General features: G+C 39.3%; 6 protein-coding genes and 13 non-coding genes across 29 annotated transcripts in view; 8 read left to right on the top strand and 11 right to left on the bottom strand.

Annotated features, from left to right (window-relative positions):
* Positions 1 to 5,445: 5,445 nt before the first annotated feature.
* On the top strand, positions 5,446 to 45,445 carry cbfb (core-binding factor subunit beta). 4 transcript variants are annotated; one of them, XM_047345522.1, is made up of 7 exons: positions 5,449 to 5,879; positions 6,311 to 6,397; positions 15,706 to 15,822; positions 34,801 to 34,917; positions 35,048 to 35,143; positions 36,973 to 37,042; positions 45,143 to 45,445. In XM_047345522.1, exons 1-6 carry the CDS (start codon positions 5,802 to 5,804, stop codon positions 37,000 to 37,002), a joined length of 525 nt encoding a protein of 174 aa, XP_047201478.1. In that variant the 5' UTR covers positions 5,449 to 5,801; the 3' UTR covers positions 37,003 to 37,042; positions 45,143 to 45,445. The 4 variants fall into 4 exon arrangements, with proteins under 4 accessions (XP_047201460.1, XP_047201452.1, XP_047201478.1 ...); XM_047345513.1 differs by having other exon boundaries at positions 5,450 to 5,879; positions 45,138 to 45,445; XM_047345504.1 differs by lacking the exon at positions 36,973 to 37,042 and having other exon boundaries at positions 5,446 to 5,879.
* Positions 45,446 to 52,400: 6,955 nt separating this feature from the next.
* On the top strand, positions 52,401 to 68,553 carry phaf1 (phagosome assembly factor 1). Its single transcript, XM_047345484.1, has 16 exons — positions 52,401 to 53,479; positions 54,487 to 54,569; positions 56,842 to 56,925; positions 57,032 to 57,075; positions 58,529 to 58,608; positions 58,688 to 58,782; positions 59,467 to 59,531; positions 59,701 to 59,813; positions 60,470 to 60,603; positions 60,732 to 60,815; positions 61,422 to 61,504; positions 61,625 to 61,668; positions 61,771 to 61,820; positions 63,014 to 63,072; positions 63,251 to 63,323; positions 66,753 to 68,553. Exons 1-16 carry the CDS (start codon positions 53,416 to 53,418, stop codon positions 66,846 to 66,848), a joined length of 1,251 nt encoding a protein of 416 aa, XP_047201440.1. The 5' UTR covers positions 52,401 to 53,415; the 3' UTR covers positions 66,849 to 68,553.
* Positions 68,554 to 75,954: 7,401 nt separating this feature from the next.
* b3gnt9 (UDP-GlcNAc:betaGal beta-1,3-N-acetylglucosaminyltransferase 9) lies at positions 75,955 to 83,574 on the bottom strand. Of its 2 annotated transcripts, none has more exons than XM_047382533.1 (8): positions 83,425 to 83,574; positions 81,023 to 81,140; positions 80,780 to 80,932; positions 80,582 to 80,701; positions 79,408 to 79,734; positions 79,084 to 79,325; positions 78,743 to 78,998; positions 75,955 to 77,423 (listed from the first exon to the last, which is right to left on the bottom strand). In XM_047382533.1, exons 3-8 carry the CDS (start codon positions 80,885 to 80,887, stop codon positions 77,079 to 77,081), a joined length of 1,398 nt encoding a protein of 465 aa, XP_047238489.1. In that variant the 5' UTR covers positions 80,888 to 80,932; positions 81,023 to 81,140; positions 83,425 to 83,574; the 3' UTR covers positions 75,955 to 77,078. The 2 variants fall into 2 exon arrangements, with proteins under 2 accessions (XP_047238489.1, XP_047238500.1); XM_047382544.1 differs by having other exon boundaries at positions 75,955 to 77,345.
* A 1,543-nt stretch (positions 83,575 to 85,117) lies between these two features.
* bbs2 (Bardet-Biedl syndrome 2) lies at positions 85,118 to 100,588 on the bottom strand. Its single transcript, XM_047381173.1, has 18 exons — positions 100,461 to 100,588; positions 99,837 to 99,970; positions 97,209 to 97,436; positions 96,968 to 97,093; positions 95,394 to 95,456; positions 94,056 to 94,133; positions 93,781 to 93,885; positions 93,593 to 93,679; positions 93,356 to 93,491; positions 93,069 to 93,208; positions 91,790 to 91,919; positions 91,527 to 91,698; positions 91,268 to 91,397; positions 91,012 to 91,131; positions 88,718 to 88,855; positions 88,264 to 88,376; positions 87,847 to 87,995; positions 85,118 to 85,871 (listed from the first exon to the last, which is right to left on the bottom strand). The coding sequence occupies exons 2-18, from the start codon at positions 99,951 to 99,953 to the stop codon at positions 85,765 to 85,767; spliced, it is 2,139 nt and encodes a 712-aa protein (XP_047237129.1). The 5' UTR covers positions 99,954 to 99,970; positions 100,461 to 100,588; the 3' UTR covers positions 85,118 to 85,764.
* A 2,267-nt stretch (positions 100,589 to 102,855) lies between these two features.
* LOC124878035 (caltractin-like) lies at positions 102,856 to 109,472 on the bottom strand. Of its 3 annotated transcripts, XR_007040653.1 has the most exons (7): positions 109,331 to 109,472; positions 109,099 to 109,254; positions 108,884 to 109,003; positions 106,865 to 107,002; positions 105,800 to 106,057; positions 104,993 to 105,692; positions 104,845 to 104,894 (listed from the first exon to the last, which is right to left on the bottom strand). XR_007040653.1 is itself a non-coding variant. In XM_047381771.1 (5 exons), exons 1-5 carry the CDS (start codon positions 109,364 to 109,366, stop codon positions 102,965 to 102,967), a joined length of 549 nt encoding a protein of 182 aa, XP_047237727.1. In that variant the 5' UTR covers positions 109,367 to 109,472; the 3' UTR covers positions 102,856 to 102,964. The 3 variants fall into 3 exon arrangements, 2 of the variants coding, with proteins under 2 accessions (XP_047237727.1, XP_047237734.1); XM_047381771.1 differs by lacking the exons at positions 104,845 to 104,894; positions 104,993 to 105,692; positions 105,800 to 106,057 and adding an exon at positions 102,856 to 103,063; XM_047381778.1 differs by lacking the exons at positions 104,845 to 104,894; positions 104,993 to 105,692; positions 105,800 to 106,057 and adding an exon at positions 102,931 to 103,063 and having other exon boundaries at positions 106,838 to 107,002.
* A 17-nt stretch (positions 109,473 to 109,489) lies between these two features.
* setd6 (SET domain containing 6, protein lysine methyltransferase) overlaps positions 109,490 to 123,797 on the top strand; it is a 78,895-nt gene continuing 64,587 nt past the window's right edge. For 2 of the 5 annotated variants that reach the window (XM_047381727.1, XM_047381721.1), the window contains exons 1-2: positions 109,502 to 109,626; positions 110,715 to 110,913. In XM_047381727.1, the coding sequence (XP_047237683.1) occupies positions 110,755 to 110,913 (159 nt within the window). In that variant the 5' untranslated portion in view covers positions 109,502 to 109,626; positions 110,715 to 110,754. Of the gene's footprint in view, positions 109,627 to 110,714; positions 110,945 to 123,797 lie in introns of those variants that run through there. The other 3 variants (XM_047381761.1, XM_047381752.1, XM_047381745.1) reach the window with 2 other exon arrangements.
* trnap-cgg lies at positions 113,618 to 113,689 on the bottom strand. The gene has a single exon. It is a non-coding gene; the product is annotated as a tRNA-Pro (tRNA).
* On the top strand, positions 113,820 to 113,891 carry trnap-ugg. The gene has a single exon. It is a non-coding gene; the product is annotated as a tRNA-Pro (tRNA).
* Positions 114,706 to 114,777, bottom strand: trnap-agg. The gene has a single exon. It is a non-coding gene; the product is annotated as a tRNA-Pro (tRNA).
* Positions 115,794 to 115,865, bottom strand: trnap-cgg. The gene has a single exon. It is a non-coding gene; the product is annotated as a tRNA-Pro (tRNA).
* On the top strand, positions 115,996 to 116,067 carry trnap-ugg. The gene has a single exon. It is a non-coding gene; the product is annotated as a tRNA-Pro (tRNA).
* On the bottom strand, positions 116,882 to 116,953 carry trnap-cgg. Its single transcript has one exon. It is a non-coding gene; the product is annotated as a tRNA-Pro (tRNA).
* trnap-ugg lies at positions 117,084 to 117,155 on the top strand. Its single transcript has one exon. It is a non-coding gene; the product is annotated as a tRNA-Pro (tRNA).
* trnap-agg lies at positions 117,970 to 118,041 on the bottom strand. The gene has a single exon. It is a non-coding gene; the product is annotated as a tRNA-Pro (tRNA).
* On the top strand, positions 118,171 to 118,242 carry trnap-ugg. The gene has a single exon. It is a non-coding gene; the product is annotated as a tRNA-Pro (tRNA).
* trnap-agg lies at positions 119,057 to 119,128 on the bottom strand. The gene has a single exon. It is a non-coding gene; the product is annotated as a tRNA-Pro (tRNA).
* Positions 120,140 to 120,211, bottom strand: trnap-cgg. Its single transcript has one exon. It is a non-coding gene; the product is annotated as a tRNA-Pro (tRNA).
* Positions 120,342 to 120,413, top strand: trnap-ugg. Its single transcript has one exon. It is a non-coding gene; the product is annotated as a tRNA-Pro (tRNA).
* On the bottom strand, positions 121,228 to 121,299 carry trnap-agg. The gene has a single exon. It is a non-coding gene; the product is annotated as a tRNA-Pro (tRNA).

The following is a 123,797-nucleotide window of genomic DNA, read 5'->3' as shown; positions in this document are numbered from 1 at the left end:
TTTATTAAAAGGAGCCACTGGCACCACAACAGTTTGTTTATCATTAGAGTCCCATGGAGATGGAGAACACCCCCCCCCCCCCCCCTGTATGCTGTATTTGCCACTTTACAGCTTTAGTTTTATAGCAGAGTGACACTTTCCAGACATTTGTCTTTTATAGAGAAGCTGACTGTTAAGAAAGTTTCAACAGCTCATTTCTCCGTGACAGAACTTCGTTGTAATGGAGGAGATGAAATCCAGCAGTAAGTTGGATCAGGAGGTGCTTTGTTCGTCTCACACATCAAGCAGATGAGCATGGAAGAGCCTCCTGACAAACACTGGAGTCAGCTTTGTGTCACTGTGGCATTGCAAGCTTCTCTCTGCTTCTGCTTTATTGGTGCATTTTAAATATTTATTAGGCTGCAGAAGCATCTTCTCACCCAGTGAACAAAGAAGATGTTTTTTCTGTTTAGATGCTTGAATAATAATGAGAAACAAGAGCAAAAACAAAACCAGGTGATGTGGAGGTGTGTAGAAATTCTCTTTTTGTTCATGCCTAATCTTTGAGTTTCAGAGACAATTTGCATCCACAGGAAAAAGCAGAGAAACTGCAGCATGAAGCTGTTGTGTTGCTGCTTGGTCAGCTGTAAATGCTGGTAAAGAAAAGGAGAGATGACACATTTCCTTAATTTATTCAGTTTTAAGTCGTGGTATGAATGCATTGCCTTGCCTGGCAGTCGGGTTTGTATCTTAGCCTGGGTCTTTCTGTGTGGAGTTTGCATGCTCTCACCATGCATGCATGGTATTGCTGTGCATCTCTGGTACGTTGCCAATAGGATAGGTATCTCAAAATCCTTCCAACAATCACTTAAGATACATACATGGTAAAGAAAGCAACTGATCATACCTAAGTAATAAACTTAAAACAATAGTTTGAAATACTGAATATTTTAGGCACCAGCCTCAACAACCCTGCAAGGCTTAAGCAAGAACAGGAAATGTATGAAGGGATATTCTGAACTATGGAAAATCACAGGTATTTGTATTTTAGTCAACAGATTCTAGGTTCTCGGATTTTATTTACTTGGGGAAAGTTTCACAAAATGTTTGACTGGATGTTTCTGTAGATAACCTGTTGTTTCAAGAAAACAATGTTTGTGTTCATTGGTTTATCGGTTTTACATGATATCTTAGTTATCAAGTTACAGCGGTCAACTTGTGCTGAAATAGTCAGAGCAGGTATGGTTGTTCTGTTTTTTTTTCTTTTTTACACAATAACAAAACGTGTTTGTGAGGAACTCAGTGACAAGCTGAGGAGGTGATGCCTTCATTTGAACCTGTTGTGCTGAGGCAGGAACACAGCTAAACATGCAGGACATTGACCCCCACAGACTGTAACTGTGAAGCACGGTGTCTGGTGTCATTATGTAGGGACTGTTCTGAGAACACTGAAAACTGCTAAATAAAATAACGACATGGTTTATTGTAGGAATACTAAAAGATTCAATGTAATTAAACAACAAAAAGTGACTAAAATGCTTTTAAAACTGTATGCAAAATTTAATAAACGTTTAGTTTCTGGCTCAACATTTCTTCCCTTATGCAATCTCACTGGCTGCACAGTGGCACAGTTGGTAGCACTGTTGCAGTGCTGCAAGAGCGTCCTGGGTTTGACTCCTGGCCTGGGCCTTTTCTGCATTGAGTTTGCATGTTCTCCCTGTGCATGCATTGGTTCTCTCCAGGTACTCTGGCTTCCTCCTTCATTCCAAAAACATGACTGTTAGGTTAATTGGTCTTAGGTGTGAATGGGTGTGTACATTGTTGTTTGCCCTGTGAAGGACTGGCGACCCGTAGACCGCTGGAGAGAGGTACCGTCCCCCCCATGCCCCTGTATGGAAGAAGCGAGAATCAAAGATGGATGGATGGAGCAATCTCATAACTGATGTTTTGTATTTCTCACATCTGGCTCAAACTTCTATGGTTTTAGTCAGTTTATGTTTCACAGAAGATGATGTAAGATGGGCCTTGATATTTTGCTGGAGCTGACTAACACTGTTTTTCATATCTAAATGAAAAGGTTTTACTGTTACTAGGAAAAGATTTTAGAACAATCTACAATTACCATGACATACGATTTGGATTTTACAATCCTCAACAAAAAAGCCGGCTAGAGTTTAAATCTGATCAACAGATGAGGAGCCAGAATGCTTGGAGACGATGATCTGATAGTCTTACCGTGAAGTCATCCTTTATTAATGTCTATCACTGAAATCAACTCTCTGACACTGTGCCACCACTGATGAGGCGTTTACTATTGAGTTACAGTAAATTTAGAAGAACAGAAAAGTTATCAGATCGTCAAAGTTAAGAACCGGAGCTCGATAAGCAGAATACATCTAAGATATGAGATGAGCTGGTTCCACAATTGCTTTCACATATCTTGTTTGGTTTTAATGAATATTGCACTTAATAAAATACAGCGATGATAGGACTTAATTTGTTGTTAGAATTAGATTTAGAGCTGCTTTAGTTTAGGTTCTACTGAAGAAAGATTTTAAATGTAGCATAAAACAAGCCTGGACAGTATGAACACAAGATGAGACCTGCTTTAGGGTTCGAACAGATTATTTTCTCATACAGAACGATGAGGGATTGCTGCAGAGTCAATTAGCTGGGCTTCCTTTGATAGAAAGCTTTTCTGCCAGATGGTGTCAGAAGCTGAATTTCACTTCATTGTTATATGAATACTAAACAATTGGAATGTCTGTAATTTAATAGGAATTAAATAAACGATATTTCTGTATATAAGCTGGATCTGTTTGCCTTGTGAAGATCCTGGAGATGATATTTGCTGCCTAATAAATAAACTGAAATGAATTGAAGAAAATGAAGCAAAAATATTAAAAATTAAAAAAAATAGCGAAGTCGTAAACCAGAGCGTCAAATAAATCAATCAAGTTAAGCTTCGCTCAGCTAAACTCAGAACATAAAGGAGAAAACTTTTAAGGTTGTGTCCACTGTCCTGTGTGATGATTGGACCAGACTGCATGTCTGAACTGTTTTCCATGACACCCATGGATTAACTGATTAATTAATGAACCTTTTACAACATCAGCTACCGTTTTTAATCACCCCTCCACTTTCCAACCAGAACACACACACATGTGGCAGTAAAAAAAAGCAAGCTCTGTGTGAGTATTCTCCAGGCTATCTAATGGCTGAGCTTGGGTAGAAATCAATGACATGGGTATCATAAAAGGAGTGTTTCTTCCATAAAAAGGTCTGAGAGCACATGCTGTTGCCCGAGGCCTTGTTTCTGAGCGTGAAAAATCATCACTAAAATATTCAGCACAGATGCATCGCAACTAGGCCAAAAGTTTTAGTGCCCCACTAATTCTGCCACTGTTAAAATTTGAAGAAACTCTCAAACGCTCAAACGTTTGTGTAGTTAAAGCTTCATCAGAAGTCTCCCGATTTGATCTGAACACAAATTTCTCTGATCTCCCCCCACACACACACACACACACACACACATAGGCAGACAGCCTGACAAACACCTTCAAAACAAACAACACTGCATATCACGACAAAGAGACACGGCACCAGTACGTGAACACACACTCTGAAAACCTGCTGGCTCATGTTCATGGTTTAATAAAGATTTCTTAGAGAGATTAGGAAACTCCTCTGGGAGTCTAGCAGTCATGTTTATTCTGTGTTTGAGTGATGGAAACATTGCAGAGCGTGTTTTTATCTGTCTGTTTACTGCAGGATCAGACATTCATTCTTCACTGATGCAAATGTCAAGATTACAGCAGTGCAGCAGACAGTAATATGAAATCAAATATAACATGAATTAAAATACATCATCACCTACAAGCTGTGGTTAGGCTGCAACCCAAGGAAGGAGATGAGTGTTAATCAGAGATTAAACCGTCTCGGCATTCTATGCGGTAAAAATATTGAGTTTAAAGGGTGAAAGATTCCAAATGTTTGGTGCAATATCCCCTTTGTGCCACTGTCTGAACAAAACTATCTGGCCTGCAAGATCTTACCGTGAAAGTTGAGAAGATTTGTTTAATTTGACCAGATTATTCAAGTCACTGGGTGTCAGTTTATTTCTGATAGTGAAGCTGTTTAATGAATTGAGGAAGTAATTTATAAAACTGCTCAAAATTCACTTTTGATTTTATTTGTTTCTATATTTTTCTGATTAATTTAGATTTCACCCATTTCAGATTTTTCAGTAATTGTGGTTCTGGGCCTGTTGTATCTTATGAGGTATGTGGGGTTATGACCCCTAAGCAAGTCAAAACATCCCCAGAAGGAAGTTTGAATTTACTGGAGTCAAATGCAGTCCAAACTAAAATTAAATGTTAAATTTTAGACATTGAGAAAAACTGTTGTGTCTTTTTCTACAATGTATATAAATAGCTGAATTCAGCTGTATATAGTTTCTTATCACCAATATGGGCTCTTAACTCACAGATCCACTAAATAAACTTTTTCATTGATTTAATCCAACTGCCATGTCTTTCTGGTTGTCTGTTGTAATTTTCCTTTCATTTGTAGGAGAGAAGTAAAATAAACAGGAAGGCAGTCAATCTGAAATACTATTAATCAGATTCAAACGTTACTCCGCCCAAAAAATGATGTTAAAGCATTCTTTTAAAGTCAAGGAAACGTTTCTTACAGGAAATCTGGATCTTTCTGATTACATCTCAGTGTGTCTACACTTACAGACATGAGCCACAGCTACAACAAAACATGGCATTGTGTATTTTCTGGAAGACTATGGGATTATTGTGGGATTTTTATTTTTTGACTGTCTGATCCCTGTTTCACTTCTCACATACGGTTCCCATAAAGCTGCTGCAGTCTAGTGAGAGGCACGCATGCGCAGTGGCCGCAGCGTGTGGCGATAGTATTGTGAATGACGAGTGTGGAGGTGGGGTGGGGGGCGGTATTTTGGGTGTATAGTCACAAGAGCGACTCGGCGGAGCCAGGAAGTAGACTGTTGCCGCCTTCAAGCTCCGGCAAAATGTCGTAATTTTCAACACTGACAGCTGCGGAGAAGGTGTCGCAAAGGAAACAGGCGGAGGAACTTTGTGGATGAAGCTGATAACAAAGAAGAAATTATCTTATTCTTTTGTCATCAGGATGTGCAACATTACTTATTTCTTTTATTTATTTGTTTATTTTCGATTATGTCTTTTAAACAAGTGCTTCTATGTAAAACGAAGAATACATTTTGTTTATGTTTTTGTCTTCCATAAGAACCTAAAGCAGCTTTTTGTCGCCACATTTATGACTTTATTTGAAGCTGACAAAGTATTCCTAATCATCTCTGTAATTGTGCGTAAAATCCACTTTTACGCACGATTCCAAACCTTAGAAGAATCACTGGAAAGTTGCAGGTAGACCTGAGAGCGCTCGTTGTGGCTCAAGATCATGCGCTCGTCGACAGACAGAGCAAAGGAGGGAGGAGGAGGTGGAGGGGGAGCCTCAAGGCCAAAGTGAGCTTTATGTACCGCAGCTGGTCACTTTCTGAGAGCCATTTAGAGCCAGAGGCGACCAGGAGCGCGCAGGAGCCGCACCAAACTGAGGCGGATCATCAGTCCCAATCACAGAAGCCAGCAGCAGGGAGATTGTTGCTCCGCACAGGAAAGAAGAAAAAAACACACAGACAGACAGACACGGAAGAGAAGTGAGAGAAAGAGAGAGGCTGCGTGCGGGACGGTCGGCAAAAACGCACTGTGGAAGTTTAAAGTGTGCGGGATCAGGAGGAAACAGGCTCGAGTGGCCGCGCAAGGTCAGAGAAGATGCCGCGGGTAGTCCCGGACCAGAGGAGCAAGTTTGAGAATGAGGAGTTTTTCCGCAAGTTGAGCAGAGAGTGTGAGGTGAGTGAGACGGCGGAAATAAAGAGAGAAGACAGACTGAAACCGGCGGGCACAGCTCTGCTTCTTCTGACATTCATTTAATTTATTCCTGCACATGCGGTTTAAAGTCAGGATCAGACATTAACTCAAACAGATGATTCAGAATCAGTTGTTGGAATTAAAATTTCTGAGTTTAACATTTTTCTGCACATTCTCAACTCTTTTTTTAGAGGTTTTCCTTTATTTTCAGGTTCAGTGTCTGATTTTCCCGAAGCAAAGCCGCTTTAACAATTTTACACTGTAGCAGAAAACAGCCAAAAACACAAGTTGTATCAACATCTTAAGATGAAATTTAATTTCTTTTTCCCGAATTCAGACGGACTTGTGTGCAAATTTGGTATATTTAATAAAAGAAACTTGTTGGTTTTTTTAATGCCTTGTTTCTTCTGCAGATTAAATACACAGGCTTCAGGGACCGGCCCCATGAGGAGAGGCAAGCCCGCTTCCAGAACGCCTGCAGAGACGGACGCTCAGAAGTTGTGAGTCCAAATTTAGATTTATTTAATTCTGTGCAATCATGTAAAAACAGAGCAGGATGGTGCTGATCACTGAGCGCCATTTATGACACCCAGCAAAGAGGAAGGTACTCTGAATGTTTGTATCTGGAGCTTCCAGAGGCGGTGCTAGACTTAAAATCTTACCGGGGCCGTCCAGACTATAATTTTCTGTCATTAATGCATGTATACAATCATATTCAATAGATTAGAATATTATTGGAAAGTTCATTTATTTCAGTAACTCATATCACTTAGTGAAAGACATTATATAGATTAAAAACACGCATGGTGATAGTTTTAAGTCTTTATTTCTGTGAGATATAATGATTTTTTGCTTACAGCGAAGATTAAAGTATTACATAAGACCAACAAAAAATACAGATATGTGAGCATAAATAAAAGTATATGTAATATCTGCTTTAACATTTTTATTTCAATTTATTTTTAATCTGACAAACTGCCCACATCAGAACACATATTCAATTTTATTAAATATGATAGTATGTTTTATTGTATTTGTATATTTCAAAACGCATCAGGGTTATTCCACTAAATTCTGAACTCTTCCTAAGATAAATGTTTATATTCTGCTGTTGAAAAATGAATATAAACTTGTTTTGTTTGCTTTATGTGAGTTCTGAAAACACTGTATTTTTGCCCATTTGGTATTTTTTTTACAAATGTGTTTGAAATGACAGCATTTCTGATAAAAATTTGGAAGAAATGTCAGTAGTCTGTGGAATGAAACCAAAATGTTAATTTCTCAAAAAAAAAAAAAAAAAAGATAATCCATGACATCAAAGAAATAAAACAAAAAAGCTTAGCAGAATTTTCCAGAGCTGCATATACAATATTTCTCAAACATTTTTAATACATATTGTAAATATGTCTGGCTTCACAATTCTACCTCATCTGCACAAACAGTGCTGTGCATAATTCTTTAGTTGTTGTTTATTCCTTTATATTCTCCATCCAACCAGTCTGACTTTCTATTTTTTGAGCTAGACCTTTTGTTGAAATTTGATCAGGAAGCTCTACTCGGCTACAGTAAAATGGATCTGGGAACGCCAGTGGTAACTCCTTTATTTCAGACGAGCACACACTGATAAAACAGCCTGTTAGAATTCCACCAATAAAACTGGTCCATTAATTTGCATACATTTTATTTGTGTAGATTTTGATCAGTATTTCTGAGTAAAACATTATGCAACGACTGCCTGAGAGTTAAGAAGGCCAAGTTTGTTTTTCCTCTTGAACAAGTTGAAGCTGGATACAAACTTAGGTTGTTGCTCCACCACATACGTTGCCTCAACAACAAGTCTGACAGTTGTTAGCTAGTTGTTTAATTAATAAATGTAATAAAACCCATCTTTATGGTGAGCACCACAATCAGCAACTATTCAGGAAGGATTTGACCAGTGTTGAACATCGGATTCACAAACTATGGTGCTAAATTAGGATTTGAATTATTTCAATTTCTTACATTTGGCTCCAAATTGTGTTTTGTGTGCATAGATAAGACGCATCACACTTTGTCTTATTTTAGCTGAATTTAAACAAACTTCTGACAAATAAACTCCTCGTCTAAATGATGCCGTATGTGGACTCATGAATGAAGTTTCCTTGTTCATGCTTCGGTGTATCCCTTCAGCAGGAAGTAGAATTGAGACCCACCAGGTCTAACTTCTTACCTTCGTGTTCTCCAGCTGTGCTTAGCTTCATCTTCATCAGCATGCAGTCAGGGGCCCACGTGAACACATGTGATCACACACAGACATGTTGGTCCCAGGCAGCTCTATTGGGCTTGTAACTGGGCCATCATTAAGTTGTCAGGTTTCAGATCAAGGGATGTTTCTGACACACTAATCTGCAACAAAACTGTTTTCCTCGGAACCTGTTTTATAGTAGAAACAAGCTTCCCTTCTGTGCTCATTAACTGATTCATTGAGAATATGGATGTTCTTTTGTCACCACTAGACATTAGCTGATTTAAGATTATGATGGGGTTTGAACATCATATAAAAATACCATGGTTTATCCGTAACAACTATTGTTCCAGCTGTTGCTCAAAAATTGTCAATTTTACCATTATTATGATGTTATGACATTTATTTGTTGTTAGATTTTGAGGCAGAAAACTTTAATAAATTTCTAAACATGTACATTACTCAACATTTTGCTGTTCTGTTTTTACAGATGATAACAAACAAAACAAGATAATATTACCTGGTTAATTAGTTGGGCTATCTGCTCACGTAGAGACAGCAGTCAGCTGTTTAACACACATACTAGTTTTAAAACAGGACTAGTTTCCACACAATGACTCCTTTTGCATTTTTGATCAGAGCTATTTTCAAACAGCTTAGTTTCTCTTTATTGAAAGGGGGGAAAGTAGCCGGCATCTTTCAGCCAGCTTATCAGCAGTGCTCAAGACTAGGTGAGCTAGAGCTGGCGTTGCTCTACTCTATGTTACAGATAGACGAGCCTTGGGTCTATCCAGCACTTATCTGCCATCTCAGTGATACGACTTAAAACTGTTAGGAAAGAGCAAAGGAAATCTTTCCAGTTTTCAAAACGTAACTTTATAAATGATCGTTTGACCTTGATACATGCATCTGACCTGTATCTAGCAGTGTTTTTTTTACAACCTGTAGTTGGTGTTTTGTTGGACTGGGCTGCACCAAAACAACATTTTTCATTTTCACTTTGAAGCGAGCAGCCAGCGTGTAGCTGTTGTCTTTGCAGAGAAATATTTTGCGGCGCGAGAGTCACATCTGGGCCGAATCTGCCTCCCACCATTTAAAAACCACACCACTCTCTGGCCTCAGAGGAAGCCGATACGAAGAGATGGATGCTCTGCCTTTGTCTGAACATACGGCACCAGTCTATGAGGAAAAAGGGAGAGATTAAGAAGTGTTGCATGAAAGAGAGCAACAAAGCTGCTCACCATTTAGGTCACAATGTAAAACTGTTGCTGCTTTGAGCCTTTTTTTTGTTGTAGTTTCCTCGAGGCAGTACCTTGGGAATCCAATTTTAAATAGAAAGCAAAGAATAGAGATCATTTTATTTAAGAAGGCAAAATTATCTAGTTTCAACGTAATTTGGCTTAGTTAGAAATACAGTAGTTTTACTGCTGCAGAGCTGAAACTTTTGTCTTATCACATTTTTATTTTTCTGCAGAAATCAAGGAGATTCTAAGATTATATTGCTGATGTTGTCATAATGTGATGATTGCTTCAGATAAGTCATGTGTATCAAGGTGCACTGAGGTTTTATTTATTTGCAGTTTCTAAACCGCTAAAAGTTTCTGTCTTACTGTTCCTATCGTTTCACGTCCTTTTAATGAAGTGCCAGGGTGAACACAGCATAGAGGAGATGCAGTGCTCACCCTCCCCCACCTGTTGCTGTGCACTGCTGGTCAGCTTACAGAAGACAGGTTATCACACTGTGAGAATCTCATACTGGTATAACATGAAAACAAACAAAATGCCCGTCTGTCTTTCACCAACATGCTGCCGGACGGGTCAGCGGGGGGGCTTAAGGTAAAGAAGGGGGGATGAGACATGATGCGTCTGCTTCTCTGTATTTATAAACCTCCAGCTGTGACATCATGCTGCAGATATATCTATGAAGTGAATACGGCTGAGGACCATTTTTTAATATTATTATGGTCGGTGTGAATGTCTGTTGGACATAAAAAGAGTCAAGGAAATCTGTGAAGAATTGCATTGCCTGGACAACTGTAAACTGGGCTTCATTTACTGATTTTAAACCAGTTTACTTGATTTATTTCATAACAATGTGTGGCAAAAATTTAAAGCCACTGCAAAAAATGTATTTTAATTTATTTTTAGCCAATAGAAATATAGGTTTTGGCTGAAAATTTAGATTATTATTACTTTTATTTGTTCTAGATGAGAAATATTAGATTTAAACTCTTGGATTTATCCCTTTCATCAGTTATTTGCTTAATTATGTTTTTTCCTTCAATAATAAACTTATGGGAAAAGGTTTTTTAAATGTGATTTATTTCTGAAATTTATTTACAGATGAAATATTACTACTATTTATATCTTCACTTATACACCAAGTTAATGCTGTTAAAGTAATAGTAACCATGTCATATATTATTATTATTAGTATTATTATTATTATTATTTGACAGGGTCTGACATGATATGAATGAGATGAGCAGCTCTCCAAAGCAACTCTTTATTTATCCTTTAAAGAGCTTTCATAAGGTTAACAAGTCAAAGCAAAATAAATAAATTAAGTATTATGAAAGCAAAAGTCTTCTGACAAACATCCTCTAATTCCCTCTCTTACTCTCTTACAAGAATATTTTGTTTTTTAACTTTATTTGAGCTGGTAAATCCTACAAAGCCATGGAGTCTACTGATCCACAAAGAGCTCAGCATATAAAGGCGGATATAAAACTCCATATGGTGCCAAAAATAATTTACGCAAAATTACAATCCATGTTTTAGCATATTTCAACCTCCACATTTCACATCTAACTGCTCTTGTTCAATAAATGTTGATATGTGAGGGATAAACAAACCTGCTGAGAAAACGTCAGTCAGTAAAGTATTTTTGACAACAGTTGAGGCATAATGTTCCCACATAATGCAATGTGGAAAACTCATTACAGCACAAAGTAGTAGTAACATAATAATAAGAATAAGTCCTGTACAATAAAAAAATAAAGATCAGTCACCAGGCTCTACATCAGGGGGTCTCAAACTCAAGTCCTTGAGGACTGGGTTCCTGCAACGTTACAACAGTAAGGTCTTTACAGGAGGTCTGTAGAGCTTGACTGAATGCTAGGGAGGCAATTTAGCCACTAGATTCAGACCCCTGCTAATAAAACACTTGAATCAAATACAGAAGAAACAAATAATGAAAACAAAGGAAAACATTCAAAATACATAAAAATGTAATAAAAGGTCAAATTTTCATCATCATTCCGAAGAAATAGTTCTCACTCACTCACTGTCCTTTAGCAAACCAGTTTTTGCAAACTAGTATTTACCAACGATGGTAAATACACTGTCAGATACTACAATCTGAAAAACCATTAGAATAACAGTTCCTGCAGTGCAAATAAGCAGTAACATGTTCGTTGCCATTGTTTTACTGATATTTTACTGATAAATGTCTCCCAGTAAAATATTTCATGCAGTTGAACAGAACATAGAAGAAATTCTGGAAGTATGGGATTCATAAGTTACATCCTAAAGTATTCATACCCCGGACAGATTTAAATTCAAAGTTATTTCTAGTTTTATAAACAGGTTTCTTCTGACTGGAAGTAATATTGACGTTTTGTGTCGATCCAGCCAGAGTCCTGACTTGAATGTGAAAGAAAATCAGTGGAGGGAGCTAAAGATTAGGGTGATAGGAAGGAGGCCTTTCAACCTCCAAGACTTGGTCCTTATCAGCAAGTACAAATTGTCAAAATACCAGTGGAAACATGAAAAAGGTGCTCAGCAATTATAAGATGGGTTTAACTGCTGTAGTGCTTGTTTATTAGGAAGGCTAGAAATAATTTTGAAGTGCCATCTTTTGATAAAATGTACATTAAAAATTTTGTTCAAAACTGATGCTGTTTTTACATTATTATTATTATTATCATTTTTTTATCTTTTAAAAGACACCGTTCTCATTCAATGGTGAATTCAATTAATAAATCTGCCAGGGATCTGATTTTTTTGGCTTTACTCTACAAATTTAAAACTGTGGTATGATTTTTAGCAGCACATCTTTATCAAATGTTGAGTGAGTCACATATTACATAATTCAAATCTATCAGCCTTCAGAAAGCAGAGAAAAACTGTGATTGACCACTTTCAACTGTATGAGGGAAGCAAATAACTATGGCAAGCCGTGTTACATTTTTATTTAACCCCACTTTTTTTAAGCATTGAGAACAAGATTCCTCTTAAACAGAATGACTGCTTCTAATTCACTTCAACATATGTTTTATCATATCCTCATAAATAAGATATTTTATCCAAAAACATTAATCAAAGAAGAAGTAAGATGGAGTTTTGGGATTTGGAGCCATAAAGAGCATCCAAGGTATGCGGCGCCAGTCATCATCAGTAAAAATCAGCTAATTCAAAAATAACATTTTTATTTATTGATTCTTTTTACACAAACTCTTAATCCTTTCAGGGATTACTTTAGAATAATATACTGATGTTACGAGAAGTTAGACAGCAGGTTTAAATATTTTAGCAATGGCTGTCAAACAAGAATGATCACAGGTACACAAGAAAATTGCAAAAAGGTGAATAAGACAAAAAACATTTTTTTGTTGAGATGAAAATTGCCTATTGGCTGTTCATGGTCATATGACACCTACAGATCTCTCTTTATCAGTATGACCATGAAATATCTAAAATTAAAAATTTATTGGGTCCAAATGGCATTAAGATACTTTATCACTGCAGGCCGCCATTTTGTTTTGGATGCATCCAGCATGGCTATTAATTTAAATATGCTATGATTTTATATTTTTAAACAACATTCTGTGTGGCAAGGATTTAAAACAGTTTAAGATGTTAATAATTATTTTGTAAAAAATCCTGCCCTAAAATCTAAAAATATCAGAAAGGTATATCTAATGATACTGGATATTTAAAGTGGTTTGAAAGGAAAATGTTATTGGTTGAAATTTTAAGCAAACCTGCAGTTATACCCCGAACTGTCACAGAATGTTGGCAGATGTTTGAAGAGAGATATTAAATGCAAAAATATTAATATTTACATACGCACACACGCAACCACGCACCCCTCCACACGCACACACAACAACACACACTCATACACACAGAGAAGGAGATGAGTGTCTAGACTCACAGCACGGCTCTAAGTGTTCAGGGTTGACTTGATAAATTGAACAATAATTTGAAGTAAATGATCTTCAGTTCAGCTCAGCTCATTAGAGATGAGTCGCTTTCTAAACTATTATTGATTTTCATGTTTCTCAGTCCTGTCATTCTTTTATTTCATTTCCTTTTCTCTGTTCTTCTTCGTCTTTCTTCCTTTTCATTTCATGTTTGTTTCTTCTTTGTTTTTCTATCCACCTTTCCACACATCCAGGTCAGTTTATTTCCCAACCTTCGTCCTGCTTCATTTCATCTCCGTATTTTTATTTCCTTAATTTTCCCTCCATCTTTTCCCTCTCTTTCCTGGCGTTCCCCTCTGTCTAATTCTTGCCAGCAGTAGTAGGCAGCAAATTAGAATCAGATGGTTGTAATCCAATACTTCAAATCCACCAGAAATGATGACTCGGGCGTTCTTTGAGTTTGAACCCTTTAATTTCTTCTCATCTACTCAGCGATGTTCCTCTGTTTTATCCACGTTTTCTTTCTCATCCTCTCAGCCTTCCATGAGGGACACATTTGACAGGGTACATAATTCATATGCTTCCAGCTTCAGTCCCATCCCTAATACCCTTAGTATTGATCTGTCTCAGCAACATATATCACACACAAAGACAAAAGATGTACACACACAGTGAGACAGAGAAAAGTCACATTTTCTAATATGATTTGCTTCTTCGCTGTAATTCATCGTTTTATGACTGCAGGACGAAAATGCATTATTTTTCATTTAGTTTTTATTTCTGTGCATGTGTCTGGAGAGAAATGCATCCCATTACGGCAAGAAGCCATTTTAGAGAAATCAAAGAAAAATGGCGAAATGTAATTCTATGTGTGTATGTATGAGTGTTGAATAGGGCACGCGGCAAGAGGTTCATGTTGTGCTTTTGTTGTGAGAGAAAAGCAGTTAGAAATCGTGACTGCACACATATTGGGATTTTAAATGACAGGCCAACACAAAGCAGACTGTAAATTGTGAAGTAGAAATATATATGGTAATAAAATCTTTCTTTACTCTGATCCCCTTGATTAAAATCCAATGCGAACAATTGCGTTCAGAATTGATCTAATTAGTAAACAGTCTTCCTGTGTGTTTGCAGTTTACCACAAGCACAAAACACAACAAACATGTGGAAGAACGTGCTCTGCTGCCACGAGACCAAAATGTAATTTTCAGGCCTAGATGCAAAACCCTACGTGAGAAGGGAACTAACGTTTTACGTTACAGTGAACATACCATGCCCACAGTGAAACGTGGTGGCATCGTCATGGGATGCTTTCCATTGGCAGAGGCAGGGAGGCTGGTCAGGAGTGATGGGAAGATGAATGGAGCTAAATACAGGAAATCCTGGAAGAAAATCTGGGGGAAGCTGTGAAAGACTTGAGACTAGGCTGGAGGTTAACCATCCAGGAGGGCCGCTAACCTAAACATTCGGCCACAGCTACAATGGAATGGTTTAGATCAAAGCATATTCATGTGTTAGGACGGCCCAGTCAAAGTCCAGATCAGCATTCAATTGAGAAAGACTTGGAAATTGACCCAGTCTGGCTAAAGCTGGTAGAGAAACAGATTTTCCATATATATAAATGATGTACTCAGGTTTTCAGATTTAGATTTTTTTTTGTAAAACAATTAGAAAACCATGCATCCTTTTTCTTCCATTTTATGCTCTACTTTGTGTTGGTCTGTCACATAAAATCAGTTTTTCAGAACAAAGTTTCCCTTGTTTTATAAAGACAGCTCCGTGTTATAAAATGTTTTTTTCCAGCTTTTTAACCGATCAGGTCTTTGCGAACAATAGTCCATGTTTTTGCCTGCTTTTTCTGTGGGACCCAATTTTTTTCTGGGAAATCGCAGATTCAGTTTTTTACTGCTCTACATATGAAAGTATTTTTGGGTTTGACACAGAACTGCTTAATGTAAGACTAAGTGAAATCTCGATTTACATAAGAACTTATATAACGCATGAATAGAGAGGAGAAATGCAAGACTGTTTATAAAACCAAGAAAAGAGATAAAGCTTTATTAAATCAAGAATCAATTATTATTTGCTGTACCACTCTGTGCAGCATAACAACATTAATATTAAATACTAACAGAATAAGATAAATAATGAGGTCCTTTGCTATTATATTATTACTAAAGTTTAGTTTTGTTGTCCTCTCTTCATAAAGGCAGCTTGATGCTGCACTGGTTCTGTTTGCTGCATGTAATTATTCCCCTCTCTGCTTTGATTTCTTTTTTCCTAATACAGATTAATATAGTAGGTCCCTGTCATCCATGTTGCATTTAGACTTAAGTAGGGAGCTACTTAAGTCCTAGTCCTAAAACTCCAGCAGAATACGCAAAGATTTAAAATGTTTGCATTCGTTATAACATTGTCCTCTCTCTGTCCACAGGCCTTCGTAGCAACAGGAACCAACCTCTCCCTGCAGTTTTTCCCAGCCAACCTCCATGGAGATCAGAGGCAGGTTCCATCAAGGGAATACGTTGACTTCGAAAGAGAGACAGGAAAGGTAGGATGAGTAGAAGACCAACATCTTTCTCTGTTAAATTCACTATGACTTCCGCTTCAAATGTTGTCGCTGTGGAAAATACATTCTCTGTAAAAAGCTCATAAACCTTTGCAGACACTGGCTTTGAAAGAATCTCTGCTGTTTAGATTGTCATGTGAGTTCAATTTATCAAACTTTGATGTCACAGATACATTCTGGAGTTTCTAAGATAGAAAAGCATTCTTTTCTGATTGCAACTCTGCTCTCGGTTCCTGTTTCCAAGATAATTTCAAGAAATGAAAATGGAACAAATTGTCCTGAACTCACAGTGCTTTGTAAACGTTTTAGACCACCCCCTAACTTCTATTATAATTAGTTTCCAGGGCGCCAGACTTTCTTTGAGTTCTTATAGTTCTCAAAAGTTCTTCAGACTTTGTTCTTAGCCAATTCTTTAGTCCAGTCCTTGAACATGACAGCAGCAACGTTTCTCTGTCCATTCCTCTGCTCATTTAATCATTGCTGGTTTGGGAGTGGTCGGTGCCTTTCTCCTGCAGTTCATAGGTGGGGTATACCCAGTCTATTTCTCACAGCCAACACATAAAACCTGCAGGACACAAAACCATGCATGCCCACACTCACATTAAAAAACAATGCAAAACTCCCAATAAACCTAACATGCATGTCTGGGGACTTTTGGGGCAAACCAGAGAACATGGAACTCCTTGCAAAAATCCCTTTAAGTATTTAAACCTAGGATCTTCTGCATTGCACTTTGTGTAAGTTTGACAAATAGATGACAGAAAAAGAAGTGGTCGACCTAAAATTCTATCTTTCTATCTACTTTATGAACAAGAACCATCAAAATCGGTTTGAAAGGTTACAAAAAAGTCCAGCCTCATTGGAATTAAACACACTCCACTGTACAGCTTTATTTTGATGGTTCTATGTATGTTTATGTGTTGTCTTTTAAACAACTGAGGCTTTAAAGCAGGATTTCTGTGACTTTCCCTAATTTCAGACCAAGATGAGGTCGATCACTCAGGTAAAATCTCTGCCGTGATTCGGATCACACACCACAAAATGCATTAAGGCCACATCTGCTCTGTAGCTGCACTCACAAGCTTGTTTAAAATCAAACTCGACCAACTTAAAGGTTTGTCAGGGTAACACCCACTGTTCAGTAGATCAGTGATGTTGTGTTTATTTGCCTGGTAATTGTCTGCCCCAATGTGTGTGTATGAACACGGCGTGTCCGCGGACACTGGCCAGCTGAAATGAATGCCGACTGGCGGCTCATTAAAAATACATCCTGAGGAATCGATGGACCTCCATTCAGCCTGAGGCTGACTGACTAATCTCATGCTGTTAATTATTTAATACTGGTGTGTGTGGGGGGGGTGCTGTCCATTTGTAGTGTTTACCGGTGTCAGACAAAAAGCAGAAAGAATGCATCTGCATGAAGGCGGTTTGTTTTTGTCACAATAACACTGCTCACAGATGCATAACCTTTTAATGAGGCCAGGAGACATCAACATGAAGGAGTTTAGGAGTCCTTCTGTTGAAGCACACTAAAGTTTCTGTCTCTTCTTCTCTGACTTACAGAAACATCTGCTCTGAATCAATGTGCTCAGAGTTGCATCCATTTTTTTATCCTTTTAATTCACATTTAACTTTATTAAAGCAACAACACAGCAACATGGATCTCTGAAAGCAAACTGTTGAAGAGGCTGGTGGTATTGTTTAAAACAGCCTTTAATTGTGTAGATTTTCTGCAGCGCTGCTCTATTGGGATCTGGTTTCACACACACTGATCACAATCCCTCCGGACCTCCCTGCAGGATACTGCTGTCAGGCCCAGGCAAAGATCCTGTGTACGTTTGCAACTTCTCTTAATTAACGTCACAACTTAAAGTCATTAACTGATGCTCCAGGTTACTTTCTTTACATGTTGCACTTAAACAACTTCCTATTGCGCATAGATAAATGAAGTGCAACTTTAATCCATTAGAAATAAAATTAATTAATAAAAATATGCTTGTGATAATAAACAATAGTAAAATCCTGGTACTATTATAAAAAATACTGAAATATTTACACACCTATTTAAGTAGTTTTAAATGTTTTTGAATGGAAAAAAATTATATTATATAATTCATTAACTAAATTTAATGAATTATTTAATTATAACATTTTCCTTAACTAACTAACATGTCTTACTGTCTTCAATCAGACTAAGCTTTAATTGTTTTAGGTAATTTAGCATTGTTAAAATTATTTCTATGTCCTAAATGTCAGAACAATGACAAAAAGAGATTTTATTTTTAAATCTCTCTTCAGATTTAGAGGTTTACATACATTTCCAAAGTATTTGGTAAAATTGTGTTTTAAAAATGTTTAATTTGGGGCACATATTTTGGGGTATCTCTCCACAAGCCTCATTAAATAGTTTGCTGCAATATGGATCCATTCCTCCTGACAGAACCTTTATGTGTCTATGCTGTGCAGAGGAATAAAATAAAAACCTCTTTGTGATTTTATGAAGCCCAGTTGGAGAAAGGTTAAATAAATAAGAGTTTAAGAGAACATTTAAATCAGGCTGTAGTTAAAATGTTTTTGTTTTTTTCTATTTATGTCATTATTCTTGAAAGAATGCGTCCTATAGTGTGTTCTTGAGGGACAATGCTTAAACATCCACGTCTCGTGTGTGTCTGCTCCCACCTTCTCTCTACTCCAGACTTTTCTCTGACTTGTTCGTCTTCCCGCCGTACATCCCCCACTCCCTCCTTCCCTCCCTCCCTCCCTCCCTCACTCAGTCAGTCCCATCATTCCTCCACCCACTCCCCTTCTCCCCACCTCCATTTCCAAACACAGATGGTGCCAAACCAGACAGGCAACACTGCCAGGTTAAACTTGGCAACTGAATATAACACGCATTATGTGTGTGTATGTGTGTATGAGAGCTCTTGGTGTTGTTGCAACTAATGGGAGCCAGCTGTGGAGGAGGTTCACTCAAAGCTCGCTGCTAACGGGCAGCAGACCGTACCTTTGCAGTGAACATGAAGTGAGGCACCAGAAGCAGACCAACAGAGCTTCTCTCATCTTAGGAGATTCATAGAGACTTTAACTAACAGCGACAGACAACAGACGCCTCAAACAAAGCAATAGCCAAAGAAAATGTATATGGTCGTGACTGTTTGTCTCTGACAGGTGACACAAAATCTGATACAGCTGAATTAAATGGAAGATTGTGGAAAATTATGGGAAACAAAAAATGTTTGAGTTAAATGTTTCTTTTTGTAATGACTTTCTGGCTTCTTTTTTGTTTTTCTTTGTGTGGATCAAGGTTGGATTTCAGTTAAACTGTTGAACAACTTTTGTTTTCATTGTATTTTGATTCAGATTTTACAGCTTTTAAAACCAAGGGCCAGTCAGTCGGTCAGTCATTTTCTACCGCTTATTCCATAGTGGGTCGTGGGGGAGCTGGTGCCTATCTCCAGCAGTCTATGGGCGAGAGGCGGGGTACACCCTGGACAGGTCGCCAGTCCATCGCAGGGCAACACACAAACAACCACGCACACACACTCATTCATACACCTTAGGGAAATTTAGAGAGACCAATTAACCTAACAGGCATGTCTTTGGACTGTGGGAGGAAGCCGGAATACCCGGTGAGAACCCACACATGCAAGGACTGGACTAAAGAATTGGCTAAGAACAAAGTCTGAAGAACTTTTGAGAACTATAAAAACTCAAAGAAAGTCTGGCGCCTTTGAAACTAATTATAAAACCAAGGGCTTTAAATGAAATAGTGGAGCATCTCAAGCTGACTGCTGATTACGCATCTACCACTATGCTTCTCAGTCTTTGGTTCAAAATAAACTAGACATACCTCGAGAAACTGCAGTGGTACTTACGCAGCAACATGTTTACTAAATAGTAAGCATAAAATAAATGTATTATTGAGTGTATGGAAAATGTAATATAAATGCAAGTGAACTGTTTTGCACTGCATCTATCACTAAGCATTATTTGGAAGGCCATATTGGATTTTGACAATGGGGACAGGGATAAATCTCTGACTTTACCTCTCAAAATTCCAATTCATAGGGACTTTTCTGTGCAATGCTGTTTTCCTTTAAAACATGAATGCATCTTATCTCTACAGGGACGCTACTATTGGCTAAGACTACTCTCCATTTATGCAATAAAGGCAATTTCTGCTGCTATCAACTTTATGTTTTTTTCATTTTTTCTTTCTATGGAAGGTAAACTTGACCCAATTCTTCCCTGTTTACTTGTGTCTCTATTCTGGACAAAGCAGCTGAAGGTGCTACGCCTGCCATTAACTCTGTGTAGTGTTTGCTTAGCTTATTTTCCATGGAAAGTACTTTTGGCTTATTGCTTCTGTGTCTTTCTTGGTCGGCTTTGTGTCCCGTCAAAGCCCAGTCTGTTACCCCTACATGTTGAGCCCGGTTATGGTTCTGTTAGTTTTCCTTGTTTTGAAAGGGAGTGGTTCCTTTCCACTGTCACCACATGCTTGCCAAGGATCAGAGATTGATGCAAAGTCAACGACTCTGCCTAGACTGGCATTATATGATCAGTTGTATTTTAGTGTATTGTGTTTTCATTGGGATTGAACTGGACTTGACTACTATATGAATGTATTGTATTAGAACACACTGGATTGATGTGAATTTTATTTGAACCAAGCTACTTTGTTTATAGCTGGAAATGATCTGAGCCTGTTTGACTTGTAAAGTGCTTTTAAAAGACATTTGTTGTGACCTGTTGGTGTGAAAATAAACTGTATTGTGCTAAATTAATATTGTTGTGGCAGCAGATCAGGGCCCTGGTTAGTGCGTGTTGGATCTTGGTGGCAGCAGTGTCATGACATCACGCTATACAGGTCCTTCTCAAAATATTAGCATATTGTGATAAAGTTCATTATTTTCCATAATGTCATGATGAAAATTTAACATTCATATATTTTAGATTCATTGCACACTAACTGAAATATTTCCGGTCTTTTATTGTCTTAATACGGATGATTTTGGCATACAGCTCATGAAAACCCAAAATTCCTATCTCACAAAATTAGCATATTTCATCCGACCAATAAAAGAGAAGTGTTTTTAATACAAAAAAGACACAGAAAGAAATTTCTGAACGAATAGGCTGTTCCCAGACTGCTGTATCAAAGCACCTCAGTGGGAAGTCTGTGGGAAGGAAAAAGTGTGGCAGAAAACGCTGCACAACGAGAAGAGGTGACCGGACCCTGAGGAAGATTGTGGAGAAGGGCCGATTCCAGACCTTGGGGGACCTGCGGAAGCAGTGGACTGAGTCTGGAGTAGAAACATCCAGAGCCACCGTGCACAGGCGTGTGCAGGAAATGGGCTAAAGGTGCCGCATTCCCCAGGTCAAGCCACTTTTGAACCAGAAACAGCGGCAGAAGCGCCTGACCTGGGCTACAGAGAAGCAGCACTGGACTGTTGCTCAGTTGTCCAAAGTACTTTTTTCGGATGAAAGCAAATTCTGCATGTCATTCGGAAATCAAGGTGCCAGAGTCTGGAGGAAGACTGGGGAGAAGGAAATGCCAAAATGCCAGAAGTCCAGTGTCAAGTACCCACAGTCAGTGATGGTCTGGGGTGCCGTGTCAGCTCCTGGTGTTGGTCCACTGTGTTTTATCAAGGGCAGGGTCAATGCAGCTAGCTATCAGGAGATTTTGGAGCACTTCATGCTTCCATCTGCTAAAAAGCTTTATGGAGATGAAGATTTAATTTTTCAGCACGACCTGGCACCTGCTCACAGTGCCAAAACCACTGGTAAATGGTTTACTGACCATGGTATCACTGTGCTCAATTGGCCTGCCAACTCTCCTGACCTGAACCCCATAGAGAATCTGTGGGATATTGTGAAGAGAACGTTGAGAGACTCAAGACCCAACACTCTGGATGAGCTAAAGGCCGCTATTGAAGCATCCTGGGCCTCCATAAGACCTCAGCAGTGCCACAGGCTGATTGCCTCCATGCCACGCCGCATTGAAGCAGTCATTTCTGCCAAAGGATTCCCCACCAAGTATTGAGTGCATAACTGTACATGATTATTTGAAGGTTGACGTTTTTTGTATTAAAAACACTTTTCTTTTATTGGTCGGATGAAATATGCTAATTTTGTGAGATAGGAATTTTGGGTTTTCATGAGCTGTATGCCAAAATCATCCGTATTAAGACAATAAAAGACCTGAAATATTTCAGTTAGTGTGCAATGAATCTAAAATATATGAATGTTAAATTTTCATCATGACATTATGGAAAATAATGAACTTTATCACAATATGCTAATATTTTGAGAAGGACCTGTATAAGGCTGATTAACAGTATAAATCCAGTTGTTCTGTGAGTATATCAGTATAACTTTATTGAGATTTTCCTTGTAACCAGGTGAAAATATATAAAATAACACAAACACAGACACAATTACTCTACATTTGCAAAAGTAGTAAATCAAAACTCCAGAAAAAATGTCAGTACACATCAATTAAAAAGAATCTGACTGTGAAGCAGTCAAAGGTTTGTTAGAGAATATTAGAGAACAAGCAGCATCGTGAAGACCGAGGAACACAGCAGACAGGACAGGGAGAACGTCTGGAGATGTTTATGGCAGGATTAGGTTAAAAAAAATATATTGCAAGCACAACTGCAAGCCTAAAAGGGCATGGACGACCACCTAAACCTTCAGGACAGTCAAGGAGAGCATTAATCAGAGCAGCAGCTAAGAGACCCATAGAGGTAACTCTAGAGAAGCTCCCGCAGCTCATGTAGGAATGATGTTTAGTTTGAACGTATCTGTATTCAAAATGCTGTGTGGCAGAGAACTAACACTGCACATGTTTTTGAACCTGCACATACCATCCCCACAGTGAAACATGGTGGTGGCACCATCATGGTGTCGTTATGCTTACCATCAGCAGGGAGATGGAAATGGTCAGAAGTGATGGGAAGATGGATGGAACCAATTACAGAAAAACCCTGGAAGAAAACCTCTGATTGTTCCCTAATTGTTATTTGCCTCAGAAACACTGAGATAAAGCCACAAATATGTAAAATTAATAAATGTGGAAAATTTGATTTGGGCTGTTATTTGTGTTTACTTCTGTCCTGTCAGACAGATTAAGAAAATCAGATCAAATTATGGCTCATTCAGCTTGTTTTGTCAGATTTATTGTGTCCTTGGAGTTGGCAGTGATCACATTCGCTCACAGAAACCCCCTAAAATCATGTCTCCAGTTTCACCTCTGCAGCCCTCTAATTTATTCATCAGCTTTAGGCCTGAAGGACTCTCCTGTCACAGCAACATCAAGCGTGTGTGTTTGTGGGCAAGTGCGAGCGCCGAGTGCAGGATCATGTTTCCCTCTGAGCGGAAGCCGTGCCATCGCTGCGTGACTCGTCAGTGACATCATCAAAGCCAGACCACTAATTGGTTCCCTCTGCGACTGCTGCTCTTTGTCTGCTGGAATCTGTACGTTTGCTCCTTTGTAAGTGGGTGTGATGTGAGTGCTGCTGCGTTTTACTTCCACTGCATCCACAGTGGGTGGTAGAGGGTGTTTACTGTTATTTAATGAGTCTTGTTTCATTTAAATCTTTTAAAGCGAGTTTACCTCCAATTCACCCAGACATTAATGCAAGTAAACAATCTTTTGCATGCACTCACATGCATGTACCCACTCTGCCTCCGCCCACAGAGTATCAGATTGCCTCCTTTAGGCCTTAAATCGATGACCACACCCTCTCTCACAATACCCTGTCCCATCTGCTGGTCTCTGTTCATGCTCTCTTTGTGTGTCTCGCTGTCTTTGTGTTTGAGTAAATGTTGTGTATGTGTGCACACGTGATCAGAGGTGCTGAAAGTCAAACAGAAAACTGATTTCATCCTGGTGTGAAATCCAGCACTTGTGTGTAAGTTCTTGAGTTCCAGTAACTGTCTGCAAAGATGTCTCACCTGGACCTGAAGTGTGTGTTCCTGCTCCTGTGGGGGCCAGAAGTCCACAAGGACAGAAAAAGTATTTCAACATTTGTGCCTTCTGATCATGTACCAACAGTTATGTTTATTGCATTCATTTGAATAAAAAGAAGGCCTCCGGTCAGGAATGTTGGAACCCAAGATAATAGTTGTATTTTCAGATGCCTTCTCTTTCTCATCCTGCTTCTGTGCTGGAAGATGAAGTGAAGGAAACTTTATATTTGTAACTTTTACACTTACTGTTAGTATCAACATGTTACATTTGATTTTCAGATATTCTCTTCTAAATTATAAGGATATCATTTTGTTAATTTAACAAAGTATTTTGTTTGGTCAAAAATGTAATGATTGGTTGATGATTTGGTTCTGACATCCTAATATAAGCTGTACCCATTTTTCCCCTTACATTCCTACTTATTTAATGGCTTATTTAGTTACTCTTAATTACCTACTAATTTACTCACATACTCATCTGCTGAAATGCTTACTCACCAAATCACCTAATTAAAAACGGTCTTATTGTGTATAAATATCTGCATACAGTGTGGAAATGAAAAAAGTAGACCCTCCTGCTTCCACATGATTTGAAAGATAAGGTAGCAGACAGGTGCTGCTGATCAGAAGCATTGATAAACTGATCATCATCAGTGTGAACCCCTCTATACTACCTGGAGTTTGTCACTTTGCTGCTCTGGATGATCACACAATGATGTGAGAAACTGATAAAGTCACTTTGGGATATGTTGCTGCTAAAGGTTGTATTTCCATTTTAGCTTTTACTTATTTACTAAGTTAATTACTTGCACATTTAATTACTCATTTATCCTATTTGAGTACATACCTGGCTTTTAATGTGCCTAGTTATCCATTACTTACCTATTAATTTACTCTCTTTATTACTTTCTTATGTATTAACTGCTTACCTTCACTATGCATCACATTAGAAAAAGTCATACCTGTTTTAGTTAAACTGTCTTTGTCAAACTACGTCATGTTTTATAGTCACATAATTTAACGTTTTTGCTCACATGTGTAATCACTTTTTTATTGTTATTGTTTACATCCTTTTTTTTACATACATCTACGCTTCTGTTTATGCATTTTGCAGATGCTTTTATCTAAAGTGACTTACTAATGAGAATAGAACAATGTGGTTTATATCAAAGCTAACAATACGCTACTTAGAAGGAGGATCACCAGTCAGGTTCTTTTGGAGAAGAAAAGGATCACAGTATAGAAGTAGAGTCCAGGCATAGAGGGACTTGCACACAGAGATATTGCAGTAGAGGAGTCAGGGAAGTACAGGCTGGAGGTGACCATAGACTGCACCAGGAGCTGGGTGGCATGTTGAGTTAGGTATGACCTGACTTGACAAATGTACTCTAATACAGTAGTGGCTGTTCTGGAGAGCATCTTCTTTTTTAAAATGTCCTTTAAGCATCATCATCTGTCCTAATTCCACAGCAATAACATATAGAAAAAAGCTTTAAAATTGACACCAAACAGAAACAAAAGTTGCAACCAGATCAGGTGACTGATGTTTGAGTTATCTGAATAAAAAACTGAGGAAATTTTTAAATACTCTGTTAGTTAAAAAAATCTGTAGTCATGGTCAAAATTGGATTTTATGAATTAAACAAGGATTGAAATTTCTCATATTTTGTATAATAATTATTATTTACAGATAAGAACATTTGTTGATTTATTTTTCCCACTCAGCAAACACAAGTTGAAGCTTTTTATCGGACTGATAAATAGAACATCATTGTCTCTAAAATGTAATTTCTCTGAAACTAACTTGCTAATCTTTGTCACGGTCTGTTGACTTATTTGTTTTGTCACAAGCTTCAGTTGAACCACCTTCCTATTGGTCTTTATGTTCACTAACTCTACATCCACCATGTGTCAGGATTTGCATATTATTTCCATGTATATAAAAGCCAAAGGGACTTTCACTTGTTGTATGACCTGGCCCATAAGTGCAGATAGAAGGGAAACACATCAGAGTTATACCAGACGTTAAAGACTCAGAGGAAGCTGGAATAAATTTACTTTAACCATCAGCAGGCAATAGAATACAAATAACTGGACATAATGTTATTCTGCACATTATAAATATCAGTTTGAACAAAATGTGTTGAAGAAGATGCTCCTCTTAGTTCTCTCCATAATGTAACTGTCAGGTTTAAAGAAAGCTTGTGATGTATTGCCATTTTTCCTCCTTCAGATGCAGCAACAACATTTTAGTCATCATCTTGGATGACATACTAGTTGCTGTGTGTCATGTGATGATTGTGTGGGTGTTTGTCATATGTTGTTTTGCAGTCTTCGTAATTACATGGTGTGAATGGAGAAGAGGAAAGAGTGATCATAAGAAAGGAGAGTACTGAGCTATTGTTCTTCTGTTGCCTTAGCAGGTGTGTGTGTTTTCTTTGAAAGAGAGAAGGCTGAGGATGTTGGGCTGTGCTCAGTCTGGGATCAGGAACAGAAGGCCAATAGCGTGCTTTATCTCCACCTGCTGCCACCACAGCTGCTGCAAACACACACACATACATTACTTCCTTACATTTCTGAACTCTCTGGACTTTCCCTGTAAAACAATCAAAACGATTCATTAATTTTCATAATGTCATAATTCATTAACCAAACTGAGTTGCACCAATTGGAGAACGGGTCTGGATGGGTCTCAGCTCAGAACCAACCTAAGTGGCTGCACTCACACTGATACTCTGACATATTTAGTAGTCATGGGTTAGATTGACATATATTTAGATAAATCTAAGATATCAACTATTTTAATTGAAAGGATAACCGTCCAAACTTCTATTTCCTGTAAGATTAACCTGTCAGATTGAGCTGCAGTATCAAGCTGTTTTTTTCTCAATATAATATAAACATGTTTGGTCTTTTTCAGGCAAAAATGTCTGTGTTTGACATTTTCTGACAAGAAGTACACTCTTTTCATGTAAAGGAACATCTTATCTACAAAATCAACAGTGCTTCTCAACAAAACCATCTAATGTTTAGTAATACATTTTTCAGGTCTTTTACCCATTTACGTTTTTCTTAGAGAACGTTTGTGCTTGGCAAAAACCTCCTGAGGTTCATAAGGTTACTACATACTTAGTATTCTGTAGCTTTCCTGGACATCCACTCACAGTACTGTGGCAATAGATATCAAATATGCACTACAGATATTACATATTCAGCTACACCATCAGTTTCAGCTTGACCTATTTGCATTTTCAGCAGCTTGTGAGGATGCAGGTGAAGGGGTTTTATGTGCAGACAGCACTTTAGCGGGTGTATGCAGAACTTAGCATGCACTTGGAAATCCAGTGAATTTTACTGATTATTATCAGCCAGTGACACTTAGGCCCTAAAGCCTAAATCTGTTCTTTATTGAGTCATACTGTGACTGTTGTAAAATTATAGCATATTATGAACTCTATGAGTCATTGCCTACACTTTTTCATCCTCCTTCTCAACTGAAAAAAATGCTGAGACTTTATCTTTGACAGGTTTATTTTGCATTTAAATTCCAGACTGAGATAAATCACTGTATCATTTAGTCTCCCAGTAACCAACATGGTCAAGCATGGGTGCTTCCCTGTAGCTAGAAGCTCTAATCCAACTGGGTTCCCAGTGCACATTTGTATCTACGTCCAAGGGCCTGAGCTAGATGTGAAGTTTAGTATGGAGTAGATATTATTCATATTATACATATTTCATATTACTCAATCCATTAGTTTATCTTTGTTGAATATGGACATCTTCTTGTATTTTTAATCTTTACAAACAAGTTGTTTTTGTGCTATGAATATCTAAAAAGATTTAACTTTCTCTCACTGAAATGAACAGTTTATCCTCTGCTGTTTGTGTAAAACTGAACTCTGCTCTTCTTTTGCTCCTGACAAGCTCTTGATTTGAAAATCTGGTTAAAAAGATATTCCAGATTTTGTATTACCTTTATCATCTTTTTTCTGTCAGCTTCTGTTTAATTCTCTCTGACAACATGATGTTTACAGAGGAGTTATGTTCAGAGCTTCAGAGCAGTATTATGTCTTTGTTGAAGGCTGTGAATGGGCCGCCATGTGTGTTGTGGAGGTACAAGATGAATCAGGAGTGATTAATGTGAAATGGACTTCAGTGCCTTATTGTCCTGGCAGCCTTCCAGATACTACTTTACTGGAAAAACCGTTTCTGTTATGAGAATTCAGCATTATCCTTTTACAGAAGAAAGAAAGAAAGAGAGAAAGAAAGAAAGTGAATAACACAGACACACACACTGACGCTGGTGTGAGTCTTTGTAATGGATTCAAACAGTATTGCAGTCACTGATGACTCTCTCTGATGTAACATTCCTCTGGATAATAACATAATTACAGTGCGAAATCAGCATATGCCTCTAGCTCAGACATTACACACACACGGACACACACACAATTAGACACACATGCAAAAACACACACATACAAACACCTTGTGAAGCTGAGGGCTCGTTGTAGGTGTCTGTAGTGTTCCTCTTATGTATTACAACATTATTTGAGCTGGAATTTTAATAAAAATGTTCGATAAATTGGACATATGAACATACATATTGGTGTATATCACCACCAATATATTACATGTGATGTGGAGGAAGCCATTAAACCAAGAACAAGATGGTGTGGAAATTAATGACATATTTACTTATAAACTACAAATTAGACCTGGGAACAACATCAAACCTATTTCACCTCAAAAGTTATAACAAACAGGAATTACAGGTTGATATGTTCAGAGACAGGTTAACTGTTATTATCAACACAAGCTAATAACAATTCATTGCTACGCATTTTGTACACTGCTGCAACATGTCGATCAAGGCAGATTGTATAATAATATATGTGTGACTAAAAGTTTGTTATGCAAAACGGTCATATTATATCTTGAGGTGGAGAAACCTCCAAGTTTCCCAGTCTGAATTCTAGCTTACTTGAACCTTTCTGTTAATTTTTCCAACAAATTTAAACTTTGCGGGAAAAATGGAACAAATGATTAAACTACCTCCTTCAACCAACAAGGCAGTGCCAAAGGATAGGAGAGTTTTTTTTCTTCTTTTCTTTTGTCTAATTTTTATAACATATCACAACAAACTGAAAAAGTCCAAGTCGTTCTACAGGTTTGAAACAATTATATAGATAGTGGTTCTTTGGTGTGGTACTTAATATAAAAAGTCTGAGAAGCACTGCATTAAGATAAACGTTCTTGGTACAGTGTACCACTCAGAAATCAGCCCTAATAGGGTCAGTCACAGTCCTGGTAGCATACCATGAAGCCAATCAGATTTGGCTAACTAGGGCAGAGGTCCTGAATCAACTGCGTAGATGGTGGTGGACTTTCGGAGAACACCACCCCCACACACCCCCCTCACCATCCTCAACAACACTGTGTCTGCTGTGGACCATTTCCAGTTCCTAGGAACCAACATTTCCTGAGACCTGAGATGGTCTTCCCACATAGACACTGTTCGGAAGAAGGCCCAGCAGAGACTGTACTTCCTGAGGCAACTCAAGAAGTCCAACCTCCCACAGGAGCTGCTGGTCATCTTCTACACTGCCATCATTCAGTCTGTCCTGTCTTCGTCCATCTCAGAGTGGTTTGGTTCATCCACAAAACAGGACAGGTCCAGACTGCAACCAACAATCAGGACTGCAGAGAGAATCATCAGAGCTGACCTTCCCTCCATCCAGGACTTATACAGGTCTAGGGTCAGGAGAAGGGCAGCTAAAATCTCTGCAAACCCCACACATCCTGCACACAAACTGGCTTTTACCTTCAGGTTGACGCTACAGAGCGCTGTCTGCTAAAACCAGCCCCCACAGAGACAGTTTCTTCCCCCAGGCTGTTTCTCTGATGAACACTTGACAGTCAGAGTGGCAACACCATGCATACTTGGACTGATCTCACATTATATTTTATTGTAAAGTCATTTCTGTGTATATGTACATTTGTAAGATATTTTATATTTTTATTTCCATTTTTAAAGCTGATTCTGATTCTAAAAACAAAATGTTAAAACTAAAATTTAGCATTTTGCAATGTCTGGTGTCATTGTCTCTTACTCGGTAGTAATCCGATTAAGTGTAAAGAAATTAGGTTAATTGTGTCAAGAACAAATCCCCTGTACAGCTACAAATATCAGAACAACAGTTTACATTAGAGTGCTGAAAAAACATCTAATCCAAACCTTGGTTAACATCTTGTGGTAATGACTTGATAGACCTAATTTTTCTTCACATTAGGCTTCCTGCATAACCACTTTGATAGACCTGGCTTAGACGTGAAGCAGCAAAGTGATGCTGAAAGTCTCGAACTAAACCTGAAGTCAGTAATACTGCTTTCTAATTCAGGCTCCTGCAGATCCCTGCTGCCATCAGATCACCGGGACCTTTGTTGGCAATGAAGGTGAACGTGAAATTTACCTGCAGAGCAGCGATGGAGGGATTAAGAGTTTTGTGTTGATCTAAATGTGTGTTTCTGAGTGTGCAGAGTGGGACTGACAAATTGCCACAATTCAAAAGGCTAAAAAACACACAAAGACCCATTGTGTGTACAACCCTCGTGGGCACTGGCCCGTGTGTGTGCTGTAATGGGTGATTGTACTGAGTTTATGATTGGAATTGTGCTGAATGAAAGGCTATTTGCCAACAGATCCCAGTGAATCTGCATCACGCTCTGTCTGCCAACACACACACTCTCTCTCACACACTCACACTCACAGAGTCTTGGGAGCCCTGCAAATGGCTAAAGGCTCAGCAAATGACTAAAAACATGCCGATCTCCTCTAAAATCACGTCTAAATACAAGAAAATGAGATTAGGCAGGAAACTCCATCTCCTCCTCTTCTACTATTATGTGATCTAAATGTGTAGCTAAATGAGTTAAGTGAAAGCACCAAACATGAGCAACAACAATGTGATCTGCATGCCTAAATCCGAAGCTTTTAATTTGTTTAAGCCTGCTACAATTTTATTATCTGTATTTTATTCTGTTTTACCATCTTTGATGAACTAAACAGCATAAGCTCTGGAGCAAAGAATGCAGAAATGTATCAAAGCAGGTATTACACAAAGGTTTAGGGGATGCATAAGACAATCAAAAACAAATATTTTAGTCATTTAGCAGTCGATCTATTGCATACTGAAAGAATTCCTTCTTCATTTTTCTATCCACTTTGTGGCACTGAAACAGCCCCTTAGCATGATGCTGCCATTACCATACTTGACAGTTGGTTCAGCATACTTTGGTTTCAGCTAAGATAACTAAGTTATGATAGATTCACATGGATTTTAAACATAATACTGTAGGATGTGGATAAAAACCTAAATTAGGTCATTGTAAGAAGGCCTTATGAGTTCATTTGAAGACGTAAATCTGTGTGCGAAACAGTTCTGTCGAGACCAGAAAGTGCGATGCGCTTTTGCCTTTCAATTTCGCTCGGCCTGTTTTTCTTTCTGTGCTGCACTGTGTGAGAGCTCCAACGTTCCTCTCAGCAAATGGAGCTGTGGGGGTTGACATGGTTCTCTCAGAGGAAGTCTGTGGTTGGGCCGTTTCTACATATTTTCCCCTTATGAACACACACACAAGCACACACACACACACATGAATACATACACACACGTTTTCCTTGTCAGAGCAAATGAAGCTTTCCTTTTAAAAGCACTATGCAGCCTCACAGATGTGGAAGCCATTTCTCATGCTTTTACACACGCACACACAGAAAAACATTTATTTGAATAAACACAAAACCCACAGTCTCTTGGGGTGCGGTCTCCCCTCCAGCCCCGGTGCACTGTGGGTAGCTGCGGTATAAGAGGTCCTCTGAGAGGCTGTCTATAAATAGCCTGAGCTAAAATGCAGGAACCTGGAGCTCCTTCTCTGTTGCGCATAAAAATCTGCTAATCTGTGTTTGTGTGTGTTTTTCAGGAGGAGTGTTTGGTTTTGTTCATTTATTCCTAAATATGTGTTTACACAGATAAAATATCATCTATAAACTGTGGAGCCTGGGACAAACTGTGCTACTGTGTCCGAGTTTGCTCCTCTCTGCAAAAATCAGCAACCAGAGGAAAAAAAAGACAATTAAAGCAAATGCAGATTTACGGTTTACATCAGTTGGACACACCTTTATAGTTCGACCATTGACAAGGACAGTGAATAACACTCATGGCACCTGTTAGTAGGTAGGATGTACTAGACAGTATAAATGTTTGCCTTAAATTGACTTGTTAGGAGAAAAAAATGGTAAGTCTAAGGATTTGAGCTAGCTTGATCAGGGCTATATTGTGATGGTTAAATGACTTGGTCAGAAAATCTCTGAAACCGCATCTCTTGTGGGTTATTCCCAGTCTGTCGTGGTCTTTCGATCAAAAGTGGTCCAATAAAGGAAAAGTGGTGAACCGCTGACAGGCTCATGGCCAGCCAAAGGTCACTGATGTGCGCTGGGAGTGAGAGCTGGCCTGGGTGATCCAATCTTAAATGAGTTTCTGCTGTTGAAATTGCTGAGAAGTTAATGCTGGCTCTGATAAACAGGTGTCAGAATACAGAGAACGTCGAGAATAATTTGAAGTATATAGTGGTTCATATGTTGCAGTCAGAGATCCCAAACTGGAAATTCCAATTCGGAAAGTAGGAGCTTGCCAAGCAGCCCTGGGTTTTTTATCCAAAATGGTTGCCTTGCATACAGAGTGCAGTGAATGCAGCCATATTTGTCACCTCTTCTGCTAGTTTTGATTTCATTAAACCAGTGGAACACATTGTGACGTAAAAGTGACTATTTGTAAACATGTTTCCTCTGTGTTTAAACGCATGGATGAAATGGGATACCTGGTCTTTATATTTATTTTACAAATAGAATCATTTCAGTTCCGCCTGTTTGAGTCAATACTTTGTTGAACCAACTTTAACTCCAGTTACAGTTACAGTTGCAAGGTATGTCTCGACCAACTCTACATATCTAAAGATGGACATTTTAAGCCATTGTCATTTCCAGCCAGCAGTGGCTGCTGCTTTGTTGTTTGCTGACACTTTTGTGATCAATTTATTTAGCATTTTAGCAGCTGTTTTTTTTTTTTTTTACTTTTTGTAGTTACGTCACCGTCTTGGATTTCTATTTTGTACTTTAGGTTTGCCTCACCATCTTAGCCAGGAAGTTCAATGGTCAAATAATTATTTGCAAAATTATACAAAACAAAGGGTCTCTTCTGCCAGGTGAGCTACTCCAAGTACATGGTATGCAGAAGTGAGCTGATCTTCATCACTGCAGACAGAGCCTCTGCATACCATATCATAAGATTAAGTAATGTTATCAGTTATTATTGCAACATTTAAATATTAGTTATATACATTCTATTTGATAAATAAGGCATCTGAGTTGTGATGCCCATGCCTGGGAAATTTTCAACATGTACAAAATAAACAATGTTGTTTGACTGTAGATCAATTGATGTGTGCGGCAACATTATGCATTAAATCCTTGTATGCACTGGAAACGCAAGGCAGGTCTGCAGTAGTGTGAAGGGGGTATTACGATTTATGCAGGACTAAAACAGAACTAAATACCTGAATATTTCTGCTAAAGCAGCCAACATTACATCTTCTTATGTTTTTAGCTTTGCCCAAACAAGCCAATTCGTTATTAAAAAACTGGTCTGAGCATCTTGGTTTACTGTTTAAATTGTGTATTTACTGATTTTTTATTATTTCACTGCAATTATTACAGTTTGAAAGTTCTTACTGCAGTAAGAACATTTTAGAAATTTAAGTAGATCTAAACAAAGAAATGTGATGCTGCAGATGTGTGTGCTCATCCTCTTTCTCCTCCTCCTCATGTAAATACACACATACTGTATATTTACTTTGCTGCCCCCCTGGAATTAAGCCATAGAGTGAGTAACATAACCTGGAGAGCAAAGAGAGATGAGCCTGGATCCAAGTGCTGTCTGAACTGGCATTACAGTGCTGCTCCATCAACAATAAGGGCTGAATAAAATTAAGTCCATCATTATCATAGTTTTTCCTCTTGTTGTCCTTCTCTGATCCACACAAAGACAAAACAAGACAGCACAAGGTCAAACAAGAGCAGCTGATGTTTTGTTTTTACCATATTTTTCTGAAGTTAGATTAAACCTGAGGCAACACCACAACTTTCATTTGTTTAAAGCAAAGGAGAATGTGGAAACTGTTAAACAGAACTTGTTACACAGATTAAGGCCCTTTCTCTCCCAGCATCTTTGAAAGTCCTGGAGCAGTGGTTGTAAAAAATAAGCATGCAACACAAAAAATATGTCCAAAACATGTACTCAAAACTCTTTTTCTGTTTGGTGTCCTACCAAACACAAGTCACTTCAGAGCTGCCACATTTCATAACCACCTTGAGAAGTGATGATTTAAATTACTTTTCTTTCATCTGCTCAAACTTTATGTGGTTGTGTGCTTCCAGTAAATCTTCTCACTCATGATTATTATGGTTTAATCTGGGTACATATTTTCTCAAATATTGTAAACCGAAACAGGGACCAGAACCGCAGTCAGTGAAAACATGGAGTAAATGCTAGAGGAAAAATGTTAAATTACATTATGCATGATATTTGAGTACCGTATTTAATGTTAATGGCAATGCATGGGTACAAGTTTACTTGGAGCCTCTTACTTCCTATATCAATTTATTTTCCTGGTAGCAGCTGATTCATTCACGTTTAAATAAAACAAATTATACATTAAACTGGGAATCTTTAAAGCTGCTTGGTATCTAAGCAAGATCCAAATACCAGAAATGTTTGTCCCACAAAAATAGGATTTTGACTTTTCCTTTCCTTTTCTTTTTTTCTTCTTCTTCTTTGTTTTTTGTGACGCAGTGCAAAGTTGGTTCACTGGAATGTTTCGGAGATGCTGCAGCCTCAACTCACAGGCGTATCTGTCTTATATATGTCTTCACAGGTCTATTTAAAGGCCCCTATGATCTTGAATGGCGTTTGTGTGATCTGGAGAGGATGGATTGACCTACAGAGACTGGATGGGATGGGGTATCTGGAGTATGATGATGAGCGAGCACAGGTATCACATCCTCTCACTCACACACTCCTTTGACCTTTTCTGTCTTGGACCTCTGATTATTTGGAGGTGTAAGTATAGTAAAAAACAAGCACTGAATACAGTCTTACTATGTGTGGGGTTGTGTGCGCAGCATGAGGACGCTTTGGCTCAGGCAGCGTTTGAGGAAGCCCGGCGCAGAACCAGAGACTTTGAGGACAGAGACCGATCACACCGAGAGGATTTAGAGGTGAGAAGGGATGGGGACTTTTGACCTTATTATAGCCATGCTTACAGGGGTCTGTAGTCTCCAAAGAGAAATAAACTGAAATCTGACAGTTTAGTAAAGCCAATCAGTTCAAATTCTTTCTGAATTTTAGGAGAATTTGTAGACAAAAGTGTAAAGTATAAATTCTAGCATATATTGGATTTGTATTTTTCATGGTTCAGCAGAATGTTTACTCACATCCACCTGTAACTACACCCTACAGGGAAAGGCTCAGTGGTGTCAGGAATACGTTTTACATCCTGTTAACATAACATAAAGTACAAAGCACATGTTTTATTTGGAAGTTATATATGATGAGTAAAAATATGAAAGTTGTTTGAATCCTCTGTTTGTTCTTCATAAAGCCTAACCTTTAGCAGAACACGGGCCCGTTTCAAATGTTTTCGCTGGCTTTGCAGAACTTTGCATTGGACTAAAAACAACTGTAGCTTTCATCAAGCTGCACTTCTAAGCATATAAAGGGTTTTGCAAAAGAATAACCCTCAAACTTGTTAAAATACTGTCACAGTGCAAGCTCAAATTTGAATGTATTATATTGGGATTTTGTGTGATCGACCATCACAAAGTAGTGCAGAATTGTGGAAGAATAGTTATCTATGATTCTCAAGTTTTTTTAAATAAAAATGGGAAAATTGTGAATCAGCCCCCTTCACTCTGATACTCCTACATAAAACCCAGTGCAACAAATTATTTTCAGAAGTCATTTAATTAGTTACAATAGTCTCTCTGCATGTAATTTATTCTCAGTATACTCCAGTTCTATTTCTGGCCTCAGAGGTGTGTCAGAGAACATCAGAGAACATGCAGGATCATGGAGAGCAAGGAACACAATTTTCCAAGCCTTGAACATCTCAGAGAGCTCTTTTCAATCCATCAAATGAGCATGGACCAACTGCAGGCCTACCAGGACATGGACGTCCACCTAAACAAGTTGATAAATGCTCTCTAAAGGAGTGCATTAATCAGAGAAGCAACCAGGGGGTGCATAGTAACTGTAGAGGAGCTGTAAAAACCCACAGCTCTGGTGTGAGAATCAACATTTGAAGAAGGTACTCTGGTCAGATGAAATCAAAATTAAATTTTTTGGCCTACCTGGAAAATGCTATGTATGGCAAATAGAAGAAAACTGTGCATCACCCTGAACACCTCATTCCCAAAATAAAATATTTGTAACTTTGTGTTGCTCTATCACATAAAATCCCACTAAAACACAGTTATGTATTTTGTTACAACATGTTGCCATGTTGTAACAAAATACACTTATGTGTTTTGTTACAACATGGCAACATGTTGCAGAGTTCAAGACATATGTATACGGGCCATATCAGACAACAGTCAAGCTACAGCACACCTTTCTTTGCTCAGCGCTTTGGGTGGCTCAGAGTTGTGTGATGGTGTGCTTGTGTGCCGTATTTTTATTTCATTAAAAAATATTTGCTGTGTAAATTGTAGGTTTAGTGCATGATCAGTATGATTATATAGTCTCGTTTCATTTTTTGAAATATTGAATGACTGATTCAGTTTTTGTCAGATGTCCCAAAAGCCTCAGAAGGGAAAGTAGTTTACACACTGTTGGATTATAAAAAACAAAAACGTGAAACAAATCGGATGCTTTTGTTCTGAAATATGAAGTCTTGTTAAAAGTGTTATGCTGTAAGCTTTAAAAGGCACCCTGAGTACATATTAATACCTGAAAGCAACTCACTTTCCCAGCAAGGCTTTGGGGAGATCAGTGGCATCAATGCGAAGCTGACGCCCTTCGAATGAACACCAAATTGTTTATTTTTTAGGACCCTGTGGTTTCTAAAATCTGGGACTGATGACACACAGAAAGACAGACAGCCAGCAGAAAAGAACAGGGTCTGTGTCCTTCACTTCTCGCCATCTATCACACTGCCATGCACTAAACCACCTTCTGTGTTTGCATGTGGGTGTGGGTGTCCAAGTGCCTTGTCTGTGTCTGTGCATTCATGTTTTTGCCTTTATGTTTGTGCGTGTGTGTGTGTGTGTGTGTGTGTGTGTGTGTGCACAGAAATCTTTTTGCTGAAGCCTTCGCCTCGTTGCTTGTTTGCGTTGTTCAAAAATGTGCATGCATTTTATGTATGTGTATAAAGACAGCTTCTTATTGTTGGTATGTTGTAAACCATTAAATTAGCAGAGGTTGAGGCTACTTGAAGCTAGAAAAGACAAAAACAAAGGTTTTCCCTGAAGGTCATCTTTCATCTGACTGATATCATGTTCCTTTCCTGAGGCTCAGGCGGAAAAAGAAAACCTTCTTTCTTCTACCTAATCAATAAAACCAGCAGCATCACCTCCTACAAGTTTCTACAGTGTGCCAAAAGCTTTAAATTTGGTGCCACAAATTATTTAGATCCACATAAAGCATCTAAGAATGAAGTCTGTCCCATGATCAAGGTTGGCTTCCTTTGACATCCATCCAGCCTACATGCAGTAATCTAGGGAGACATAGGGTTTACATGGAGGTCAAGAGGAGAAAACCATCTCAAGAATATTAAATTACTCAAGTAAAGATAGATGATGCACTCTGATTGGGGAAACTAATTATTCTGGTTATGGCTTAGCTCGTTTAGCAAAGATGTGTACTTTATAAACCACAAAGGCTAAAGCTATTACAGTATGGGTGTCAGAGCTTATTGTTGCCTCCTAGTAATGTCAAATGAGACGGCAGTTGAAAATAAAATTTAACCCCAGGCTATTCCCTAGTTACCCATACACCTACACCTGCCCCTACCCTGTGGCATTAAATACATTCATGTGTATATGAGTGTGTTTAATTACTTAGACTTCTTGTTTTTAGTCAGATTATCTTTGTCTGATATTAAAATTTGTTTGCTGATCTGAAACATTAATGTGACAAAGGAAATAGAGAACTCTGTAAGGGAGAAAATACTTTTAACAACAGTGTAGGTTAGCAAACTTGCGTTGAATGACAGGTCTTTCAGAGCAATGTCCTTTAGACAGGTGGGACCAAAGTAGAGATGTCTGGCCATAATGCAGAGGACCATGTTTGATGAAAACCAAACACAGTAGATTAGCAGAAGCACCTCATACCAACTATGGAGCACACTGGGGGAGGACTGAAGCTTTGGGCTTGTTTTGTAGTCAAAGAACCTGAGCACCTCGCTGTCAACCTGTTTGAAGTGTTGTAGTGGGATCTTCTGAAAATGGTCCTGAAACCTCACTGAACCGAAACAACACTGTAAAACAGAGGTAGGAAAGATTTCTCAACAATGATGTGAACAACTGATAAAATCATACAAGAAATGACTATTGAGTGATATTTCAGCTCAAATTTGTTATACAAGCTGTTGATAGATATTAAGTCAACCATGCACTCCTCTGTACACCAAGATATGTGAAATTTAGATTGAACAAGCCAGTGAGAAATGCTGGTAAAAAACATTTTATGCTGGTTAAGGATGATCAAAGTTATAATAAACATGCCATCCTTTGGTTTTGTTAAAATTTGGAGGCAATGTCCTCACAGGAACTTACTAAGTGTTTCAGCTTTTTCTGTTTAACATGTTTTATCATATTAACTGATAAGTCCCACTATTGTTGTTTCATTAGTGAACTTAATGAACTAGTTTGTGCTTAATTGTCCCTGCACTGAGCAAAGGACTAAATACACATCCTTGAGGAACTCTAGTGCTCATGCTGAAATAGCATTTTGTCTTTCTGTTGATAAGTACAAAATCCATCTACAAAGTTAGGGATGGGATCATACTGTGAGAGTCTAAAGAGAAGGCAATAAAAAAATCATGGTCTAACTGTTTTTTGTCTTCTGAAGGAGCAGGAGGGTGTGCAGGACATGGCTTATCACTTCATCTGTAGAGCAGTTTGAACAATAAGCAAGCTGTAGATGGTGGTGGGAGTCTAGCTTTATGGCGTCCCATGACTTAGTCATTCAAAGGCCTTCATTGTAACAAAAGTCAGCAACATAGGCTGGTAGTCATATGGCAAGTTACTGATGTTTTCTCAGGTACAAGTACAAGGAAGGTGTACCTTTTGGAAACAATTAAATATTAATGTTCATTTGCATTTTAGTATTTCTTTGTAGATAGTTTAACATGCCAGCATTTAAATAACATGTTTAAGCTGATAACAATAGAATATCTTCTCTTATTGATAATAGAGGAGGAGGATTCACAAAGGATCAAAAGCTGAACATGGCAGGATTTTAATGCATGTTAATGTTAATTATTAATGAATCTTCCTATAAGTCTCACAGCTAATAAATCACATCACCATATGTTATCTAACAAAATAAAATGAAGAGGTTGAGTTTGGAGAGTGTCATCCAGATGTTTCAGTGAGATTCTGCAGATCTGCTCTGAGTTTTTCCTTGGGTGTGACTGACGTGTTTTGCTGAATAGCTGCACACACTCAGCCTCTGCATTTCTGTGGTCTGCACTCCACCTCTCCATGTGTCTCTGTTTCTCTGTAACTCACTGTGTCTTGTTAGTGGCTGATCAAGTTATCTCTGCTCCTTGCTATTCAAAGACAACGTTAACCCTTTCCATCAGAAGAAATTCAAACAGAGAAGCATATTAGTACATCCCTATCCTTGACTGGAAAAGCAAAAAATGATCTACTCTTTTTTTATTTTGCTTTCCTGTGACCAGCAGATTCCCATCAGCAGATCGTATTTCATATGCAAATTTTTATTAGAACATCTAATAACATTTTATCTAATGCTTGTTATCCCAACCAGGAAATCCCACTTAGTACTGGCATTCATATTGATTCCCATTCCGAATTTTGAAATCTTGATTTCCGTTTAATCCTTAAATATAGAATTACAGCTCAATATACTGTAGCTCCAACAAATATTCATGTTTGTATTTCCTTCGGCAGTACTTAGATTAAGAAAAACCATGTTGAAAAATGAATTTACTCCAACTTTTATTAGGTCAAGGAGTTCTTCTACTTTTTGTTTTAGCCCTGTAGTAAATTGTTAATGTCTCTTTTGCTTACTAAAGCAGAAGACTTGTCATTTCAGCTGATATGACATGTTTTTCATCTAAAAGCAGTGATGGTCCAATCAGCCAAGGTCAGAAGGTACCTGTCATAGTGATCGATGGTGAAGCTATAGATTAAGATGAAAGCCTTTTAATTTTACTGTGCACACACCCACCTCTTCCAGTTAATGTTTTGTCATTCTAGCTAAAATATTAAGCTTCAAACTATTTAAATCTTCAGCAATCAGGTCTCTAATTTGGTGTTGGACCCCTGAAGTGTTGTAAATTTGCAATCCACATGAATATAGTGAAATGTGCACACACACACACACACACTCCAAGTACTCTCAGAAAGAGATTTGTCCATAAATGATGAGCTGGCACTGAAAGCATTAATATATCATTAGTATTGATTGCTATCAGACCCCCCCTGCTTTGACTAAAACACACCAGTTCACAAACATATTCAAACCCTTTGCAGGTGCACAAACCTGCAGAAACAGCAAATCTACTCTGATCTCGTCTCAACAAACACACACACACACACACACACACATACATACACAAAGTTTGCCAGTATTGAGTTGTGATTAAGCAGCCTGTCGTGGTCCTGCAGGCTTCCATTTGTGTGCGGATCAATACGAAAAGCTTTCTCCGGCCCTGATGATTAGCAAAGACCACTCCCTTCCTCACAAACACACTCAGCCTCACTGTGTCAGTTTTAAGAAAGCTTCACTAAACTGAACAGACAAACACAGATTAGCTTCTGCCAAATGGTTTAATACTTCTGCTGTCCTCGATTCCAGAAAGAAGATCCCTGAAATCATCAGGAGATTTAAAACAGCAGATTTTTCAGAGCACAAAATAACAGGAAGTACTTAAATAATTGATGCACTCCACTGAAAACAACTGTGAATAATGTAGTTCATCTAAGGTTGTATAACCTTTGTTGAGTGCTTAATTGGAGGCATGGCAGGAACCACCAGTTACAATTGGCTTCATGATCTTGTGTCTGTGCCTGATCCATTCATCACTTGGGTTTTCAGTCTTTATTAAGTATGACACTTTTATCATAATTTTGTTCATTAAGCCAGTGAAACCTTCAGGTGTCTTAAAGTCATAATGGTCCAACTTGTTCCTATCTTTAAGTTGATTTAAAAATTTCTTGAATTAAAAAATCCCAGAGATGACACAGTTTGACACTGAGAAAATAAAATGTTAGCTTCAAAAAGAGTATAGCAACTAGATAAAAAACATGGCTTACATATGATCAGCTGAGAGATCTCTCTTTTACTTTGAAACGCTAGAAAAATTTTAATTTCAGTTTTGTCCTTAACTTACTAATCCCAGCAGTAAACCAGCAGTATGTGTTAGATTGGTTTAAACTATTACTTAACTCTCACCAGGTAGCAAAGAACAAAAAATTGACAAAACCTTTTAGCTGAGCTGATACTAACTTAGTTTACTTAAGCTTTGTCTCTTTCCTTAGCACAGCTTATTATTGAGCCTATTTTATCTCTTTGCATCATATTTGAACCATTTATCTTTTTTCTAGTGTTTGCATAAAAACAGGAAACAGTCAATCTAATTGGCTGCTTCATTATAGTGAGGACAAAATCTGTCCTCAACCAGGTCTGGTTGATAGTTTTTGTTGGTTTGGACAATTCTTTTGTATTAGATCAGTGCACAGTGGTGGAGGGGTGATGATTCGGGATTGCCTTGCAGCCATAGGACCTGGGTTCCTTCCAGTCAATAAACACCTCTGGTTACAAAAACAAATGGAAGGTGATGTGTCGTACAGTTGGAGCTTGGTCCACCTTGAGTCATTAAGCAAATATACAGAAAAATGTCAAGCAAACTCATAAGGTGTTGTAATGACCCAGTCAAAGTCCAGAACTTTTAAAATGCTATGTGTACGCCTGCAAACATCATTAAACTGGATCCATGTGGTAAAAAGCGTGCCAGAATTAGATACTAAACACTGGTTTATTTTTTCAGATTATAATTGTTAAATTTGGTTCTTTGACCTTTACAAGAACAGAGAGAAATTGCACCCTCAGTCAGTTCAAGGATTAAAACATTAATCATTTAACATTTGTCACATTGATCTGGTCTTTATCAGGTTCTTAAGTTATTTACATCTTACCTCAAGTTCTATCGTGTGAATATTTCTTAAAGAAAATTAAGCAAAAATGGAAAAGATTGTTAAAGCCGGGAAAACCTTGAGATTCTCGTTGAATGTTTTCCCAGACTAGAAGGAATTTATAGTCCGACCCATTGAGACATGCTTGGAAAACGTCCACCTCAGCTGACTTCGTTTCATGCAGAGAAGCAGCTATTCTAACCTGAACTCCCCCTAGATGATGGAGCTCTCCACTTGAAGCTCAGTCTAGCTTCCCTACAGAGGAAGGTCATTTCAGCGGTTTCTATCTGGAATCTGGTTCTTTTGATCAGGATCAATATCATTTCATCATAGGTGGGAATCAAAATGTAGACAGACCAATAAATCGAGAGCTTTGCCTTTTAGCTTATTACTGCTTTTACTGCAGAGAAGGCCCCAATCCATCTTTCCATCACAGGATACTGGAACTCCTTTGACCCTCAGGTCCTCTTAATCTCTGCATTTTGGTTTAGTTTTTCCTAAATTATAACACCCTAATATGCCAAGTGTTGCTAAAGTTATTTTGTGAACCTAAAATCCCCAAACACATTCAAACAACTCTGTGCTGAACAATTCCGAGTTGTTTGTTGCAACTCTGCTGTGATCAAAGAGTTAAGTGACTTTAGCTGAGCCACATGTGAATATCTGAAAGCAGACGTTTTAATGAAACAACTGAGGAGCCAATATGGCTGCATGCAGTGAAAATGGAAGCATGACACACTGTGTGTGTGTGTGTGTGTGTGTGTGTGTGTGTGTGTGTGTGTGTGTGTGTGTGTGTGTGTGTGTGTGTGTGTGTGTGTGTGTGTGTGTGTGTGTGTGTGTGTGTGTGTGTGTGTGCTGGAATGCGTGCATGTGACTGCAAGTGTGTTGCTATTACGGTGAGTCACTGAGATGACACAAACTGCTTTCTACTTGAGCTAAGCAACCCCTTCACTATCTCTGTCTGCATTTCTGTCTACTCCTGACTTCACCTTATCCTGCACCTTCTCACCTCTATCACCCGAGTCGTGCCAAATCCCCCCAGCTAACACTTCAGTGTAAACATACAACCACAAGTATTTTTGTTACGGCAGTCGAGGGTCACACCATGGCCTCGCAAACACTATTCAACCACACTGAGTCAGGAATATTTTGGGTAAGTCTTCTCATGCTGACGGCCTCTGTTGATGACCTAACGATCAACTTTGTGAGTGCATGTGTGTGTGTGTGTGTGTGTGTGTCAGACAGCCTGCATTTCTGCCAGTTTATGTGTCTGTTTGTCTGCCTGCTGCTGTATTTGCCTGTCCACCAAATACCTTGACTAAAATAACAACAGTGTGTGTGTATAAACAGCAGTCTGAGATGCATTTTCCTGCTGCTTAGGTACATCTAGTGGCAACAAAGAGTATTGCAATTTCTTATGTTTCATTTCTGTTTGGATTCAGGAATCAATAATTTTTTTGTTAGTCAGAAGGGTCATATTCTTTATTTTTAAAAGCTAAGTAGGGTTTTCAGATTCCAAATAGCAGGAAAATTATGAAATTTAAGTGTATAATTTTGAAAGTGAGGATAAGTAGAAAGAGAAAGAAACACTGAGTTTGAGAAAAGTTTGAATATCCAGACTTTACTCGATTATGGTATAAAAACATTCTAAAAAATAAAGAGATTTTTACATTAATTTATTTTTAAATGATATCCAGAGTCCTGTCCAGGGTGTATCCCGCCCATAGACTGGTGGAGATAAGTACGAGCTTCCCCGTGACCCACTTTGGAAAATGACTGACTGACTGATATCCAGAGTTTCCACCTGAGAACTTGAGTTTTTATCGTTTTCATTGGTCCATTTAGCTGCATCTTTGCTTTAATCCAAGCAGAGTTGCTGACATGTAAATGTGCACTCATTCAGGAGTCATAAAAGGGCCAGTTCATTGCTTTTTAACCTCTTCTCACCTCCTTTCTGTGGCCTTGGATTATTAATTTAAAGATTTGTTTGTTGCTCACTGTTACAGAACTGCTGCACTGAGTAGCATCTTGGGGTCACAAAGTTTTGTTTACAACCATTAGACACAGTCTCTAAGCGGTTGTCCTACCATAACAAACTTAAAGATGCAGAGGCAGACCTGCGATACTCTACTGGATTTAGCATCTAAGAACAAAAAACATCAGATTACAGTTTCCAAATACACTCAGGGACAAAGATCCTGATATTTGGGGACATTTCCTGGGGTTTTGGAGTGGCCATCAGAAAGTCACGATCCCAGTCCCATAGGAAATTTGGGAAAGCTGGGCTACAAACCTGACGCAGTTACATCAGTTCTGCCAGGAGAAATGGGCCAAAATGCTTGCAAACCATTGTGAGAAGCTTGTGGAAGGATACCCTAAACATTTAACCCAAGTCATACATCAAAAAAGGCAGTTCTACCAAATACTGGAGAAATGTATGTAAACTTCTGAAAAAGAAAGTCAAAGAAAATTCTCTAATACAATTATCTTTTTCATTATTCTAAAATATAGCAAACAGACAATTCAGGTTTCCTAACTGACGAACTAAGAAAAGTTTATTCTCATTTAATGTCAGACAGTAAGAAAACAACTCATTTTAATACATATATAGATTTTTCATAAAGAAATCATTTGTTTTTATAAAGTTTATGAATGCTGTACTTAATGTTTTGTCGTTTCTCTATAATCCTTCCTTGGACATCTCCATTTTCCTCCATCTTCATTTTTCTGAACCTCATTTTTCCCTTCCTCTTTCTCTCTCTCCCACTCTCCGCCCTCACCCGCCTCTTCTTCTTTCCTCCTTCATCCCTCCATCCCTGTCTGTCCCCAGTCCAGACGACAGCAGGACCCCAGCCCTGGCTCAAACATGGCCAACGCTGACGTGGAACACAAGATGCGCTGAGGTTGGAAGAAGCCAGAGAAAAGAGAAACTGAGGCAGTTTGTTTGTTCAATTTCAACACAATCAGCTTGAAAGAAAAACTCTGCATAAAACCGCAGTCAAAGCCGGTTGTTTTGCATTCTTTTCCAAAATGGTTTGTGATTTACATGTTTTTCAACATTCTGAATGTGGACAAAAGAAAATCCTTGAAATGAAATTTAAAATTAATATAAACCTATTAAAGATAAAGGACACAAAAGACTTGGATAATTTTTGGATAAATTGAAGCCCAGAAAGAAGAACAGTTACTCAGATTTTGACTTGATGTGGAGGGTTTAAGATCAATGCAAAACACTGATAATGAGGAAGAAGGAGGAGGAGGAGGTTAGAACAAGAAGGAGCAGAGAAAAGAGAAAGGCTCGGGGTCACAGTCAGGGCTTACTTTCACAGCATGAATCAAAAATGAGGTTTTAACAGTTCATGATATTAAGAGATTTATATTTGCAGTTTTTCAGTGTTTCAAGACCTCATGGGTGCTGACATGCCTGTGAGAACTTCCATTTTATCAGCTTAATTTCTTAAACCTGCTGTTTTCTGAGACCAAAGTTCACTTTGCTGGAGGGTGGGGGGTAAAAAAAGGAAACTTAAAAAATGCGAAACAGGCAAACCAAAGACATATTCACCAGGCTGGAGGGTTAAGAAGTGTGTGCTTTGTGTAAAATTAGATTCTTTCAAAGCATCACAGGTTATGTAGCAACAACCTGAAGGCTCTAAATATAAAAACCGCTACATGACCTTTAGCTCTCAACAACTGAGCTAAACGTGGTGTTTTCGTGAGGAGATTTAAATGTCCTTCGTCTTCCGAGAGGTTTTGCACTATGTGATACAATCAGTCTTGATTTCCACATTGCTTGTCCTTTTATTGCATGAAATCAAATATGGGGCTTCCTTTTGCTCTTTATTGCTTGTTTTGCAGGCTCTTCTTTGTTGGAGCACTCTTTATCGACTCTTTCATGAGAAACAACTGGGTGACTCAAAATTGGGTTTTCAGAAAGTTTTAACAAATGAATTGAAAAATTCCCATCTCTGTTATTATTCTAATGTAAAGCCAAAGTTGGATTTGTTCCCATTTAAATGGCTTTATGATCATTAGAACCCTGGAAAAGACCCCTTTTAGGTTTTCATCCTTGTTAAAAGGCATAATCAAGACAAAACTGATACCTAAAGGTTGATGTGGGGTTATGTGGAGGAGCTACGGGCACCTGAGGTGGACAACAGTCATGGAAATATAGGGAAGGAATTTCTGTGTGGGACTTTGGTGGACTGTTGTTAACTTATTTTCTCAAACAGAAACTTCCGCTTTGCTTTAAACTGTTTTCACTGTTTAAAATATCTGATCACTGATTCCCTAATTACCGTATTTCTTTAGACAGATATTTATTTTTCTGCAGCTGTGTAACTTTGCATTCTCACTTGCTCTGAATTTTCTAAAAAAAAAAAAAAAAATCATCTATCCATGCTACACCAGCAGGTGGCGATGACATTAACACATTAGAATACAGAGAGAAAACATCCTGGACAATGTTAGAGTCCACTCAGTTACACACTGGTGTAAAAATATTATCACTGTCACTTGGAAACTGATGTATTTTCTTTAGCTTCCTCTAAGTGGATTCACCTTACTTGCTCTCAGAGTTAACATGGTAAATTCATTGTTTTCAGCTGCCGCCTTACCCAAACTGCTAAGTATGTAAATAGCAACTGAACCACCTTGTTTTTCTGTTTGAGACCAGTTCCAACTTGCACACGTTAACAGGTCTAGTTGGCACGCTCCATTGCAATGTTTTACAATAGCTGATGTTGCGGCTTATATAAAACACAGAAAGAAGGTCAACGCCAGACATTGTTGTGGAGCACAATCAGCAGCTCTAATACCAATAATTCAAAAATATTGTGATTGACCCAAGGAGCTGATGCTTGGGATCGAAACGGGACAACCCTATCGTTTACTCAAACTAAATGCGATGATTTCAATTTTAATTTCAGGGATCAGAAAATTGGTTTCAATTCGCTATTGGTGGCTGTTGGTATGACTCGTGCATTAAAAAATGTGGAGTGCCATAAGTGCCACTTTTGTATATATCAAAATTATGTATGTAAAATTAGAAATAAAAATGTCAGTCATTTTCTACCACTTATTCCATAGTGGGTCACGGGGGAGCTGGTGCCTATCTCCAGCAGTCTATGGGCGAGAGGCAGGGTACACCCTGGACAGGTCGCCAGTCCGTCACAAGGCAACACACAAACAACCACGCACACACTCATTCATACACCTAAGGGCAATTTAGAGAGACCAATTAACCTAACCGGCATGTCTTTGGACTGTGGGAGGAAGCCAGAGTACCTGGTGAGAACCCACGCATGCACGGGGAGAACATGCAAACTTCATGCAGAAAGACCCCAGCCGGGAATTGAACCCAGGACCTTCTTGCTGCAAGGCAACAGTGCTACCAACTGCGCCACCGTGCAGCCCTGAAATAAAAATGTGATACATAGATTTATTATTTCGTAAATATTTTGATGAAACTTATTAAATACTGGATTAAAAGTTATTTTGACAAGAGCAATATTTGGCCAAGTCACTGATAAGTAAAATAAATGAATAATGTGTTGAAGCATGCAGACATCAATTAGTGAAATAATTATGCTTTTTGTAAATAACACAAGAAACGAAAAATTTATTATTCACTTAATAAAATATGTTTTTTCCTTCCATTTTTAATTAATGAATTAATTAACCATTTAGGTCATAAATTAAGGAGGTACTCATTTAATACATTTTTGCACAATTTGGTCCCCCATTAAAAAATGTTTTCCAAGCTGTAGCCCAGATATTGTTTGCTCATATCTACTCATCATATCCCCCATTTATTTTGACCATGAGACAGTTTTAAAGACAAAAACATTATTTTGAAATTCTATTCTTCTCAGCTCTCTTGATCACAGTTTCCTCCTATAGAGATCAGGACATAATCTCAAATTAAGAGCTGAACCAGAATCAACATGAATAACTTAGCAGACTGCATACTTTGTGGCAGAGGTCCATTTAACTCACAGACTCTACACGTCACCCAGATGTTCCTCATCCTGACAGGACTGTAACAGCCTGAATGCAGTCCGTTCTTCCCTGTCCTATTACAGCATTCGTGTGTTGAACTTCTGTGTTTTCCTGTATGTTGCAACCTTTCTCTTGTTGTGAGAAAGTCATGATGTTTACTTTTTATATTTTTCTTGTCTCAGTAGGAGGTTTTAGTTCTTCTCTCAGCTTAGACCTAAAGCAGCTGCAGGATATCGTCTATAAAGAAAAAGAACATCTCTAGAAAATTGGGAGGTTTGAGGACTTTTGTTGCTTTTTTTGGTACTCTTATTAATATTTTTTGTATTATACTATTTTTTTAATAAATCCACCTGAATGTGGATTGAGTCAAGTCCTGTTCTCAGAAAAGACCTTCTGAAATGAACGGTTTTATTGCCTTTTGCTCTTATTTAGATAAATACAGACTCATAATTGTTCTTGTACAATTCTTCAGCTGTTTGCTTCAGCAAAATAATTAGCTTTAAAAAGAAACCAAACAAAATAAATAATGATTAGCTGGAGTTAGCTTGTATTTTCAACAACGTTTCTTCAGGTTCTCTTTGCAAATGCAGCCATAAAAGCAACTCAGGGCTCACAACAACCACAAAAAACTTTATCTGACATAACAATACTTTACTATAGCTTTTACACTGGTAAACCTTATAGGCTCAAATATGTTGTTTCTCTCTGGCGATCAGGCCATTGTTTAATCACAGAGAACATTTTTCTCAGCTGGTTTAGTGCATAATTAGTCAACGATGTTTTTAAAAATCTTTTATTTTTCTGAGTGAATCTGCAGGATGATAAGGGGGGTTTTATGGTCGACTGTGATGTTTTTAGGTTTAAAAAGTAAGCAAAGGAGTCAGTTCTAATGTCACTGTGTGAGTTAAATGTGTAGAAATACAAGTGGAGCCCATGCAGAGTTAATTCAACTGCAGCGCCGGGGTTCCAAGACACACATTCATGATTTGTACAAAACAGAAAGTAAACAATGGAATAAGATGAGGGCGGAAAGATTCTTAAGAAGAAACCTATTTTTTTTATAGTTGGACAATGAGCTATTCTACAAAAATAAAACACAATAAGGAAATATTCCAGATTTTCTGAATTTAAACTATGAGATCAGGTCAAGAAAAACTAGAAGTGAACTGACCTCCAAAAAAAAACACAATTTGGTTTTAGGTTTAAGAAAACCAAAAAAACATTTTTTTTTCCAATATCAGCACTATGTGAACTATAATACAAAAGAGAAACAAAAGCATCAAATCCATCCTTTTCTTAATGCAGGCATTAAGTCAAACTATTAAAATAACATTTTCTTTCCTTTTCTACATTATCTGTTCCTTTTTTTTAACTTATTTATATGTTAGAACGACTCTGTTTTGTAGCTTGTGTAAACCTTCTTGCATTTCCCTTACTGTTTGTGTGCTCTATGTTTTCATCTACTTTAATGTTGAACTTGTCCTCTCAAGGGAGTTTAACATGTAATATGAGATTTCCATTTCAAAATGTTGATTGTTTATCACAATAAATGTGTATTGATTCCTCTATCAGCCATTGATTTTTGATGTTTTCTTGTAAACACAGCGTTTTAAGTCATCCGTGGTATAAAAGTGGTGAGTACATTATTCTCTTGAAAGACAATTTTGAAATGAGAGTTTAAAAGAAAAGCAAAAACTAAACAAAGGCCACAAAAATCTTACAAAAATAGGTGCTGCAGATGAATGCAGCAGTCCACAGAAGCCTCTCATATTTTCTGGTGATGGAAAACTGCTTGTAGTTCCAAACGGAAAATGTCAAACATTTGAATTTTGATTTAACTTCCTAAACGAAAGTATGCTTTACTCATACTCATGCTCGTACTCGTATTTCGTCTGGGACCATCTCGCGGGGGCAGCAGACTCAGTAGAGACACCCAGACTTCCCTCTCCCCAGACACCTCCTCCAGCTCCTCCAGGGGTAGTCCAAGGCATTCCCAGGCCAGCCGAGAGACATAGTCCCTCCAGCTTGTCCTGGGCCGTGTCCTGGGCCTCCTCACGGTCGGACGTGCCTGGAACACAAGGGAGGCATCCGGTATAGATGCCCGAGCCACCTCAACTGGCTCCTCCTGATGTGGAGGAGAAGCGGCTCTATTCCAAGCTCCTCCCGGATGGCCGAGCTCCTCACCCTATCTCTAAGGGAGTGCCTAGCCACCCTACGGAGGAAGCTCATTTCAGCCGCTTGTATCCGGGATCTCGTTCTTTCGGTCATGACCCAAAGTTCGTGGCCATAGGTGAGGGTAGGAACGTAGACCGACCAGTAAACAAAATAGGACTTCTGAGCACAAATGGAAAGCATCAAAAGTCAATCAGAAAACAAATACTAAGAGTTACCGCTGCTGTAAAAGATGCTGAATCATGGGGTGTACTTAGTTTGTCCCTCAAGACTGTGTTGCCAGTCGCTGAAACTTTTCTTTTTCCATGACAGTATATTTAACATGTAACTTTACACTTGGCACAGTGACATACATATATATATACATCTCAAAAAAATTGAATACAGTGTAAAAGTGCAATATTTTTTGCCAGTCATCTCAGAAAGTTAAACTCATATATTATAGTCATATATTCCAAGCCTTGGTTTCTTGTAATTTTGATGATAATTGCTTACAGATAACAAATCCTCAAAATTCAGTTTCTCAGAAAATTAGAATACTATGAAAAAGTTCATTATTGGACACTCATGGTGTCACAACCTAATCCGCTAATGAACTCAAAACACAAAAGTTTTCTGAGCCTTTAAACGGCCTCTCTCTCTCTGTGTCATTGGCTACACAATCATGGGGAAGACGTCTGACTTCACCCAACCTTCACAAGGAGGGTAAGCCACAAAAGGTCAATGCTAAAGAAGCTGGTTTTTCACGGTGTTCTGTATTCAAGCATATTAACAGCAAATTGAGAGGAAGGGAGAAGAGTGGTAGATAAATGTGCACCAGCAACCGAGAGAACCGCAGCCTTGAGAGGATTGTCAAGCGTTATATATTCAAGAATTTGGGGGAGCTTCACAAAGAGTGGACTGAGGCTGGAGTCGGTTCATCAAGAGCAACCACACACAGACAAATACTAGACATGGGCTACAAATGTTACATTCTTCGTGCCAAGCCACTCCTGAACCAGAGACGTTAGGAGCATCTTACCTGAGCTAAGGGGAAAAGGAATTGGACTGTTGGTCAATGGTCCAAAGTCCTGTGTTCAGATGAAGGTAAATTCTGTATTTCATTTGGAAATCAAGGTCCCAGAGTCTGGATAATGAGTGGGGATGCACAAAAATCCACGTAGCTTGAAGTCCAGTGTGACGTTTCCACAGTTAGTGATGGTTTGGTGTGCCATGTCATCTGCTGGTGTTGGTCCACTGCATTTTTTGAAGTCCACAGTCAATGCTGCCATCTACCAGGTAATTCTAGAGCATGTCATGCTTCCCTCTGCTGACAAGCTGTACGGAGATGCTGATTTTATTTTCTAGCAGGACTTGGCACCTGCCCACACTACCAAAGGTACCAAAAGTTGGTTCAATTACCATGGTGTTCCTGTTCTTGATTGGCCAGCAAACTCCCCTGACCTGAACCCCATAGAACATCTATGGGCTGTTCTCAAGAGGAAGATGAAACACCAGACCCAACAAGGCAGATGACCTGAAGGCAGCTATCAAAGCAACCTGGGCTTCTATTACACCTATGCAGTGCCACAAGCTGATTGGCTCTATGCCACGATGATGCAGTAATTCATGGAAGAGGAGGCCCAACCAAGTATTGAGTGCATGATGGGCATATTTGTCAGAAGCCTGACATTTGTGCCCAAAACATCCTTTTTGATTCAAATTTTCTGAGACACAAAATTTTGGATTTTCTTTGCCTGTAAGCCATGATCATCAAACTTACAAGGAATAAAAGCCTGAAATATTTTACCCTATGCGGAATGACTATATAACCGCTCTTCGGCTGGTTGGATACGTACCCGTGACGTCATCACGTCAGCCTTGGACGTTCTCCGTGCACAGGAAGTTGACCTATCAGCTGATCCCGCTGGCTGTTGTTGATGTCTGAAGTCGCGGTTGGTGGTGCGGACGCAGCGTCTCTTTTATCGCCTCCCGACATTAACGGACGCGGTGACAGGCTGAGGAACGGACACGGCAGCGGGCATTTCCCGGGCAAAGGGACACGTCTCATCGCGTGGAGGTCTGAACGTGCGTCCCCGGCAGCAGCAGCGGAGCTAGCTCCTGAGCTGAAGGGAGGAAAACAGCAGCTACAGTCAACGGCGTCTCTTTGTTTCAGTCTCAAGCAGGACAATAACTTTCTCTCGCTTGGCTTACGGATTTAGTCCCTGCATATACGTTATTTATATTTATAGATTAAACTGACAACGAGCACATTGTCAGGGCAGCTAATTTGTTGGCTAACGTTAGCTTGTAGCTCAGATTAACAACATTTCAGATGTTGTTTTTTTTTCTTTCCCAACCGCCTGACATTCAAAGATAGGAAACATAACCGCAGGATTGTTAAGGGAATAACTGACAGAGTTCATATGTGTTCATTTTCCACTGTGTCATTTGTTGTTTACCGTTCTTAAACAAGTTCAACTTATCTCTGCTCTGCAGCAAATGTCAGGTTGTTCTTATTGATTTATAGGGTTCATAAAGTAACAAGCTGTTGGTTGACTGACAGATCGCCTTGTGTGTTTTAGGTTTGCTGGTAGGTTGCGTCATTTGTTTACCAGCAAGCTGTCAACCGGGGCTGGATATTATAGTTTTTTTTTTTTGTTGTTGTTTTTTTTAAACTGTGTTTTGCCTTAGATAGGAAACTTTCAAGAGCAAAAGTTTTTTCAAACCTCTTCGTTTGAGCTGATTTAACATCCAGGACATAGATGATGAGATAAGGAAGGACCCCTTTTGATGCTTATGAATTTGGCAGCTTTGGAAAAAGAAGTTGAGAGTTATGATTTAAAATAGAAAGCTGAAGCTCCTACGAGAGGTCACTGTGACCAGGGAGAGCCAGCAGAAACGGAGGCAGGGTCCCACAGTGTCTTGAGGTGAGGTGAGCTGCCCCCCACTACTTGCCAATGCTGGATCTGGAGGTGGTGCCTGAGAGATCACTAGGAAATGAGCAATGGGAATTCGCCTTAGGTGAGTAGGAAACACAGCTCTTTAAAAATGCTTGGGACAAAGTCATATTAAAGACAATGTAACAATATTACCGTCTCAATAAAAATAGAAGCTTATTTGTTTCAGCAATTTAACTAAAAATGTGAAACCTATTAAAATAGATGCACTACACACAGAGTGATGTAGCTTTTATTTTTGTTGATTTTGATGGTTCTGGTGTTACAGTTAATAAAAATTCAGTTTCTCTGAATATTACAGAGGTACATAAGATCAATTGAAAGGATTTTTAATACAGAAATATTATGGCCTACATAGTGGGGAAGATTGCAGACTGGATGTTATCTAGTCGACCATAATACGTATGTCTGCAAGCCACAAAAGATCATCGCTAAAGAAAATGGCCATTCATTCATTTCTGGATTTAAACATAATGGAAAGTCGAGTGGAAGGAAAAAGTGTGGTAAGGAATCATGCAAAAACAACAGGGATAACTGAAGCCTTGAGAGCACTGCCCATTAAACAGTTCGAGGCAGATTCACAGGGTATGAATTCAACTAGGGTCAGTGCCTCGGGGGGGACAACATGAACATGGGCTACAACTGTCACATTCCTTGTGTGAAGTTACTTTGCAACCAGAGACATCAGGAGACAAGGGGCTAGACTGTTGCTGAGCGCTCCAAACTTTGGTTTTTAAGATAAAAGTAAATGTTTCATTTCAGTAGGGTGTAAAACACCAGGTTTAATACTTTTCATTTAAAATTAAAAATCTTATTTTAGTTTTTTTTTAGTCTTTTGTAATTTTCTGAGAAACAAAATTTGGAGTTTTTACCTGAAAGAAGAGCTTGACCTATCTCACTCTGTGTGTAATGACCTTTTTATTCACATACATTTCACTTTTTTAACTGAATTAACATTTGTTGTGAAATAATGAACAAATGAACTGAATTAATTGATAGAAGGATGCCACATTCAGGACTTTGTAACACTTTTTTAATGCTTTTTATGTGTGCATGTCTATATTTTTATAGGGATGCCATTTTCCCAGGCCATCTCTATCCTCCAGAAACACTGCCGTATAATCAAAAATGTCCAGGTGCTATACAGCGAACAGGTAAAAGGGCTGCATATCAGCTCCTAGGGCCTCTATTGATTGTGTAACCTCAAAAAATGTTGATCACCTTTCACAAGAATCCCTGTTTTGGCAGCACTGCAAGTTCTGCAGACTTTCTGCTGTTTCATAAGATTTATTTTGAAAGAAAGTCTTTGGTCAGACTGTAAGCCACACCTATCCTACTGTGGGAAAAACCACGGTCAAACATTAAGTTTGTTATGTATTGATATTAAAGTTGTTTTTTATCAGTTTTTATCTCAGTTTACTGAATGGGTTTCAAAGTTTTTTTTATTTGTACACATATTTTCATTCCCGTGACCATTTTTAGGACAATGTTACACTGACCTTTGAATCCTTTAAGTTAAATTGAAGCCACTTCCTTGACTCTATGCCAGGTATATCCCAGCTTGTTGTGCTGTTCATTTTAGAAACATGTAGAATGCAGAAAAAATGATAAATTGTTAGGCTTAAAAGCGTATAAACAGTCTCTCAGTGCAGGAATAGGCCATGGGAATGTCTGGAGCACCAGTGATCATCTGTTTCACTTTCCTTTTTTGCATTTAATGCACCGTTTGTTACAGAAAGATCAGTGAAAGTAGCTCTCCATCTTAGTGACTGAATGATTTTGCAGGTTAATACAACTTTAACTGACTTATTTTATAGTGCAAATATTTTTGGGGTTGATCAGGCTTCTGTGGAGGCAGCCCTGAGGCTCTGGAATAGTTTACCCATCTGTTGATGCACCACCGCAGTTACAGAAGGATTTTACTCTCTGCTAAACATTTAGCGCTGAGTGTACGAGCATAATTGATTAGACTTATTGTGGGTTTTTTGTGTGTTATTCTTCTTTTATACTGTGTCTTTATTACAGTGTGGATTATTTTGCTCCTTTGGGACATTGTTGGTTTTCAGTTTTGTTCTCTATTCCCTAGACTTTTGTACTAATGGCTTAAAGTAATCCTCTCAGATTCTGCTGTACAGAAAGGTGTTATATGACTCCAATAAATAACATCTATTAACAGGAAGTTAACTATTAGTTATCATGATTTGATCAGTGTTCGTATTCTTTCATAACAATCAGCCCGAATTTAAAATAAAATGAAATTTCAACCAGTTTAAAGTTGGGTTTTTTTCAGCATTTTTCGCTAGATATTTAATCCCAAATTCAGTAACATATTTAATTACACCAGGAGAAATAAATTCAGGATGTCCCTACTAGAGGCCATTTATATTTACAGTGTATTTGTTTTATGTTTCGTTTCACACTTAGGTTTATTTAGCTGTCCCTTTTTAACAGAGTTTACATATTTTAGTGTTTTTTTTGGGGGGGTGGTGGAAGAAGCTAGCTGAAGGAAGGACCCTCTTTAACCCGCTGTGTCTTTACAGATTTGGTTCTGCAGACGTTTCAGGTGACTTGGGTGCAACAACACCCTAGATATTTTTAAACAAATTTGTTTCTGTCTATAAACTCAAAGTGATTCCATTTTTAAAAAAAAGCTGTAACAGCTTTTTACAATTTGCCCATTTGTCGATTCTTCCCTCATTTTACACCTGTAAACAGAAACTTAGAACCATGTTTGCTCCAAATAAGTCTTATGAAATTTGAGAGAATAGAGATTAAACCTCCAAGTGACCTTCCTCTTGTAGATAATATTTATTAGATATGGAACCACCTTTATTTACACTAAACGATGAACAGATTATGGAAAATAACTTATTGTGCAGCTCTAGCTCGGACCAGGACTTGCATGTATCACATTTTCAGATCTGTAACTCTCCAGATGCCACACTGACTGTCCTTTGGGGTTTCCAACCGAAGTAAATTTACTAAGCCATCTGTGGATCCATTGAAGCTTAAGTTTTAGAGTTAGATCATTTGTGTATCGGTAGCTACGTTATTATTTTTGTTCTGTAAATTGTATGTTACTTACACATCTCCATTTAAAACATTCTGTGGCTGAATTTAGTCAAGAAAACCTTTCTTTGTAAAAATCAAAAAGAACAACTTGTGCATTAAAATCAATTGGATAAAACCAGCAGCCAACAGACAGAGTTCATTGCCAGAGTTTAGATGTTTTTGAGTCAGGTCAGTGTTTTGGAACCCAGTTAATGCAAAGGAAGTTTGGTTGTGTAGAACTTACCTTCCCACTCAGCCCCTGGGTTTAAAAAACAATAAAAATGCAAAAAGAGAAGGTTTTCTTTTAAAGAAACTCAGTGACAGAGATTCACATTGCCCTGCCACAGCTTTAATTCTTGACTTATCTCCCTGCAGACACCACTCAGCCATGACCTCATACTGAACCTGACTCAGGATGGCATTAAACTGCTGTTTGATGCCACAAATCAGAGACTCAAGGTGAGAATGGCTCAGTTAGCACAGATATTAAGCTCCCATTTTGGCATTGACCTCTGTCACCTGCAACCTCTTTATTCCTGGTTTGATTTATGTGTTTATATGTTAGGTGATTGAAGTGTACGACCTGAGCAAAGTCAAACTGAAGTACTGGTAAGTACAAAGATTTTTACAAACAGGATAATGTTCTCATTGGTTGGTTATTAGTCTGATCTATAAAATCCAAAGGGCCACTTTCATCTCTGTTGTAGCTCCTCCCTGAGACCCACAGTTGCTCAGTCATGTTACAATAATTGAATCTGCTTTCATTAATGTGTCTTAGATTTGGCCTTTATTAATGTCTTTGTTCCTGCAGAACCATTTCCAGTTGCTTTCAGTAGTTCTTTCTCTAATGTATGAGGGACCAAAAATGACAAAATGAAAAATAAATATGTAAATAAATAAATATACATATAAATGTATTTATTTATCTATTCATTTATTTTCTCCTTTTTGTGCATTTATACATTTATTTATTCATACATTCATTTATTCCTACTTTTATTTATTTCTTCCTACATTTATTTCTGTATTTCTACATTTCCACATTTATTTATTTCTGCTTTTCTGTCTCCATATGTTAATGAGGTGGGTGGTTCTAACATTTGTCTTCAGCACCATTGGTTAGAATTGTGTGTATGATCCCGATCCTGCTGCTACTGCCTGGACTCCGGTACCGAAGTTCTTTTGGTAGGCACGATGGAGGGTTCTCTTACAGCCATTGCCAATGATTTAAGGTCACTGGCAAATGATATTGATCAAAATGACTACCTCCATTTTCGTTTTGCACGGGTCATGGAGGATTTTCATCAGCTCCAAGCTGAGATGGATGTGGAGGTTGACTCCACTATATTGGACAGTCTGGAGGAAGTTGGTCGCCAACTTACTTCGGTAAAGTTAGAAAGATATTCACAGATTCGGCTTTTCCGGATCAATAATTCATCAGCAGAACATTGCCTCTAGAAAACCAACACCTCTCTTCAACCACAGCAAGGCAGACAGTGATCTACAATCGTATTTTCCTCAAAACGAGCCTAACACCGCGCTGGGAGATTTGCATTGGCCTCTATGCAGAGATCGCTGCACCTCAAAAACGCAGGGACCGTCTGCAATTTGCAACACCAGAAAAATATGATGGAGAAATATTCAATAAAGGCGCCAAGGAGAGGTGTATTGTCATTAAAATTATTGTGTATGTGATCTCACGTTTTTCATACTACATTTCTTGGATTGGAAATTAATACTTAAAAAAATAGGAATTTCCCAAAGACTATAGCCTAAATAGCCAAATATTCAGTAAAATATGCATAAAATGGTCAATAACTTCACTATAGCATGTTGTAGTGCCATCAAACTCATAGCACACATAGATCACCTCATCTTGAATCTTTTGAATAAACATAAAAATGTATGAATAAATAGATAAATAAATACATTTATATGTGTATTTATTTACTTACATATTTATTTTTCATTTTGTCATTTTTGTTCCCTCATACTAATGCAGCCTTCGCTGAATGAATGATAACAGACTCAACACGCTGCGTTTGTGTGTGTTGTCTTTTAGTGGAGTACATTTCAACTCTCAGGCCATTGCCCCCACAATAGAGCAAATAGACCAGTCATTTGGAGCTACACACCCTGGAGGTACATAATAGCAATGTTTTTATTCACAAAGAAACATGTTTTATTTAAGTTAAAATAACATCGTTTCCTCACTGTGTAGTTTATAATGCTGCAGAGCAGTTGTTCCATCTCAACTTTCGAGGACTCTCCTTCTCCTTTCAACTGGACTCGTGGAATGAAGCTCCAAAATATGAGGTAAAGATGGCTGGACCGATGTCCTTAGGAGTGGCTTCCTCCTGTCTTAGTGGAGTGAAACCAAAACCTGGTGATTTAAAGAATGAATCCTACTGCATATAGTCTAAGGTCAACCACTGTTATAGACCAATCAGAAAGGTTAAAGAAGAATAACGCAAGTGAATGGAATCGCATTTCGAAAAAGGTTCAGTTATGTCTAAAATAATTAATGGAAAAAGCCTTTATTGGCATTATAGCATTAAAATGCTTCTTAAAATTACTGAAAAGCTTTTTGCAAGTTTCAACTGGTATTTGTTTTTTTTTTTAAGTCCAAGTCTCTGAGGAGTGGAGGGTGTCCTTGCCATCACCCTAATCTTTAACTCTCTCCAGAGATTCTCAATAAGATTAGTTCAGATGTTGTATCTTATGACCGGAAATGATGATTGCATTTAGTTGGTCAAATCCTAACACAATGTTCAGTGATATCAGCCCCCATCACAGCTCTGGGTTTTATATGAACAGAAATATTCATGTCAGAATAACGCTTGAATAAATAACAATATTAACAAATTATTCTTTTGAGCTGCTATGAATGGAACCTTTCATACCTCCCTAAATATTTAAAACCCCACATTATTAATCATGTAATTACCAAACAGTTGGCTGTTTTTCCCTGATTAACTTGTGGTTTCATCCTTCCTGCAGATTCCACATGGAGCCATGGTCAAAAGGATGCACATCTACACTGGCAACAACCTACAAGAAACAAAGTACATAATAACCGCTAACACTTCCATGTGGCCCAACTAGACCTCCTTGTTAAAGGACATTAATCTGAACATTAATGTGTTTATAGAATTTCAAATCAAATTAGGAACAAATAACTAGCAGTAGAATACAATTTCTAATCATTACAGACTGTTTCCTGTGCTTCCTCAGAGCTCCTGCGATGCCATTGGCTTGTTTCATGGGCAACATCTTTGCAGAGTGCGTAGATGTCCTGAGAGATGGGGCAGGTCCTCTGGGGCTGAAACTCCGCCTTCTCACGGGAGGTATAACAGCTGGTTTGTCTGTAAGAGAACAAAATAAAACTAGGTTGTGGTACACCACTTCTGCTGTAGTGTTACATGTCTTCCTGCAGGGGGTGACTGCTGCTCTGGAATGGTATTCATAAATAACTTTATTTGGAGTAATATTATGTGCAATGCTTTAGGGCTTCCAATATTTAAACGTAGCCCATCAGTGGCTGTTCAAATCACTTAACTAATATCTATAACTATAAAATCATTTGACTAGATGGAATAGCAATCAACAGCAAATCAGGTCATTATTTATAAACTCTGAATAACAAGTCAGCACTTTATTAAAAAGTCCAAAGCAACTCTGATTGTACACAGTGACAGAACCTGCTGGTTCCATTTCCCTTAAGCTGATTTATTTCTTTACATTTTTCTTACATTTACCTGAAGTGAACCTGAGTTAAACCCTTTCTAACAGTCCAGAAGAAAGAAGAAAACCGAACGCTGCAATTTATACAATTATAGCATTTTAGAAGGTTACTGCATTAAACTGAACATAGGTTTCAAACATCCGTGATAGAAACTGAAGACAAAACTTTTTATAAAAAAGACCTTAGAGCAAAACAGTACTACAATATGCTTGTTAATCATTTGTGTGAAGGTGAAATTGTCTCATTTTCCTGCTGCAGGTTCTGGGCTCGGTGTGATGGCTGATGCTAAAGTCCGGTATCTGGAGAGGAGCATCTTCTTTGGAGACTCCTGTCAGGATGTTCTTGGTGCTCTGGGCTCGCCACATAAAGTCTTCTACAAATCTGAGGACAAGGTCGGAGCTGTTTCTCCTTATGTTTGTAAATGTAGTCCTTATGAGTGTTTTTCGCTCTTATGTATTTTGTCTTAATCTGTTACATTTTTTTTAGCTTTAGTAAAAACAGAATTCCTTTGTGTTTTCAGATGAAGATCCACTCTCCATCTCCTCACAAGCAGGTTCCCTCTAAATGTAACGACTACTTCTTCAACTATTTCACCCTGGGAGTGGTACGTGTGCCCGGCCTGGGCCGCTGTGTTTCTGTAAAATCTTGTGAGCATGTCTCCAAACATTCAGTGGTTTTAGTGTCGTGATTTAAAGTTTTATTAATTATGTTTGGGGTTATTAATGTGAATGAAGTGGTTGGTGCAGCTTCATAAGAACCAGACATTACCTTAGTTATAGACGGGCTCTAAAGGGAGATTCTTCACCATTAACACCAGCTTGAAATAAAGTGTAAGTGATCATCAGCAACACATTTTGATGCAGTATCATCCCAGTTGGCGTCTTTTAGACCAACTGTGTCCAACATGAGCCAGTGGTGCTCTTCTCTGTCATTCTGGAGTTTGACTTAGACAGATGTTTATGCAGTGACCTTTGCAGGTCACAGCCTGAATTTCCTGGAGCGGTTTGGGCAGTCTGCTCTGGGAAAGTGAGCAAGCTGAACTCATCTGATGCAACTGTTGAGATGGGCTAAAAAAAAGCAGCACAACAAGGTCCCGTGTGACACTGCAGGGCTGCATTTATCTGTATTTACTCACCTCTGTAGGGTAACTGGGGGGCCACCCTCTGGTAAACAGTGCTGCTGCTGATGGATGGGTTGTGTTATTTTCCAGGACATCTTGTTTGACTCAACAACTCACCTGGTTAAGAAGTTTGTCCTCCATACGAACTACCCTGGGCATTACAACTTTAATATGTAAGTATTTCCTGCTGTGTTTTCTGTCTTATGTTCTTACCACCTCTGCTGTGTTTCAGATGTCATTTTTATCTTATTTGTTGTGAAGTTTGATGTGATTGATTGTCTCTGCTGGCACAGATACCATCGATGTGACTTTAAGATCCCACTGGTCATTAAAAAAGGTGAGCTGTCACTTGTTTGGTCAGGACCGATGAGTTTTAATCTCCTCATTGGTGCTTTAATGTGATCTTCGTTTAACCTGCTGTTGTTTTCTGACTCTTCAGAAGGAACAGATTCTCAGGCAGAGGAATGCATCTTAACAACCTACAGCAAGGTCAGTTGTGAGACTAAACACACTGCCTCCTTTTCTGAAATATTAAGATAGTTTGGACATTTTGTTTTTTAAAGCTTGTATCAAAAATGTTTGAGGAAACCTGAAAAACTGTCCGTTAGTCATTGGCCATTACAAAAACTTTTCATAACAATTCCTTACACGCTTACACCATAATTTAAAAGAAAGACGTATAACACCATTAAATCTATTTTAATAAAAACTGAAGGCAACAATTAATTGTGCTACTGCTAAAATAATCAGATTATTACAGTAATAATAATGTCATCTATAATTTTCATGTGTTATTTTTATTCATGGACTCAAGCAAAAACAGTATAAACAGCTAAACCTTTTGGTCATTTTCAAGCAAATGTGCTTATTGCACTGAATATTCTGCCTTTTTGCCCTTCTGCTCATTATAGGAACCCGTGGGGTCTAACAGTTTGATATTAGCTGAATAATTACCCAGGCTATATGCAGTTGGCTTACAGATAGGCTACTTGTGTGTTTCCACCTTCAACTGTAAAACTTTGTGACCTTAACAGCAGGGTGCTGGTGCTTTATTTTACACACCATGACTCACTGTGGTTTTCCTCAACAGAAATATTTCCAATCAGCCAAATGTTTTTCTGTCTTGCAAGTGAGGAGCAAAGTGTAGTAGCCTTCTTTCAGCCAGCTGACCAGCAGTGTTGCAGCAGGTGGGGCGGGGGCAACACGACTGTGCTCCATGCAGCTGAAGAAAACGCCAGTCTCTCTTGCATTTTGTTTGTTAGCTCATTCAAAGGACTTTGAACTGTAGGAACGGTATAATGCAACAATATAAACATTTTAAAGTGTTAGTATACCTCGATTATTGGTAAACAGAATAAGAACAACACGGCGTTGGAGACATCTAACAGTTAACTCCTCTCTCAGTTTTTCTTTTAATAACCCTTTAAAACTAGATTCAATCTTTAGTTTTGGTGTACAGTTGCTTTTCTTGCCTGAGTTTCTTACTGACTCTGAAAGTAGCCTGTTTATTCTCTGTTATGCACTTTTGATTCTGGTACAATGACAGCTTGCACGCTCTGCTGAATGTGTTTCTGTTGATTTAGGTTTTTTGTGATATAAATCTTAGTTGTCAGCAGTAGTATCCATGTTTTTATTTCTAAAAACGTGTTTTGATTACTTTTCTCCATATGTTTCTCTGTCAGTGGGATCAGATTCAGGAACTGCTGGGTCATCCGGTGGAAAAACCAGTGGTCCTTCACAGGTACTATCTCTGATCATGAACATACAGAACAGAGTCGGTATGGATCACATGAACGCTTTAAATGGGTTAAGGGTGAAGTGATGATGCTGCTTTGGTTTTATGTTGACCTTAAAATTTCACCACTTGCAGATTTGTTCTATGTCCACAATAGAAGTTCTCATCTGTTTGCTTTTGACAGGTCTTCATCGGCCAATAACACAAACCCATTCGGTTCCACTTTCTGCTTCGGACTTCAGAGGATGATTTTTGAGGTCAGAACTTTGTTTGTCTCTTTCATAGCGAAGGTTATTGTTTGTTCTGTGCCTGTGAAAAACAGCAACTTGGATCCGGTGACCAGTTCGTCTAAAACAGTTGATTGCAACAAATTTGTAACTACGAGGAAGTCCGGCTTTTCTTCTGTCATTGCTGTAACAAGAAGATATGTTATATTAGATAACATGCCCGACATGCTCCCAAAGGAAGAAACTGGGTTGTGTTGTGTTGTCAGCAGGTGGCGCTACACACACCTTTACAGAAGGCTGCAGTACAGAGTTGAAGTCAATACTGAGGGAGAATTGGAGTAGGGAGTGTGAGCAGGAAAGCATCATATTTTAGTCCTTGTCCTTAACTCACACTCTGTGTTTAAGATGTTTTCCTGCTTCAACAAGTCTGCTTCATCATGCTTTTAAATCCTTCAATTTCACCCTAAAATCATTCAGTTGTGGTCTATATAAAGTGGACCTGCAATGCTTTGGTCTGAACTCCTTGTTATTGTAGCTCCACAGGCTCCTCTTTTACTCCAGTTCTGAGGTGCGTCTGAGAACAACTAGTTTTGGTGCTGTCTCTTTAAATGCTGTTGAGGCGCTTCACACCCCGCCCCCTTCCAGGTCAAAGAGCGCTCCACTCCACCCCGTTCAGCCATTTTTGTAGTTTGATTACAGAGATACAATTGTTTTTTGTTTTTTTTTAACCGTGTCCTGTCCGGCAGAGTTCAGGCTCAGAATTGTTGTCTGAGTGCCAAGAAAAAGCCCAACAGATTTTCTTTCACAAGTGGAGCATCACAGCTAACGCTTTAAAGCTCTGCTTGATATTTATAAAAAGAAACCTTATTAGAAACTGCTTTGGGATTATTTCAGTTGTTACGGACATGGAGACAGAAAAGAAAAGGGAAAAAAGAAGCACGAAAGAGAGAGAGGTGGGGCAAAACGGAAAAGAGGAGAGAAGGAGAAAAGAATGGAGGAGAGAAAGAAGGATGAAGAGAATACAAGATTTTACCCTGCTTGCTTCTACACCTGCAGAAACATTCATATTAACAGCTTTTTTTACCAAAAAGTGCACGGTACTTATGAATGCAAGATGTATTTAGTGGTAAATGTGGCTCAATATAAAACATTTGTGTATCTGTTAACACCTGAATCTAAACCCCCTGAACCTGGGACAGAGGACGGAGGACATCCAAGCCATAGACATCCAAAGGTCCCCAGAGCACATGAACCCCAGGAGAACCATTACCCACCACCCCCAGCCAGCAACTGTCTATGCCCCAGCAGATCCAGCCATGGACCCAGAGACCACTGGACATATCCCTCCCATAAAACAGAGGCCCGACAGAGCCCAGGGGTCCAGGCCACTGCAAGCAGCCACCGGGATTGAGCCAGCACACACCAAAGCACCCAGCCCTCGACACCGCGAACCACAAGTACACCAGTGGGCAGAGACACCAACCACCGGCAGGTAGTGTGGTGGAGAGGAAATAGGCCCCACATTGGATGGGAGTCCTAAACTGATCCATGAGAGGGAGCAAATAGGAATTTCCCCACTGATGGGGGAACATTTTCATAAAAAATGAAATTTTGCCAGGCTACTTGCAGCATCGGCATACTTGAGCTTGGACTACAAAATCACAGCGAGAGAAAAATGGCAGAGACGTGCAATTGGTTAGCTGGAAGTCCATGACCTTGTTTCTGTTCCACAGCAAATACTGTGCCGTAACCATTCAACAACATAATAGATGATAGAGAAAACTAAACGGACTGAAAAATATCACCCAAACAGAATATAAAGAGATCTCCGCAACACCTGGAGAGACTAAATTCAACTTTTCTGCACATCTACAGACTCCAAGTACACAACAAAATGTATTTAAAGGCTAAAAAAGTGATTTTTGCATGATGTGTCCCCTTTTAAATTATTGAGAATAGAATTGACTTTTAGAACTCAGAACTCTATGAGTTCTAAAAGTGGTTCAGAGCTTTGAATCAGGTGTGTTTGAGCAGAGGACAAAAATAAAACATGCAGGACAGGACCAGAGGTTGGAACTAATATAACTGTTATCATGGCTGTAATGTTTCACCTATGGTAGTAGATCTACGCTAAGACTGTAAAACCGAGAGAAAGAATACCGGTCTTGGAGATGGTGAACATTTTTAACACCTTGGGGAAGCTTATGATTAAGCTGATGTGTCTTTGCTGTTCGACACACAAGCTGAGGTAAAATAAAAAATCTGTTTCTGGTGCCGTCTAGATGTCCTACACACACCAAATATTCGTCTCTCCAGAAAATCCATCCTATCATCTAAATGCGTCTCTTTTGTGTCCAGTCAGTCTATCCTTCCATTTGTTTGCTTCCATTGGTTTTGCAGGAGAAGCCAAAAGAGGGATTGAGCATTCAGTAAATATGAGTCTAGAAAGGTTTGAAATATTGACAGAGAATGTGCAATATTATTTCCTCTACAGCTAACACCCTTAAAACGTTTGTTCATTTGTGGAAATAAGTTAAACAGCTAGATTTCTCTGCAGGTTGTCTTCGTTCTTACATGTTTTTCTCTTGAGAAATAGAGATTACTTTAGGCCGGAACAGAAACAGTGTTGCCAGACGTTGTGAGAAAAACAAGCAACCAGCTCTATGAAAACAAGCCCAACGGGCAACCACCACACTATGTAAGACAGAGGGCAATTATAAACATTAGAATTGTATACAATTATTATGGCATTATACATAAGCAACAGCAAAATTATGCTAAACACTTTACCATGAAAGTTTTAAATAACTGAAATTCTTTGAATAACTCGTACTTTTAAACTCTGATATAAAGAAAAGTGCATTTTGCATACATAATGGCAACATGACAGCAAACATGATCAATAAAAATCGTTCTTTAAACTGTTTAAAAGAAAAGACACACATGAGCCAATTCAAAGAGGCTCGGTGTAAAACCATCTTCGTTCGTGGTCAGAAATCACAAATGTGAAAATGAACAGAAGGCCTGGCAAAGATAAAAAAAAAAAAAGATGTAAAAACGGCATTTACCTGGACTACAATACATCATTGCTATTCTCCCCACTTACTGCAACTCATTCTCCCGCTGTCACTCTGAGCTCAGGCGTGTGTGTTTGGGGTCTGTGGTCAACTCGAGCGGGCGGCGCGATAACCAGGAAACAGGGACGTGGAAAGGATAAACTACCTTCCACTCGTGTTTGGCTTTAATGTGGGGAGCTGGGAGATAATCAGGGAGTTTCACTTGAAAAGAAAGTCAAGCCCAAATAAGGAACTTCAAAGTCAAAAACAAGCCCGAAGTCTCTTATAATAAGCGGACTTGGCAACACTGAACAGAATTGAATTGAATTGAAAGCCTAAATTGAACCTGCTGGTTCTGAACATGCATCATGTCTCTATAACAGCGTCTTGTTTTCTTCTGTAGGTGATGCAGAACAACCACATAGCATCAGTGACCCTCTATGGAGCTCCACGGACCACCAGTCACACTCGAACCGAGTCCAGCGCTAGTTCCCACTGAACAAGTAACTAGGACCTAATCCCTTTCTGGCCGACCCAAACAGAGTTCTTTTGCTGACTGAATTGGAACTGAAACCAGATTTTTACCTGAGCAGGTCTGATAGAATCACTGTAACCTAGCTCAGGTGCTTCAGAGTTAACAGATAAACAGTGGAACCAGACCTGCTGTCTCCTGTTTGGTACCAAGATTTGTTCTTCTGTTCAGGCCCATCCCACTTAGCACAGCTGAGCTGTTCCTGCAGGGATACGGTGCTGCTGTGGGAGCATCAAGCATGCTTTGAAAAGAAAGCTGTAATATCTGCATCCTGATAGAACTCAGCTGATTGCATCCTGTGACGTCCAGAACCGCAGAGACGGTTCTGCTGCATCATACCATCGTGAGGTGACACATTTGGATTCATCTGCTGCAAATCTCATCAAAGCTAAAACAGCTGCAGGCAAACAAATAAAACTAATGAAACTACATCAGCCAACCACACTGCCATGCTGGTCAGTCCTGCTCGTCTTACCGCTTCAAACTGGGCCCAGCCAAACCTGTCCAGTCCTGCAACATGAGCCCAAACACACTTAAAAATAACCGTCCATTTCTGTCATCAGTGAGGAGACCCAAGCAAGCCCAACCAAACCCGATCAACACATTGCCAGGCCAAGTGGTCCCGCAGTGAAACATTTCTGAGAGCGTCCAAACTTGAATCATCATCTCCATCTTTGTCGTCCTTCATTTTCCTCGTTGTGACCAGAAACGCTCATAAAACTCTTCCTAAACTGCAACCTTGGACGTTGCTCATCATCAACAATCATCTCCAAGTGTTTGGCTGACATTTCAACAAACTTTAATTCCAGTATCCAGATTATTTCAACCCTTTTCACTCGTGTTTCTGATAAACGACTGGTTCAGATGTTCTAAACAAGATGAAAACCTGAAGGCTCAACCCAAGAACATGCATGACTCTGAATGAGAAGCAACCTACGAAAAGCACAACAGGAAGTGCTCTTGCTTTGTTTGGATGATTACAAATCTTCCTGCATGTTCTGTCTGGGTGTCAGACCCATTTTCTGCACCATGACAACCATTCTCATTGTGTTAACAATTTATTGTGATTTTGTTTTTTTTACATTTGCACTAATACACAAATCTTACTTGACCGTGCCCCATCCTTTGAGATGGAAATGTATTGAAAGGTCGGAGGAATGATGTTGAGTGTGTCCAGGCTGTGCGTTCTGAATCTGATTGAGTTGCATTTCATCCATCTGCTCTGTCTGCTGTCATCTCTTTGTTTAGTTGCCAAATGCTAAAGCCAAAGACCTTTTAGGACGTTTTCATTTGAGTGCATCTTCCTGTCTAAGATCGCCTGCAGAGTCTCAGATATTACTGGTTCCAACTTTATTTGAAGACGCTGTTGTGGTATTGCTTCTGAATTCATGTGTCTGTCAGTGCTGACAGTAATCACCTAACATGACCAGTCAGCTTTTAGCTCATCTGTTTTGGATAAGACTCATCGTATTCAGCGTCAGCGTCGTGCTGTGGTTAACGTCCTCAGTGAACTGTGACTTAGAGAACAGCCGTTATATCTGTGGTTATAAACCTAACTTTGTTTGAAAATGGTGGGAAACATCAGACATTTCTTTGTCAACTCCCTCCCCAACGTGTAAATTTACATTGTTTTTAATTCCAAACTAAATAATAAACTGTTTATTCATTTTAATAGGCAAACTCTTTCACTGTTCCTTGATACAAATGTTATTTTCTTGGTTTTGATAAATATTAGTTTAATTGCTGCCCCTTTAAAAGACTCCACACCCCTTGGACTTTTTCACATTTTGTCACGTTACAAGTGAAAATTTTGCTATTCTTCTATACATGCTTCTACATTCACTGTTGCAAACAGATCATTCGTACGCAGACTTCATGGAGGACATGCGTGAACATCATTTTCAATGTCTTTCTATACTTTCTCTATTAGATTTAGACCTGAGCTTTAACCGGACAATTTTACCACTCGAAAACCAGGGGTCTCAAACTGTAGTCCTTCGGGGACTGGTGTCCTGCACCGTTAGATGTATCCCTGGTCCTACACACCTCAATCATATTTCTGAATTGCCTCTACAGAATGCAATCAAGTTCTATTGAGCCTTGCTAATGGCCTAACTTTTTGATCTAGGTGTGTTGAAGCAGAGACAAATCTTAAATGTGGAGGATACTGGCCCAGAGGACTGTACTTTGAGACCCCTGATCTATACCATCTCTTTGGAGATCTGGCTGTGCATAGGGTCCATGATGTGCAGCCTCTAACAGGTTCTCTTGGATTAAGCTCCACCCATCTTCCCATCAAGTCTGACCAGTTTCCTCCCCTGCTAAAGAAAGACAGTGTTTCACCATGGGCATGTTCAGGGTGCACAGGGTCTCCCACCTGAGCTGAGATCTCTGCAGCTCCTCCAACGTGAAGCTCAAGCTGAATCCTATGTCTTTTGTAGCCTCTACCAGATTTCCTGTACATGCTAAAGGAAAGTGTCCCTACAACATGCTACACCCATGGGGAGCTGTTTTCACATTTATTGCTCGGGACTTTGTTTAGGAGTCTGATGGTAAAAGGGGAGGAATACAAATGCTTGACCTGTTTTTCAGATTCTTATTTTTTTTTTAAACTTTGAAAACCTTTTCTTCCACTTTTCAATTATCATTCTTTTGTGGCCTGTCGCATCAAATCCAGACAAAAATGATAGAAGTTTGTGGTTGTACTGAGACAAAATGTGGAAAAGATCAACAGCTACGAAGATATTTGCAAGGCACTGTAAGGCAGTGTCATAATACGAAAAATAAATCTATTCTGTTTTTGGTCTTTGTTTCAGTTTCAGATCTTAATTTTTGATTTTCTGTAGAATGACCCTTAAACCAGCTGATAATTTTTCTTTATTTTGATACTTCTATCATCTGAGGGCCGTTAAATGCATGTTTGTTTCTCATCGGGCAGCAATGAATTTCCAAATGGGCTTTAAAGTCTATTTTTCCATTTAGCATCATTTTTAACTGATAATCCTTGATAGTATTTTTATTCTAAACTAAGCTAAAACTTTGACACTTTGTGGGTTTGTGTTCCAGAGGAAGCTGATTCATATGTATAAATGCTGTAAATAGCTCTTCGTGGCATCCTCTGTTATGGCTTGGTTTATTCTACACTGTGGAGAAAGTTTAACAACATGAATCATTGAATCTGCTCACAGCTGATGTCAATGCTGACCAGTCAGCATTGACATCAGCTGTGGACAGTGGAGGGCTGGAAGTAAATGGGACGTTTCTATTAAGCACATAAACCTCATTTACAGTCTGATTCCTTTTGATTTCACCGTGTGGCTCAGCCTTCATCGGGATGATGGGATGAGCCTGGAAGTTTAGGTTCTCAGTTTCTTTCGAGTTTTGAAGACGTATTTCCAGCATATCTCTTGTGGTTCTTCCGTTTCCCAATATTTAAGGTTGCTCTGATTTCCGCTTTGGTTTAATTTTTGGTGGAAACTGTTCTGGTCATTTTCTCACTATTTGTTTTTCTGGAAGAAAATGTATTTAAACAAGAAAATGTAAAAACTGAAACATTGTGCCTCATCTCCTACTGAGCCTGTCTTTGAATGTCTTGTTTCCTCTGTAAAACGATTTTGTGGTACATATAGTGTAAGAATGCTTTTTGTTGCTTTGTTGTATCAGTGTGTTTGACATTGAGCATTAGCACCAACCTATTGCATGGTCTGGTGGGTTTCTCAGTTGTTGTATTCTCTCATATCTGCAAAGAATCCCAGTTTCGCCTTTCCAAAATTAGGTTTAAATATTGTTCTGTTTTTATTTAGGATATGTATTTATTATTTTCTTGTTCATTTTTACGACACCTAGAACATTGTCGCTTCAGTTTTATAAAACACATGACTCATTCTAAACGAGACAGAAAATCAGCCTCCCTGTCTATAAATCTAGTTCTAGTTTTTATCCCTGTGGGAGTTTTCATAAATTGGAGATCCAAAATGTAAAAAATTACAACCCATTACGTATTCAGTTATCTACTAATAAATGTTCACATAAGTAATTTTAAGTGCACGAGCGAAAACTAACCTTTTTTTATTTGTTAAAAGAAACCCACAAATTGTTTTCTAGTTGAGGAAAAAGTTAGGACACCCTACCCAATAATATCTAGTGTTTCCCCCTTTAGTTGATAAACCTTTATTGAGTTCCTTTTTGTATCCATCTACCACATCTGGCACCAGTCTGGAGAAAGTTTCCTCCACTCCTCACTTCCAGCTGTGAGATGTTTGAGGGGTTTCTTGCATCTTCAGCCTGTTTCAGGTCACCCCACAGCATCTCAATGAGACCTGGGCTTCGACTTTCTCTGCGATTCATTGGTGGATTTACTGGTATATTCTAGGTAATTGTCATGCTGCATGGCCCAGTTCTGCTTCAGCTTCATTTTATAGATGTTCTCATATTTTTTTCCTCAAACTCCCTCTGATATACAGTTTTTCATGGTGGATTCTGTGATGGTGAACAGGTCCTGCTACAATGAAGCTTCCCCAAACCATGTATCCCCAAACCACTTCCACTTCACAGTTCGTCAGGGGGTCTTTTCCTGGAACACTGCCTGTTGGTTTATGCCAAACATGTCCTGTTCTGGTGTCCAAATAATTAAATTTAGACTAACCCGTCCAAAAAACATTTTTCTAGAATTCCTGCTCTTTGACTACATTGTCTCCGGCAAACTTTAGTCTGGCCTTCATGTTTTTCTTAGCAAGCAAAGGTTTCCCTCCTTGGACACCTCCCATGAAAGCTCAGCTCGTGCAACATTTGCTGGAGTCTGCTGTAGACCCTGCGATTACCTTTTAGGGTTTTTGAAGACTTCTTTCAGCATCTTGCGGTCTGCTTTTAGGATGATCCTGCTTGGGCAGCAAGACCTAGACATGTTGGCAGGTGTTTTGAATATCTTCCACTTGTGGAAAACTTTCCCTGCAGAGGAATAGCTGATTTCACATTCTTTGGATACTGATTTAAATTCCTTACCAGATTCACAAGGTACTACAGACATTCCTTTAAAATGCTGAGTGATACTCTAATAATGTGCACCTGATGTGATTTTAGCCATTTTGAGAGGTTATATAAATTTGGAGGTGTCCTACTTTGTTCCTCATCAGAAATTTTACTTTTTATTTCATTTAACAGACTTTTAATGGGGTTTTTTTCTCTCTGTTTATATATATATATATATATATATGGTTTTTTTTGTGTGTGTTGTTAAAATTTATTTTGAATATCCATGTATCAAAATATGTTCAACACAGACTTTCATAGGGTGTCCCAGTTTCTTGATATATGACTTTGGTGTTTTTTATTTTTATTTAGTTTATTAATTTTATATTTTTTGGGAAAGCTGACCAAGTATAACACACTGAACTTGCAGATTGAGAAATGAAAAGTGTTTGAACCCAGTTTTAGTTGGCTTGTAGCTAGAGATGTTTATTTCTGTTGGAAAGCATTTATCAGAGCCTTTTTGTGTGTTTTATGTAATACCCTAGTTTAGCCACTAGGTTTAGCATTTGTGTTGGGGATTGTTTTGCATAAAGGTAGGAACTGTTCAGGTAACAGGTGTTGGTAGTCATAGGACCAAATTGTTCTTTGACTGAAATTGAAAAGACTAACCCTTCCCCTCAAATCGTACTCTTATGCAACAGTGCATAAAACAATGGAAAATCATTTTTAAAAGTTCTTACGGCTTTTGGTTCATGGTTGCTCCATTTCTAATCAGCATATTTATTCCAGCAAACTCTGCAGTGGCTCTATCAAACCTGGCAACAGTGAACGGAAGCAGCCAAAAGTCTCGTTTTTTTTCTACGCATGATAATTCTGTGTTTTATATGTGAGGGTTTAACTGCATTATGGCAATGTTGGTGTCAAAATGTAATTCTGACTACACCATCTGTTATACCCATTCAAACTCTAAATCCATTCAGTTTTCCTACATCATCATGTTGTTTGGCCCTGAAGTCGCATCAAGCTAATGCTACACGTGTTGGAAGCAACAGAATTAAAAATACTGTTGTACAATCTGGCATTCATTTTGCTCAGACAGAAAATAATTCCTGCAACAAATTAGTGTAAGTAAAATTATCAGTAGATTACTTGTCTTTTACAGGGAACAAATCAAAAGTGAAAATCAAGAGACCTTCCTCGCAAATAACATCCATGGTCACCTCAATGGACTGGTTTCCTAGTCTGAATTGTTGTGGCATGAACTGTGTTCTGTCCTCAGCCTTGGGTTGTTCCTTCCCTTAAAGCAAAGTTTCCAATTGTTCGTAAAAAGTGATTTTTTTCAGAGGCTGCTTTTGGTGATTGAGGTAAAAATCCAGTGTCTTCAGCTTATGTTTTCACAAACGTCACCCACTTACCTTTGGAGAAAGTAAGAGTGCTACCTCTAAAGCAGCCACTCATCCATTTGACATATTGCAAATGGGTCTTCTTTGTCAACAAAACAGTCCTGCTCCACGGTTCCAGACAACACATCCTTACTCCTTATATGGTCATGTATTTTCAGTTTTATTACGCGCTGTCTGTGATGGAACTTAATTTGTAAAGGAGTTTTACAGTCCTTTTCTTACATCCAAATACTGACCAACAGACCTTCCATCAGTGGAGCAAAACCTCATTTGGTTTGGTCCTTCTGAACACCAAAACCTGTTTCCTCAACAAAAGTTTCTGCCTTGTATGCAAATAAAAAATCCCAACACAAATTACGACACCTTGTGATTTGACCAGGGTCCTTCACAAAATATAAAGATTACTCCTAAAGCATTGTTTTATTGAAACAGAGCAGAATTAGATTAATGGGTAGATTAATCTTACCTAAACTCAGGTGGACATATATTTTTAAATGGAAAAACGCAAAGAAAGACTCTAAACTGGCGTTTCTTGTGGTTTTTTGTTGTTGTTTTGTTTTACAGAAAATTACAAGTTTGTTGTGACTTATAATGCAAAGCTTTAGTTAAGCACTCTTGTGTTTAGGCTTTGCATTATTTGTTCATGGTTCTACTCAAATCTTCTTCCCCTCATATTTTTCTGGATGAAGTTTATATTTTAAATCCCATTTTTGGAAGCAGGACAGGTAATTTAGACTGAAGTGAAATTCTTTGGAATGTGACTTTTTTGATATGCATATTTTGAATACCTTTGTTTATGAAATAACAAGCAGATTCATCCAGCATGTCCCATGATTAAAACTGCAATAAAACCATGTACAGCAAAGAAAAGCATGAGACTGAAGCTTTGTCTGCAGCAGAACTCCTGATAGCTGTTGAATTTTCAACAAAGCTAACAGACTTTTATGAAATCAAATACTTGCTCTTTGTTGACAACAGAGTTTATTTTCTGTGTTGTACAACCAGCATATGAAAAAGGAAAAATAAAATGTGGATGTGAAATGGAAGGAAATGGTTTTGGGTTTTTGTGTAGAGGACTTTGACTGTTCTGGTCAGAAGTTTCCGTCTGCAGCATGAGTCTTATACATTTTTTAATGATGATGATGATTCAGGCCTGCACAGTGGCGCCGTCGGTAGCACTCTTGCCGTGCAGCAAAAAGTTCCCAGGTTTGACTCCTGGCTGGTAGTCTTTCTGCATGGGCTTTGCATGTTCTCCCTGTGAATGTGTGTGTTTTGTCCAGGTACTCCTGCTTCCTCCCACAGTCCAAAAACATGACTTTTAGGTTAATTGGTCTGTCTAAACTTCCCTTAGGTGTGAATGGGTGTGTGTCTCTGTTGCCCTGCGATGGACTGGCGACCTGTCCAAGGTGTACCCCGCCTCTCGCCCATAGACCGCTGGAGAGAGGCACCAGCTCCCCCGTGACCCTGTATGGAAGAAGTGGGCATAGAAAATGGATGGATGATTTGATTGAACAATTCTCTGAAATGCACCAACAGATTTAAAAGGACTCTACCAATTCTGCTAAGAGGAGTGGTCAAACATCCAGCTAGAGGCAGGCCAGAAGCATTTCATGGCTACAAAAGAAGTGTGGTCAAGGTGTAGCTTGCTAAGGACTATGAACCATATATTAGTGGCGAAGTATGTATGTGTTGGAGTCTTTATGTATTATGTATTTTGACCCTGTGTGTATAAAAGAAAATCAGTAATAACAAATCAAATTAATGCCCCCAGGTTTTGCCTTTCAGAAATCATTGCAGGTTGTAAATTAATGTCACCCTGAAAAAAACAGTTCAAATAAATCAAAGTTTGAGTCGAAGTGTAATTTGAAAATGTCACAACAGACACACACAGTCGCAATTACTTGATTTAAGTCTACCAATGGCAGAAATATACTATTTTCAGAAACAAACACGAGTTCATAATCATTCACAGAGAGAAAAATGTCAGTAATAATTAAATTGTTTTAAATTAATGATTGTTCTTCCTTCTTATGTTCAAATTTGGGAATGTGGGAAAAAACTGTTTTGCTTCTGTTGTCTTTTGGTTTTATTTTGTTTTTGTTTCAATAAAGAAAAAGAATCTAGATTTTGTTGAAATGACAAAAACACAATGCAATGTAGGTACATGTCCTGCTTATATAAAATTAATTGCATGACGTAGCATTTCCAGAGCATTATGGAAGTATTCACACCCCTCTCTTCACATTTTGTCACATGACAACTGCAAATTTCTTTAACTTTTTTTGTTTTTTGGGGGGATTTTTAAAATGTTATGTGTGGCATTAAATGAACACTACACATCAACCTAAACATGAACCCTTGGTTGAAACCTGGTGGTGGCAGCATAATGCTGTGGGGATGCTTATCTTCAGCAGAGGCAGTGAAGCTGGTCAGAGATGATGGGATAATAGATAAATACAGGGGATTGCTGGATGAAATCCTGTTAGAGGCTCCGAAAGACTTGAGACTGGAGCTTGAAAATTGATGTTCACAGATGCTCTCCATAAAGTCTTGAACTGTTTTGCAAAAAAGGATGAGTAAATATTTCAGTCTCTAGATTATTAATGCTGGTAAAGATCAACCCCCGAAGACGTGCAGATGTAATTGCAGCAAAGTTTGGTTCCACAAAGTGTTAAATCAGGGGGGCTGAATATACATGCATGCCAGTTTCAGATTTTTATTTCTAAAGAAGTATGACAACCATTTATTACTTTCCCTCATTTCGCAGTTATGCACTACTTTGTGTTGATCTGTCACATAAAAGAATCAAAAAGTTTTTTTGTTGCAACGTGACAAAAGTTAAAACTCTTTAAGGACTACCAATGCTTTTTTCATTGCAATGAATATCACCAAATTGTAAAGTAGCTTATGTTTGTATTTCTACCCAGGCAGAACCTTTAGCGGTCCCATGGTGACCACACTGCAACCAATCAATGATATTTTGGAGGGGCATTGCCTCTCTGAGTCTGACACTGTAGCACAAGACCAGAGATTTTTATTACATGTTTAAAGACTTTGTAACAAGAGAGTTGAAATTCTGAGACGCCATATATGCATGCATATGCACAACTGGTACTCAACCAAGGCAACTGCTTCTTAAATGTCATAGCAGAAACTCGATAATACCATAAGTTCATCATCATATTTTCTATGCAGGCTCACTTACCTCAGTATGCCAAATGCTTGAAATGGGTTCCAACAGAAGGGCTTCATGACATAATGATTCAGGGAGTTTCTTCAGGGGGGCACTTAAGGACTATCTGTAGAGCACTGAAGTTTCAGCCCTAAATGGTCAGGCTATTATTAGGTATGTGAAAAAAAGATAATGATGTGACAGCAAAAAGTAAGTCCATGTGTGGTACATTTTACAACCTTCATCCTAATACACACGCAGTATACAAGACGGGCACATCATGAGCAAAATACCTGCTCACATGCATCACAGGACTCATTGCTTCACAAAATGTGCTTCCCTTCCACATGTAAAATGCATTTTTAGATAAGACAACCTCCTATTTTTGTAAACCTAAATCAAACACCTTCTCTCTGGTGGTTGATAAACACAGTGTGAACACTTTGGTCTCCAAGGTCACAGTCAGAATGTATTCATATTCCTTGGATATCAGCACAGAAGGCAGAGTCAGCTGGGAAAAATTTCCCTTTCCACATTTCATTTCCCGGCAGATGATCCTTCAGCTTGGTTGAATAAAATCACACATGGCTTTCATACTGCCCTTAAAGGCAGCACAATAGCTCCAGCTCCATTTATTTGCCTGCCTGACAAGCACTAATGCATTAGAAACACTAGCTTCTTGCCGTAATCTGTCTCATCGCTTGACATCTCTCCAATCCTCCTTCTCCATTTAAAGGGTCCGGATGTTAGGCCGGTTCTGTTGTGGCAGCTCAGTTTGGGGTCGTGCAGGAGGTTCCACATGAGCCAAATCTGCGGGGCACTGAGGCTGTGAACAACCATGAGCTCTCTGTAAAAACAGGGGTCAAACGTCTGGAGGTGGGGCGCTGCAGACGGTCGGGGAATCCCGAATGTGCGAAATCCCTGATGACATAAAGGTTTGACACCAATCAGCTGGAGGCACATTCCTAGAAAGACGTCATCGATCGGGAATAGTTCCACCTAGAAGAAGTTTTAAATCAGTCACTAATAAAGAATTCTTAAAATAAATAGCAAGAGATGGAGAAACCTCCCTTATTAATAGGCATGGGCCAGTTTGATATTCTCTCATTATGAAAAACATTGAGTAAAACATAGTTTTCAAAGTATGAACTGCAAAAATTAAAATCCAATGAATAAGGGTTTATTATACAGCTGGTCAATCAGCCCATAGCTTGACAACTGTTGGTTTACACTGTCTTTTTTATAGTATTAACACCTCTTAAACTTTTTCACATTTTGAATAATGAAAAACAAAGAAAAACAGCAGACAAGTCAGGGAGAAGGTTCTGGAGAAGTTAAGAAGTTTAGGGTTAGGTTCTACATCAATATCCAAGCTTTGAACATCTCACAAACCTCTGTTCAATCCATCATCTGAACATGGACAGAGGATGAACCAGCTGCAGACTTAACAAGACATGGACGTCCACCAAAACTGACAGGAAGGGCAAGAGGAGCATTAATCAGAGAAGCAGTCAAGAGGTCCATGGTGACTCTGGAGGAGCTGCAGAGATCCACATCTCACAAGGGAGAATTTGTAGAAAACCACAATCCCTAAAACATTATGTCCACTGTGAAAAGAAATCCTGCTGTTGGGATGCTTTTCTTCAGCAGGGAAAGGGAAGCTGATCAGAGTTGATTGGAAGATGAATGGAGCAAAAAAACAAAAGAGCCCTGGAAGAAAACATTCAAGGAGCTGCAGATAACTTTGGACTGAGTAGCAGGTTCACCTTCCAGCAGAGTGACCTTAAACATCCAGTCAGAGCTAAAACTGAATGGTTTAGATCAAATAATGAATGTGTTAGAATGACCTAATCAAAGTCCAAACCTAAATCCAATTGAAAATATGAGTCAAGACATGAACATTGATACCTTCTACCCAGTCTTGAGCTATTCTGCGAAGAATAATTGTAGTAAATTGTGATTTCTACGAAGTATTAAATCCGGGGGCTGAATACAAATCCCCCCAAATGATATTAAATTTTAAAAGATCAATGGGTATATATTCCTTCGTAAGGCACTGTAAAACATTGTTGCCCTAATAAGAGTCATGAGTAGCACTCTTTTTCCACATGCGTTTTTTGTGATGTGGAAAAACGACCAACTTAGTCTTGCTGGGAACGTTCTTCCGGCCAGCTGACCAGCAGTGCACTTTCTCAGGCATCTCACTGAAAGGACGTTAAACCATAGAAATTACATGAGATAATTGTAGCTGTTTTAAAACCACACTTTAGTAAAACCTTTATAACTGGCTTATGCCTATTCTTTAATCTGTAGGGTACCTGCTGACAGGCGGAGCTCAGTCTTCGAGCTGTATGTCCTGACATCACAAACCCTCCTCCTCCAGCATAACTGGGGTACAGACCGCCTCCGTACACGAACTCTGGAACGTAATACTTGGAAGTGCGACGACGGATTGGTTTGGCATTAACGATAATATCCCCAACAAACAAATCCTCGTCCGGCTCTCGGCCTTGGAGCATCTCCAGGATGTTTTCCACATTTACATAGACGTCAGCATCACCTTTGAAGATGAACCTGAAGGAGAGCAGATGGACTTTAATTAAAGCTTCAGATGAGGCTGAAATCATCATCATTTCAGGACCTTTTCATTCAAACTAACTTCACATGAGAACAGCTGCTGTTGACCCATTCCAGAAAATGTGTTTCCTTTAACGTCAGGTTAAAGAAGGTGTCTTCAAAGTCCCAGAGCAGGATGTCGCGAAAGGCTTGGCTCTCGTAGGCCAACAGACGATCCCACAGAGGCAGGGAGGAGCAATTCCTGGGAATTCCCAGCAGGAACACAGTGCGAATGGACCCACCAGGTTGGAACGTCTGCTCCTTCCCCCACGTCTGACGCACTACCTGAAACAAAGGAGGGAAGACAAAAATAAACTGGTGCAAAAAACTTGTAAAAAAGTAATTGATTTAAGCCAAACTTTGCTACCTGTCGCTTGTCAAAATCTGCAGCTGTAGATTTCACAGCAATGAGCAAGTAGGGAGCAGACGCAGAGCCTCCTCCTCCCTTCTCTTCTTCTTTGATGTGACATTTCTCCGGCTGGTCTATAAGCAGACTAAAGTTTCTGTTGTCCTTTTCTCTCAAATAGCTTGCAAAGTCAAAGGGCGGCAGTGTTGGCAGTCGTTTTCTAGCGGCCACAGTCGTAAAAACCTTTTTACTTCGTGACCTGGAAATGATCTGAGAACTGGATTTAGGCTTTGAAGGTCTGGACTTGAGTTGGGGTTTACAGGAAGGCGGCTGTGGCTGTAATGGGGACTGGATTAAAACAAGAAAACAAAAATGCAAATGTTTCACCTTTCTGATTCAAGATTTCATTCTGAGCATTGCAAGAAAATCTCTCAATTTATTACTTTCTGCCTCTGCATTTCAAGGTAATTATCCCAGAATGAAAAAGGTGGTTTGTTGCGTCCAGTGAGTGATGGGCTCTACTGGTCCATCACATAAATATAAATAATAATGTATCATATAATAAAGGTGATTATCTGGCTGGATGGATGGATGGATGGATGGATGGATGGACGGATGGATGGATGGACGGATGGATGGATGGACAGATGGATGGACGGATGGATGGATGGATGGATGGATGGATGGATGGAAGGTCGGATGGATGGATGGACGGACGGATGGATGGACGGACGGATGGACAGGTGGATGGACGGACGGATGGACGGACGGATGGATGGACGGACAGATGGACGGATGGATGGATGGACAGATGGATGGACGGATGGATGGATGGATGGATGGATGGATGGAAGGTCGGATGGATGGACAGATGGAAGGTCGGATGGACAGATGGATGGATGGATGGACGGACGGATGGATGGACGGACGGACGGATGGACGGACGGACGGATGGATGGACGGACGGATGGATGGACAGATGGATGGACAGATGGAAGGTCGGATGGACAGATGGATGGATGGATGGACGGACGGATGGATGGATGGACGGACGGATGGATGGACGGACGGACGGACGGATGGATGGACAGACGGATGGATGGATGGATGGATGGATGGAAGGTCGGATGGACCGCCCATATGAGAAAATGACCACTGCAGATCAACAACAAACGCCACTAAAGTTGTCAGTTACCTCACGTGACTCCTTTCTCACCCTGGCCCCACTGGATCCCAACAGGATCTGACCAGAGCTTGTGGAGCTGTGGATCTTTAGCTTCCAGACAGGTCTGCTCCATCCAGAGGACTGAACAACCTAGAAACATTGCCTGGATTAAATGGGACATGTTTTTTTTTTTCCTCAAATCATTGTGAATTTTCTTTTCCTCCTTACCTGGCGGGTGTAGAGCAAAAAACTGAGCAGCACCAGAAGCACGAGTGTACACATCACATCTCCCTTAACATGGAGGACCCTCCTCATCATCACCACCTTTCTCAGCATCTTCTCAACTGTACTGCATCTTCAGACAACTGTTCAAACTCAAACCTGATCCACAAAGACACAATCTGGTTTCACAGATGATTTACCAGTGACAAAAGAAACCCACGAGTTTGGTTAAACGTCTCAGATATGCACCTGTTTTCCTCTCTGCTTTGCTACATCACTGAAGAGCTGTTTCAGCTAAACAGAAGTTTGGATTCGGCCACGTCAGTGCGTACATGTCCATCATCCGTCTCTCCAACATCAGGCATCACTGTATTGGAACATCCTCAATTAAAAAAAATGCCAGAAGCAACTATCCTGAATCCAAGAAGAGCAGCAAAGTTAAAATTGTTAATAATATCATATTAGAACCTCTTATTTAGTTATCAACCTTTTCTTTCCTCTGTATTTTCATTTGTACCTCCGGATGAGGAAAGATTAAGTGGTCTAAAAATCTAAGGATAGTTAAAAAAATAAAAATCTCCACTACTGGAGGATGTTAGTTTAACTATTTTATTTGGCATTAAAAAGATAATTAAAGATAGGACTGACATTTATTTTCTACACCTCCTGAACTTTTTACAGATTAGTGAATATTCAAATATAAAAGCAGGATAAACATTTGTAACGTTTGCCTCATTTAAAGGCTGGAGGTTGCATCACCTTGAAACTTTATTGAAAGTGTCATGATCATGTGATCTTCTGCTGCTCCTTTAAGCAATATGCAGTTCCAATACCACCAATAACTATGGAAATCTCCTGCTTTTCTTCCCATTTTTCTTTGCTTTTAAACAAATGTTCCTTACATGGAACCGTTACTGTTTTTGGCATAGAGTTTGCATGTTCTCTCCGGGTACTCCAGCTTCCTCCCACAGTCCAAAAACATGACTATTAGGTAAATTGGTCTCTCTAAATTGCCCTTAGGTGTGAATGAGTGTGTGCGTGGTTGTTTGTCCTGTGTGTGTGTGTCTCTGTGTTGCCCTGTGATGGACTGGCAACCTGTCCAGGGTGTACCCTGCCTCTTGCCCATAGACTGCTGGAGATTGGCACCAGCTCCCCTGTGACCCACTATGGAATAAGCGGTATAGAAGATGAATAAATATTTTCAACTGTTAAATTGTTTTACGCTAGGCTTATTGTGTGTATGAGCACTACAGCAAGCTAGCACGTCCTCTATTCCCTATCCTTCCATTTGATAGTGCATGGCTTCCCTGTCTCTCCTGTACTGATCCACAGTGCTTTGGCTCACGCTGTCCAGAACCTTCTCTGGCACTCTTCTTTCACTCTGAATCTTACAACAGCCATAAACGGAGCACCCCAGGCTGCTGTTGTGTTTTCTGTCTCTAAATCACATCATTACGTACTGCGGGCCTGTCTTGCTATGAATGATTCTGCCCCCATTGAGATGGTACTCATATTTAAAGGAAAATGAATGAAACCGTGTTAAACTGACCCGGCCCGACCGACCAGATTAGGCAGGCTACTAGTTGAAAAGGAGATTTATGGATCCCTGAAAAAGCAAGCTGAACTGTAGCGTACCGCTCTAAGTAGGGCCTAAAGGAAAAGGGTCTGTCACTGAGCAGATAAAAGACAACCTTCATATGAAGACTATTACTAAATCAACCTACTATCATCTCAAAGACATATAAAGGGTTCCTATTAAAACAAGACAGAAAAACCTGTGCATGCTCTAATTTTCAGTAGATTATATTATTGTATTGGTGTCTTTAGTGGTCTCTGTAAAACAATCTATCAGACAGCTGCAGCTGAACCAACATGCTGCTGCCAGACTACTGATCAAGACCAGGAAAATCTGTCAAATCAGACTAGTTCTTAATCACTGCACTGGCTACCTGAATGTTGCTGGTCACATTTGTACCAGATCGAGCCCACAGGTCATCAAAGACCTCTTCACTCAGTGTTGTTAGGGCCTGACCTAATAAGAGATGCAACATTTAGTTTCTTTGCTCCTCAACTTTGTACCAAACTCCCTGAAAACATTAGATGTGCAGAAACTGTTGACTTATTTAAATCAGAACTTAGACCTTTGCTATTTCATGCAGCTTACCCATAAAGGTCAAAGATTTCATCAGTTCATCTCTATTATGTCGTAGGTATTTCTTTGTTTTATATTGGTTCTACTCATGCTCCTGTATTTATCTGTAAAGCACTGTAAATGACCTTATTGGCGCTATACAAATAAACCTGAAATGTCAGAATTTTCTCCACACTTCTTGTGATTTATTGCATAAAAAAAGCTTAACGTTACATAACCTTCTCGTGTTCATATTAGAAACTACTCCATTATTGCTTGTTGTATCATTTCATTTGCTGTAAAAAAAAACAACATATCTGTGTTAAGGGGGCGTTTGGAAAGGATGAAGATTATAAAGGCAAAAACCTACCAAGTAATTTATTAATTGACAACTCTTAATTTTCTCCACAACACAGAACCCAGCACGCTCGGTTCACTCCGTCAGAAACGGGTCTGTTAACTCCTAAATGCGTAAAGTTAACGCGACAATCCTCGATTAACGCAAAACCTTCACACTTACCAGGGGAAGCGGCCAGAGACGGACTGAAAACATCTGCAGCTTCTTCTGCTCCTCATTTTCATCTGACAAACAAAGACATCCAATACAGCAGAGGAGCAGCAGCAAAACGGTGCTTCAGCAGAACAGAACCTGAAAATTCCTCTGGTTCGGTCTGAGCAGGACGCATTTACGTGCGGCAGGGAAATACCAGATGACTATGGCCCTTGTATGTTGGTGTGTATCCTAAGAAATGTTCTGAACAAATCTGTGCACCAAAACCAACGGGAACAATTAACTAAAGATTTTATAACAACACGTAGCTTTTCTCACGACTCATTCCAAAAGCATTGAAGGCAACATGACCATCAAGTGTACTATTAAACAGTTCATATTTAAAGGAGGTATGAGTGCACAGCGAATCCCTGAAATGACCACAAACTGTAGAGATACCTAAACAGAGAAAATCTTTTTACAAAAAAATTGTTATTTATGTTGGTAGTTATATCACAAAATCCTCTAGCAGACAGAAGACGGAGCCAATCGCAGGTCCTTGAAGGCATCATTGTCATTCTGTGCTTTGACCATGTGGTTCAAATTGCAGCAGAACAAACCGGTCCAGATGCCAACGCAGCAAGAAAGAACATGGAAAAAACATGATTTCAACCGGTCTGTTGCACACAGGCTGAACACCTCCTCCTGGAAAGGACGAAAAGTAGAGACTGGAGAAACCCACAAGCCTCATAAATGGATCTTCTAATTAAACACTCCTAATTTCTTTAGAACTGTCTTATAAACAGACTTTTAGTCTTCTGAAATGGTCTTTATCAACAGCTCTCCAAGTTTTTCTTCAGACTTTAGCTTTTATTTAAATTCAGTTGTAGTGTAGACCATGTGCCTGACTATAAAAGCATGTTACATCATTAATTATTTGATAAATCAGTTAATTAATTTAATAAGCATTGGAAAGTGGAAGAAAAACCAAGTGTCAGGCCAAATGAAGAAGTATTTAAAAAAACATCCAGAAAATACCTGACGCAATACCTGAGAGCTGCATCATCTTTCAGCTTATCATCTAATGATTGATATATCAGTAATTGCGCAAAAACAAAATAAAAAAAACTCCTGTCCAGGGTGGACCCCGCCTCTCCCATAAACTGCTGGAGAGAGGCACCAGCTTGCCGGTGACCCACTATGGAATAAACGGTAGAAAATGACTGACTGAATGACTGACAAAATAAAAAACTGAAAATCCCTGTAATTCCTGACCATTATACTCAGACTAAGCTTACGATTTAACTTTTCACACCAGTGTAGTTAAAACAAAGTCAATAGCAGAAATATTTTAGTTTATTTCGCTCACAGATCAAACTGTTTAGGTCTTTAAACCATCCTGAATTCATGATGATTCATAGTCGGAGTTCAGTGGCTTAACAATAAAATTGTTTAGACATTGGACAGAAAAGCCATGACAAATGCAGCCAGTCAGAGAGCATTAGAAGTGTTTTCTTAAAAAATACAAGAAACTTGGCTCCATGAAAGCATAAAGACCCAAGGAGTGACTGAAGACTTTTGCATAATACTGTAAATTTCAAAAGCCTAACTTCATTACACCTCCTTCCAGTTTCATTAATGATGCACTAGTTTAATCTAACTTTAGGTTAACTTAGAATAAACAGCTGAGTAATGTTTTTGATGATAGATCCAACCAAACATATTTTAAACTTGAATCAATTTAATAGGAATTCCACAACAATCACAAAATCACAATCTACAAAACTTAACCAAGATACACACACTCGTTTCAACAAAATATGTATAATTATTCTTTGGCTACAAAAAGACTCGGAGAGCTGAAAGCTCAGAACCGACAGGGATTCTGAAGCTGCTCTGCGTCTCGTCCAGCTGTCTTCCCTCCAAACCTCACTGTGTCAGCTGGATTCAACAACCAGGGATCAGGTCCAGCACAGTGAAAGCATTCAGATCACTTTTCTTGAAGTTTAAACATTTTTAGACACATGTGCAACATCGCCTGGAACGGTACTAAAAGACTAAACTACTTTGTTCAGGTTTAACCCCCAACTAACGATGCAGACAGAACTGTGAGTTTAGATTGTGGTAAACTGCTGCACAATGTCACCTTCTAACCAGAAACACTATAAACCACAGCTCTGGGTTTGTTCTCATTTCTCCTACAGTTTCATGTTTCACGGAGGTGGTCCCAAGTGTTGCTGCCAGGTTGGTGCTTCATTTAATGTAAGGCTGAACCAGTGTTTGTCCCAGACTCCATTACACTTGTCCTTTATAGCGCTCGTCAACGTCAGTTTTACTGGTGGATTCCTGCATGCTGTCCTCCTATCGGCCTCAAGAAGACGCAGTGCCAGCCCTCATGATCCTGAAGAGGGCATTGACGTTGTTGCTCTTGATGGCATCCCGGCACGCAGCGATCACCTGGTTCTTGGGTTTTCCCACTGAACAGAAACAGTTAGGTGGATAAAAATTAGGAAAACAAGAACATGTGTAAACTATAAAAACAAATCTCAAATTATTTCTTAAAAGTTTTCTTCTTTACAAGCACTGTAAATGTTGACAGAGTTGACAATGTGACATGTTAAAGTTTATGTAGCCAAAACCAGGTGTCTGTTGATGTGAATACATACACAAGTATTTGCATCCTTTGAACGTGTTTCTAATTTATCATGTTTCATTCAACCACTATGTATTTTATTGAGATTTTATGTGACAGACCAACACAAAGTAGTGCAAAAGAAAAGGAAATATTTGGCTTTCAACATCTTTTTCAAAAGAAAACACTGAAAAGTGAGGTTTGCATTTGTATTCAGCTCGCTTAGCTTTGGTAGCCTAACATAAAATTATAAATAAATAATGCACTCGTAAGTTACTTTATTAGTAAACAGAGTCTGCAATTTATTCTCATTCTAAATCCAGTTGTTCTCTGAAGGCCCCTGAGGTTTGTTAGAGAACATTAGAGAACAACCAGGATCATGAAGACCAAAGAACACAGCAGACAGGTCAGGGAGAAGGTTGTGGTGAAGTTTAAAGCAGGGTTAGGCTCTAAAACAATATCCAAAGCTTTGAACATATCCCAGAGCTCTGTTCAACCCATCATCTGAACATGGAGAGAGGATGAACCAACTGCAGACCTGATGAACACAGAAGCTCTCCAGCCATTCTGTACTTGTCGTCTTCCGCTTTATCCGGGACCGGATTGCGGGGCCAGCAGATTCAGCAGAGACGTCCCTCTCCACAGACACCTCCTCCAGCTCCTCCGGATGGAGCCCAAGGCGTTCCCAGGCCAGCCGAGAGACATAGTCCCTCCAGCGTGTCCTGGGCCGTCCCCTGGGCCTCCTCCCGGTGGGACGTGCCTGGAACACCTCCCGAGGAAGGCGTCCAGGAGGCATCCGGTATAGATGCCCGACCCACCTCAACTGGCTCCTCTCGATGTGGAGAAGCAGCGGCTCTACTCCGAGCTCCTCCTGGATGGCCGAGCTCCTCACCCTATCTCTAAGGGAGTGCCCGGCCACCCTACGGAGGAAGCTCATTTCAGCCGCTTGTATCCGGGATCTCGTTCTTTCGGTCATGACCCAAAGTTCATGGCCATAGGTGAGGGTAGGAACGTAGACCGACCGATAAATCGAGAGCTTCGCTTTTCGGCTCAGCTCTCTCTTCACCACAACCAACCGGCACAGCGCCCCCATTACTGTGGCAGCCGCACCGATCCGTCTGTCGATCTCCCGCTCCATTCTTTCCTCACTCGTGAACAAGACCCCGAGATACTTAAACTCCTCCACTTGAGGCAGGAACTCCCCTCCAACCTGAAGAGGACAAGCCACCCTTTTCCACCCGAGTACCATGGCCTCGGACTTGGAGGAGCTGATCTTCATCCCAGCCGCTTCACACTCGGCTGCGAACCGCCACAGCGCATGCTGTAGGTCTTGGCTAGATGGGGTCCAGCAGGACCACGTCATCCGCAAAAAGAAGAGACGAAATCCACTGGTCCCCAAACCAGACCCCGTCCGGCCCTTGGCTGCATCCAGAAATCCTGTCCATAAAAGTTATGAACAGGACCGGTGACAAAGGGCAGCCCTGCCGGAGTCCAACATGCACCAGGAACAGGTCCGACTTAGTGCCGGCAATGCGGACCAAACTCCTGCTTCGCTCGTACAGGGACCACAGAAGCTCTCCAGCCATACTGACAGAATATAAATATAAACCAAAATTCTTACATTTTTATTTGGTATAAATGTTAAAACAATCCATCATTTTCCTTTTTCTTCACAATTTTGCACAACTTTGTGGTCTAATCACATAAAATCCCTAAAGAAACATTTAGGTTTATGGATGCAATGTGACAAGATTAAGGTGTGTGTCTACATTTCTAATGCACTACATGTTTAAAAGTGTTACAGCCTAACGGTGACGTACCCCGGAGTCTACCTGCCCGCTGGATGGCCTGGTTGACAGACTTGAGACAAGCCAGGAGGGCGTTGTGATTGTTAGAACGGATCTTGTATTCATTGATGAGATCCCTGTTCAGGTCATATAGCTCTCTGTAACGCTTCTTCATTGTTGTCCTACAGATAAAAGCATCACATAAGGATAAGAACATAATAAGGATATAACAGTGTTGTCAGTGTTTGTTGAGCTGCATGTTTCCACACATAAAAACTGCGTGATTCAGAAATGAGCTGTTTTAACAGTCAGTACTATTAAGATACATGGTTTTAGTCCCACATTTGACCAGTTTGTACAAGAAGTAACCATTTCTGGAGCACGCTTAGTGTCACCCGCGTGTGTGTCTTCTACAAATAAAGCCGTGAGGGCAGCGTTTTGGTAGCTCACATGTCAGCCATGAGGCGAGCATCCTCTGCCTGGACCAAGATGTTTCTGATGTAGTTGGAGTGGTCGGCCATATCAGCGGTTAACTTCTGATGCACAGAGTGAAACTCGTCCACCTGTGACACAAATATCCACGACTCAGCAGTAATAGAGCTCACCGCCTTTTTTAGTTCGTTTTAGAAACAGCTAGGTCACCCTTTGGATTTCCTCTAAAACAAAAGTGTAATAAAGGTGAAACTAACAGAAAAAAAATATTAAACACAAAAAACGAACAATATAACATCTGGATCCTCTTAATATTTCTCGTTTGTTTTGTTCTCAGAAACTCTGTATTGAATCGTTTAGCTTACATCACAGGCAGCTGAAACTGGAAGCAATCAAGCCTTTTAGGCACAATTGTTTTTTGTAACTAAAAGAGGCTTCAAATAAAAAGAAACATCTTAATTTCAGCGAGAACCTCGGTGAGTGTTGTGCGAAGCTCCTCGAAGTATGAGGGAAAGTCTGCTTCCACTGACAGGTCCTCTATTGCCATGAAGGAACCGAGGGACTGGACCAGATCCCCTGCTAGATCAATATCATTGGTCCTCAGGGTGACCTGAAGAAAAAGATCAGGAGTGTCTCATTTAAGTGGGAACTATTAGTGAATTACACAACCCTAAATGTGCAACTTTATTAATGTACATTTCTGGTCAGACGTTTCCATCCACTGACTGTTGGAATGAATGTAAGATTAATTTTTGTCTTTAATGATGTATTTAAAAGATTTGAAAGATAGGATTATTAAACAACATACAACTGCAACGGGTTTTTTTTAAAACAGAAATTGGATTCAAATTTTAGATTTAATTCTTGATTTTCTCTAAATACATGGATTAGAAAGACATTTTAACCAAGTTAAATAATAACTTGTTTGATAACTAGGATCAATTTGGAAAGCATGGTGAATTGGTGCTATATAAATACACTTAACCTAATTCAAAACTATACCAACAGGCTCCTGCCCTGACTAATACTTGTTTAAATATCCTTTAAACAAGTTCCACTGCCTGTTGTTGTGGCCAAACAATCTTTGACTCATCCGATCATCAAACTGTTCTCCAGAAGGAACTTGGATTGCCAGTGTGGACAATGTAAATGAACTCAACCAGTTCTACCAAGAAGACAGGGAATATTACAAGCCTGAATTTAACCAGAACCACATGTTTAAGACACAGCTTGCTATTCATTTGAGTCTACCTGTATAATTTTGATCATGTGTGGAAAACTTTGAGAAAATCTCAATTCTTGTTTTAAAATCATTTTAGTTGCTTGTTGTATAATCATTCCACCAAGGAAAAAACTAAAATGAATAATTAAAAGCCCCAAATTAATAAGACAATCATCCCCATGATGAGTGGATGTAAACTTCTGACTGAAACTATATATGGAAAATATTCATAAATGCAAGCATATGTAGTGCGATCCATTTTAGCATTCTGTTCTCTAGTATACAAAATATTAAAGCTCTTATCTTATGCCTGGTCCCACGACAGGATTTTCAAATTGTCGGTTGATTTTCAAAACCTGAGAGACCCCACACATGACGATAAAAAGATCGTACATATGACGTATGGTTTGGTCTTACAGTGTGTGGAGTCCAGCCAAACGACAAGCACAACACTCCACACACAACAGATTTCACTCACAAACATTCAGATGTCAGACAGGAAATATCGTAAACCTTCTCAAGATAAAACGAGAGTTCAAAATAATTCTCTTCTGTGTTTCCGTCACTTCGCTTTCTAATTGGCTACAAGTCTCATTCAACAGGCTGCGTGCTCGTTCGTACTCCCGATATCCTCCCGGCCAAGACAATCCAACCTGCTGAATATCCCAATTTGAGGGCGGATTGGTCCCAACGTCCTTCCAAGCAGACTAAATCATTCCTAACATACCACATTATTGTCTTAAGAGCCATCGTGATAATCGGAGCATTTCGGAAGGGAAGATTGGGTCAAATATCAGTATAAAAATCTTGCTGTATGAACCAGGCATTATTGTGAATAAAACAAGAATTTATATGAAAGAATCTAGAAAATAAAAACCACTGATAACAGTGAGGATAGTTTTTCATGGCCCACAACATTCCCAAACTGTTTTTTGAGTCAGAGCGATTCTACATATGAGTTTTATCCCTCCGGGAACCCAGGGAACCAGAGTTTAAAAGTTACCTGTACTCTGTAAAATGAGTCCCCTCTGTCCAAACTGGTCCCCACTGGGAGCCATCACATAAGGAGACCCTTGTCACTCCCTTTTCAATCTCAGCCCCTGGCTAATGTTGGTTTATTAAAATGATGACCACTACCAGGCAGCAGAACTAATGTAAGAGACTAAGTGGAGCCCTTCTGTTTGTTGCACAGAAACAAAACATATGATTGCAACACAAAATACACAAAAAAAGACAAAAGACATCATCAAGAATATTTTAAAACAAACTAAAAAAGCTTTATATTTTAGATTAGGCCTGATTAAATGATTTACCCCTTTAAATAATATAATTTTTGTTGTACTTTTTTTCTTGGGACCAATTTGGGTCTTTGGATTCCTATAGTGCAGGTTTTTCTGGAGGAAAACACAGTGTTGAAAAATAAAATATATATTTTTTATATGTATAATTTCTGTGATAAAAAGGAAACTTGTCCTATGAAAAGTAGCATATTGTTGTGGCAGAAAACAATAAATCTTTTTAAAAGAGCATTTGTTGCTGTTTACCTGTCCATTACTGGCCATATGAAAAGACATGAGTCCTCCTCCACGGAGGGAATTAAATGTAACATTAGGACTCTCTATCACCTCTGGAAGCAGGAAGTTCTGATTGAGCCACATTACCACCTACATTCATGCAGACAGACACACAAACAACAAGAAACAAGTTTAAACTTTTCATATCAGAATGCTGCTTCCTGAAACACTGGGAACCAGATCAGAATTGTTCTTCAGGTTCTCCTCCCTCCCAGTTGGTACCTACCCTCTGGGGTCGCTCATTGATGCTGAAGGAGACTCTTCCAGCAGGAGGAGCAGCAGACGAGTCCTCTGTGATCTCATACATGGAGAAACGAGGCAGCTGGCGAGTGATTTCAAACACGTGGAACTGATTGCTGAAGAAGTTCAGAGAAGATTGACAAAGAGCAAAATACTACAATTAACTATTGAGGGACTGATGTTCAGAATGAACAAATTCATAAAATAATAAAAAGTTTAATTAAAGTTGCATTTACGCATCCTACCTGGTCCTCCCCCCAACAAAAGCTTTGATGTGCAGATCCACTGGTATATCTTTAGGTGGGACGATGGGAACTTGGACACAGCCCGACAGGTTCTGGACACTGGGATGAACAACATGACTCTCACCTTCAAATATTCCCTCAGCAAAGATGAGAACTGCACGAATGATTGTTTCTGGAGAGAAGACATCAGACATTCAGATAGTTCTTCCAGATATGTTGAGACAATAAATGCTTAACATTCATTGAGTGTGAGAAGAAGAAACCATTAGGAGTAGAGATGCTGAGCTCTACATGAGCCTTCTGGGCCTCTGTAGCAGCTCTGACAGACAGAGCTGTCTGCAACTGAGTGTTGGCTGGTATTACACCCATCCTGCTGTTTGTCTGTGGCACGCCCTGAAACAGAAGGTTTGGGTGAATTTACATTTAGAAAAAAAAAGTTCTGTTTAAATCATGAGATTAAATCTGGTTACTTTAAAACAAAGAAACAAAATCAGGAAGGTGACTGAAGATCTGTGAATGAAATATATCCTGAAGGTTTTATCTTATTAACTTTGATGATGGAAAACATATCTAACTTTAACATCTGGCATATTATTTTAATATCTGTGGCCTTTGGTTCTGGTACAGCTTCAAAAATACAATAATCACATTGTATTAATGTGATGTCATCTACACCCACCGGCCACTATATCATTTATATCTTGTTAGTACTGGGCCGGAACCTTTCTTGCCTTCAGAACTCCCAAACGTCTTTGTGACATACAAGGTGTCACAACCACTCCACAAAGACTTTGGTCCATATTGGCACAGTAGCATCACACAGTTGCAGCTGATTTGTTGTCTGAACACCAGAGATCCAAATCTCCCAATCCACCACATCCAAAACGTTCTCTACTGGATTGAGATCTGGTGACCGTGGAGGCCACTGGAGTACACTGAATTCATTGTCATGTTCAAGAAACCCCCTTGAAACGATTTGAGCTTTGTTACGTGGTGCATTAAACCTGTTAATAAGGGGCCCAAAGTGTGCAAAACAAATATCCCCTATATCATTACACCACTATCACCAATCTGGACCAGTGATACAAGGCAAGATAGATCCATGCTTTCATGGTGTTTACACCAAATTCTGACCTGAGCATCTCAATGTTGAAGCTGAAATCAAGACTCAGGACCCAGAAACTGTTTTTCTAATCTGTAATTGTGAAATGATGGAGATTATGTGTAAACTGTAGCCTAAGTTTCCTGTTTTTAGCTGATAGGAGTGGCACCCTGAGTGGTCTTCTGCTGCTGTAGCCCATCTGCTTCATGGATGTGCAGTTGAAATATCAGCAACAATTGTGTGATGCCATCACATCAATATGGACCAAAATCGACCTTGTTGAATCTATGTCACGAAGAATTAAGGCAGCTCTGAAGGCAAAAAAGGGGGTTCAACTCAGGACTAGCAATATTTATAAATTAAACTTTGTACAAACACCAGTGAAACTGCAACAAGAAGCAATGTCTGTGTTTGTTTCTGAGCCATCTTCAGAGGTACACCTTGGCATTTTCTTCATAGTTGCGAAGCTCAAGCAGCAGATTCTGTCGGCGCTGGCTGAGCTCCCGAATAAGATCCTGTTCAGTATTGGAGTCCATGAGATTCCCTTTTAAATCCTTACTGGCTGGCAGGTAACCGCGAACTAGTAAATACACACACGGGTAAATGTCGTTGTTTCAAAGGGCAACAAGTCGTGTTTGTATCTTAACAAAAAAACACTTAGAAGTACTGCTATTTAAAATTATGTATCAAGGCCTGGTGCTTAAATGGACACAAGCACCAAACTCACCTTCTCCTTCTATAGAGGTGCAGATGAGTTGTTTCTGTCCATCTAACCTGTAGTCCCCTTCCACCACTCCAGCGACAGATGAGGAGAAATTGTCTTTAAAGATGACCTCACCTGTGCGGTCGCTTCGTGCATCAATCTGAAACAAGAGCTGGATGTCAGCAGAAAACAGGCCTCAGAGAGCTAAACCCAAAGGGCTAATACTGAAAAACATCACACTCTTGTAGAACGAGCACGGACCTTTCCATTGGACCAGCCAGTAATGAGTTCCACAACTCCGTCGGCATTCAAGTCAAAGGCATGGATGCTCATTGCATGGTTCTTAGACTAGGTAAGAAGATCAGTATGTAATTAACTTGGTTAATTAGTAAAAATGTACAGATACAACAACAAGTTTCAGATGCAGAGTCAATTCTAAGCATGGACACCTTGATCCTCCAGTAGCGGGCTGTGCGGTCATAGACTCCAACGGTGCCATTAGCCAGAGCGTAGCCAAACCTACTGCCATGCATATGACACAATGACGTCACTGTCTGTGAAGACAGGATAAAACCCAAAAATCATTCTGAACCTGGACAGCACAAAATCAAAAACCTGCATGACCTGGTCAGCTTGGATTGACACAAACAATTATTTCAAGTATTTTACAGAGACAATAAAGCTTTTTTCTGATCAGAGTAAACAACACAGCATGTTTGTTTACCTCGTTTTCAGTCATCTCTGACACAAGCTGATCCTCCTTGAAAACCCTGATGTCAAAGTCTTCAGACCCAACAAGAAGCTGTCAATAACAACATTAACAAATTATTGTTTTGGTATAAATCAGTAGTTCCTTAACATTGTAATCAAGGGCCTGTGGCTCTTTAAAATATTTAACTGAGCATGGTCCATTTTGAACAACTTTATTCGGCGTGAAAAAATGTTTTATTACATCAATCTTTCTGTTGCAAATGAAATAAATGTCAGTTGGGTACCTTAAAATGGATAATTCTAAAAAAAAGACCAAAGAATCATTATAATATATTACACTATAATATATTTACGGTAGGTATTTTCTGAAACCACAAAAATACAGGCTGCACAAAAGTAGGAAAATGTGAATTAGCGATATTCTTGATATGTTGCAATAGTGAAAACAACTGCGATTTTCTCCCTCTTCAATTGTTTTTCCATCATCACAAAGATCTCATCACTCTACCTTTAATGTGTCAGTTATCTAAACTCTATCAAAGGTGTGGGAATTAGAGACACGGAACGTTAATCAAAACTGCTAAATACATTATTGGCAAGCGGAGTTTGAATACATGGGTGCTCTGTGTAATATCCTCTCAAATACTGCAGTCCACTTACATGTTGATATACAGTAGATCTCAAGGAAACTAACAAAATACAGTCTAATAAACGTCTTAGACCTTAATAATAATAATAACATAATGTACCCTGCTATTCAATCCATCAGGTTCTTTGAAATAAACTAGATATTAACACAAAAACCCTTAATGATAGGCATACAAAAGGTTTACAAAGAAATACAATTTCAAAACTAACAAAATGTCCTTCACACCATTCATACACTTTAGAGCGTTTTACGCTGACCCTCTCCCACCTGTTGCTGTACAGTGCCATACAGCTAGCTCACCGATGGCTATTACAATTTTCCCTTACTTAAACTATGCCCTGAAAAACATAGTGAACTAACTGTTATAAATAACGTCATTATAACTATTATAATTAATATGCAACATTGTTTTACCAGCTGTAGGAATTACTGTTACGTTTCTGGTTGACAAAAAGATAATTATTGTCATTTTTGGATGAAACATTCGTGTTCATACCAAGATCAGGATGTCATTGTATTGTGAGAATCACATACAGGCCCGTGCCTCTTACAAAATTTGATCAAACCTTCCCTTCTTCTAATAGACTTCTAGATGATTTCTGGTTGCTTAGTTTGATCAGGAATCTGCACTCTTTTAGCATCAATCTTTCAATATGTTGTAATTGTTTATACAACGATAATTGGCACAAATCTCAGACTTACCTCATTTTTCCCATCTCCAGTGAAGTCACAGAGCACCAGAGACCTAACATTATCACCAGTTACCTGAGAAAAGGGGACTTCATGGTTACAACCAGAAATAGTGACATATGTGCTGCATACACATGTTTAGACAAATAAGAGTTATGAGTTGAGCGATACATTAAACGCAACAAAGAAAACGCTTAATGTAGTAGTTATGGTTAGCAGTATATTTTGTCTCAAATATTCAACTCTTATACAATACTGTTGTTTTAAATGTTGTCTGACAGTTTTATGGCCTAAAGTGAAATTAAATTAAGCTTTTGGGAACTCGATGATGATCTTTCATTTGCTTCACCTGTGATGCATTTCTGTGATGAAGGCGATTAAGATGAGTTCCAATCAAAGGAAACACAAAGACTCCCCCACAAAAGCTGGGAGAGCAGATTATTTCACCAGACCTGAAGGGCCATAATACAATTTCTCAAAACAAAAAGGAATGAACATTCCAGTTCAAAATGTATGGACCAGCTGCAAACCTATCTGGTCATAGAACAAAGACCAGTATTTCATCAAAGGCCCACAACCACAAAGAGAAACCGCGGTGTAGCATCTACAGAATCACCTGATGTAGACTGGTTTGAATGGCTCAGTGGCAAATATGAGACATGCCCTGAAACAAGGACTTAAGGGTCGGATTCTGAGACAAACTGCACTTTTGACCAGAAAGAACATCAGAAGTCAACTAGAATTTATGAAAGCAGGAAACTGGATGAGACGAGAGAGTTTTGGGTGACAACTGTATGGACCGATGAAACTAAACATATAGACCAGGGGTATATCTGCCATGCAAATGTCTAGTTTTCACCGAAAGAATTCCACCCTTACACTAAGGCATGAGGGTGGGTCACTGATGATGTGGTTTTTCAGGAACTGGAAATCTTGATTGTGTGCCTGATATAAAGGATTCCTGGAAGTACCAGGCCATTAGGAGGAGGAACGTAAAGTCATAAGATGACAAATTACAACTTGGTGATGACTGGAGGTCAATAATATGCCAAGCACACCTCCAAGTCAATCAGAGCTTGACAAAAGAAAAAGATCCTGGAATGTCCTAGAGTGGCCTTCTGAGTAACCCGATTTCAATCTGACCAAAAAATCTTTGAGAATTACAGAAGACAGTCGCAGCCATGAAACATTACTGGGCAAGGTGTCATCTGTCGAGAAGTGTAAGAAGCACACCAACACTCACAGAAAACCGTTTGCCTCATAGCATAATTGCCTAAATCATATTTGCCAAAATATATTTACTAAAATATGATTTGGGCAATTATGCTATGAGGCAAAAAAAAACTGTTAGAAGCTCTAAAGGGTGATCATTAATGTACTGCCACAGGGGGAATTAAAAAACTGCACGTTAAGAGATGAAATTTTAATTTGAACTTTAGTGTTGAATCAATTTCTGTTCTTAGTATTAAACAAATGTGTATCAAATATGAGGGGTTGAATATTTCTAACTGCAACAGTCACTGAAATGATATACGTAACGTATTTGCAAATATGATGAACTTTGTTGTAACTTAAGAGAATCTTACCGTCCAAAATTGGTCGTTCCCTTCATAGTCAAATCCTTGCAATGCACAATTCCCTCCGATGATGGCCAGAGGAGAGGAGATGTCTCCCAGTTTTCCCAACACAATAGCATTAGCTCCATCTGTCACCTTGAACAACACAAAGCAATTAAAAAACTATGTACTAAGGCATGAAAATCAGTTTTCCTGATCTTAGGGTCAGCTTTAGATGCAGTGATTCTACGGCTAGGAACTTTCTACTTACGTCTCTGTAAAATACGTCCGTATTGTCGTGAACATCATAGGCCAAAAGGTTGGTCTGAGAGCCCACAAGGAGCGTGTCTCCGGTGGTGTTTGGTCCCAGTGTTCCTGCAGTCAAACATGTTACAGCCTGGTTGATGTTGAGAAGAGAGATGTCAGAGTCCTGGGTGCTCTGACTCAGTCGATGGGTCGCAGCTCTCTGACCGCGATCATGAGGGTTGTGGATGAAAACCTTTAAATAACAAAGAAAAGCTCATGTTAAAATGCAGAGGTGAAGAAAGAGTTCAAAACTTAGAAACCTGGTAACTCTCATACACAACATAGAAAAAGGTCAAACTCAGTGCTTTATATTCTGCTTCCAAGGAGCTGGATGTTGTAATCCTTTAAAGAGACATTGATTTATATTGCTTTAGAACTCCATGTAGGCCTACATTTTTATCACTTCTTTTCATTGTTTTGTGTATTTTTGGCTAAAAATACAGTTTTGGGACTTGTTGAATAGTTGGTCCAGTCATTCTCAAACTGTGGGGCATGCCCTCTAGGGGCAACTTGACAGGGGGGTGCCGGGGGTGTTTGTGTTGACCAGAAAATACAGGGCACACAGGGAACTAATGTGAATGTCGGAGGACTCTGACTCATATGGGGGTGACAAAAAAAACAAAATGAGCTACGTGGACAGATCCAAACGATTGCTATCGTCTTTGTTCTTTACTCAAGTTGAACCTTATTGTTACTGTATTGAAAAGGTGTGCAGTGGATAAAAGGCTCACTGTAGTGAGAAACACTGCGATTCTATTAAATTAGTTAGCACAAACCAACTGATTCATCTTTGTTGCCAAAAATTATTTTTGTCTTTGCACACAAACAACTTATTGTTCTAAAATATGTGATAGTACATTTTATGTTATTCATGGGAGTTTTAAAAAATAGTAACTTTTAACTTCTTCAATAAAAGAAAATATTTCATTCTTCAAAGGAGGGCACAACAGAAAAGGTTTGAGAACCACTGAGTTAGTCCAATGGGTGGGAAAACAAACAAAAAAGTATTACACAGATAAGGAAATAGCAGAATATTTGCTTAATGTCACCAAAACGGGGTGGCATAGTGAGGTGAACAAATCCCCAAAAGCAAACACAGGAGCTTGACGGGTTCCCATAATCAACATGGCAAGGATGAGGATTACAGCCACAGCAAATCAGAATACCTCAAGGTTTTATACGGACATTTGATGGGAAGTAATGAAGACAGTGTTAATAGTGTTGTCAGGACACATGAGATGGTGAAGATGCTGTTGTGAGTCATCTGTTGTAATTTTGGTTTTTATGTGAGATGATATCAGCGTTTGGTACCTGGTGGTACAAAAACAATGTTCTACGTTGGCTTTATGTTTGGACAGTTGATGCTAATTTTAATTGGTCATTTACATTTAAAACCACATAAACAAATAGTATGGGGTGGCCATCTCTCCCAGCGGTGGCATTCAAATCTAAAAAAAAATGGGCGGAGACTGATTCTCGTCCTTAGTTGTTTATTATCTGAATAATAAAAACTGAAAAAAGTTATTGTAAAGAAATCTAGCGGATCACATAGCCGTTAGTCCTCAGCAGCATACGGTACAGAGCAACTGCAGCACTGCTTTTTCCTGCTAAGGTGGCTCTGGGACAATTCACCACCGCACTCCTCTTGGGGTTTGGTCAACATTGTGCAAAACCGTTGTTGCATGGTGTATACGATACAAATAATAGAGTTTCAGAGTGCAGCTGACGCCAGTGCGGTTGCAGCCCAAAAGTCTTAATAGTTTATTGCTATTCGCACGGCTAACGTGACTGTAAGGAAAACATCATAATTAAAATCAGAGATGATACCACAGTAGTGGGACTCATTCATGGGAATGATGAATCAGTACACTGGGAGGAATAAGATAGCTAGAGGGCTGGAGCAGAGACTAACAACCTGGTGCTCAAAGTGGACAAATTGAAGAAGATTATCATTGACCTTCAGGCACGACAGAAACTGTTTATTTTGAGGAAACGTAAACAAGCATTATTCCAAACCAGCATCTCCACAGCATTCTGTGGTTGAGAAGGTGTTGACATACTGCATCCAAGCATGGTACTCAAATCGCAATATGGCAGACTGAAGGGCCCTACAGGGGACAGTAAGGGAGCTGGGAGGGTCCTTGGAATTACTCTCTGTCCACAATCTGTTTTAGATCCCCGTCATGGTAAATGTTCTAAACATTGTCTGAGACTTCTCACACCCATTACATGAACTTTTGGACCTGTTACCATCAGGTAAAAGGTACATCGATATAATGAGAACCAGCAGACTGATGTGCAGCTTTCTGTCTCAAGCCATTAAAATATGAACTACTGTTAAGATTATTGAATTTAAATTATTGTACCTGTTTTAAGTGTTTCATTTTTTATGACTGTATATATCTGTGTTGTCTATTTTTAACGATTTTCACACTAATTTGCTGATACCATTGAAATTATATCTTGTTTCATTGTTAATTATTTTTCCTTTACTTGGATTTCATTTTACAAAACACCACCAAAGGTTTATTTCCACTATTTAGAAAAGCTTCTAAGTCTCAATCAAGCAATAACAGTGACTTATTCCCCTCACCTTTCCAGCTTGCGTGGCTGCTGTAAGGCATGGGTGCACTCCATCAAACTTCCCAACAGCCACCATGCGGGGGTTAATCTTATGGTTCAGCTTCAGTGTGAAGATGGGGACCATCATGTTGCGACTTCCTTATCCTTAAACAGTAAAGTGTGTTGTCAGACTGCTTCGGGACAACTTACAGTACAATATTTCATCCTGCTGATACATAACTGACAAACCCCTGATATCAGTAAACCGTGCTTCCGTGAATGTAACTCGTTGGCAATGCGTGATTTTGCGCCTCTAATGTAATTACAGGCTTTACCTGAGCAAGCCATGAGCGACTTCTGTTGCCTAGCAACAGTGAGTAACAAGCTAAAGCTGTTCATCTGGCTAATCTCTCTGATTTGCGGTACAAGAACACGGTTTTTAACAACTAAACCAGTTATTTTGACTGGTTAACAGGTCCTTACTGCTTTGAAAAATTAGAATACAATTCCAGAATTTTACCATATTTAAAACCTATGGATTTAGACGAGAAAACTATGAAGTTAGCTAATCATATCGTCAATTTTTAGCTGAATACTAAACTCATCCGAGGAACAAAACAACTAAAAACAACGTCTTGTAAAAAACAAAACATACCAGGTTGTGCATCAACTGGGACAAGCCCCTTCTCTGCAATAAACTGTCGGGTTTGTTGTAATGAAGTCGGCTAACCAGAAGCTACATAGTATGGCGTCATGCTGACAGGCAAACTTCCGGTCGGTTCTTTTCAAAATAAAAACTCAACCATTTATTGATAGAGTGAAGATGTGTTACGTCAAAAATGGCAAAATAAAAGATTTATAGTTACAAACAATTATTATATTTTGTAACAAAACTTTTTTTAGACCAACCACTAAGGAATTTTAGAAGTAAAACATGTATACATACCGAGGAAAGCTAAAAAGTTAGAGGTAGAAAGTTATGAACAAAATGTTTATTATATTATAATGATATTTTAATGGTGAATTAATTTTTTAGAATATATATTTTTACCAGGTACAATTACATCCTAATTATATTGGTAAAACATTTATTAGGTCAGTCATATTGGCCATAACAGAAACAGAATATCAGTGAAAGGCCTTGTTTCATATTTTCAAAACACAGAGATCTATGCAAATACTTCATCCTGACTGATCTTTGATTCTTCCTAATCCACAATGGTTGTTACCTGTGCTCTTTGTTCTGTCTTATTTTCCTCATTCATCAACCCTTTAATGTACTCCTTCCATCTTCCTATCATTCTTGTTGCATCTGTCAGTACATTTCCATCTCGATCCTTAATCACCCTAACCTGCTGAACATCCTTCCCATCTCTGTCTCTCTGCCTTGCCCACCTGTATAAATCCTTCTCTACCTTCATACTGTCCAACCTATCATACAAGTCACTATATGCCCTTCGTTTGGCCTTAGCTACCTCTACCTTCACTTTACACTGAGTCTCCCTGTAGGTCCTGGCACCTATGTTCAGTCCTCACAGTGTCCCGTTTCCTTAACTTCTTCATTCCACAACCAAGTCTCCTTATCAACTTTCCTTCCAGAAGGCATACCAAGTACTTTACCTATCTCCCAATACCCTTAGCTGTAGTTGTCCAATCATCTGGAAGCACCTCCTGGGTACCCAGAACCCGTCTGAACTCCTCACTGAATGCCATACAACTTTCTTTCTTTTCAGCTTCCACCACTTTGTGCTCTTCATATTCCTCACCATCATTCTACACACCACCATCCTGTGCTGTCTGGCAACACTTTTACCAACCACTACCTTGCAGTCACTAAATTCCTTTAGATTACATCGTTCATACAAGATTTAATCCACCTGTGTGCTCTTACCTATGCTCTTGTAAGTCAACTTTTGTTCCTGCCTCTTCTGAAAGAAAGTATTCACTACAACCATTTTCATCTTCTTTGCAAAGTCTACCACCATCTGTCCTTCTGCATCCCTGTTCTGGATACCAAACCTGCCTATCACTTCCTCATCCCCTCTGTTACCTGCTCCAATGTTTCCATTGAGATCTGCACCAGTCACCACTCTCTCACCTCTAGGGATATTCTGCATCACTTCATCCAGAATATGTCCTCCTCTACCTAACATCCTACCCGTGGTGCATAACCACTAACCATACTAACATCACACCTTCAATTTCTAGCTTCATACCCATCACCCAATCCGACACTCTTTTCACCACCATAACAGACTTTCCTCCACCAATCCGGTATGGAGATCATGTTCTTGACTCACATGGTAGATGTGGCAAAAGACTTATGCCGGATGTCCTTCCCAATGCAGCTCTCTGCATGTGGTCCATTCACCTTTACAGAATAGTTTGAAGAATTTAGTGGAGAACTTTAAGCCTGTCTATGTGGCAGTTTTAGATTTACATATCGTTTAGTTCAGCAGCACCCTCTAGTGGTGATAGCTATGTATAATGTTTTTTTGACAGAAACCGCGAACCCTAATATACCCATTATGGACTCTTTAATACTGCATCTGTCAAACCTGCATCTATTGATCTATCTGATGCAACAAGTGTCAGACCTTTTTGGGGTCCAAAAAGGCAAATCATGTCATGCCTTAAAACACAAAAATATATAAAACCATAATTTACATTTGCAATTGCTTATTGTTTTTATGATGAGCCATGCAGGAATGATAAAAACTTGCTCATTTGTTTGTTTGCCTTTTCTGCTTGCCTTTGCACCTCTCACAGCCTAACTGAAAACTATACCTCTAAACCAATAAAATTTACTAATGCCTGTGTCCTAGCTTTGGTTGGATGCCTTATTAGTTCACACATACCTTATAAGCAAGTTTTGGGCCCAAATGTAAACCTGACACAATTACCTGAGAATTTTTATTAAATTATAGAAAACTATTCACTGACTGAGTTTAAATTACAGTTTTAATTGTTTTTGTTAACATGACAAGAACAAAGAACTAGATTAAAATTATTCAATGTATTTAAAGAAAAAATGCACGGAGGCATAATGCATGAAAATATTTATTCACAAAGAAAACTTCCTTGAAAACAGTTGAAACTGTTGAGACAGCATCAAACGTGAATACTAATAATGCATGGGTTTTGAACCCAAACTCGTTCTTAACAGGTTGAGTGGGGTTTGGTCTCCCTCATTACCAGTTGAAACTCTTCCCAGCTGACTTTACCATCACCATCCTGGTCTGCTTCATCAATCATTTCCTAAAAGAATGTAAAATCAACAGAAAGTGAATGCAGCAGACTAGATTAGTTGCCATGTGCCCCACAGAGTATCCACTGAAACGATCAGCATGAAGTACAGTACTTTCAGATATTTACACATTTAAAAACTTCTAAGGAAAAGAGAGTTAAGTCTGATGAACACTCATGTTTAAATGTCATGTTATTGTAAAATAAGAATCACAATTAATTATTTCAAACTTTTTTCACCTTTATTTTAACATGCTGTATATCCTGTACCATTCGACTAAGAAACAAGCAAAGCTGTTAAGGGCTGTGAAGAATCCATCCCCTAACTAACAGGTGCAGTCTTTCTTTACTTTCTATGCACCAAATTAATACAATTTATAAATGTATTGTAAGGTTTATGATTATTGATTAATTAATATTTATCAAAAATTATAATAAAAAAATCATAATTCAGAAAAATAATTTCTTAACCAAAAATCATTACTTACGAATAGAAACCAGAAATGTCTTCTAGTGTTGTGATTATGGCTCAAGGCACTTAATAATTACAACTTGTTAATTATCATTAATAACTGATAATTATTAGCCAAAACAACACTAAATGTCACTGTTTAATCTACCGCTTCACCAAAGGTGGGGGATCTTTGACCTTATTTTGACAGATAAATCACTCCTGCCCGAAATAAACACAAACGCTTCTCTTTATATATATGAACATTTATTGACCATATAGCCCTGATATAATTACAATTCTGGTCCAAAAATCTTCACCTAACTAACAAGCACTATTCTACACAAAGGGGATAAAAATGACTACCTAACAATAATAATAAAAGAAAATACATGCACACTGATTGTCTATGAAGATCCAACCAGCAGTTTTATGGACAAAATGTCCAACTTGGGTTAACTTGGAAAGAGAAGCCCTCCTGGTGTGCTGATGCATCTCGATGGTGGCTATCAGCTGGTCTTCTCTTCTCCGGTTGAGGATGGGAAGGTCAGAGGAAGAAAAACGGGTGGAAAACCAGAGTGACACGCGTCCATGATCAACTCAAAAATGGTAAACTTCTCATCCATCCAAAATGGGGAAAACGTCAGGAATCATTGCAGTCGACTGAATCAACAGGGGTCTCCTTGGAAATAAAACCTCTTTGGGTTTTTCACCTGCGCCGGGTGTCGGTGGGGTCTTCGAGGAGTATATGGATCTTCTGACCTTCTTGTATCAGACAGAATTCCAGCTTTCAAGCTCTTCCCGGGAATGGCCGTGTGGATGACAAAAGTAACTCGCCTGCGAGTTTCTGTCACTCCAGATATGCGGCTCCGTTGCGTCGTCCCGTGAGACACGCTGGAAATGGTACCGAAAGTTTATTTTACGAGGGTTTTATAATCCCGTGTGGATTTTGTGCTCATCCTATTGATCAGCAGTGGTTTGGGCTGTAATGCTATAAAAGCTGTGTCTGAAAAAATAATTTTCTCTGTTAGTTGATGAAGGGGAATCCATGTCATCCTGCTGTCAAATATGTAATAATAATCTATTTTTGAAAGAGCTCTGCAACAACCTGTGTAATGTTTCTTTCTGGTGTGTTTTTTCCAGCTCCGGCTATTCTCCAGGCAAAAGGTTTTTACTTCGGCCTTAAACCTTATTGTAGCTTTATTGAATATAATAAAGCTACAATACCTTGGTTGTGTGCACACCCATTAACTAACACTTTGCTGAACACCTTTCGATTGTCATTATGTTCGAAATAGCTCTGACCCACATACAGAACACTCAGGAGGAGGAAGTAAAATAAAGACGGTTTTATTGGTGATGTAATCAGGAACGAAACGGACATAAATCTCACTGTAGGGAGAGATGTGAAGAGAATGGATGAGTACGGGTAATGGAAGGTAAGACGAAACTAAGATCAAATAATTATCATGAATCTGAGAGAGGCTTACTGGGTTATGGTGGTCAGGTCGCCAGGGGGAATGAGACTCAGGATCCAGGTCTTCAGCAGGGATATCCGTAGAGAGTTCACTTGGTGCTGTTCTGTGTGAGCTCGGAACAAAGAAACAAGTTCAATGTGCGGTGGTTTACGTTGGAGGGTGGACAGGGTACACTTGTGGATTGGCTCAGGAGACGGAGAGGACAGGAAGCTGCCAGCTTGATACGAATCCAAACAAAGGCAGATGACAGGATAGGAATCCTCAGAACAAAGATAGGCTTGATCATCCAGAATAACCTCCAGAAACAAAGTCCAGAAACTCAGTGACATAGATCCAAAGCTTAGGTTCTAAAAATCACTGGTGGCAAAACATTCTCGCATTGAAGTGCTGGCAGACTCCTGCTTAAGTACTCCTCCTGGCAATTAGTGGAATAAGTCGCACCTGTCACCCAGCATACCTGAGAGCTCCAGCACCACCTGAGAATGAGCACATGTAGCAAGCACAAAAACACAAACCCAGATCCTGACATCGATTCAATTTCAGCATTTCGTATTCTTTAGGAAAAGTCGATTAGAATCCCACATCTTGACCTACTCTATTTGTTGACTCCGTCTTGCCAAAGTTCACTAAATCTGTCAAATTGAGTCTTGACCGCAGCCTTCTTCAGGTGACCCTGTAGATTCTGTCAGATTTAGTTCTGGAATCTGGTTCACTAAGTTGGTAAAAAAAAAATCAGTCTGTCCTTATTTTCAACTTTCTAGCAGAAACTTAAAGGTTTTGGGTCATAACTGACTGGTGTTGAATAGTTTAAAAGTTTACCTTGCATGTGTCAAGCTGGATGACCGATTTGCTCAGGAAAATAATATTTTATTTAAAGAAAAGTGAACCAAGAGACCGATGCTGCCAGTACCCTGTTTTACTATGGGTATGGTGTTGTTTTGATTCTTCTTTATGAATTTTGGCCCAAATGTTAAAGTATGATTCCATCAGATCATTATGTCAGAAGGATGCAAAAATTTTTAAACTGGGTTGATCTTTTGCTGAAAAATCTTCTGTCTTGCAGCTCTACTCCTTTATCTAGGAATATATAGAGAATACAGGAGATTACTATCACATATAAAGAATTACCAGTACTATCCAGATATTCCTGCAGCCCCTTCGGTCCTGCAGTCGTTCTCTTTGCAGCCTCTCTGACCAGTTCTGTCTTGTATTAGTTATGAAAAAACATTCAGTTTCTCTAAAATCTGTGATAGGTGTCTTCACTTGTAGGCCTATATATGCTGTGGAATTATGTTTGTACTCTTCTGCTTACTTTTTGCAGTTAGATGGCTTTTATCATTTGAAACCTCTCTACAAACTATGGCTTTAGCTAAAAGATGCAAACAAGGACATTTCTGGAAAATCCTACTGGGACACCCGAACACTATAATTAACGTTAGGTGTGTACACAAATAAGGCTAACATTAAATTAAAATCTCCTTCAACAAAGTGTTAGTCTATGGGGGGCACAATTATGCAACCAGGATAGTTGTTGCATTTCTTCTCCTGAGTTATTTGTAAATTGAATCCTGGAGGATTTATGTCAAATGAAAGGTAGAAATAGTTCTGAAATGATTTCTCATGGTCTTACTTCTTTATGTCACAAAAAGCTGATATTGTACCAGGGGTCTGTACACTGTTCAGAATCACTGTACTTCTCATTTTAGTGCCAAACTGTAACCTGTTATATTATATTACCTGTTGTGTTACTATTTTGAAGATGTTTTAATTATGACACAAATGCATTGTTTTTGTAAGGCAGCACTTTGTAAAACGTCCCATATAAAGTATATTTAGTTGTCAGAGTATGTAAAATACCTAAAGAGCCATAAGAATCCACATCACCTTCAACTCCTCATTAGTGATGTTTTGGCCAAGCTCCTTTGCAACTCTTTGTAGATTTTGCAGGGAAATTTTTCCTGTACTGTCATTATCGAACATCTGAAAAACTTTCCTCAGTTCCTCTGTGGGGTTCTCCTTCTTCTGTTACCATCAAGAGAAAAATAAAACATTGGATTAGCAAACGAAATAAAGGTCATTTTTACAAGATTAAACCTGCCCTGATTTAATCTGAATCAGATTTTGTAATATTAACTGCACTGGATGAATAGACTGAATTGGATTGTACATAAATGGATATGAATTCTACCTGTTCTGCCCTGTAAACAAGACCTGAGATGACTTTGTTGCAAACTAGCTCTGAACTTATTTAAAAGGGTGCCTTTTATTTATTTATTTATTTTTATTTATTTATTTGGAACAAACAAAATAAAATGATATAAAATAAAACAGACATGCCCTTTTTACATTTATTCAAACAGGAGCAGGTACAAAAAAAAACCTTACAAATCTTTCCCTTTTTTATACACCTCATCATTCAAGTTTCTGCACAGCAGATACATCCTTAAAATATTCTTACATTAATCAAAACCTAAATTTGTTATCGCCATCTTTGACTGCGCAACCATTTACACATTACTTACACCAACAATTTACAATTAGTGCCTTTGATCCACCCATCCTATATGACATTTTCCAATCAGTTCTTTTTTATCCAGGTTTTTAAAATGGTTTATATATGTTTTTTAATAATATCTGGAAGTTAGTGATTTCTTGTTTTGAACATCAATTGTTATTTTGATTTCATTGTTTCCCTGTTTATTGCAGTTTCCAAATTTCATGTATTTCGTTTTATATCAATATTTAGTGACAATTTAATAATGCTGAATCAGTGCTTTAGTTTTCCAATTCTGAGGTGTCCACCTCTAGAAGTTGCTGAATGTTTACTCAAGTACAAAAGATCTTAGTATCATCTGCAAATATGGTGTATTTGAACAGGTTTTATACTTTGTATATGTTATTTATATATGAAATAAACAGTTGTGGTCCAGCACTGACCCCTGCAGGACCCCACAGGTTATATCTATCAGTGCTGATTCATGATTACCAATTTGTACAACCTTTTTTCTTTGTCCGGTGTAGCTTCTAAGTCAATTTAATGCCACCCCCCTAATTCCATATCTTTCCAGCTTTTTTAGTAAAACATCATGCTTGATGGTGTCAAATACCTTTATGGGATCAGGAAATACACAAATTGCAAATTGTCTTTTATCAGTACTGTCTATGACTTCTTCTAAGTCCATCAATGCCATTAATGTGGATCTGTTTTCTTTGAAACCATATTGACAGTCTGTCAGTATGTTTTGCTTTAAAATAAAATTTTCCAACCTGTCATTGAACAGTACTTCTAATATCTTGCAAAACCGACAGAGTAGGGAAACATGTCTATAATTAGCGAAAAGGTGTTTATCCCCAGATTGACTCTTGCAATTTTAATTTTATTTAGAAATGACCCAGTTATGAACAATAAGTTGCAGATGTAGGTCAGTGGGTCTGTAATATCATCGACTTTCTTGGTAAGTGTCATGTTGGCTGCTTTTCAAGATGGATCTTAATAGTAAAACACTCCATTACATTGTCAGTACAAGCTGACATGTTTTCTACAGCCTTATTTTTAAGTCCAGTGTGTATATATAAAGCTACACCTCTGCTTTTTTTATTCTTTCTGTTCACATAATTGAACTCACAACCCCTCAGAGGGCTCCTTCTTCAGGTTTGGGCCAGGTTTCTGATATTACTATAATGATTGTTTAACCTGCACTTGTAGACAACAATGTTTTCAGTCAGCGGCTTCTTCAGATCTGCTGCAGGAAATTCTTCCTGCCCACAGCCATAACAATCTAAAATAACTCTTTTAATACACTTAATATCAGATACAACATTTTATTTCCTTTGGGGATTAATAAAGTATTTTTTAATTGTCATACGTTTCACAGTGTATTTTTCTTACTACTAAACACTCACCATTTCCTGGGCTGCAACATGTAGAAAGTCGTTAAAATAAATAACTCCTGAGGGATCTTGGTTTGCCAACATCCTTATGAGTTCTTCCGTTGGTTCCAGACCTAGATGTTTAATGGCCAGCTGTAACAGCGGTAAAAAACTAAACCAGTAAAACTGAGGTTCTGCTCAAACTGGAAAATATCTTTATCTGTGGAGCATTACGAACCAAAACTAACCTGAAGTTCTTTAACTTCTATGGGCCCTGTTCTTGCTGATTCAAACGCTTCAAAATCCCGCCTGAGTTCCCAAATCTGTGCGTCGGTCAATTCAATTTTGTAATTCTTCTTTTTCCTTTGGTTATATTTGGGAGCTTCCTTCTGATCATTGCACGCCTGCGAAAATGCAGATACAAAATATTTGACCCGACAGTTGCTGACGTTGACTTGTTATAGTCTTAACAAGCGTTACCATGCGGATGGCCTCCAAGAGATTCCTGCGCAACATGATGAAACAAGACGAAAAAAGCTTCTGTTTAAATTGACAAAAGCTCGCTTATGGTTGTTGTTGATGGTTGTTAATCACAAACTGAAATCGGCGATCTATTCAAGTTTCCACAGATTACTATCGCTGTTGTTGGTTGCCAAGTAACCGGGGCACGCAAAGGCGGTGCATCACTACGGCAAGTCGGGGGTGGGCAAAATCTTACCAGTACGTCTGGTGAAGAAACATACAGAAAAGGTTTTCAATGCCGGGTCACCATAAAGGTAAATCCCACCATAGTGCTGTATTTACACCAGTTAGTGGCGTTTTGATGCCCTACTTATTATTAGTAAAAAATAAATAAAAAATGTAAACAAGGTTTTATCTGGTCATTGAATAACATTTTTAATGCCATCCATACCTAACACGTCTGGTTTTTGGATTTTGTTATATAAAAAATTTAAAAACCTAAAAAATGCCATAGATAGAGATATGGATTTCACTGAAATTACCTTCAAAGCTGTGTCTCTTGCAATTATCCCATTTCTTGACATTGTTTTACATTAGATCAGATCAGATTGAACTTTATTGTCATTACTGATGTATACAGGGGCAGTGCTAGCCATTTGGATGCCCTAAGTGCAGATGCTGATGAAGCAATTAAGTCTTGATAATCAGGGGAAGTTTGAGAGCTCAGTTGGCAACCTGAAGATTTCAAAATTACACCCGAGTAAAATTTATAACCTTCCAGCATTTTGTAAGAGCCTTTTTACAATTATTCTTTCTTTCCTTGTTCAACAAATTCAAATGTATTTTTTTATATTTACAAGAGGATTTCACAGATACATGTTGGTGGACAAAACATAACCCTCTCTGCTGATTAATTATTCTCACCCAGACTCTCAGCAATGTTCCAATTTAGCCCAATATAGGATTAGACTCCAGGTTCAGATGGACATTCTCAGATCATTGTTCCAGTTCCCGTGTGACACTCAGGGTGACCACAAAGAGATAAATTATTTCTGCGCATGAAAGGAATGTGACTTGTTCAGGAAGTCTCAGATATAAAATACCTAACAGCTTTGAATTATTTTACATTCCTAAAACCGAATATGTTTCTTTTACTCTGGTCAAACAGAGGACAGAACTGCACACGTGTACTAGTTTACGGCACCCAGTGCAAGCATAGAGACTAACAGGAGCTATTTTAGCAAACCAGCTGTATATTCTTGGCACTAATTGCAGGGCTTCCCTGATGTGCTTTTTTTTTTTTTTGATAGTTTAATATCTTCAGCAAAAGTTGTTTATTTAAAAAAATATTTAACATCTGGTAAACCCAATAAGATTGTTGACATTGTACATGTTTTATTAGATGAAGGGTCCTAGAGACAGCCAGGAGTGCTGTGAGAGTTATGTTCTTTGACTTCTCCAGCGCTTTCAACATCATCAGACCGGCGCTGCTACGAGGGAAGCTGGAGGATGCAGGAGTGGATGGACACCTTGCTGCCTGGACCACTGATTACCTCACTGACCGGCCACAATACATGAGGCTGCGCAGCTGGGAGTCAGAGGTGATAGTCTGCAGCACTAGAGCCCTGCAGGGTACGGTCCTGTCACCATTTCTTTTCATACTATACACTGCGGACTTCACCACAACACGGGCAGCAGACTCAGCCATTGTAGGCTGTGTCTAAGGCGAACAAGCTCGAGTTCCAGATGTGGACTGGAGTGAGCACAACCACCTGTACTTGAACACCACCAGACATCCTTCAGGGTGGGCAGGCCTTTACTCAGGACTTTATGACTCTGTGGTAGCCTCTGGAATCCTCAAGGACAGGGATCCCCATTAAAAGAGCAGGAGGTCCAATACCTCCTTCACCTAAACACTTTGGGGTCCGAACACTTTAAATCAACAGACAAAAATATTTTCTTTAATTTTTATTTAACATTTAATTAACACAAGAATTTTGTTTTTAAACTACTGATCAATTATTCACATGCCCATGAAATCATCTGCTGAACAGAAAAATGCAATCCAATTTAAGTATAAATATTAAACACATTTTAAATGGCACAGTCGAGCTGGGTCTGTACATCTATGTATAACAATTCTGCTCTCATTGTTGTGCTATAGCCAGACAGGGTAATTTGCTTAACCTTTCCAAAAGTGAGATGTGGCAGTTGACAGGAATAAAATGTCTATATCTACAGAGTAAATGAGAAAATGCTTTGCAGTCCGAACAAAACACTCTCTGGGTCCGGAATTGGACTGCAGTTTGGGGTTTGGAGACCCGCCACTCTACGCTGTAGTCTGATGGGCCCCAGGCAGCAAACTGTCTGTGACAGTTTGGTCCTGTTAAGGCTGACAACTGGAAGTGACTCATTGGTCTGATCTCTGATTCTCGCTTTGGGTGCGAGAGGTCCTGTTTTCCAATGCTGGACTTGCCCTGCATGGCTGTGTTAAGAGTGTATGTTAGCAGGTATGTAAGCCTGAAAACTAGTGTTCTAATCAATATCAATAATATAAGGTGCAAATAACAGGAATAGTGATAAAAATGCCCTGTAGCTGACAGTTTCAATCTAATGGCTCACACATGAAATCTGCAATTGCGTGGATATCCAAGATATGCCCTCAAGGGCTCATCCAGGATTTGAATCCGGGACCTCTCGCACCCAAAGCGAGCCTGTAGTTAATGACAGCTACATGTAGGGGGTGGTCTAGAGAGGGCCTGGGTTCAAATCGCGGACGAGCCCTCTATGGTGGTGTGAAGCGACTACATTGTCAAGACAGCAGACTTAAGAAAGCGGTTGTTATAATCCAGATCTACTCCACAGTAGAGCTTTGAGGTGTTCAGGAAAATCACCAACAAAAAGCTCTTTTAAGCTCTAAGTGTGCACATAACATGGGTGCTGGTTTAGCTAGTGGGAAGTACTCTGATGTTGTGTCCATGATTCTTAGAACTCTCACGGTCTGAGCTGGAATGTGAAACATAAGAGCTTTACCACAGATGAAACGTGCACTTCCTTCCATGTATGTTTCTCTGTTTTTCTCAATTGCTATTTGGATCTTAACTGACCATCCACTGTAAATTCCATGTTGACACCATTCCACAGGTAGTTCAGATATAGTCACAGTTTCAGAAATGTCACCAAACCTCTTCTCAGATGAGTGGGGTTGATAAATCACCAGCGTATCAGGACAAGTTAATTCCCAGGAAAACATTTAACTTACAAACTTTTAACTTATTCCCTTACAAAAACCAAAGAAAGGTTAGGTCATAATTTGGCTCAACTCTTTGGGAATGTCTTTTCAAATATTGTCTCTTCTTGGTGTGGTCTCAACTCGACATCTGCTAGAGTTATTGTAAAGGAATACAGCACGCCATGGCAACATTTGCCGTATAGAGCTGTGTTCACTGCCTTGAGTAGGAATCCCTGTCATAAAGATGCACGTTTGTCCTATTGTCAACATATTCAATCTAATGGCTTACACATTAAATCTGCACTTGCGTGGATGTCCAAGAAGTGCCCACATGGGTTCGTCTGGGATTTGAACCCAGGACCTCTCGCACCTTAAGTGAGAGGTCAAGGGTTCAAGTCCCTGGCTTTGCTAGTGAGTAGGACTCAGATGTTTTGTCCATGGTTCTTAGAACTCTCACAGTCTGAGCTGTTATGTGAAACATAAGAGCTTTACCACAGATGAAACGTGCGCTTCCTTCCATGTATGTCTTTCTGTTGTTCTCAATTGCTTTTTGGATCTTAACTGACCATCCACTGTAAATTCCATGTTGACACCATTCCACAGGTAGTTCAGATATAGTCACAGTTTCAGAAATATCACCAAAAATCTTCTCAGATGAGTGGGGTTGATAAATCACCAGCATATCAGGACAAGTTAATTCCCAGGAAAACCTTTAACTGATTCCCTTACAAATACCAAAGAAAGGTTAGGTCATAATTTGGCTCAACTCTTTGTGAATGTGCTTTCAAATATTGTCTCTTCTTGGTTTGGTCTCAACTCGAAATTTGCTAGTTATGGTAAAGGAATACAGCACACCATGGAAAAATTTACTATATATCAAGTGAAAGTCATTATATTATGTAGAAGCAAGACGAAGAAAAATTGATATCGTTGTTCTCATAGAGTTGTGTTCACCGCTTTGAGTAGGATTCCCTGTCATAAAGATGCAAAATGTGTCCTTTTGCCAAGATATTCAATCTAATGCCTTACATATCAAATCTACAGTTGCGTGGATGTCCAAGAAGTGCGCTGAAGGGCTCGTCTGGGATTTGAACCCAGGACCTCTCACACCCGAAGCGAGAATCATACCCCTAGACCAACGAGCCTACAGCTAACAAGACTTACCTGTAGGGGGTGCTCTCGGCCTAGATGGCAGGATGAAAACGCCTGGGTTTCCACCAGTCGGTGACAGTTTGGTCCTGTTCACACACATTTAGAAGGGTGGCACAGGGCATTGGCTCGTTGGTCTAGGGGTATGATTCTCGCTTTGGGTGCAAGAGGTCTCGGGTTCAAATCCCGGACGAGCCTGCTATGGCTGTGTAAAGAGAGTACGTTATCTAGACAGCACAGTTGAGAAAGCTGGTGTTATATTCCATATCTATTCCACAGTAGAGCTTTGAGGTGTTCAGGAATGTCATAAAGCTCTCAATGTGCACATTACCTTGGTGCTGGTTTAGCTAGTGGGAAGTACTCTGATGTTTTGTCCTTGGTTCTTAGAACTCTCACAGTCTGAGCTGTTAAGTGAAACATAAGAGCTTTACCACAGATGAAACGTGCGCTTCCTTCCATGTATGTCTTTCTTTTGTTCTCAATTGCTTTTTGGATCTTAACTGACCATCCACTGTAAATTCCATGTTGACACCATTCCACAGGTAGTTCAGATATAGTCACAGTTTCAGAAATATCACCAAAACTCTTCTCAGATGAGTGGGGTTGATAAATCACCAGCATATCAGGACAAGTTAATTCCCAGGAAAACCTTTAACTGATTCCCTTACAAATACCAAAGAAAGGTTAGGTCATAATTTGGCTCAACTCTTTGTGAATGTGCTTTCAAATATTGTCTCTTCTTGGTTTGGTCTCAACGCGAAATTTGCTAGTTATGGTAAAGGAATACAGCACACCATGGAAAAATTTACTATATATCAAGTGAAAGTCATTATATTATGTAGAAGCAAGACGAAGAAAAATTGATATTGTTGTTCTCATAGAGTTGTGTTCACCGCTTTGAGTAGGATTCCCTGTCATAAAGATGCAAAATGTGTCCTTTTGCTAAGATATTAAACCTAATGCCTTACACATCAAATCTACAGTTGCGTGGATGTCCAAGAAGTGCCCTGAAGGGCTCGTCCGGGATTTGAACCCGGGATCTCTCGCACCCTAAGCGAGAATCATACCACTAGACCAACGAGCCTACAGCTAACAATACCTACCTGTAGGGGGTGCTCTTGGCCTAGATGGCATGATGAAAACGCCTGGGTTTCCACCAGTCGGTGACAGTTTGGTCCTGTTCACACACATTTAGAAGGTTGGCACAGGGCAGTGGCTCGTTGGTCTAGAGGTATGATTCTTGCTTTGGGTGCGAGAGGTCTCGGGTTCAAATCCCAGACAACCCTGCTATGGCTGTGTAAAGAGAGTACGTTGTCTAGACAGCACAGTTGGGAAAGCTGGTGTTATAATCCATATCTATTCCACAGTAGAGCTTTGAGGTGTTCAGGAATGTCATAAAGCTCTCAATGTGCACATTACCTTGTTGCTGGTTTAGCTAGTGGGAAGTACTCTGATGTTTTGTCCATGGTTCTTAGAACTCTCACAGTCTGAGCTGTTAAGTGAAACATAAGAGCTTTACCACAGATGAAACGTGCGCTTCCTTCCATGTATGTCTTTCTTTTGTTCTCAATTGCTTTTTGGATCTTAACTGACCATCCACTGTAAATTCCATGTTGACACCATTCCACAGGTAGTTCAGATATAGTCACAGTTTCAGAAATATTACCAAAAATCTTCTCAGATGAGTGGGGTTGATAAATCACCAGCATATCAGGACAAGTTAATTCCCAGGAAAACCTTTAACTGATTCCCTTACAAATACCAAAGAAAGGTTAGGTCATAATTTGGCTCAACTCTTTGTGAATGTGCTTTCAAATATTGTCTCTTCTTGGTTTGGTCTCAACTCGAAATTTGCTAGTTATGGTAAAGGAATACAGCACACCATGGAAAAATTTACTATATATCAAGTGAAAGTCATTATATTATGTAGAAGCAAGACGAAGAAAAATTGATATCGTTGTTCTCATAGAGTTGTGTTCACCGCTTTGAGTAGGATTCCCTGTCATAAAGATGCAAAATGTGTCCTTTTGCTAAGATATTCAATCTAATGCCTTACACATCAAATCTACAGTTGCGTGGATGTCCAAGAAGTACCCTGAAGGGCTCGTCCGGGATTTGAACCCAGGACCTCTCACACCCGAAGCGAGAATCATACCCCTAGACCAACGAGCCTACAGCTAACAAGACTTACCTGTAGGGGGTGCTCTCGGCCTAGATGGCAGGATGAAAACGCCTGGGTTTCCACCAGTCGGTGACAGTTTGGTCCTGTTCACACACATTTAGAAGGGTGGCACAGGGCATTGGCTCGTTGGTCTAGGGGTATGATTCTCGCTTTGGGTGCAAGAGGTCTCGGGTTCAAATCCCGGACGAGCCTGCTATGGCTGTGTAAAGAGAGTACGTTATCTAGACAGCACAGTTGAGAAAGCTGGTGTTATATTCCATATCTATTCCACAGTAGAGCTTTGAGGTGTTCAGGAATGTCATAAAGCTCTCAATGTGCACATTACCTTGTTGCTGGTTTAGCTAGTGGGAAGTACTCTGATGTTTTGTCCATGGTTCTTAGAACTCTCACAGTCTGAGCTGTTAAGTGAAACATAAGAGCTTTACCACAGATGAAACGTGCGCTTCCTTCCATGTATGTCTTTCTGTTGTTCTCAATTGCTTTTTGGATCTTAACTGACCATCCACTGTAAATTCCATGTTGACACCATTCCACAGGTAGTTCAGATATAGTCACAGTTTCAGAAATATTACCAAAAATCTTCTCAGATGAGTGGGGTTGATAAATCACCAGCATATCAGGACAAGTTAATTCCCAGGAAAACCTTTAACTGATTCCCTTACAAATACCAAAGAAAGGTTAGGTCATAATTTGGCTCAACTCTTTGTGAATGTGCTTTCAAATATTGTCTCTTCTTGGTTTGGTCTCAACGCGAAATTTGCTAGTTATGGTAAAGGAATACAGCACACCATGGAAAAATTTACTATATATCAAGTGAAAGTCATTATATTATGTAGAAGCAAGACGAAGAAAAATTGATATCGTTGTTCTCATAGAGTTGTGTTCACCGCTTTGAGTAGGATTCCCTGTCATAAAGATGCAAAATGTGTCCTTTTGCTAAGATATTCAATCTAATGTCTTACGCATCAAATCTACAGTTGCGTGGATGTCCAAGAAGTGCCCTGAAGGGCTCGTCCGGGATTTGAACCCGGGATCTCTCGCACCCGAAGCGAGAATCATACCCCTAGACCAACGAGCCTACAGCTAACAATACCTACCTGTAGGGGGTGCTCTTGGCCTAGATGGCATGATGAAAACGCCTGGGTTTCCACCAGTCGGTGACAGTTTGGTCCTGTTCACACACATTTAGAAGGGTGGCACAGGGCATTGGCTCGTTGGTCTAGGGGTATGATTCTCGCTTTGGGTGCAAGAGGTCTCGGGTTCAAATCCCGGACGAGCCTGCTATGGCTGTGTAAAGAGAGTACGTTATCTAGACAGCACAGTTGAGAAAGCTGGTGTTATATTCCATATCTATTCCACAGTAGAGCTTTGAGGTGTTCAGGAATGTCATAAAGCTCTCAATGTGCACATTACCTTGGTGCTGGTTTAGCTAGTGGGAAGTACTCTGATGTTTTGTCCATGGTTCTTAGAACTCTCACAGTCTGAGCTGTTAAGTGAAACATAAGAGCTTTACCACAGATGAAACGTGCGCTTCCTTCCATGTATGTCTTTCTGTTGTTCTCAATTGCTTTTTGGATCTTAACTGACCATCCACTGTAAATTCCATGTTGACACCATTCCACAGGTAGTTCAGATATAGTCACAGTTTCAGAAATATTACCAAAAATCTTCTCAGATGAGTGGGGTTGATAAATCACCAGCATATCAGGACAAGTTAATTCCCAGGAAAACCTTTAACTGATTCCCTTACAAATACCAAAGAAAGGTTAGGTCATAATTATGCTCAACTCTTTGTGAATGTGCTTTCAAATATTGTCTCTTCTTGGTTTGGTCTCAACTTGAAATTTGCTAGTTATGGTAAAGGAATACAGCACACCATGGAAAAATTTACTATATATCAAGTGAAAGTCATTATATTATGTAGAAGCAAGACGAAGAAAAATTGATATCGTTGTTCTCATAGAGTTGTGTTCACCGCTTTGAGTAGGATTCCCTGTCATAAAGATGCAAAATGTGTCCTTTTGCCAAGATATTCAATCTAATGCCTTACATATCAAATCTACAGTTGCGTGGATGTCCAAGAAGTGCGCTGAAGGGCTCGTCTGGGAATTGAACCCAGGACCTCTCACACCCTAAGTGAGAATCAGACCACTAGACCAACGAGCCACAGCTAACAAGACTTACCTGTAGGGGGTGCTCTCGGCCTAGATGGCAGGATGAAAACGCCTGGGTTTCCACCAGTCGGTGACAGTTTGGTCCTGTTCACACACATTTAGAAGGGTGGCACAGGGCATTGGCTCGTTGGTCTAGGGGTATGATTCTCGCTTTGGGTGCAAGAGGTCTCGGGTTCAAATCCCGGACGAGCCTGCTATGGCTGTGTAAAGAGAGTACGTTATCTAGACAGCACAGTTGAGAAAGCTGGTGTTATATTCCATATCTATTCCACAGTAGAGCTTTGAGGTGTTCAGGAATGTCATAAAGCTCTCAATGTGCACATTACCTTGGTGCTGGTTTAGCTAGTGGGAAGTACTCTGATGTTTTGTCCATGGTTCTTAGAACTCTCACAGTCTGAGCTGTTAAGTGAAACATAAGAGCTTTACCACAGATGAAACGTGCGCTTCCTTCCATGTATGTCTTTCTTTTGTTCTCAATTGCTTTTTGGATCTTAACTGACCATCCACTGTAAATTCCATGTTGACACCATTCCACAGGTAGTTCAGATATAGTCACAGTTTCAGAAATATCACCAAAACTCTTCTCAGATGAGTGGGGTTGATAAATCACCAGCATATCAGGACAAGTTAATTCCCAGGAAAACCTTTAACTGATTCCCTTACAAATACCAAAGAAAGGTTAGGTCATAATTTGGCTCAACTCTTTGTGAATGTGCTTTCAAATATTGTCTCTTCTTGGTTTGGTCTCAACTCGAAATTTGCTAGTTATGGTAAAGGAATACAGCACACCATGGAAAAATTTACTATATATCAAGTGAAAGTCATTATATTATGTAGAAGCAAGACGAAGAAAAATTGATATCGTTGTTCTCATAGAGTTGTGTTCACCGCTTTGAGTAGGATTCCCTGTCATAAAGATGCAAAATGTGTCCTTTTGCTAAGATATTCAACCTAATGCCTTACACATCAAATCTACAGTTGCGTGGATGTCCAAGAAGTGCCCTGAAGGGCTCGTCCGGGATTTGAACCCGGGATCTCTCGCACCCTAAGCGAGAATCATACCCCTAGACCAACGAGCCTACAGCTAACAATACCTACCTGTAGGGGGTGCTCTTGGCCTAGATGGCATGATGAAAACGCCTGGGTTTCCACCAGTCGGTGACAGTTTGGTCCTGTTCACACACATTTAGAAGGGTGGCACAGGGCAGTGGCTCGTTGGTCTAGAGGTATGATTCTTGCTTTGGGTGCGAGAGGTCTCGGGTTCAAATCCCAGATGAGCCTGCTATGGCTGTGTAAAGAGAGTACGTTGTCTAGACAGCACAGTTGAGAAAGCTGGTGTTATAATCCATATCTATTCCACAGTAGAGCTTTGAGGTGTTCAGGAATGTCATAAAGCTCCTGCACATTACCTTGTTGCTGGTTTAGCTAGTGGGAAGTACTCTGATGTTTTGTCCATGGTTCTTAGAACTCTCACAGTCTGAGCTGTTATGTGAAACATAAGAGCTTTACCACAGATGAAACGTGCGCTTCCTTCCATGTATGTCTTTCTTTTGTTCTCAATTGCTTTTTGGATCTTAACTGACCATCCACTGTAAATTCCATGTTGACACCATTCCACAGGTAGTTCAGATATAGTCACAGTTTCAGAAATATTACCAAAAATCTTCTCAGATGAGTGGGGTTGATAAATCACCAGCATATCAGGACAAGTTAATTCCCAGGAAAACCTTTAACTGATTCCCTTACAAATACCAAAGAAAGGTTAGGTCATAATTTGGCTCAACTCTTTGTGAATGTGCTTTCAAATATTGTCTCTTCTTGGTTTGGTCTCAACTCGAAATTTGCTAGTTATGGTAAAGGAATACAGCACACCATGGAAAAATTTACTATATATCAAGTGAAAGTCATTATATTATGTAGAAGCAAGACGAAGAAAAATTGATATCGTTGTTCTCATAGAGTTGTGTTCACCGCTTTGAGTAGGATTCCCTGTCATAAAGATGCAAAATGTGTCCTTTTGCTAAGATATTCAACCTAATGCCTTACGCATCAAATCTACAGTTGCGTGGATGTCCAAGAAGTGCCCTGAAGGGCTCGTCCGGGATTTGAACCCGGGATCTCTTGCACCCGAAGCGAGAATCATACCCCTAGACCAACGAGCCTACAGCTAACAAGACTTACCTGTAGGGGGTGCTCTCGGCCTAGATGGCAGGATGAAAACGCCTGGGTTTCCACCAGTCGGTGACAGTTTGGTCCTGTTCACACACATTTAGAAGGGTGGCACAGGGCATTGGCTCGTTGGTCTAGGGGTATGATTCTCGCTTTGGGTGCAAGAGGTCTCGGGTTCAAATCCCGGACGAGCCTGCTATGGCTGTGTAAAGAGAGTACGTTATCTAGACAGCACAGTTGAGAAAGCTGGTGTTATATTCCATATCTATTCCACAGTAGAGCTTTGAGGTGTTCAGGAATGTCATAAAGCTCTCAATGTGCACATTACCTTGGTGCTGGTTTAGCTAGTGGGAAGTACTCTGATGTTTTGTCCATGGTTCTTAGAACTCTCACAGTCTGAGCTGTTAAGTGAAACATAAGAGCTTTACCACAGATGAAACGAGCGCTTCCTTCCATGTATGTCTTTCTTTTGTTCTCAATTGCTTTTTGGATCTTAACTGACCATCCACTGTAAATTCCATGTTGACACCATTCCACAGGTAGTTCAGATATAGTCACAGTTTCAGAAATATCACCAAAACTCTTCTCAGATGAGTGGGGTTGATAAATCACCAGCATATCAGGACAAGTTAATTCCCAGGAAAACCTTTAACTGATTCCCTTACAAATACCAAAGAAAGGTTAGGTCATAATTTGGCTCAACTCTTTGTGAATGTGCTTTCAAATATTGTCTCTTCTTGGTTTGGTCTCAACTCGAAATTTGCTAGTTATGGTAAAGGAATACAGCACACCATGGAAAAATTTACTATATATCAAGTGAAAGTCATTATATTATGTAGAAGCAAGACGAAGAAAAATTGATATCGTTGTTCTCATAGAGTTGTGTTCACCGCTTTGAGTAGGATTCCCTGTCATAAAGATGCAAAATGTGTCCTTTTGCTAAGATATTCAACCTAATGCCTTACACATCAAATCTACAGTTGCGTGGATGTCCAAGAAGTGCCCTGAAGGGCTCGTCCGGGATTTGAACCCGGGATCTCTCGCACCCTAAGCGAGAATCATACCCCTAGACCAACGAGCCTACAGCTAACAAAACCTACCTGTAGGGGGTGCTCTCGGCCTAGATGGCATGATGAAAACGCCTGGGTTTCCACCAGTCGGTGACAGTTTGGTCCTGTTCACACACATTTAGAAGGGTGGCACAGGGCAGTGGCTCGTTGGTCTAGGGGTATGATTCTCGCTTTGGGTGCAAGAGGTCTCGGGTTCAAATCCCAGACGAGCCTGCTATGGCTGTGTAAAGAGAGTACGTTATCTAGACAGCACAGTTGAGAAAGCTGGTGTTATATTCCATATCTATTCCACAGTAGAGCTTTGAGGTGTTCAGGAATGTCATAAAGCTCTCAATGTGCACATTACCTTGTTGCTGGTTTAGCTAGTGGGAAGTACAGGTCCTTCTCAAAATATTAGCATATTGTGATGAAGTTCATTATTTTCCATAATGTCATGATGAAAATTTAACATTCATATATTTTAGATTCATTGCACATTAACTAAAATATTTCAGGTCTTTTATTGTCTTAATACGGATGATTTTGGCATACAGCTCATGAAAACCCAAAATTCCTATCTCACAAAATTAGCATATCATTAAAAGGGTCTCTAAACGAGCTATGAACCTAATCATCTGAATCAATGAGTTAACTCTAAACACCTGCAAAAGATTCCTGAGGCCTTTAAAACTCCCATCCTGGTTCATCACTCAAAACTCCAATCATGGGTAAGACTGCCGACCTGACTGCTGTCCAGAAGGCCACTATTGACACCCTCAAGCAAGAGGGTAAGACACAGAAAGAAATTTCTGAATGAATAGGCTGTTCCCAGAGTGCTGTATCAAGGCACCTCAGTGGGAAGTCTGTGGGAAGGAAAAAGTGTGGCAGAAAACGCTGCACAACGAGAAGAGGTGACCGGACCCTGAGGAAGATTGTGGAGAAGGGCCGATTCCAGACCTTGGGGGACCTGCGGAAGCGGTGGACTGAGTCTGGAGTAGAAACATCCAGAGCCACCGTGCACAGGCGTGTGCAGGAAATGGGCTACAGGTGCCGCATTCCCCAGGTCAAGCCACTTTTGAACCAGAAACAGCGGCAGAAGCGCCTGACCTGGGCTACAGAGAAGCAGCACTGGACTGTTGCTCAGTGGTCCAAAGTACCTTTTTCGGATGAAAGCAAATTCTGCATGTCATTCAGAAATCAAGGTGCCAGAGTCTGGAGGAAGACTGGGAGAAGGAAATGCCAAAATGCCAGAAGTCCAGTGTCAAGTACCCACAGTCAGTGATGGTCTGAGGTGCCGTGTCAGCTGCTGGTGTTGGTCCACTGTGTTTTATCAAGGGCAGGGTCAATGCAGCTAGCTATCAGGAGATTTTGGAGCACTTCATGCTTCCATCTGCTGAAAAGCTTTATGGAGATGAAGATTTCATTTTTCAGCACGACCTGGCACCTGCTCACAGTGCCAAAACCACTGGTAAATGGTTTACTGACCATGGTATCACTGTGCTCAATTGGCCTGCCAACTCTCCTGACCTGAACCCCATAGAGAATCTGTGGGATATTGTGAAGAGAACGTTGAGAGACTCAAGACCCAACACTCTGGATGAGCTAAAGGCCGCTATCGAGGCATCCTGGGCCTCCATAAGACCTCAGCAGTGCCACAGGCTGATTGCCTCCATGCCACGCCGCATTGAAGCAGTCATTTCTGCCAAAGGATTCCCGACCAAGTATTGAGTGCATAACTGTACATGATTATTTGAAGGTTGACGTTTTTTGTATTAAAAACACTTTTGTTTTATTGGTCGGATGAAATATGCTAATTTTGTGAGATAGGAATTTTGGGTTTTCATGAGCTGTATGCCAAAATCATCCGTATTAAGACAATAAAAGACCTGAAATATTTCAGTTAGTGTGCAATGAATCTAAAATATATGAATGTTAAATTTTCATCATGACATTATGGAAAATAATGAACTTCATCACAATATGCTAATATTTTGAGAAGGACCTGTACTCTGATGTTTTGTCCATGGTTCTTAGAACTCTCACAGTCTGAGCTGTTAAGTGAAACATAAGAGCTTTACCACAGATGAAACGTGCGCTTCCTTCCATGTATGTCTTTCTTTTGTTCTCAATTGCTTTTTGGATCTTAACTGACCATCCACTGTAAATTCCATGTTGACACCATTCCACAGGTAGTTCAGATATAGTCACAGTTTCAGAAATATCACCAAAACTCTTCTCAGATGAGTGGGGTTGATAAATCACCAGCATATCAGGACAAGTTAATTCCCAGGAAAACCTTTAACTGATTCCCTTACCAATACCAAGGAAAGGTTAGGTCATAATTTGGCTCAACTCTTTGTGAATGTGCTTTCAAATATTGTCTCTTGGTTTGGTCTCAACTCGAAATTTGCTAGTTATGGTAAAGGAATACAGCACACCATGGCAAAATTTACTATATATCAAGTGAAAGTCATTATATTATGTAGAAGCAAGACAAAGAAAAATTGATATCATTGTTCTCATAGAGTTG

This window comes from Girardinichthys multiradiatus, chromosome 2 (genome assembly GCF_021462225.1).
Source record: "Girardinichthys multiradiatus isolate DD_20200921_A chromosome 2, DD_fGirMul_XY1, whole genome shotgun sequence".
Lineage (NCBI taxonomy): Eukaryota > Metazoa > Chordata > Actinopteri > Cyprinodontiformes > Goodeidae > Girardinichthys > Girardinichthys multiradiatus.
Note: the sequence above shows the minus strand (reverse complement) of the source record. Positions and strands in the feature narration are given on the sequence as shown.

What these genes read in the sequence shown, in the direction of transcription:
- cbfb (XM_047345496.1), top strand. Translation starts at nt 5,802, where the DNA reads ATGCCGCGGGTAGTCCCGGACCAGAGGAGCAAGTTTGAGAATGAGGAG. An exon ending in AGTTGAGCAGAGAGTGTGAG is followed by an intron (nt 5,880 to 6,310) that starts GTGAGTGAGACG and finishes TTTCTTCTGCAG; the next exon opens with ATTAAATACACAGGCTTCAG. An exon ending in ATGATGATGAGCGAGCACAG is followed by an intron (nt 34,918 to 35,047) that starts GTATCACATCCT and finishes TTGTGTGCGCAG; the next exon opens with CATGAGGACGCTTTGGCTCA.
- LOC124878035 (XM_047381771.1), bottom strand. Translation starts at nt 109,366, where the DNA reads ATGTTGCGCAGGAATCTCTTGGAGGCCATCCGCATG. An exon ending in TAGAAGTTAAAGAACTTCAG is followed by an intron (nt 109,004 to 109,098) that starts GTTAGTTTTGGT and finishes CCGCTGTTACAG; the next exon opens with CTGGCCATTAAACATCTAGG. An exon ending in ATGTTGCAGCCCAGGAAATG is followed by an intron (nt 107,003 to 108,883) that starts GTGAGTGTTTAG and finishes TGATGGTAACAG; the next exon opens with AAGAAGGAGAACCCCACAGA.
- b3gnt9 (XM_047382533.1), bottom strand. Translation starts at nt 80,887, where the DNA reads ATGCTGAGAAAGGTGGTGATGATGAGGAGGGTCCTCCATGTTAAGGGA. An exon ending in TTTTGCTCTACACCCGCCAG is followed by an intron (nt 80,702 to 80,779) that starts GTAAGGAGGAAA and finishes CAATGTTTCTAG; the next exon opens with GTTGTTCAGTCCTCTGGATG. An exon ending in AGCAGCTGTTCTCATGTGAA is followed by an intron (nt 78,999 to 79,083) that starts GTTAGTTTGAAT and finishes GCTCTCCTTCAG; the next exon opens with GTTCATCTTCAAAGGTGATG.
- bbs2 (XM_047381173.1), bottom strand. Translation starts at nt 99,953, where the DNA reads ATGATGGTCCCCATCTTCACACTGAAGCTGAACCATAAGATTAACCCC. An exon ending in CTGGCTGGTCCAATGGAAAG is followed by an intron (nt 93,492 to 93,592) that starts GTCCGTGCTCGT and finishes CTCTTGTTTCAG; the next exon opens with ATTGATGCACGAAGCGACCG. An exon ending in TCAATGAGCGACCCCAGAGG is followed by an intron (nt 91,132 to 91,267) that starts GTAGGTACCAAC and finishes GCATGAATGTAG; the next exon opens with GTGGTAATGTGGCTCAATCA.
- phaf1 (XM_047345484.1), top strand. Translation starts at nt 53,416, where the DNA reads ATGCTGGATCTGGAGGTGGTGCCTGAGAGATCACTAGGAAATGAGCAA. An exon ending in CCCACTGGTCATTAAAAAAG is followed by an intron (nt 61,669 to 61,770) that starts GTGAGCTGTCAC and finishes CTGACTCTTCAG; the next exon opens with AAGGAACAGATTCTCAGGCA. An exon ending in AAACCAGTGGTCCTTCACAG is followed by an intron (nt 63,073 to 63,250) that starts GTACTATCTCTG and finishes TGCTTTTGACAG; the next exon opens with GTCTTCATCGGCCAATAACA.